At 35.6% G+C, this 111,006-nt stretch overlaps 10 protein-coding genes and 1 long non-coding RNA gene across 45 annotated transcripts; 9 read left to right on the forward strand and 2 right to left on the reverse strand.

Moving 5' to 3' along the window:
- Window positions 1–23,133: 23,133 nt before the first annotated feature.
- On the forward strand, window positions 23,134–33,070 carry LOC101268638 (F-box/FBD/LRR-repeat protein At1g13570-like). Of its 21 annotated transcripts, none has more exons than XM_026028426.2 (9): window positions 23,207–23,388; window positions 24,917–27,503; window positions 27,584–28,692; window positions 28,787–28,885; window positions 29,054–29,211; window positions 30,342–30,408; window positions 31,434–32,270; window positions 32,367–32,531; window positions 32,613–33,070. In XM_026028426.2, the coding sequence occupies exons 7-9, from the start codon at window positions 31,455–31,457 to the stop codon at window positions 32,943–32,945; spliced, it is 1,314 nt and encodes a 437-aa protein (XP_025884211.1). In that variant the 5' UTR covers window positions 23,207–23,388; window positions 24,917–27,503; window positions 27,584–28,692; window positions 28,787–28,885; window positions 29,054–29,211; window positions 30,342–30,408; window positions 31,434–31,454; the 3' UTR covers window positions 32,946–33,070. The 21 variants fall into 21 exon arrangements, with proteins under 21 accessions (XP_010312700.1, XP_025884211.1, XP_069147884.1 ...); XM_069291783.1 differs by lacking the exon at window positions 30,342–30,408 and having other exon boundaries at window positions 24,917–25,070; window positions 27,584–27,804; window positions 28,406–28,692; XM_069291786.1 differs by having other exon boundaries at window positions 24,917–25,070; window positions 28,587–28,692.
- Window positions 33,071–34,172: 1,102 nt separating this feature from the next.
- LOC112940334 (uncharacterized) lies at window positions 34,173–38,248 on the reverse strand. The gene is made up of 2 exons (XM_026028326.2): window positions 37,968–38,248; window positions 34,173–35,019 (listed from the first exon to the last, which is right to left on the reverse strand). The coding sequence occupies exons 1-2, from the start codon at window positions 38,246–38,248 to the stop codon at window positions 34,173–34,175; spliced, it is 1,128 nt and encodes a 375-aa protein (XP_025884111.2).
- A 6,127-nt stretch (window positions 38,249–44,375) lies between these two features.
- Window positions 44,376–48,456, forward strand: LOC138339666 (uncharacterized). The gene is made up of 3 exons (XM_069291536.1): window positions 44,376–47,905; window positions 48,151–48,397; window positions 48,430–48,456. The coding sequence occupies exons 1-3, from the start codon at window positions 44,376–44,378 to the stop codon at window positions 48,454–48,456; spliced, it is 3,804 nt and encodes a 1,267-aa protein (XP_069147637.1).
- A 12,495-nt stretch (window positions 48,457–60,951) lies between these two features.
- Window positions 60,952–68,891, forward strand: LOC101243951 (F-box/FBD/LRR-repeat protein At1g13570-like). Of its 4 annotated transcripts, none has more exons than XM_004250492.5 (7): window positions 60,952–61,108; window positions 62,968–63,453; window positions 63,583–63,805; window positions 65,714–65,763; window positions 66,914–67,744; window positions 67,841–68,002; window positions 68,107–68,891. In XM_004250492.5, the coding sequence occupies exons 5-7, from the start codon at window positions 66,938–66,940 to the stop codon at window positions 68,407–68,409; spliced, it is 1,272 nt and encodes a 423-aa protein (XP_004250540.1). In that variant the 5' UTR covers window positions 60,952–61,108; window positions 62,968–63,453; window positions 63,583–63,805; window positions 65,714–65,763; window positions 66,914–66,937; the 3' UTR covers window positions 68,410–68,891. The 4 variants fall into 4 exon arrangements, with proteins under 4 accessions (XP_004250540.1, XP_010312710.1, XP_010312709.1 ...); XM_010314408.4 differs by having other exon boundaries at window positions 60,964–61,108; window positions 63,063–63,453; XM_010314407.4 differs by having other exon boundaries at window positions 60,986–61,108; window positions 62,972–63,453.
- A 346-nt stretch (window positions 68,892–69,237) lies between these two features.
- LOC101265601 (F-box/FBD/LRR-repeat protein At1g13570) lies at window positions 69,238–72,781 on the forward strand. 12 transcript variants are annotated; one of them, XM_069291139.1, is made up of 6 exons: window positions 69,290–69,427; window positions 70,791–70,916; window positions 71,128–71,293; window positions 71,501–71,969; window positions 72,065–72,220; window positions 72,311–72,781. In XM_069291139.1, the coding sequence occupies exons 3-6, from the start codon at window positions 71,145–71,147 to the stop codon at window positions 72,641–72,643; spliced, it is 1,107 nt and encodes a 368-aa protein (XP_069147240.1). In that variant the 5' UTR covers window positions 69,290–69,427; window positions 70,791–70,916; window positions 71,128–71,144; the 3' UTR covers window positions 72,644–72,781. The 12 variants fall into 12 exon arrangements, with proteins under 12 accessions (XP_019066746.1, XP_069147236.1, XP_019066741.1 ...); XM_069291140.1 differs by lacking the exon at window positions 69,290–69,427 and adding an exon at window positions 69,470–69,527; XM_069291135.1 differs by having other exon boundaries at window positions 69,272–69,427; window positions 69,926–70,916; window positions 71,128–71,969.
- A 1,901-nt stretch (window positions 72,782–74,682) lies between these two features.
- LOC138339497 (uncharacterized) lies at window positions 74,683–76,216 on the forward strand. The gene is made up of 3 exons (XR_011212284.1): window positions 74,683–74,803; window positions 75,925–75,979; window positions 76,055–76,216. It is a non-coding gene; the product is annotated as an uncharacterized lncRNA (long non-coding RNA).
- A 210-nt stretch (window positions 76,217–76,426) lies between these two features.
- On the forward strand, window positions 76,427–77,800 carry LOC101244546 (F-box/FBD/LRR-repeat protein). Its single transcript, XM_026028329.2, has 3 exons — window positions 76,427–76,762; window positions 76,901–77,074; window positions 77,176–77,800. Exons 1-3 carry the CDS (start codon window positions 76,577–76,579, stop codon window positions 77,500–77,502), a joined length of 687 nt encoding a protein of 228 aa, XP_025884114.2. The 5' UTR covers window positions 76,427–76,576; the 3' UTR covers window positions 77,503–77,800.
- A 5,604-nt stretch (window positions 77,801–83,404) lies between these two features.
- LOC101244829 (PHD finger protein MALE MEIOCYTE DEATH 1) lies at window positions 83,405–86,048 on the forward strand. The gene is made up of 3 exons (XM_019210851.3): window positions 83,405–83,669; window positions 83,903–84,146; window positions 84,242–86,048. Exons 1-3 carry the CDS (start codon window positions 83,405–83,407, stop codon window positions 85,770–85,772), a joined length of 2,040 nt encoding a protein of 679 aa, XP_019066396.2. The 3' UTR covers window positions 85,773–86,048.
- A 5,643-nt stretch (window positions 86,049–91,691) lies between these two features.
- Window positions 91,692–93,053, reverse strand: LOC101265880 (uncharacterized). The gene is made up of 2 exons (XM_004250163.4): window positions 92,853–93,053; window positions 91,692–92,673 (listed from the first exon to the last, which is right to left on the reverse strand). Exons 1-2 carry the CDS (start codon window positions 93,013–93,015, stop codon window positions 91,907–91,909), a joined length of 930 nt encoding a protein of 309 aa, XP_004250211.3. The 5' UTR covers window positions 93,016–93,053; the 3' UTR covers window positions 91,692–91,906.
- An 8,504-nt stretch (window positions 93,054–101,557) lies between these two features.
- On the forward strand, window positions 101,558–103,561 carry LOC138339667 (uncharacterized). The gene has a single exon (XM_069291537.1). It carries the CDS (start codon window positions 101,558–101,560, stop codon window positions 103,559–103,561), a length of 2,004 nt encoding a protein of 667 aa, XP_069147638.1.
- An 86-nt stretch (window positions 103,562–103,647) lies between these two features.
- On the forward strand, window positions 103,648–105,794 carry LOC138339668 (uncharacterized). Its single transcript, XM_069291538.1, has 3 exons — window positions 103,648–104,262; window positions 104,313–105,097; window positions 105,446–105,794. The coding sequence occupies exons 1-3, from the start codon at window positions 103,648–103,650 to the stop codon at window positions 105,792–105,794; spliced, it is 1,749 nt and encodes a 582-aa protein (XP_069147639.1).
- The last annotated feature ends 5,212 nt before the right edge of the window (window positions 105,795–111,006 follow it).

Consider the following 111,006-nt stretch of genomic DNA (forward strand, 5'->3'; position numbering starts at 1 on the left):
GGAGAAGAATTTAAAGACTTCCTTTTAGACATGTCTAAGTCCTCATATCTCTTTCGATATATATTCTCCATCATGAAGATTATTGTTGTTTCTAATTTCTCTGCATTTCTAATAAACTCATTTTGGTGTTGTAATCTTTTAGCTATTATTATGAGCTTTTGAAATAGATGTACGTATGAAGTTCAGTGTTTAAATTATATATATGTCAGTTTTATATTTTAAATGTAATTGCTTTTTATCTTGTATAATTTTGAAGTACTGTCTTTTAATTTTAGAACCTTACTTAATTAATGTAAATATTTCACTCTATCGTTTCTCATTAAAATAAAATAGGTAATCTTATCAATAAGTGTGCATGTATTTTTAATATCCATTTATGGCTATAAAAGGTTATCACTGATATTTAGATCATAAAAAAGACTTATACAAAGTTAAAGGAGACTATATTATATTAATTAATTTCACATACTTTTTGCTTGATGCCAAATGCGCAATCCCTTTTTATTTATTTTTGTTGATACATGAAATATAATTGGTAAAATTAATATTGTTGATTTAAACATTTCCTATTTGATAGCACAATTTTAAATTATATAACAATAGTAAAAATTAAACGTGAACGCACGTTGTCAGAAATTAGTATTATTATAAGTGGGGAGCTCTAAAGTAAAAAGTTAAATTACTATTTTACCCCCACACTAAATGAAAAGGCTATGAAATATTTAATTAAATATAATTAATTTTACATTTTTATTTTTAAATAAAGAAAATACTCCTTGAATAATTTGTTTAAAAAAAATGTAAATATATGTTAAAATAAATAATATGTATCATATTGACTACAATACAATGAATGTTTTAACAATTTCAAAATTGATACTTCATATTCTTATATGTGTATTAGTACATATATTGAATAATTATAGTCATATGCTTCAACTTTAAACTACAAATTTGGATTTTAATAGTTTTGAAAATATAACCATTTTTAAATAATAACATATAAAGCGTTCTTTCACTTCTTCAATAAAGAAATTTAATGATTTTCTTATAGCTTGACTTTTGAGTTTCTATATATCTTGGCTATAAATATCATTGTGTGCTTCACTAAATTTTTCGATCTGTAAGTTGTGTCATGATATTTGTTGTCTTAGCTTTGATGATAGCTACTTCTCTTCACTCCTTGTATATTAATATTTATTGGATAATTTTATTGTAGATTAACTATGATCTGCTTAGATTTCTCTTCTATAGGTTCAAGTGAAATTTTTATTTTGTACAATTATATTTAGAAATGAAGATGTTATAAATGTGTTGATGTTCATTAATAATATATTTGTTACTTTCACCTTTCATCCATGAAATGGATTAATGACATATTCATGACAATTCATTGATTCCCACGATTATATCCTATCGAAAGAGATTTTAAATAATTGGAAGAGAATAAAGAAAGTTGTCATCTCTTATCTTTATTTCACATTGTTACTTTTAGCTTTTATTTTATAATATTTTTGTTGATTTCTTTAGAGGTGTTCTTTTATTTACCATTAAAAAATCTCTATTTTCTTTTCCGAGTTAATTCGTGTTTGATAAATAAAAAACTACAAATAAAAAATTATTGTACACAATAAGACTTCGAATTTTATGATTTACGTCTTTGCATGGTTGATAATTGTTCTTGCTTTGGTGACCATAAATATAAATTGTATAGCTTTTAAAGTACTTTTTCCTGATTTACTATTTTATTTTACAAACTTTATAGTAAAAAGTAGAATTATTAGTTCTATTAAAAGTGTAAAGAAACAACGTTAAAGGTTGGATTACTAAAATAATCCTATAAATTTGTATAGAGTATAACACTCTTTGAAAATATAAAACCTCAAGAATTTGAAGGGTTACTTAATAATTAAATGCACTTAATTCAATATATTGACCATATTCATCTACTAAAAACCTCTAGCTACCGGTGAAATATGTAAAGATGTTTTGAGACTTTAATTCCCCTCATTCACTTTCTTTTGTTTAATTCATTAATATTCTAACATGAAATTTATGTTCAAATTGTCCAATTTAATTAATAATTTTTCTCTTAATTAAGTTAAGACCCATCTTTATAAGAAAAAAGTACATATATCCTCCATTACAAGAGAAAGCTTTGTTGATTTTCTTGAAAAGAAAATTTGAGCTAGCTGGAATATGAGTTTGTCTTCTATCTTGCCTAATATTTCTTATATAAGTCAAAGTTCTCTATATATTTTTCTTAATTAATTATTTTAATTTGTAACTATTTTTTTGTTGATCTATTTATATTCTTTCAGTAAATTACTAAACCAAAATGTACATATATCAAACATATAATTATTATTCTTTCACAATATTTGTGGTCTCTTCGTCTTTAATATCAAAGAGGTCATACAAACACATTGTTACAATAACTTCGTGCAACTTAACCTGAGACACACGTACAACGCACGTGCCCGAAGCTAGTTTTATATATATATATATATATATAAGTTAATAAAATATTCTCCTTGTTTTAAATAAGTAACTTTTTTACCTTAGGTCAATCATTTTTTCACTTATACCCGAAACTCAAATCCGACCCTATAACATACTATAAAGTATTTTTCGAATTTTTCTCTCTTTCCAAACCCCATGCCCTAGATTAGGGTAAAACTCATAAAAATTTACAAATAGGGCATAAGGTGTTTGACGAAATTCCAAAGAGAAAAAGGCAATTCTTCATCCTTGGTAAGCTTTAAATCTTTTTCCATTATAATTTAGTTATTTTTCTGCATTTTATCAGTTTGTTTCATTTTTTCGATGAACTTACAATCTCTTGAAAATAAGTGCATGTATCGGACGAATTTAGGTTTTTTAGAATATGAGTGTAACAATGAAAATGAAGAAAATGTATTAAGTGGAAATTGATCCCTGACTCATCTAGATAAATAACTCAACATTTTCAACAATACTAACATCAATGAGTAAATGCGATAAAATAGTCATGCCAATCATTGTTTTCTTAATGTATATGTCAAGTTCAAATGTGATAAAGTAAAAAGTAAATGAAAAAATATTTAAAAGAATTAAAGGTAAATTAGTGAAAATACTCATCAATAATCACGTCAATGGTTGTTTCTTTAATGAATATGTCAAGTGCAAATGTCATAAGTATTAAATAAACAAAAAAATATTAAAAAGAATTAAAACATGAATTAGAAAAATACTAAATATGAACAAACCATATGAAGGAATAGGTTTTCATTAATAATTGTATATAGATAACTTTGTGGATCTCTTAATATTATGCATATGAATTTTACTTTTATTTTTAAAAAATAACAACCAGTCATGAAATGACAAAAGCACACATGTTAATACCCCAAAGTTAAATCCACTCTTCTATAGTAGTATTTTTAAATAATAAAATATAAAGCGTCCTTTCATTCTTCAATAAAAAAAATTTAATTATATTTTAGTGATCTTCTTATAACTTGACTTTTGAATTTCTATAAATTTTGGCTATAAATATCATTGTGTGCTTCACTAATTTTTTTATCTGTAAGTTGTGTCATGATATACGTTGTCTTAGTTTTGATGATAGTTACTTCTCTTCACTCCTTGTATCTTAATATTTGTTGGATAATTTTATTGTAGATTAACTAAGATCCGCTTAGATTTCTCTTCTATGGATTCAAGTGGAATTTTTATTTTGTGTAATTATATTAGAAATGAAGATGTTATAAATGTGTTGATGTTTATTAATAATATATTTGTTACTTTCACCTTTCATCCATGAAATGGATTAATGACATATTCGTGACAATCCTTTGAGTTCCACGATTATATCCTATCGGAAGAGATTTTGAATAAAGAAAGTTGTCATCTCTTATCTTTCTTTCACATTGTTACTTTTAGCTTCGTTTTATAATATTTTTGTTGATTTCTTAGAGGTGTTCTTTCATTTACCATTAAAAAAATCTCTATTTTCTTTTTCGAGTTAATTTGTATTTGATAAATAAAATAACTACAAATAAAAAATTATTGTACACAATAAGACTTCGAATATTATGATTTACGTATTTGCATGATTGACAATTGTTCTTGCTTTGGTGACCACAAATATAAGTTGTATAACTTTTAAAGTATTTTTTCCTGATTTACTATTTTATTTACAAACTTAATAATACAAAATAGAATTATTAGTTCTATTAAAAGTGTGAAGCAACAACGGTAAAGGTTGGATTACTAAAATAATCCTATAAATTTGTATAGAGTATAACACTCTTTGAAAATATAAAACCTAAAGAATTTGAAGGGTTACTTAATAATTAAATGCACTTAATTCAATATATTGACCATATTCATCTACTAAAAACCTCTAGCTACCGGTGAAATATGTAAAGATGTTTTGAGACTTTGATTCCTCTCATTCACTTTCTTTCATTTAATCCATTAATATTCTAACATGAAATTTAAGTTCAAATTGTCCAATTTAATTAATTATTTTTCTCTTAATTAAGTTAAGACCCATCTTTACAAAAAAAGTACATATATCCTCCATTACAAGAGAAAGCTTTGTTGATTTTCTTGAAAAGAAAATTTGAGATAGCAGGAATATGAGTTTGTCTTCTATTTTACCTAATATTTCTTATATATGTGAAAGTTCTCTATATATTTTTCTTAATTAATTATTGTAATTTGTAACTATTTTTTTGTTGATCTATTTATATTCTTAAAGTAAATTACTAAACCAAAATGTACATATATTTCACATATAATTATTTTTCTTTCACAATATTTGTGTTTTCTTCGTCTTTAATATCAAAAAGGCCATACAAACACATCGTTACAACACCTTCGTGCAACTTAACCTGAGGCACACGTACAACGCACGTGCCCGAAGCTAGTATATATATATATATATATATATATATATATATATATATATATATATATATATATATATATATATATATATATATATAAGTTAATAAAATATTCTCCTGTTTTAAATAAGTAACTTTTTTACCTTAGGTCTATCATTTTTTCACTTATAAACGAGACTCAAATCCGATCCAATAACATACTATAAAGTATTTTCCCAATTTTTCTCTCTTTACAAACCCCATGCCCTAGATTTGGGTAAAACTCATAAAAATTTACAAATAGGGAATAAGGTGTTTGACGAAATTCCGAAGAGAAAAAGGCAATTCTTCATCCTTGGTAAGCTTTAAATCTTTTTCCATTATAATTTGGTTATTTTTCTTCATTTTATCATTTTGTTTCATTTTTTCGATGAACTTACAATCTCTTTAAAATAAGTGCATGTATCATACGAATTAAGAATTTTTAGAATATGAGTGTAACAATGAAAATGAAGAAAATGTATTAAGTGGAAATTGATCCCTGACTCATCTAGATAAATAACTCAACATTATCAATCAAGTGCACCATTTAATTTTACGAAGAAACTACAGGTTTACCTGCCCTGTAATAAGCATATAAATTCATCCCTGAATTTTAAGTTGCTGGTTTCCTTTTGAATGTGTGTGTATTGTTCATAAAGTTGATAAAAGTTACTTCTTTTTTGTAGTTTTTAGTTTCAAAGCATAGGAAGTTATATAAGCTTGTTCCCAAAAATCTTACAAGGATTGTGTTTTTTGGATGGTTCTAATTTCGAATTTTGGTCAATTGGGTTGATGAGTTTGCAATATACCCTAAAAGAAAAGGTTAAGATCCATCTTTACAAGAAAAAAATACATATATCCTCCATTACAAGAGAAAGCTTTGTTGATTTTATTGAAAAGAATATTTGAGATAGCTGGATATGAGTTTTTCTTATATCTTGCCTAATATTTCTTATATATGTCAAAGTTCTCTATATATATTTTTTAATTAATTATTATAATTTGTAACTATTTTTTTGTTAATCTATTTTTATTCTTTCAGTAAATTACTAAACTAAAATGTACATGTATTTAATATATAATTATTTTTCTTTCGCAATATTTGTGGTTTCTTCGTCTTTAATATAAAAGAGGCCTTACAAAGACATCGTTACAACAACTTCGTGCAACTGAACATGATACACACGTACAACGCACGTGTCCGGAACTAGTATATATATATATATATATATATATATATATATATATATATAAGTTAATAAAATATTCTTCTTGTTTTAAATAAGTAACTTTTTTACCTTAGGTCTATCATTTTTTCACTTATACCCAAAACTCAAATCTGACTCGATAATATACTATAAAGTATTTTCCCAATTTTTCTCTCTTTCCAAACCCCATGCCCTAGATTAGGGTAAAACTCATAAAAATTTACAAATAGGCAGAAAGTGTTTGACGAAATCCCGAAGAGAAAAAGGCAATTCTTCATCCTTAGTAAGCTTTAAATCTTTTTCCATTATAATTTGGTAATTTTTCTGCATTTTATTATTTTGTTTCATTTTTTCGATGAACTTACAATCTCTTGAAAATAAGTGCATGTATCGGGCAAATTTAGGATTTTTAGAATATGAGTGCAACAATGAAAATGTATTAAGTGGAAATTAATCCCTGACTCATCTAGATAAATAACTCAACATTTTAATCAAGTACACCATTTAATTTTACGAAGAGACTACGGATTTACGTGCCCTGTATTTAGCATATAAATTCACCCCTAGATTTTAAGTTGCTGGTTTCCTTTTGGATGTATGTGTATTGTTCATAAAATTGATAAAAGTTTCTTCCTTTTTGTAGTTTTTAGTTTCAAAAGTATAGGAAGTTATATAAGCTTGTCCCAAAAATCTTACAAAGATTGTGTTTTTGGATGGTTCTAATTTCGAGTTTCGGTCAATGGGTTGATGAGTTTGTGATGTACCCTAAAAGAAAAAGTTCAAATTTCAGTAACGTTTTATTCTTAATATTAATTACTTATTTCGTAAATTATTTTTTAAGACATAATATTTGTTAGAAATAAATATTACGAAATATAATTGACAAAAAAATGATTTGGAGGCGTGTAAAATCACTTTCTATAAAGAGATATTGTCCATATACATATTGGGAAAATACAAACTAAACCCTCTAGGTTACAACAAAATCCTTCATTCATACATGCAATATAGAGTCTTTATATTTATAAAACTTAAGAGATGACTTTTCATAAGAGTCGTGTTTTTTCATGAACATATGACTTTTCATAAGAGTCATGTTCTGTGATAATTACTTTTTATAAAAATCATGTTCATTCATGAACAACCTATTTAATTTAAGACTTCTATATATTACAAAATATCCAACAATACTAACATCAATGGGTAAATGCGGTAAAATAGTCATGACAATCATTGTTTTCTTAATGTATATGTCAAGTTCAAATGTGATAGGTAAAATGTAAATAAAAAAATATTTAAAAGAATTAAAGGTAAATTAGTGAAAATACTCATCAATAATCACGTCAATGGTTGTTTCTTTAATGAATATGTCAAGTGCAAATGTCATAAGTATTAAATAAACAAAAAAATATTAAAAAGAATTAAAACATAAATTAGAAAAATACTAAATATGAACAAACCATATGAAGGAATAGGTTTTCATTAATAATTGTGTATAGATAACTTTGTGGATCTCTTAATATTATGCATATGAATTTTACTTTTATTTTTAAAAAATAACAACCAGTCATGAAATGACAAAAGCACACATGTTAATACCCCAAAGTTAAATCTACTCTTCTATAATAGTATTTTTAAAGAGAAAAGACATAAAGACATCATCGAAGTTGTCCTATATTTGTATAAAGATACCTAAACTTTTGAAGTGTCCCATCACTCCACTAAACAACTATATATCGTTGTAAATTGGCCATTTTTACCCATTAACTCATCTGGGATGTTTACACGCACGTTAGGCGCGTTATGGGCCATTTTTCCTTTTTATTTACCAGTTTAAAACAGCCACATGTCATTTTTTTTCTTTGATATTAATTATTTAATCAATTTTTGTATCTTCCCCAATTTAAACTCAAAAATAGCCTTTGGTAGCCCTAAAATTTTGATTTCCATGGCAAGAACAATATTGGTTCTCTCTTTTTGACGACTTCATCATCTTCCTCAAGAAAATAAGGTAGGAATTCGTCTTTTCTCTTTTAATTTCCAGTATAAACGTTAATTTAAAGTTTTTTATGGTTGAATTTCTTCTCAATTTTGTGGTTAGTTTTTTATTGAAAATGTCAAATGCAATGTTGAATCGTATTTGTAACAATGACAACTGTAGGAGGTCGATTCTAACACTTCTACACTATAATAATCCATAAAATCAGAATAATCGAAAAAAGTGAAGATTTTAGAACCCTAACATATTAGACCTTCAATCTCCAAGAATCTTCACAAATACACATCAACAACGATCAACAATGATCAACAACGAGATTGTCAACAACAACACTATCGTCAACAGCAACACTGTGTATTTCGTTTGATTTTTTAGGAAAAGTTGAGAAATGAAATGAAAAGGAGTTCATGAATTTTCTTCAAAAAAAAAGGGTCGGGTTGGGTTACCTAGAGAGTGAGCAACACGCGCATCACATAGACGATGGAATGAGTAAAAAAGGTCAATTTACAACGATATATAGTTGTTTATTGGTGTGATAAGACACTTTAAAAGTTTAGGTGTCTTTATGCAAATATGGGACAACTTTGATGGTGTCTTTATGTCTTTTCTCTATTTTTAAATAATAAAATATAAAGCGTCCTTTCATTCTTCAATAAAAAAAATTTAATAATATTTTAGTGATCTTCTTATAACTTGACTTTTAAATTTCTGTATATCTTGGCTATAAATATCATTGTGTGCTTCACTAATTTTTTTATCTGTAAGTTGTGTCATGATATACGTTGTCTTAGTTTTGATGATAGTTACTTCTCTTCACTCCTTGTATCTTAATATTTGTTGGATAATTTTATTGTAGATTAACTAAGATCCGCTTAGATTTCTCTTCTATGGATTCAAGTGGAATTTTTATTGTGTGTAATTATATTAGAAATGAAGATGTTATAAATGTGTTGATGTTCATTAATAATATATTTGTTACTTTCACCTTTCATCCATGAAATGGATTAATGACATATTCATGATAATCCTTTGAGTCCCACGATTATATCCTATCGGAAGAGATTTTCAATAATTGGAAGAGAATAAAGAAAGTTGTCATCTCTTATCTTTTTTTCACATTGTTACTTTTAGCTTCATTTTATAATATTTTTGTTGATTTCTTAGAGGTGTTCTTTCATTTACCATTAAAAAAAATCTCTATTTTCTTTTTCGAGTTAATTCGTATTTGATAAATAAATAACTACAAATAAAAAATTATTGTACACAATAAGACTTCGAATATTATGATTTACGTCTTTGCATGGTTGATAATTGTTCTTGCTTTGGTGACCACAAATATAAGTTGTATAACTTTTAAAGTATGTTTTCCTGATTTACTATTTTAATTTACAAACTTTATAATAAAAAATAGAATTATTAGTTCTATTAAAAGTGTGAAGAAACAACGGTTAAGGTTGGATTACTAAAATAATCGTATAAATTTGTATAGAGTATAACACTCTTTGAAAATATAAACCTAAAGAATTTGAAGGGTTACTTAATAATTAAATGCACTTAATTCAATATATTGACCATATTCATCTACTAAAAACCTCTAGCTACCGGTGAAATATGTAAAGATGTTTTTGAGACTTTGATTCTCCTCGTTCACTTTCTTTCATTTAATCCATTAATATTCTAACATGAAATTTAAGTTCAAATTGTCCAATTTAATTAATTATTTTTCTCTTAATTAAGTTAAGACCCATCTTTACAAGAAAAAAGTACATATATCCTCCATTACAAGAGAAAGCTTTGTTGATTTTCTTGAAAAGAAAATTTGAGATACCTGGAATGAGTTTTTCTTCTATCTTGCCTAATATTTCTTATATATGTCAAAGCTCTTGATATATTTTTCTTAATTAATTATTGTAATTTGTAAGTATTTTTTTGTTGATTTATTTTTATTCTTTCAGTTTATTACTAAACTAAAATGTACATGTATTTAATATATAATTATTTTTCTTTCACAGTTATTGTGGTTTCCTCGTCTTTAATATCAAAGAAGCCAAACAAAGACATCGTTATAACAACTTCGTGCAACTTAACCTGATACACACGTACAACGCATGTGTTCGAAACTAGTATATATATATATATATATATATATATATATATATATATATATATATATATAAAAGTTAATAAAATATTCTCCTTGTTTTAAATAAGTAACTTTTTTACCTTAGGTATATCAGTTTTTCACTTATACCCAAAACTCAAATCCGACTCGATAATATACTATAAAGTATTTTCCCAATTTTTCTCTCTTTCCAAACCCCATGCCCTAGATTAGGGTAAAACTCATAAAAATTTACCAATAGGGCATAAGGTGTTTGACGAAATCCCGAAGAGAAAAAGGCAATTCTTCATCCTTGGTAAGCTTTAAATCTTTTTCCATTATAATTTGGTTATTTTTCTGCATTTTATTATTATGTTTCATTTTTTCGATGAACTTACAATCTCTTGAAAATAAGTGCATGTATCGGGCAAATTTAGGATTTTTAGAATATGAGTGCAACAATGAAAATGTATTAAGTGGAAATTGATCCCTGACTCATCTAGATAAATAACTCAACATTTTCAATCAAGTGCACCATTTAATTTTACGAAAAGACTACGAATTTACGTGCCCTGTAATTAGCATATAAATTCACCCCTGGATTTTAAGTTGTTGGTTTCCTTTTGGATGTGTGTTTATTGTTCATAAAGTTGATAAAAGTTTCTTCCTTTTTGTAGTTTTTAGTTTCAAAAGTATAGGAAGTTATATAAGCTTGTCCCAAAAATCTTACAAAGATTGTGTTTTTGGATGTTCTAATTTCGAGTTTCGGTCAATGGGTTGATGAGTTTGTGATATACCCTAAAAGAAAAAGTTTAAATTTCAGTAGCGTTTTATTCTCAGTATCAATTACTTATTTCGTAAATTATTTTTCAAGACTTAATACTTGTTAGAAAAAAAATATTATGAAATATAATTGACGAAAAAATGACTTGGAGGCGTGTAAAATCACTTTCTATAAAGAGATATTGTTCATATACATATTGGGAAAATACAAACAAAACCCTCTAGGTTACAACAAAATCCTTCATTCATACATGCAAATTTTTCTTAGACAATTTATAGAGTCTTTATATTTATAAAATTTAAGAGATGCCTTTTCATAAGAGTCGTGTTCTTTTATGAACATATGACTTTTCATAAGAGTCATGTTCTGTGATAATTACTTTTTGTAAAAATCATGTTCTTTCATGAACAACCTATTTAATTTAAGACTTCTATATATTACAAAATATCCAACAATACTATCATCAATGAGTAAATGCGGTAAAATAGTCATGCCAATCATTGTTTTCTTAATGTATATGTCAAGTTCAAATGTGATAAGTAAAAAGTAAATGAAAAAATATTTAAAAGAATTAAAGGTAAATTAGTGAAAATACTCATCAATAATCACGTCAATGGTTATTTCTTTAATGAATATGTCAAGTGCAAATGTCATAAGTATAAAATAAACAAAAAAATATTTAAAAAAATTAATACATAAATTAGTAAAATACTAAATATGAACAACCATATGAAGGAATAGGTTTTCATTAATAATTGTGCATAGATAACTTTGTGGTTCTCTTAATATTATGCATATGAATTTTACTTTTATTTTTTTAAAATAACAACCAGTCATGAAATGACAAAAGCACACATGTTAATACCCCAAAGTTAAATCCACTCCTCTATAATAGTATTTTTAAATAATAAAATATAAAGCATCCTTTCATTCTTCAATAAAGAAATTTAATAATATCTTAATGATCTTCTTATAACTTGACTTTTGAGTTTCTTGGCTATAAATATCATTGTGTGCTTCACTAATTTTTCGATCTGTAAGTTGTGTCATGATATACGTTGTCTTAGTTTTGATGATAGTTACTTCTCTTCACTCCTTGTATCTTAATATTTGTTGGATAATTTTATTGTAGATTAATTAAGATCCGCTTAGATTTCTCTTCTATGGATTCAAGTGGAATTTTTATTGTGTGTAATTATATTAGAAATGAAAATGTTATAAATGTGTTGATGTTCATTAATAATATATTTGTTACTTTCACCTTTCATCCATAAAATGGGTTAATGACATATTCATGAAAATCCCTTGAGTCCCTATTGGAGGAGATTTTGAATAATTGGATGAGAAATAAAGAAAGTTGTCATCTCTTATCTTTCTTTCACATTGTTACTTTTAGTTTCATTTTATAATATTTTTGTTGATTTCTTAGAGGTATTCTTTCATTTACCATTAAAAAAATCTCTATTTTCTTTTTCGAGTTAATTCGTATTTGATAAATAAATAACTACAAATAAAAAATTATTGTACACAATAAGACTTCGAATTATATGATTTACGTCTTTGCATGGTTGATAATTGTTCTTGCTTTGGTGACCACAAATATAAGTTGTATAACTTTTAAATTATTTTTTCCTGATTTACTATTTTATTTTACAAACTTTATAATAAAAAATAGAATTATTAGTTCTATTAAAAGTGTGAAGCAACAACGGTAAAGGTTGGATTACTAAAATAATCCTATAAATTTGTATAGAGTATAACACTCTTTGAAAATATAAAACCTAAAGAATTTGAAGGGTTACTTAATAATTAAATGCACTTAATTCAATATATTGACCATATTCATCTACTAAAACCTCTAGCTACCGGTGAAATATGTAAAGATGTTTTGAGACTTTGATTCCTCTCATTCACTTTCTTTCATTTAATCCATTAATATTCTAACATGAAATTTAAGTTCAAATTGTCCAATTTAATTAATTATTTTTCTCTTAATTAAGTTAAGATCCATCTTTACAAAAAAAATACATATATCCTCCATTACAAGAGAAAGCTTTGTTGATTTTCTTGAAAAGAAAATTTGAGATAGCAGGAATATGAGTTTGTCTTCTATTTTACCTAATATTTTTTATATATGTGAAAGTTCTCTATATATTTTTCTTAATTAATTATTGTAATTTGTAACTATTTTTTTGTTGATCTATTTATATTCTTAAAGTAAATTACTAAACCAAAATGTACATATATTTCACATATAATTATTTTTCTTTCACAATATTTGTGTTTTCTTCGTCTTTAATATCAAAAAGGCCATACAAACACATCGTTACAACACCTTCGTGCAACTTAACCTGAGGCACACGTACAACGCACGTGCCCGAAGCTAGTATATATATATATATATATATATATATATATATATATATATATATATATATATATATATATATATATATATATATATATATATATATATATATATATATATATATATATATATATATATATATATATATATATATATATATATATATATATATATAAGTTAATAAAATATTCTCCTGTTTTAAATAAGTAACTTTTTTACCTTAGGTCTATCATTTTTTCACTTATAAACGAGACTCAAATCCGACCCAATAACATACTATAAAGTATTTTCCCAATTTTTCTCTCTTTACAAACCCCATGCCCTAGATTTGGGTAAAACTCATAAAAATTTACAAATAGGGAATAAGGTGTTTGACGAAATTCCGAAGAGAAAAAGGCAATTCTTCATCCTTGGTAAGCTTTAAATCTTTTTCCATTATAATTTGGTTATTTTTCTTCATTTTATCATTTTGTTTCATTTTTTCGATGAACTTACAATCTCTTTAAAATAAGTGCATGTATCATACGAATTAAGAATTTTTAGAATATGAGTGTAACAATGAAAATGAAGAAAATGTATTAAGTGGAAATTGATCCCTGACTCATCTAGATAAATAACTCAACATTATCAATCAAGTGCACCATTTAATTTTACGAAGAAACTACAGGTTTACCTGCCCTGTAATAAGCATATAAATTCATCCCTGAATTTTAAGTTGCTGGTTTCCTTTTGAATGTGTGTGTATTGTTCATAAAGTTGATAAAAGTTACTTCTTTTTTGTAGTTTTTAGTTTCAAAGCATAAGAAGTTATATACGCTTGTTCCCAAAAATCTTACAAAGATTGTGTTTTTTGGATGGTTCTAATTTCGAGTTTTGGTCAATGGGTTGATGAGTTTGCGATATACCCTAAAAGAAAAGGTTAAGATCCATCTTTACAAGAAAAAAGTACATATATCCTCCATTACAAGAGAAAGCTTTGTTGATTTTATTGAAAAGAATATTTGAGATAGCTGGAATATGAGTTTTTCTTATATCTTGCCTAATATTTCTTATATATGTCAAAGTTCTCTATATATATTTTTTAATTAATTATTGTAATTTGTAACTATTTTTTTGTTAATCTATTTTTATTCTTTCAGTAAATTACTAAACTAAAATGTACATGTATTTAATATATAATTATTTTTCTTTCGCAATATTTGTGGTTTCTTCGTCTTTAATATAAAAGAGGCCTTACAAAGACATCGTTACAACAACTTCGTGCAACTGAACATGATGCACACGTACAACGCACGTGTCCGAAACTAGTATATATATATATAAGTTAATAAAATATTCTCCTTGTTTTAAATAAGTAACTTTTTTACCTTAGGTCTATCATTTTTTCACTTATACCCGAAACTCAAATCCGACCCGATAACATACTATAAAGTATTTTCCCGATTTTTCTCTCTTTCCAAACCCCATGCCCTAGATTAGGGTAAAACTCATAAAAATTAACAAATAGGGCATAAGGTGTTTGACGAAATTCCGAAGAGAAAAGTGCAATTCTTCATCGTTGGTAACCTTTAAATCTTTTTCCATTATAATTTGGTTATTTTTCTGCATTTTATCATTTTGTTTCATTTTTTCAATCAACTTACAATCTCTTGAAAATAAGTGCATGTATCGACGAATTTAGGATTTTTAAAATATGAGTGTAACAATGAAAATGAAGAAAATGTATTAAGTGGAAATTGATCCCTGACTCATCTAGATAAATAACTCAACATTTTCAATCAAGTGCACCATTTAATTTTACGAAGAGACTACATGTTTATGTAATTAGCATATAAATTCACCCTGGATTTTAAGTTGCTGGTTTCCTTTTGGATGTGTGTGTATTGTTCATAAAGTTGATAAAAGTTACTTCCTTTTTGTAGTTTTTTGTTTCAAAAGCATAGGAAGTTATATAAGCTTGTTCCCAAAAATCTTACATAGATTGTGTAATTTCGAGTTTTGGTGAATGGGATGATGAGTTTGCGATATACCCTAAAAGAAAAGGTTAAGACCCATCTTTACAAGAAAAGAGTGCATATATCCTCCATTACAAGAGAAAACTTTGTTGATTTTCTTGAAAAGAAAATTTGAGATAGCTGGATTATGAGTTTTTCTTCTATCTTGCCTAATATTTCTTATATATGTGAAAGTTCTCTATATATTTTTCTTAATTAATTATTGTAATTTGTAACTATTTTTTTGTTGATCTATTTTTATTCTTTCAGTAAATGACTAATCTAAAATGTACATATATTTAATATATAATGATTTTTCTTTCACAATATTTGTGGTTTCTTCATCTTTAATATCAAAGAGGCCAAACAAAGACATCGTTACAACAACTTCGTGCAACTTAACCTGATACACACGTACAACGCACGTGTTCGAAACTAGTATATATATATATATATATATAAAAGTTAATAAAATATTCTCCTTGTTTTAAATAAGTAACTTTTTTACCTTAGGTATATCAGTTTTTCACTTATACCCAAAACTCAAATCCGACTCGATAATATACTATAAAGTATTTTCCCAATTTTTCTCTCTTTCCAAACCCCATGCCCTAGATTAGGGTAAAACTCATAAAAATTTACCAATAGGGCATAAGGTGTTTGACGAAATCCCGAAGAGAAAAAGGCAATTCTTCATCCTTGGTAAGCTTTAAATCTTTTTCCATTATAATTTGGTTATTTTTCTGCATTTTATTATTATGTTTCATTTTTTCGATGAACTTATAATCTCTTGAAAATAAGTGCATGTATCGGGCAAATTTAGGATTTTTAGAATATGAGTGCAACAATGAAAATGTATTAAGTGGAAATTGATCCCTGACTCATCTAGATAAATAACTCAACATTTTCAATCAAGTGCACCATTTAAATTTACGAAGAGACTACGAATTTACGTGCCCTGTAATTAGCATATAAATTCACCCCTGGATTTTAAGTTGTTGGTTTCCTTTTGGATGTGTGTTTATTGTTCATAAAGTTGATAAAAGTTTCTTCCTTTTTGTAGTTTTTAGTTTCAAAAGTATAGGAAGTTATATAAGCTTGTCCCAAAAATCTTACAAAGATTGTGTTTTTGGATGTTCTAATTTCGAGTTTCGGTCAATGGGTTGATGAGTTTGTGATATACCCTAAAAGAAAAAGTTTACTATTTTATTTTACAAACTTTATAATAAAAAATAGAATTATTAGTTCTATTAAAAGTGTGAAGCAACAACGGTAAAGGTTGGATTACTAAAATAATCGTATAAATTTGTATAGAGTATAACACTCTTTGAAAATATAAAACCTAAAGAATTTACTTAATAATTAAATGCACTTAATTCAATATATTGACCATATTCATCTACTAAAAACCTCCAGCTACCGGTGAAATATGTAATGATGTTTTTGAGACTTTGATTCGCCTCGTTCACTTTCTTTCATTTAATTCATTAATATTCTAACATGAAATTTAAGTTCAAATTGTCCAATTTAATTGATTATTTTTCTCTTAATTAAGTTAAGACCCATCTTTACAAAAAAAGTACATATATCCTCCATTACAAGAGAAAGCTTTGTTGATTTTCTTGAAAAGAAAATTTGAGATAGCAGGAATATGAGTTTGTCTTCTATTTTACCTAATATTTCTTATATATGTGAAGGTTTTCTATATATTTTTCTTAATTAATTATTCTAATTTGTAACTATTTTTTTGTTGATCTATTTTTATTCTTTCATTAAATTACTAAACCAAAATGTACATATATTTAACATATAATTATTTTTCTTTCACAATATTTGTGGTTTCTTCGTCTTTAATATCAAAGAGGTCATACAAACACATCGATACAACAACTTCGTGCAACTTAACCTGAGGCACACGTACAACGCACGTGCCCGAAGCTAGTATATATATATATATATATATATATATATATATAAGTTAATAAAATATTCTCCTTGTTTTAAATAAGTAACTTTTTTACCTTAGGCCTATCATTTTTTTTTTAAAAAAAACTAATCATTCCTAGGAAACAAGAAGTGTTCTTACTAATTTAACCCTAATTAAATGCCTTGAAGAAAGAATTCCTTAATTGTATAAAACATCATGTATTGAAATAAGAGTTATTTTGGAAGAGTATGATCAATCCTTTCTCTTTTTTTCTTCTTCACATTTGTCCGAAGCCTCAACTAACTTTGAATTGCGCACTCTAGGATTTATTTGGGGGTTTTTGAAGCCCTGACTAGCTTCGGTGCGCATACTCTATGATCCATTTGGGGGTGACGCTCCAATCATATTAAGGTGGAATAGTCTCACTACTGCACCACAACCATGTTGATAGATTATTTCTTGAAATCTTATAACACAACTTATTTTATAACGGAGAAAGTACCAACTAACCTTATATATGAAGATTACTATTCCCTCTGTCTGTTATTCGTAACATATCACTTAAAAAACAACAAGTAAAAGAATAATTTTGTTATATCTCCTCTATTAATTATATGTCAACTATGCTATGGTATTAATAGTATGATTTCATAACAAGAGTAAACTAGACACAAGTTTCACATGTACAAACTTGACTAACATATGTTCGTACCACGTATAATTCAAAAAACTTTTTCATTTTATCTTGTTTTTTTCGCGCTCGATATTTAATAGTCGTATTTCACTTATAACCTAAACTACCTTGTTTTTTTGGTGCTCGATATTTAATAACCGTATTTCACTTATACTCGAAACTCAAATCCGACCCGATAATATACTATAAAGTATTTTCCAATTTCTCTCTCTTTCCAAACCCCATGCCCTAGATTAGGGTAAAACTCATAAAAATTTACAAATTGGGCATAGGGTGTTTGACGAAATTCCGAAGAGAAAAAGGCAATTCTTCATCCTTGGTAAGCTTTAAATCTTTTTCCATTATAATTTGGTTATTTTTCTGCATTTTATCATTTTGTTTCATTTTTTCGATAAACTTACAATCTCTTGAAAATAAGTGCATGTATCGGGCGAATTTAGGATTTTTAGAATATGAGTATAACAATGAAAATGTATTAAGTGGAAATTGATCCCTGACTCATCTAGATAAGTAACTCAACATTTTCAACCAAGTGCACCATTTAATTTTACGAAGAGATTACGAGTTTACGAGCCCTGTAATTAGCATATAAATTCACCCCTGGATTTTAGGTTGCTTGTTTCCTTTTGGATGTGTGTATATTGTTCATAAAGTTGATAAAAGTTACTTCCTTTTTGTAGTTTTTAGTTTCAAAAGCATAGGAAGTTATATAAGCTTGTCCCAAAAATCTTACAAAGATTGTGTTTTTGGATGGTTCTAATTTCGAGTTTCGGTCAATGGGTTGATGAGTTTGCGATATACCCTAAAAGAAAAAGTTAAGACCCATCTTTACAAGTAAAAAGTACATATATCCTCTATTACAAGAGAAAGTTTTGTTGATTTTCTTGAAAAGAAAATTTGAGATAGCTGGAATATGAATTTGTCTTCTATCTTGCCTAATATTTCTTATATATGTGAAAGTTCTCTATATATTTTTCTTAATTAATTATTGTAATTTGTAACTATTTTGTTGTTGATCAATTTTTATCCAGTAAATTACTAAATCAAAATGTACATATATTTAACACATAATTATTTTTCTTTCGCAATATTTGTGGTTTCTTCATCTTTAATATCAAAGAGGTCATACAAACGCATCGCCACAACACCTTCGTGCAACTTAGCCTGAGGCACACGTGCAACGCACGTACTCGAAGCTAGTATATATATATAAGTTAATAAAATATTCTCCTTGTTATAAATTAAGTAACTTTTTTACCTTAGGTCTATCATTTTTAAAAAAAAATGTTAATCATTCCTAGGAAATAAGAAGTGTTCTTACTAATTTACCCCTAATTAAATGCCTTGAAGAAAGAATTCCTTAATGGTATAAAACATCATGTATTGAAATAAGAGTTATTTTGGAAGAGTATGATCAATCCTTTCTCCTTTTTTTTAATTCACACATATCCGAAGCCTCAACTAACTCTGAATTGCGCACTCTAGGATTTATTTGGGGGTGTCTGAAGCCCTGACTAGCTTCAGATCGCACACTCTATGATTCATTTGGGGGTGACGCTCCAACCATATTAAGGTGGTATAGTATCACTACTGCACCACAACCATGTTGATAGATTATTTCTTGAAATCTTATAACACAACTTATTTTAGAAATGAGAAAGTACCAACTAACCTTATACACGAAGCTTACTATTTCCTCCTTCTGTTATTCGTAACATATCACTTAAGAAACAACAAGTAAAAGAATAATTTTGTTATATCTCCTCTATTAATTACATGTCATCTATGTTATGGTATTAATAGTACGATTTCATAACAAGAGTAAACTAGACACAAGTTTCATATTTTCTATCTTGACTAACATATGTTCGTACAACATATAATTCAAAATACTTTTTCATTTTACCTCGTTTTTCTCGCGCTCGATATTTAATATTCGTATTTCACTTATACCCGAAACTACCTTGTTTTTCTGGCGCTCGATATTTAATATCCGTATTTCACTTATACTCGAAACTCAAATTCGACCCGATAATATAGTATAAAGTATTTTCCCAATTTCTCTCTCTTTCGAAACCCCATGCTCTAGATTAGGGTAAAACTGATAAAAATTTACAAATAGGGCATAAGGTGTTTGACAAAATTTTGAAGAGAAAAAGGCAATTCTTCATCCTTGGTAAGCTTTAAATCTTTTTTCATTATAATTTGGTTATTTTTCTGCATTTTATCATTTTGTTTCATTTTTTCGATGAACTTACAATCTCTTGAAAATAAGTGCATGTTTTGGGCAAATTTAGGATTTTTAGAATATGAGTGCAACAATGAAAACGAAGAAAATGTATTAAGTGGTATTCAATTGTTTTTGGGACAACTTATATTGGAAAAAAAATGTAAAATCTAAAAATAACATAAAAGAGAACAAAAGAGAGAATTAACTACGCAAAAAAGATTCAAGAAAATGACACATACAAAATTCCTATTTCTTTTAATTTTATTTGGCTTAAACACAAAATATTAAAAAGTATATTTCACATTTTAAATAAATATTACATTTAATATAATAAATTCCTAAGATTAAAAAGTTACGATAATTAAGTGGATTAATAATATGACTTTGAACTTTTGTAACATAATAAGAGTAATATTTGTACATTATTACACTAATAAAGAACATTAATTATAGAAAATGAAAAGACAAACACATTAGAGTTATTGAGACAAATATTTTATTATAGGTAAATAGAAAGATAGGAAACCAACTGCATATTAAAACTTATAAATTAATCGCAATTTCGAAATAACTTTAGAACTCCCGAAAATAACAAATATGAAGATATAAAGACTTATTAATAAATTTTTTATTAAAAAATAAAAATTAAGAATTGCAATTTTACATATTAATAAATAATTTATTTTTAATAAAATCATGAGTATTTTAAAAATTATAAATTATTTTTACATTCTTATGTTCTATTATTTTTGTTAATAAAAATTGTTTAACCAGATTATGAAAGTATATTTACGTATTTCTTTAAGTAGCACATCGATATCATTTACTCATTTTCTACTTCTATGTTTAAAATATTATACGCCACAAACACAATAAACTAATATTATCAATAAAAAAGTGAGAGACGAATTTACCTGAACAAATAATTATTTTTGATGAGTGTTATCATTATAATATAATTCAATTGTCTAAGAATCATATAGAGGTCTAAAGAGAAAATTAAATATTTTTCTTTAAAAAATCAGAATTTTTATCTTCATGAACATAAACAAATAATATTAAATGTATGATTCAATAAAAAAAGAGTTGTAATTATATCAGACATATCAAATTATTTTTCCTTGTAAACTCAAATTATGCAAGAATGTCTAACCATTTTCATTATAGATATATTTCCTATAATCGGCAAATCTGAATAAATAAGTTTAAAAATTATCTACCAAAAGAAGAAAAAGATAAAAAATAAGGAGAAAATTACATTTAAATACTTATAATCATTTTTGACAAAACATAAATAATTCAAAAGAAAATAATATAATAGAAACATTACTTCTTAAGGACCTAAAAAAAGAATAATCACTATATAACTCAAAATCCATTAATCTCCATCTTTGGATATTTTCATTTCATCCTATATACAAGAGTCAAGAAAGATAATAACAGATAAATTATTAATCCCAAAATGAATCTCAAAGTTAGCAAAATAAAATATTATATCTCATAAAGGATAAGGGAAAATTACATTTAATCATAAATTTTCCTACATAATCATTTTTGACAAATAATCAATATACATGTGTAGCTCAAAATTCATTAATTTTCATCGCTTGATGTTATCATTTCATCCTATACACAAGAGTCAAGAAAAATAATAACAAATACATTATTAGTCATATAATGAATTTCAAAGATAACAAAACAAAATAATTTATCGAGAAGAAATAAAAATATACTGACATATTAGCCTTACTTTCTAATTAAAAGTAATATATGAAATAATATTTGAAAAAATGATGCACCTCAAAGCTTACAAATATTGTAACATGTCTTACACTAATTCTCTACCCAAAGACGACTACAAAATAACACACAATTTTAATATGATTTTATAGTGTTAATGTAACCTTTCACATTAAATAGTTAGAAGTTATGCATATGAAAGACTTAAGAGGTTATGAATATGAAAGGTTTGAGAGTTATGAATATTAATAATACTAATTTAAGAATAAAATTTATATAATTGAAGAGGTATAAATTTATAAAAAGTAATTGGAAAAAAAAGAAAAAAGTCAAGTAAAAGAAGAAAAATGAATGGAGGTCATAAAGAGGTGTCACATCACCTCTGCTACGACCCTCATCTATATATATATATATATATATATATATATATATATATATATATATATATATATATATATATATATATATATAGTGATTGATTGATAATAATTTAAATAGAAAATAAAAATATCAAAATTTTGGTTGCATTTTTTTCCTTAAAAGTATAAAAATACCCTTCAAAACAATTAAATAGATTCAAATATGCCCCTACGTTGCTTCTAACCCCTATTTCATTTTACTTATATCTCTATTCACCTAACACAATATTTGGTGAAGGTTACATTAAAATGTTTTCTTTTTTCGTTTTGCCTTATTCTTTTCCACCGTTATTATATCCATTAATAATTTCAAAAATGTTTTGGGGTGAGTTTCAAGGCGAGTCTCGGGGTGGAGCGTACCTCAAACGTTTTTAGGCTTAAATTAAAGATGTAGATTGATAGGACGTAAGTTTTAAATTTGAGGCAAAACCTCGAGCATAAAAGAAGTCTTGAGCGTAAAAGAGTAGGTCCAGACTTTTTAATTTGTTCTTTTAAATTTATTTTGCTTTTAATCATATTTTTTATTATTGATATAATGATATTTATCAAATAATAATTATAATACTTTTTTTCTCTTCATTATTGATTTTTAATACTTATATCAAATAAAAATTATAATATAATTTTTATATATTATAGATTGTTCGTAAAAGTCTACTTGTAAAATCACTAAACAATTTAGTTTTGATTATTTTATTAGTAATAAGTTTATAAACTTGAATATACACGAGATTAAGTAGATCCATGAGACTTACGCTCTATGTCTCAAAGCTTACAATTCGCTCTGTACCATATAAAACGCCCACTTTTTAGAACACTGATTTTCATGACTCCAACTCGACACTCGTATTTAACGTTAAAAAGTACTTTCCCAATTCCCTCTCCCTCCAAAGCCCCATGCCCTAGATTAGAACAAATTTCTTCAAATTTACAAATAGGGCATAAGGTGTTTGACAAAAGTCCAAATAGAGAAAGGGTTGATTCCATTATCAGCAATCTTCTTCCTTGGTAAGCTGTAAAACTTTTTCCTTTATAATTTGGTTATCATTTCCCACTTTTGATGAACTCACAATCTCTGAAAATAAGTGTATTTATCTTCCTATGTTTCGATACTCTGTTTTTAAGATTCAACCAAGTGCACCATTTAGTTTTATGAAGAGACCATGGGTTCATGTGTCCTATAATTAGCATAAAAATTGGCCCTTTGGTATTTGTACATGTTTTTTAAGTCGATAAAAGCTACTTCCTTTCTGTAGTGTTTGGTTTCAAAACATAAGAAACTATTTATGTTTGTCATGAAAATCTTACAAAAATAGTGTTTTTTTGGATGGTGGGTGTAGTAAGTAGATATTTGTGCTGGTGTGAGACAGTAGATACATGGTGGCATAGTCGAGCTAAGTGCAAGTTGGTGTAGGGAAGGTTTTAACATGTTCACTCAATTTCTATTCCACGTCTACTGCGAATTAGAACTCTTTGGAGTGTGGTGTTCGTGTAGCATGTCAAATTACTCCTGGGGTGTTTTAATATGAAATCATGTTAGTTCATAGGGTTCTGTGAGGGATGAATAATTTTGGTTTGAAACTTGCAAAATGGTGATAGTTTGAGATATTTTTAACCTATTCAGTCTTTTTCTTTACTGTTATAGGAGTCTTTTAGCCTTCCCCTTGATTTCTTCAGAAAATTGAGGCTAATTTTTTTCCACTCACTGTGTATATGTGTTTCTATGTCGTGTCGAACTTGGAGTGAAAATTGAGGGTCTTCAGTTTTCTGGCATGTACTGTATAATGTTACTCTCTTTCTCTGTCGTGTTCCCAGTGCACCTCTTCTCATTCTTGTCGTCATCTCACATAATCTCGAAATCAAGAAAAAAATGAGTATCAAGGGTGAATCATTGTAAATTATCATAGATTTATGTGCCAGAGAACTTGTAATATTGTTTTTTATTGTTAATGGTAAAACACACACCTAAACTATAAATTTTTGCTAGTTTTCACACCCCAACTATTGGTTGTTCCCTTTTTCTACATGAACTACCACTATCTATGTCTTAAAACACATCTAGAAGTTGTTTAAGCCAATTATTAGTTGTTCCTTTTTCCTTCTTGAACTATCACCATCTACCTAACTAGGTGTATTTTAATACACATATGGTAATAATTAAGGTAGGAAAAGGGAACACCTGATAGTGGAGGTGTAAAACTCGCGAATAAGTGATAGTCAAGTGTGCTTTTGATCATCATCACAATTTTTTACTTCAATTTTTGTTTGGCATAATGATGGCATGAGATGAGTTAAAATGTAGAAACATGGTCAGTGAGGATTCATATACCCAATCCCGACTTATTTGGGATTGAGGTGTAGTGGTTGTTGTTAATCCAACAATATATATATGAAGTATTGATGAAAGGTGTTCATGCTAAGAATGCCATCAATGGATATCAAGAGATATGCGTAAATGTTGACACTGTTATCATGCCATATGTGTATTTATCGTTAAGTATTCATACTAAGTTTACCTTCTACGTTTTTCATCTAGCAAGTTGTCCCGAGATCGACGACTTCATATATTTCCTCTCGAGGAATGACATTCAACATTTTGTACTTAACCTTCCACTTGGGAAGATGTTTGACAAAAGTTCAAAAGAGAAAAAAAGAAGGCGGATTCCATCATCAACTATATTCTTTTGCATGTAAGCTTTAAATCTTCTCTTTCTGTGTTTTCATCATTTCTTTCCATTTGGGTATGTGTATATTTTGTTAAATCAATTAAAGTTACTTCCTTTACATAGTTTTTTGTTAAAGCATAAGAAGATATTTACGTTTGTCCCAAAAATTTTAGTGTTTCGTGAAGATACAAATTCTTGCTGAGATAATGTGATTCTTGTTTCTATAGAGGCTTACGTTTGTCCCAAAAATCTTAGTGTTTCGTGAAGATACAAATTCTTGCTGAGATAATGTGATTCTTGTTTCTATAGAGGCTAACTCTTAGAGTGTGTTTTTGGTACAAATGTAAGTGGAGTTCTTTCTTATTATGTGTTATTAAGTAAATAAGGAGAAATCTTGTTCCAAAAGCATTTGTATATAATCTAGATAACTCTAGGGGGAGTCAGGGTTAGGAGGAGGCAGTAGCGGATCCAGGATTATCATTAAGGAGTGTTAATTGTTGTAGTAAAAATATAATTATGAAAATTGTAGGGTTTGAACACACGATCTCTGGAATTTTCGCAACACATTGACCACTATATTAAACTTTTAACTTGTGTCAATGCTTGTATATATATTTATTAAACAAAATTTGACCTCTATATACAATATAATTTTCTGACCCCTTACCCAAGGGTGGGTCCGCCCTTGGGGTGGGGTTGGGATGTGCTTGAAGGTGAGTATTAGACAATTAGTTTGTATTGACATTTATAAAAGTTGTTTTCCCTACTTTCACTAGGAAAGTCATTTTCTTCAATTTGAAGGAACTTGTTTCTCTAGAGAAAATGTTTTCCAAATCTTTGACCAACTTAATTGGAGAAAATTGGAAACTACGTACCAGTGTTTTCAAAAACATTTTGGGGCGAGTCCCAGGGTGAGTTTTGGGGCGGGGCGTACCAAAAACCCTCTGAGGCGTAAATTAAAAATGTAGATCTATAAGGCGTAAGTCCTAAAATTTGAGGCATAAGCCCTGAACATAAAAACGTAATTCATGGGCGTAAAAAGTACGCCCCGGCGTTTTTAATATATTCCTTTTAATTTTTTTGCTTTAAATCATATTTTTATTATTAGTGTAATGATATTTTCTCTAATAATAATGATAATCCTTCTTTCTTCATTATTGAATATTAATACTTTATCTCACATAAAAATCATAATTTATTTGAAAAGTTTACTTTTGCTTATTTTATTTAGTAATAAAATTATAAATTTGAATATACATGCGACTACGCCCGTAGATCCATGGAACTTACGCCCCGTGTCTCGAGGCTTACGCCTCGCCCCGTACTATATAAAACGCCTCGCCTCACACCCCCGCCTTTTGAAACACTGCTACATACCAAACACACCTTTAATGGACGGTGTTCATTCTGTGAGAATGCAAGTAATGGATATTAAGCTATGTTACATGGATTTCCTTACTGGTACATACTCAGTCTGGGTATGTCAAGTATATTTTTCCTTCTGATTGAAGAATCTGCATGAAATACCCAAGCTAATGTCCTGCCTTCAATATAGATATCTCAAGGCAAATTGCATCTTAGGTATTAAAAGGAGATAGTTGACTGATTTCAACAAGAATGCACCTTAATTTGTTATGTTAGTTTGACTATGTGAATAGATGTACTATCCAAATAATTTGAGAGTCCTTACTTCATATTATTGTTTATCGCTACAGAATTTTAGTGATTAGTATTGTAAGTGTTCCTTTCGTTCGTATGTTGATCGCAAAACGTGTATATAAATTTCATCCACATTAGTTGGAGATCCTTACTTTGTATTATTGCTTATTTTCTACAATTTGTTGGTGATTTTTGATATATGATGCCTCCTAAACGTTGAAAACATTGTCGAAGTTTACTTCCTGCCGTTCTTAGCTACCTTCCTGATAATATAACCGATGTCATTCTGATGCATTTGACGTGTAAAGATGCTGTGAAAGCAAATACCGTATCAAAAAACAATGGAGGTATCACTGGTGTAGACTTAAAGAGTTGAAGCTTTGAGTCTCTTTGGAAAACAAAAAAGGATTTACTGAACCCTACAATAAAATTTACAAAGATTATCTACCAGCTTTTGACAGTTCATGAAGGACCCATTACTAAGTTTACCCTCAATGTTGCTTATCTAGAAAGTTGTCCTGAGATCGACAACTTCAGATGTTTCCTCTCGAGAAATGACATTCAAGATCTTGTACTTCACCTTCCACTTGGGAAGATGTACAAATTGCGCACTTTTCACATGTTCACAGTTGAGGCATCTCAATCTTCATAATTGCTCTATACATCATCCATCAGCCTTTCAAGGGTTCAATAAGTTAATTAGCCTGGAACTATGTGGAGTCACAATTTCTTCTGAAGTGCTGGAAAATTTAATATCTCATTGCCCTTTGCTTGAGCAGTTGGTACAGAAAATTTAAGGTTCTTCTTAGTGCTTTGATTCTTTGCATAATTGTTAATCCTCAATAATATGATAGTTGACTTCTTCTTGTCTTTCTTAGGTTGACTGTGAGGATGAAGAGGATGATAGTATTCTACAATGCTTTAAACTTGAATAAATCACCTCAGGGAAGTTATGTTGCGATGCTTTGTAGGAACCACACCTGAGACGCAACTCATCAAGCTTTTGTTAGCCAAGTCCCGTGTGTTGCTGAGAATACTAATTGATACACGTTATCTACCTGATAAACCTCTTGACACAAGATCAAAAATATTTGCCAAGGTCTCAAATTTTTTGATAGCATCACCTAAAGCATAAGTAGTCTACATAGATTTTTAAGCAGATCAATTATTGGCTTACAAGTTGAAATTGAAATGAGAGAAACAAAGGTTGATGTATAACAGTATGTTTTGCTTGGGAACATGAGGGTTGTCAGATGAATGTTTTGATTAATTTGTTCTGTAATTACACTGTCACTACATGTTTTAAGGATTTTACATTTACTGCTTGTGCATGAATGCATTATTGAATACGTATTACACATGATGGCTTATTGAGGCTGGTGTGTACAGTTAGCTTTGTGTTTGGAAGCTCTTGCCTGTTTGCAGTATTGTTGCAACCATTTATTGTTTAACTAACCCGTGATTAGCAAAGAGCTGCAGAAACTATGATTATGAATTTGTTATAGAACCTATGAGTTGACAACTTCATATGTGGCATACAAGATCTTGTTCTTCACCTTCCATTTAGAAAGATATACAAAATTGCCTTTTTCACTTTTCATGTGTTTGCAGCTGAGGTGTCTAAACCTTCATAATTGCTCAATACATCATCCATGGGCTTTTCAAGGTTTTGATAAATTAATTAGCCTTGAACTATGCAGAGTCACAATTTCTTCTAAATTGCTGGAAATTTTAATATTTCATTGCCCGTTGCATGAGCAGTTGATGCTGGATATCCCAAAATTCTGAACATTATTGAAATTGATCCCCCATGCTGCGATTGTTTGATTTCACTGGCAATATATGTTCTTTGCCTTAAGAATGTCCCTCTTCTGGTAAAAGTATTCTGGTAGGTTACAATATGAAGGCAGTGGATATTGATTTTGAAAAGGTTTTCGAGTCTTGTTCTTCTCTCGAGCACCTCCTCTTTAAATTCCTTAATATCTGGGTAATTATTGCTTCATGACTTCATTGTTATGCACTTTAGCAGATGGAACTTCTTTTGGGCTAACTGATCTTGAATTTACTTAAATTTTTCCTAGTTATTTGCTGAAGAAGGATATGAAGCACCAACTAGGCTTCCTTTTGATCTTAACAGTGCCAATTGATTTACCTACCTGAAACTCTCCTGGTGGAGTCATGTGAGCTCTCTTTTTCTCTTCGCTTGATAAGAAGTTTCCCATTTTAGAATATCTTGAAATTAAGGTTCTTAATGCTGACTCTTCTCTTTATTTCTTATTTGTTGATAATTTTTCATACTTCGTAGATCCTCAATAATTTGTGAATTGACTTCTTATTATCTTTCTTAGGTTCACTGTGGAGATGAAGAGTAATTGTTTCTAGAATGCCTTGAACTCGGATGTTTCTCAGATGTGACATTAAATCACCTCAGGGAAGTTAAGCTGGAACGCTTTGGAGGAACCACGATGCAACTTATCAAGCTTTTGTTAGCCATGTCCCAGTGTTGGTGAGAATGCTAATATATACATGTGTTCTACCTCTTGACACGAGGTATCAAATTTTTTTTGTGCATCACCTAAAGCAGTAGTAGTTTACATTGATTAATCAGATCACAACTTTTGGGTTAGAAGTTAAAAAATTTAGAAGAGAGACTCAAACGTTGATATAATTGGTCTATAACTATGTGTTTACCAATTTAAAAATTTAAAACTAATTATTCTTAGAAAATAAGGAGTGTTTCTACTAATTTACCCCTAATTAATTGCCTTGAAGAAATAAATTATTCCTTAATCCTATAAAACATCATGTATCAAAACAAGGGTTATTCTGGAAGAGTTCGATTAATTCTATCTCCTTTTTTTTCACACGGTGTTTGAAGCCCCAACTATCTCCGAATTGCACACTCTAGGGTCCATTTGGGGGTGTCCTAAGCCTTGACTAACTTTGGATCGCGCACTCTAGGGATCATTTGGGGGTGAAGCTCCAACCATATTAAGCAATAGTCCCACCACTGCACCACAACCATCCTTGTAGTTATTTCTTGAAATCTTATAACACAACTTCTTTTAGAACGGAGAAAGTACCAACTAACCTTATACATGAAGCTTACTATTCCTTCTGTCTATTATTACTTGTCCATGTTTGCCGTAACATATTCCTTAATTAAGAAACAACAAGTAAAAGGATAATTTTACTATATCTCCTCTATTAATTATTAGTCATCTATGCTACGGTATTAATAGTACGATTTCATTACAAGAGTAAAATAGACACAGAATTTCATATTTACTAACTTGACTAATATCTATTTGTACCATGTATAATTGAAAATACTTTTTCATTCTACCTTGTTTTTCTCGCGCTCAATATCTGTATTTCACTTGAAATGAAAATCGAATCTGACCCGGTAATATACTATAAAGTTTCCCCACAATTTCTCTCTTTCCGAACTCCATGCCCTAGATTAGGGTAAAACTCATAGAGGCAATTTCGAAGAGAAAAAGGTAATTCTTCTTCCTTGGTAAGCTTTAAATCTTTTTCCATTATAATTTGGTTATTTTTCTGCATTTTATCATTTTGTTTCGTTTTTTTGATGAACTTACAATCTCTGAAAATAAGTGTTTTGGGCGAATTTAGGATTTTCAGAATATGAGTGCAGCAGAAGAAAATGTATTAAGCGGAAATTGATCCCTGACTCATCTAGGTTAATAACTCAACATTTTCAATCAAGTGCACCATTTAATTTTACGAAGAGACCACGGGTTTATGTGCCCTGTAATTAGCATATAAATTCACCCCTGGAATTTAAGTTGCTGGTTTCCTTTTGGGTGTGTTTGTATGTTCCTAAAGTTGATAAAAGTTATTTCCTTTTTGTAGTTTTTAGTTTCAAAGCATAAGAATTTATATAAGTTGGTCCAAAAAATCTTACAAAGATAGTGTTTTTCTGGATGGTTCAGATTCCAGTGGAGTTGAAAGATATTATAGGTGATTTCTTTGTATCTGCTTAAGGCTGACGGGTAGAGATATCAGATATATTTACTGGTGGGAGGTAGTAGGTACGTAGTGGCATGGGAAGGCTTTAACCTGCTTACTCGATTTTTTTTCCGTGTGTACTGCAACTTAGAACTCTTTGGAGTGTGATGTTCATGTAGCATGTCATATTCCTCCGGGGATATTTTAAAATGAAATCGTGTTAGTTCATAGGTTTCTGTGAGTGATGAATAATTTTGGTTTGAAAAATGGTGATAGTTTAAGATATTTTTCACCTAAGTCTTTTAGCCTTCCCCTTGTTTTCTTCTTCAGAAAATTGATGCTAATTCTTTTCCACTTACTGTGTATATATGTGTTTCTATGTCGTGTCGAACTTGAAGGCTGAAAAATGGGGGTCTTTAGTTTTCTCTGTGTGTATATAATTTCTAAATGTTGTTTTTCGCTTACATTCTCTTCCTCAATTGTTAAGGAAATGATCAAATGGTTCAATATAACCTATTGGATAGAATATTTGAATACTAAAATATTTCCTATGTTGATTTGGCTTTGTGAATAGCCGCTCTGTCTTGATAGTTTAGAGATTCCTTACTTCATGTTATTTTCTAGTTACTTCATTTTGTTGGTGATTATTGTTGGAAGTGTTCCTTTCGTTCTTATGTTGATTTGACTAAATGAATAGTTGTTATGTCCAGATAACTTGAAGAGACCTTATTTCATACTATTGCTTATTTTCTACAGCTTCTCAGTGATCATTGTTATATGATGCCTCCTAAGGCAAGAAAGTTTGGTCGAAGTGTACTTCCCGATGCCCTTAGCTACCTTCCAGATAATATCATTGATGTCATATTGATGTGTTTGCCTTCTAAAGATGCTGTGAGAACAAGCATCTTATCAAAGAAATGGAGGTATCACTGGTGTCGTCTTACAAAGTTGGAGATTGATGATTCTCTTTGGATAACAAAGAAGGATTTACTGAACCCTACCATAAAATTTAGGAAGATGATGTACCAGTTTTTGAGCCTTCATGAAGGGCCAATTACTAAGGTTAGCCTTGATATTGTTCTTCTAGCAAGCTGTCCTGAGATTGACAACTTCATATATTTCCTCTCGAGGAATAACATTCAACATCTTGCACTTCACCTTCCACATAGAAATGAATACAAATTGCCTTCTTCACTTTTCACATGTTCGCAGCTGAGGCATCTAAGTCTTGCTTATTGCTCAATACAACATCCATTAGCCTCTCAAGGATTTGATAAATTAATAAGCCTGAATTTATGTGAAGTTAATATTTCTTCTGAGTTGCTGGAAAGTTTAATATTTCATTGCCCGTTGCTTGAGGAGTTGGGTCTGGATATTGGAGACAGGTTAGACGCAATTGAAATTAATGCCCCCATGTTGAAATCGTTTGATCTCACAGGCAATATAAGTTGTGTCTGCCTTAAGAATGTCCCTCGTCTGGTAAAATTATTGCTGTATGGTGACTATATTCAAGCAGAGGAACTTGATTTTGCAAAGCTTTTCGAGTGTTGTCCTGCTCTCGAGCACCTCCGCTTTTTCTTGCTTGATTCCGGGGTAAATATTGCTTGATGACTTCATTATTATGCACTTTAGTGGATGAAATTTCCATTTGGGCTAACTTAATCTTGATTTTTGGTAATTGTTTCCCAGTTCTTTGCTGAAGAAGGATATGAAGCGCCAACAAGACTTCCGTTTAATCTTAACAGCGTCAAACGCTTTTACCTGCCTGACATTAAGCTGGTCGAATCACACAAGCTTTCTTATGCTCTATGCTTAATAAGAAGTTCCCCGTATCTAGAATATCTCGAAATACAGGTACGTAGTACTTCGGCTCATTTAGTTTATTTCTTTCTCTCCTCAATAATCTATGAATTGACTTCTTGTTATCTTTCTTAGGTTCATGACTATAGATATGACGATGAAGATGAAGATGACGAGGATGAACCTATTCCAGAACCCCTTGAGCTCAAACATTTATCGGATGTGACATTTAATCACCTCAAGGAAGTTAAGCTACGCTGCTTAACAGGAACAACTTCTGAGTTGCTGCTTATCAAGTTTTTGTTAGCCGAGTCCCCTGTGTTGGAGAGAATGCTAATCGATCGACAGTTTCTTGATCAAGAACAGCTCGATAGAAGATTACAGATATTCGCAGAGATATCAAATTTTTCGCGGGCATCGCCTAAAGCAGAAATTGTCTACATAGATTTACGCGGATCTTTGGCTTAGAAGTTGAAAGACTGAAAAGAGAAACAAACTTAATGTAGTAGTATGACATACTCGTTTATTTCTTTACTTGATCAATTGCATGTATGGCACAGCTTGAAGGTAACTATGAGGATTTTATTTTAACATTTCTTCGGTTTATTGAGATTAATGCGTATAATTACGTGTCATCTTTTAAGTGGTTAATGTAAGTTAAGTGGAAAATATATATAGTATGAATAATCACGGGTTTAATAGATTCTCAATTAAAAGAAAATATTGTTCTAGTGTGTAAATGCAATTTACTAACAAGTTTAGTGGAGTGATAATTAGAGGTATTTTTTTTTTTTTAGTTGAATAACCCTTGGAGGGGTAGGAGTTGAGCAACACTCCCAGACTTAATCATTAATAACAAAAACAAAATACAAGGAGGGGGACATAAACCTTACCTCCTACTTAAGATGGTTTAGAATTGACTTCCCGAAGGAAGTTAACTCTTCCCCTTACATCAAAGATGAAATTAAAATACTAAGTATCTAGTGAGAGGACTCCTCTCAATACAAAGCATCTAGAAGACATAAACTAGGGAGACTCTCCCTTTACAAGAAAGCCTATAATCTATCCTAACCTATTCAAAGTAGCTATAATTCTAATTATAGCTAAGTTGAAAAGATACAAGGATAATCAAGGAGGTTCCTTAATCCTTTTGGTCTTTTTCCTTCTAAAACTAGGCATTTGCAAAAGATCAAGATAGTAGTATGATTTTGCTTCCTTAGGCATTTGCTGGCTGTTGAAGTAAACCTGTGGAGAGGTTATCCTGTGGCTGTGATTTGATAGTGCATCAGCCACCCAATTAACCTCCCTGAAAACATGTAAGCATTTGAAGTTTTGGGTTTGAGAGATGAGGTTTTGTAGCCTTCCCAACTGTGTGATAATGTTCCATTGAGGGAGAGACTTCTTTAAGATCCAATGCACAACCAATTGGGAGTCTATTTCCAATATTATGTTTCTATATCCAAGTTCAATTGCCCAAGTCAAACCAAAAATTGCTGCCTCAATTTCCGCCTTGTTGTTAGTACCCTCTTCAAGTGGTGTTGTGAAAGCCATTACCAACCTGCCATTTTTATCCCTCAAGATACCACCAGCCCCTAACCTGCCTGGGTTGGTAATGGCACTGCCATCCGTGTTTACTTTGAGCCATTGATCTTGAGGTCTAATCCAATTCACCATGTTTACCTTGATGTCGTGCACTCACCTCTCACTCATTTGGATTAAATCTGTCCATTTTGTCAGCCATCTAACTTGAGGAAAGGCAGTGTTAAGCATCTTGTAGGTGTCCTTGTATATGACATATTTGACCCTGCTTATGTTGGTTGTTTTGCCTCCGTATTTAGCTGCACACCTGTTCTTCCAAAGGTTCCAACAAATGAATATTTGGGTGGCTTGCATGAGCAATTTGTGGGCTGCATTTTTTGGCGTGGCAGTCCACCATTGCTGCAGCAGTACCTGCAGAGAAGAAAAGTCTGGCAACATGCCTGTAGTGGCTGCAAAACTGCTCCAGACTTTGGCTGCAAAGTTCCCGGAGTTGAAAATATGTTCTATGCAGTCCGTACCTGATTTGTCAAAACAGCAAACACAATTGGATGGCTGAATGTCGAAATTAATTAGTTTATCATTAGTAGGGAGTTTACCCCTAAGGGTTCTCCATAATAAGAAGGAAGATTTAAAAGGAATGTTTTTATGCCATAATTGTGAATTAAAGTGCTTCTTAGCCTTTTTTTCTCTTATTTCTTCCAAAGCTGGTGAGCAAGTGAAGCCACCATGGTTGTTAAGATTCCACACAGCCTGATCTGGTAGGTGTTGATGGGGGGAAATCTCTGTAGTTAAGATTTTGGAGAGCTGGCTGGCTGGTGCCTGCTCCAATAATCTGCTCCAGCTCCACTTTCCTGCCTCCCAAAAATCTGCCACTTTGGAGTTATTGAATCTGTTGTTGTTGTTGGTGAATTGTGCTAACGGTCCACTGCCTAACCAATTATCCCACCAAAATGAGCAATTTCCAGCTTGTAACTTCCATTGGATGTGTTGCTCAATTTGTGGTCTGTTCATCAACATATATTTCCAAGTTAAGGAATCCCCAGAATTCCATTTTTTGCTAATTGGATTAGACCTTTGGCAATACTTTGTCTTCAAGAAATCACCCCACAAAATTTGTTTGGTTCTGAAATTCCACCATTGTTTGAATTGGAAAGCCTTGCAAATATCTTTTAAGTTCCTGTTGACACCCAATTTTGACCCACGTCGGTATAAATTAATTATCGAGCTTCGTGAGTTTTTCAAATTATTTAAGTTAATTAGTTTTATAAATCTTGTGAATTTTTTTTTTTAAAAAAAATAAAATAAAATAAAAAAAGGGGTATATATATATGTATATATATGTATACATATATGTATACATATGCATATATATATATATATAAGTAAAAAATGTATATAATATACGGATCTTATGCTACTTATCATAACGTTAGATAAATATATATATATATTACGTAATCGTATATATAGTTATGCATGACGAGAAGATTTCATGCCTCGTCAAAAGTTATGCATCGCGAGAAGACTTCATACCTCGCTGGAATTTATACATCGCGAGAAGGATTTATGCCTCGCTGGAATTCATGCATAGCGAAAATCATGCATCGCGGAAATCATGCATCGCGAGTCATTAATTATGCACGATGAGAAGATTTCATGCCTCGTCGAAATTTATACATCGCGAGAAGACTTCATACCTCGCTGGAATTTATACATCGCGAGAAGAATTTATGCCTCGCTGGAATTCATGCATCGCGGAATCATGCATCGCGGAAATCATGCATCGCGAGCCAATAATTATACATGACGAGAAGATTTCATGCCTCGTCAAAATTTATACATCGCGAGAAGAATTTATGCCTCTCTGAAAATCATGCATAGCAAAAATCATGCATCGCGAGTCATTAATTGTGCACGACGAGAAGATTTTATGCCTCGTCAAAATTTATGCATCGCGAGAAGACTTTATGCCTCGCTGACAATTATGTACGACGAGAAGATTTCATGCCTCGTCAAAATTTATGCATCGCGAGTCATTAAATTTGCACATCGCGAGAAGATTTTATTCCTCGCTGAAAGTTATGCATCGTGAGAAGATTCATATCTCGCGGGAATTTACGTATTGCGGGATGATGTTTAGGCCCCGCAAGAGGACATACATGGATAAAGAAAGAGCAATATTTATCCATCGGCCTCAACCACATTCCTTATTTTTATAAAAGAAAACATCAAGAAGAGCATCGAAGATAGCAACAAAAGAGACATCAATATCGCATCAACATTTATTTGTTTATTTTAGCATCAAATGAAGAATACCATGAAGATTTTATTTACAAAGCACAAAGCATAAGCTTTATTTGCTAGAGGTCAGACCGATCGAGTCGACGTCGAATATTGAGGAGAACAAGGAAGTGTCGACATGGTAAAAAGACACTGTCTCCCATCCTAATTGCATTTTTAAGCTAATGAGTTTTATCTTAGTTTTGTCGAGAGCATCCGAAAGGATGAATTCTCCAAAAACCACAGATACGGACGACATCAAAAAGGATGCAGCACAACGTGGAACTTTTTCTTAGCAGCGAACTGGGACATAGTCTAAAGAGGAATGTCAAACTCTTAGGACGCGAGCAGAGGAGCGACTTCCACCACAATCGAACCACCCTCTCAAAACATGCGGGTTTTTCTTTAGTTTCTGTCAGTTTCCGTCTTGCGTCCGGAAGTTTTGTTTTATCGGGGGCGAGTTTCCAATCTGAGTGACAATGCGCCAAGAGCTTTGGAAATTATGTCCGTGTAAGTTCTTACCTATGGATGTGAAGAGCTCCACATTCATGGCTAAGAGGTCGCAAGCCTCTTTTTCATACTCGTTTAATGTGTCACTCGTCCAAAACCGAAGGTTAGCTAGCATAATAGTTTTCCTTTTCCAACGATCGAGTCGAACTACGCACAGCCTGATTCCGAAGGTTTAAGGGTATGTAGGCGGATTCAATGTTGAAAACTCGGCTGTATTCCAACATTTCGCTCTCGAATTCTATTCTCGAGCATTTCGATACCTTCATAATTCGGTGTCAAGGTGGCTTTTGATTCTTTGAAATCGTGCGGTAAATCAAGCTTATCGAGCTGCAAGTGGTCTGAATTCTCATATAGCCTGAGATATGTAGGAGACCCGTTTTCAAAGGTTCGGCCCTAATTCCTAAACTCTTTGTCAAATCTTTCTTCTTAAAAGCGAATGGAGTTGGTCAAAACTGGTTCGGTCAACTTCATTTTTCTCGAGTTGCTTGCATCAACCCAAGTAAAATGAGGGACAGTTGTTGACACCCAATTTTGACCCACGTCGGTATAAATTAATTATCGAGCTTCGTGAGTTTTTCAAATTATTTAAGTTAATTAGTTTTATAAATCTTGTGAATTTTTTTTTTTAAAAAAATAAAATAAAATAAAAAAAGGGGTATATATATATGTATATATATGTATACATATATGTATACATATGCATATATATATATATAAGTAAAAAATGTATATAATATACGGATCTTATGCTACTTATCATAACGTTAGATAAATATATATATATATTACGTAATCGTATATATAGTTTGTATATTTTATGAATAAAATATATATATATATATATATATATATATATATATGTATATGTATATGTATATGTATATGTATATGTATGTATATCTTAAGTTTAAAAAGTATTCTATCAAACTAGTCACTTTAAGGAAGCTCGTTAATTAATCAATACGAATTCACCTTTAAGGTGTAGCCTTTCGTTAGCTAAAATGGGCCTGCTCTTAAAACTAACCCAATTCCCTCCCCATTGTGTAATTTATCCCCCAGGCCCATTTTAAATATTTCTTCCATCAACCCACACCATATTAACTCAACATCCAACACTCCTACCCGGCCCAATACCCTTAAATACCCGTTTCTTCCCTCTACCCGGCCCAAAAACCCGGCCCCGTCCCTCTCTTCTTCCCCATCCTCACCCACGCCATGTCCCAAAACAAGAACAATTCCCAGAACCCAGAAGAACGCAGAAAAACAGACCCAGAAACGGAAAAATCTTCCCCCTCTCCCAACACACTCTTTCTCTCCCCCTCCCATCGCGACCTGCAAAGAAAAGAACAGAGCTGCGCCGAAAACGCAGCAACGACAGACACCAAAAAAGGCAGCGGTGCAGTGCTTTCGGCTGTGGCAGACCTACTCTCTCGTCCTTGCATCGCCGAGATGACTCCACGTAGCTCGCTAGTACCACGATTTCATCTCAACCCTCCACCTCGCCTCAAACTCCCTTCCCGCTCGAAATTTCGGATAAGATTTTGAGATTTTGAATTGAAATGGGCGGAAACTCGTGAAACCCATCCCAATTTCAAAAACCATAGGGATTTTTCTATATAAACCCCCATTCTCGTCAGTTTGGGGGTTGGATTTTTTTTTTGAAATTTCTTGGGTTGAAAATTGGGAAATTCTGAAAAAAGAAAATCGAGCTATTCTGTTATTGTGAGCTTTGGAAACATTTTGGTTTCTCTACTGTTGGTTTCAGAAGAACTAAGGAAGTCAGATTAGTTTTAGAGAGAAACACTCTGTTTCGTTAACGAGTGTTCGACAGTGGTGTTCCGTCGAAACGTCGTAGCAACCTCGGTGTGTCTGTTTCGTCGAGCGTAGGTGTGTCGTTCCAGCTCAGGTATTCGAGACAGAGGTTGGTTTGAGGTCGCGATAGTGGTGCTTCTCCCTTGCTCGTAGCCCCCAGTTCTGCTGCTCCTCAACAGGTAAAATACTTACGTTATGTAACTTCTTCTCTTCTCGATTTCAGTGTGGCGGAGGGAGTGTTGGAATGTCTTTTCGCGTGTGTCTACTGTTGGTTGATGCTGCTCATTTAGTATGCTGGTCCGCTGTTTCGTTTTTTTGTTTATGTCAAGCATGGTGAAACATTTGAATGATTGAATACATGGCCTGTTTGCTGTGAATATAGGACGCTATATGTGCTGGGTTTGGTTTGATCGAGATTTGTTCTTCAATCTCGACATGAGCCTAGTTAGAGTTTGTCTCGTCTGTCTCTTTCACGTGTCTAAAGATTTCGATTTTTGTATTGGTTATGTTGTGGTATAGGCTGTCGTCTTAGCCATTGTAAGCTGCTTGCTTCATCTTGCATGTTAGCTTGAATATGCTGTAGCCGAGAGATTTGTTCTTTTGCTTATTGCATTCTAGTTAGTTAGACTACCATGCTGTAAGAGAATTCTTCTCTTCCTTAGTTATGAATTTGGTTGTTACTGTTTGGAAACAATCTTGGATGTCATGTCGTATTTTCTCAAGTATGTGGTTTACTATCAAGCATCGTATTGGTTTAATTTGGGGCCATTTCTTCGCTCCGTTCTGTCTTCCTCCACTTTCAAACAAATCTCGAATATTCGAAAGCATGAGAAGCCGTAAACTTTCCTTTAGTCGTCCATTTCTGTCAAGCATGACTTAATACGTTAAAATATGTATATCTTGAAGTTGTTTTTTTTAAAAAAAAACCTTAGAAATTGTTAATCTTCTCGATTGTTTCTTTGTATTAGATTTAGTTTGGCATAATAGTTTTTTTTTGGTATTGAAATGGTGACATAATTCATTAAATATGGCATTTTACTTGTGTTAAACCACCGGGTGGTCACTTATATGTCATACCTTTCTTTTATGTATAAGTGTGATTTGCAATATCATTTTTTTATCATATAGGGTTGTTTGTTATTCTTTATCTTATTGGATAAAATATGTATTGTTATTAAGTTTAGTTTGTTTTCTTGCATATGTGTCCGTTGAATCGTATATTAATTCCTTCCGTTTACTTTGTGGCATGTAAATCTGTTCGGGTTCGCCATGAACTCTCCTTCTTTGCATATCGAGAGAGTCGTAAAGACTCACATCTTCCCTATCATCAAGTCAATCCACGGCATGGCAGGAAGACGTTCGAGATTCCATGAAGATCGAAGATAGTCAAAGGCTTTGGATTAGAAAGCCTCTTTATTTTATACCTTTCGTATTTATTTTGTAATGGGCATAAGCCCTTGTTGCTTTCTTTTCTCGTATTTATTTTATATGTTTAGATTAGGACAGGTTGAAACGGGTTAAAACCCAAAAGCAGGTGGGTCCAAAATTCGGCCAAGGCGAACAGAATCCGAATTTGGACCCAAAAATCTCTCTCTCCCTCTCTCTCTATATCTCTCTTTGCTACTTGTTTACGTTTTATTTTGAATGTCGTTAGCTTAAGATTAGAAAACTCCAAACCCCCTTCGAAGCGCCTTCTATTTTATCAAATCTCAAAACTAAAATGGAATCTCAAAACGATAAATATTTCAACTCGTAAGTTGTTTAAAACTCTAACATGTTCAAAATTCAAATTCTAAGTTAGTTTGAATTTAAAGAGCTTTAAAATCTGAAAATTCGCCTAAGTAAATTTCTCATAAGTTTAATGATTTCAAAATTGCAAAGTTAAAATAAATAATAGTCAAATAAGTTAATCGCCGGATAACCGTAAGTTAGCGGAGTGTCTTAGGTGCCTAACACCTTCCTAAGACATTAATAGGAATCCCGAACCCTTAAAAGTTTTCAAACAATTTTCTGTTTAATTATTTGAAATCAAGTTTTCTTAATTTTCTCAAAATTAAGTGGCGACTCCCAAAAGTCGAAAATAAACTTTTTTCGAAAATATCCTTTTTCGATAAAACAGAAATGGCGACTCCGCTGGGGACCTATTTGGAGGATTCTAACCTTAAGACTAACTTGTTTGACTAATTGTGATAATTGTTCACTTGCTTAAATACTTTAGTTTTCGAATAATTGCATTTCATGGCATAACTTCCGCCAAACGGCAAATAGACTGCATTAGGAAACGGAAGTTACGCGGCTTACCGCGACTTCTCTCAGAAATACCTCAAGAAATCATTTGGGAGTATCGAATAAATAGTTGGAATGCGGTCATCCGACGTTATTCGATAGCTCCACCCCGATGTTTGTCCGACTCGGGTAACCGTCTATTTGAAAACAATTCTAGAAAAGCCTAAGTTAGAGCGAAACCAAAACCAAAATTAGGCATCAGCCTAGGATGACTTAATACCCAAGGTGTATTAAGTCCATTTTAGTAGAAAACCACCAAAATCGCGTCTAAGGTCTTCGACCTCACGACGCATCATGTTATTTGACATTCGAAAGTGTATGTGTGAAAACCAACTTGGGGGTAGGGGAAAGTCTAACAGGGTTTTGTTTTGCAGGTATGGACCGCTTCCCCAAATTCAACATGGTCATCTCAGCGCCACCCCAACTAACAATGTGGCACAACGACTTAGACGGAGATCATAGGCGGACTCTCAACAAGTATGTAGGGGCCTTGACCGAGCTAATCAACATGAATGGTTGGCCAGAGTTGATAGAGGTACTCACGGGGTATTGGGACAGCCAAAGAATGGTCTTCCGTTTTGGAACGGCCGAAATCACCCCTACATTAGAAGAGATAAGGGATTGCATAGACACCGTGGGAACGGGCCTAGAAAGAAGAGCCCGAAAACAAGAGGACGTGTTTATCCCCAACAAACCTTCCGTTGAGGACATCTCGGATTGGTTAGGACTAAGAAAAGATTTCACTTATTGGTGTCAAGATTCCCACATAATGTTCAGAGATCTGTACGTTAGATTTGGACACGCGAGTTTCTATGCCGCGTATAATCGGGAATTTAGAATTTCCTACAGGGAGTGGAACGAGCTCCGCCCATTGGCGTTTGCCATAGCCTTGTTGGGAACAATGGTCTTCCCGCACGGCCCGAGCCTGAGTATCAACACCAGAGTCATAACACTCGTCCAGACGCTATTCAAAGGGTACGAGAATCAAGGAACGACAAAGTACTACTCCGTAGCCCCGGTCATATTGTCAGACATATATCGCGCTTTGGGTAAGTGCAAAGAGGGACATCGGTACTTCCAGGGTTGTAATCTGCTCCTCCAATGGTGGATTCTCAGCCACTTGGCGAAGCGTGCCGGAACTCGAGAACTGCACACTCTCGACAACAAGAACACCCTCAAGGACTTGAACGACTTGTTATTCTGGGCAAACATGGACAATCGGAAGACGAGAGGGAGATGGGCCCAAATTTTCTCCGAGTTGAGAGAAGAGGACCTCCAATGGATGCTCGACCGCTTCATATCCAAAGAAGTTGTCGTAGAAAGTCGAAGATGTGTCGTGCTTCCTTTACCCGGTATCCGAGGGATCCGCCCTTACGCGCCGTTTCGAGTCTTGCGACAGTTCGGAAGAAAGCAGACTGTGCCTAGAGAAGCGTATTATGGTGCTTATGTATATGACATCGGGGACGACAGGGTGGACGACGCTACAGAGATGCTCAGAGAATGGAAGAATGCCAAGCGCATGGGCAAAGACAGTATCGCCCCTGACCGATTCAACGCTGGATGTGACGAAGGCTACAAAACATGGTTGAAGAGGGATATACAAAACATCTCCTTTCAAATTCCGCGTAGCTTTCGTAGTGTGACAGACAGAGAGGCCAAAGCAGAGGCCGAATTACGAGAATTAAAGGAAGAAGCTAATGAGGTCTACGCCAAATTCGTAGAGAATCAAGACGCACTCGAGAGGGCAACTCGAGAGATCGAGAGACTGAAGCAAGGGTATGAAGAGTTCGACAACTGGATCCAGCAGAAAATTGAGAGGATGCGATATGAGAGCCTAGAAGACAAAGGGCGTCTGGGCGAAGGCTTTCTGTTGATGCTGAGGTACATGTTCCAACAGCACAAAAACCAGAAAAACGACGACGGAGCGGGATCGTCCGGAGCAGCATAGTGGATATCGCCCCTACGCGGGTTTTTCCTTGTTGTATTCGCATTGCTTTAGCCCCTGCGTGGGCCCAATGTTATCGCACTTTCTAAATAGCCCCTGCGTGGGTTTGTTTTTCCCTTTTAAAACATTTCGCTCATTGTTAAGTATTATTTTGGGGGGAATCACTTGACTGGTTTAAATTCACACGTACATCATTCGAATGCGTTAGGCCTACCCTTGGCACAAAGGGTCCCCATGCATGATTAGGACGCGTTACCTATGTGCACTTAAATGCTTATGTGTTACGTTGCTTTGAATGAAGATATTGTAAACCCACTCCAAGCCCAAAACTCTAAAGAGTATACAGAAGCCACTATTAAAATGTCCGACCAAAATTTCCGAGTCTCTAGTTTCTCACGCAAAATCCATCTCCCCCCACAAATCCTAAATACCGCTCTATCATCCCAGGGAAGTTGAAACACCGCTATGGACAAAGGCAAGAACGTCCAGACGGAGCTCACTGAGGAGGAACTACGAAGAAAGATCGAACGAATCACTCGAGAGATTCAGAGAATTAAAGAAGAAGGACTCAAAGTAGACGTGACCACGGCGATCTACAAAGCTGCGGTCACAACCTTGGATGAAGATCTGGCGTCACAGATAAAGAGAAAGAAGGAGGTTGAGATGGAAACCGAAAGCCTAAGGAAAAGGTTGAACCTGCTTCGTTTGGAGATACACGAAGGAAAGGCGAGAGAAGCGAAAATAGATATCGAGACTGCCGTGTCGTTGGCCAGAAGTGCGGCACTCGACGAAGAATTGGCAACCCATAGCAACTTAAAAGGCGGAAAACATCCCGCCCGTGAACAGGGAACAGATAACAGTAGCCCTGGCTATGAAGTAATTGAGGAGGACGATGAAGAAGAAATCGTCTACAAGCCTCCGTTTCCGACTGTCTGAAAGGAAAGGAATGACGCAGCCACAAGACAAGAAATCGCCAAATGTTGTTTTCCAGAAATTTCAATGTTGTTTTCCAATTCCCTTGTAATCACAATGAAAGAATGAATGAAAATTTTCATCCTTGTATTCGAACTACGTTGGGCCTGAATTCTCCTCGTGAGATACGTAGGCAGCCTTTCCCGGCCCGGCCCCTATCACCAAAAATTTTCATTCTCCTCCGTGTTTCGGAGATACGAAGATAAGATCAACGGACGACGAAAAGCAGCTGCAAGAAAACCATAGCTCAACGTGATTCAGCTTTCCCGAGATGACGTCAAAACAAACAAATTCCTGTTTGTTCAAAATATATTTCCGTCCTCATTCGCGGGTTAAGATGTCCTCAAACAAAGCGACTTGTGTGTTTATCTGTTTTATGTGCGATATTATGCATTTTGTACTCCGGATATGCACTAACAAATTTGCCTTTGAGTTGTTTTTACATCACAGGTACCTCTTACTGATCTGTGTCGATAAAGCTGGCAGATCACCACTACTTCACCAGATCAAAAGGTCGCGCAGATTCCTTCCCCAGATCAAACGCAAATACAGACATGGGCGACAACAATGAACAAATCAGCCTCACAGATGTCGTGGTGGCTCAGCCAACTGTGGCAGAGCAGAATGAGCTTATTGCGCAGTTGATGCAGCAAATAGCTGACATGAGGGTAGAGATGCAACGGAGGCAAGACACCCCTCCGCCCGGATTCGGCCCCAACTTTCTCGACACAAGACCCCCTACATACTTCCCCTCGTCCAGCTCGGATCCTACTCAGCAACGTCCATCGACACCCGTGCATAACCCCTCCAGAATAGATATGACTACCCAAAACCCCCAATACGCAGCAGTCTCCTATCAGACTCCCTCACCACTCCCAGACAATCCTCCACAAATACCACCACACCCCCAAAGCATTCCAATAGCCCCAGTACCCCAAAATCAAACCCAAAATCCCGCCGCCTTCAATTCCCAAACACCGCATCCCCACTTTAACCAAAATACCAATCCACAAAATTTTCCGCAAAATTATCAAACCGCACAGAACGTTCCAAGCCCTTCCATAGCTCCACCCCTCCCCAAAAGAACCACTTTTCAAGTCCCAATCCCAGTCGAGCATGAGGTGCACGGCTCCGAGTTGGACCACTATGAGGAGCAAGAGAGAGAGTGGAGGTCGAGGGAAGAAGCAAAGGTAGACATAAAGGAGGAGATCCGGAAGGCAATGAGGGAATTGCAATGTACTCCAGACGTCGCTGGGTTAAGCTACGCAGAGCTATGCATCCACCCAGACTTGAACCTGCCTGAAGGGTTCAAGATCCCGAAGTTTGATACCTTCGATGGGGCGGGCAACCCCATGGCACACCTCAGAGCGTACTGTGACCAACTCGTGGGAGTTGGCAAAGATGAAGCCCTGCTAATGAGGTTATTCAGCCGGAGCCTGTGCGGGGAAGCTTTGGAGTGGTTCACATCCCACGAGACTCGACAATGGCCCAGTTGGAGTGCACTGGCTAAGGAGTTCATCGACAGATTCGCGTACAACGTCGAAATAGTCCCTGATCGGTACTCCTTGGAGAAGATGAAGCAGAAGCCCACAGAAAGCTATCGCGAGTTCGCGTACAGATGGAGGAAGGAGGCAGCGAGGGTGAGGCCTCCAATGACAGAGAAGGAGATTGTGGAGGTGTTCGTGCGGGTGCAGGAGCCCGAGTATTATGACAGAGTCATCTTATTAATCGGCGCCAAGTTCGCCGAGATAGTCAAGGTGGGTGAGACTATTGAAGATGGCCTGAAGTCGGGGAAGATAGCCCGAGTGTCTGCATCACCTGGGTCTTCCGGACTGGTAAGGAAGAAAAGAGAAGAGGTTAACGCTATCTCACACGGGGGAAGAAAGGCCCCCAGAAACTTACCACGTCCCCAAGGCCGCCCTTACCCTCCATCACAGCCTCATCAAGCCTACCGTCCAAACTCAAATCATTCCAGCCACTACAATGCCGGCCCCACTTATCCAGAAGCCCATATTGCGTCATATCAGAATCCACCCCCGATTCCCCAAAATTTTCCAAACTACCCCCAAGCCTATCAAGTCCCTCCCCACTACCAGAATGTCGCTCCCAGCTGCGCTAATGTACAGCCAAGCTATCAAGCGTCATTCCCTGCATATCAAATACAAACCCCAGCATATCAAAGCCCCCATCCAAATTACCAAGCCCCAAGGCCAAACCACCAAACAAATCCCTACCCCAGAACCCAAGCTCCACGACCAAACGCCCGCAATTACCAACAAGTCCCTCCCCCACAGCAGGGCGGGTATGATCCCCCTCGCCCCAGGTCTGAGAAGAAGCCCTCCAGAAGCTTCACTGTGTTGGCTGAAAGTAGAACTAAATTGTTCGAAAGGTTATCCGCGGCCGGATACATCCACCCTGTGGGCCCCAAGCCCGTGGATGTCCATTCCAGATTCTACAGACCGGAGCAGAGATGTGCTTACCATTCCAACAGTGTTGGACATGATACAGAAGATTGTATCAATCTCAAGCACAAGATCCAGGACTTGATTGACCAGGAAGTGGTCTCTCTTCAGCCCGCGGCGCCAAACGTCAACACGAATCCGTTGCCAAATCATGGGGGTGGAAACATCAACATGATAGAAATTGACGATGATGAGCGTGAAGCCAAGAGAATTACTCCTATTGTTCAGGAAGACTTGGAGAGGGCTGTCGCTTCTTTGAGCGTCAGGGAGAAAGGAGAGTTTGTCATTCTGACACCTGCAAAGGCTGTTGCCTTGGTGCCCTCAAGGACTCTCCCCAAACCCAAGTTTGTGATAGAAACGGCCGTGGCTCAAGGCATGACTAGGTCCGGAAGGTGCTACACTCCTGATGAGCTTGCTCTCGGAGGACAGAAGAAGGACCATGCTAAGAGGCCGATAAGCGAGGGGGAAGCAGAAGAGTTCTGGAGAAGGATGCAGCCGAAGGACTATTCCATCGTCAAACATTTAGAGAAGACTCCAGCTCAGATATCTGTGTGGGCCCTGCTGATGAGCTCTCAGTCCCACAGGCAGGCCTTAATGAAAGCTCTTGATGATACATACGTGCCCTCAGGCACAAGCAGCGACAATGTAGCTGCTATGATTCACCGAGTCATTCAGGGACACCGTATCAGCTTCTGCGATGATGAGTTGCCATCCGAAGGGAGAGCCCACAACAAAGCTCTACACATCACCGTGGTATGCCGCGGAAAGATCGTCAACCGTGTTTTGGTAGACGACGGATCTGGCCTAAACATATGCCCCTTGTCCACGCTGAAGCAGCTGAGGTTTGACCTCGGAAAGTTGGAGAAAAACCAGGTCAATGTGAGAGCTTTTGATGGTGTGCAGAGAGAGACGTTAGGAGCGGTGAACTTGATCATCCAAATGGGCCCCACGGAGTTCGAGGCAAAATTCCAGGTGTTGGATATCGACACCAGCTATAACCTCCTTTTGGGAAGGCCATTTATTCATATGGCTGGAGCCATCCCTTCCACTCTTCACCAAGTGATGAAACTAGTATGGAGAAATGAAGAACTAGTTATTCACGGGGAAAGGAGCCATTCAGGTAAGCAGGTGCCGATCTTGGACGAGACGCCGCAAACTTCGGACTTCTACACAGTGGAGTTGGTAAATGCCACCGATGAGGGCCTGGCACCACAGACTCCCATGCCGGCCGTGTACAAAATGATTGCCACGGTAATGCTGCAGAGCGGATTCGAACCAGGTTTCGGATTAGGAAGGAATGCACAAGGGATCATCGAGCCAATTCCGGTCCTTGCTATAGGATCAAAGTATGGTTTGGGGTACATCCCCACAAATGATGATTTGAAGATGAAGAGGAGAAAGGATCAAGGGTTGACTAAGCCGATCCCACATCTCTATCACTCCTTTCCAGTCCGGGAGCATGCCGAGTCTGCAGACGATGGGGAAGGAATCTGTGACCTGTTCAAGGAGATCAACGCCGTCATCGAGGAGGAGGCTGAGCCAGCAGGCATTCGTGATGCTGAACCAGGGGAGATGCTGCAAAATTGGACGTCCACGCCGATCCTGATGCCCCGAACTCTGTGGTAGAATGGAGTTATTTTGTGCATGCCAAAATCGGTGGTCGTTCGGAAGAGGCCCGAGACCCACCATTTCTGCATTTCTTGATTTTGAATTTTGTTATGATTGTTTAAAGGGCGACACGGCCTTGTGCCATGACCCAAATTTGCATTTTTGATTCAATTTAAATGAAAGCCTCCTTATTTTGACTTTGTTTATTCGATTGCTTGTTATATTTTACTTTTCTAATTTTGTCTGTTTGTGATTTCAGTAACGTAAGTTACAAACCTGCCAATGTCATGTCATGTCACGAGCTAAACGAGCAAAATGAGGCAAATGACGACGAGGCTGACGACTACGACGACGAAAGTGGGGAACCAGACTATGTGGTAGAAGAATTTCGGCAGTTCGAGAATCAACATAAGCCGAATCTGGAGGAAACAGAGACGGTGAATTTGGGAGATTCAGAATGTGTCAAAGAGGTTAAGATCAGCACTCACCTGAATGAAACTCAGAAGGTGAGCCTGGTGCATTTGCTTGCCGAATACAGCGATGTGTTTGTTTGGGAGGTCAGTGACATGCAGGGGCTGAGTACCGATGTCGTATCTCATAAGCTGCCTATCAACCCAGGGTTCGAGCCGGTGAAGCAAAAGACTCGGAAATTCAAGCCTGAATTGAGTCTGAAGATTAAGGAGGAAATCACCAAGCAGATAGAGTCTCGGTTGGTAGAAGTAACGCAATATCCCACCTGGTTGGCGAATGTCGTTCCGGTCGCCAAGAAAGATGGAAAAATCAGGATTTGTGTTGATTACAGAGATCTCAACAAGGCTAGTCCAAAGGATAATTTCCCGTTGCCAAATATCCATATTCTGATTGACAACTGTGCCAAACATGAGATGCAGTCATTTGTGGACTGCTACGCGGGTTATCACCAGATTCTGATGGATGAAGAAGACGCGGAGAAAACGGCCTTCATCACGCCTTGGGGGGTATATCACTACAGGGTGATGCCGTTTGGGCTCAAAAACGCCGGTGCCACTTACATGAGAGCCATGACGACTATCTTCCACGACATGATTCACAAGGAAATTAAAGTGTACGTGGACGACGTCATAATTAAATCCCGCGAGAGTTCGGATCATTTGACACACCTGCGAAAATTCTTTGAACGTTTACGTAGGTACAACTTGAAGCTCAATCCCGCCAAGTGTGCTTTTGGAGTCCCAGCTGGGAAGTTGTTGGGATTTATAGTCAGCAGAAGAGGTATTGAGCTCGACCCTTCCAAGATCAAAGCGATTCAAGAGTTACCTCCGCCGAAAACGAGAAGAGAGGTGATGAGTTTCTTAGGGAGGTTGAACTATATCAGCCGGTTTATAGCACAATCGACGGTGGTATGTGAGCCTATCTTCAGGTTGCTGAAGAAAGATGCCCCAACTAAGTGGACTGAGGAGTGCCAGACCGCTTTCGACGCTATCAAGAGCTACTTGTCTAATCCACCAGTATTGGTTCCTCCGCGAGAAGGGAGTCCTTTGTTGCTGTATTTGTCTGTTTCAGATAACGCCTTTGGATGTGTACTGGGTCAACACGACGAGACAGGGAAGAAGGAAAGGGCAATCTACTACATCAGCAAGAAATTTACTCCGTACGAGTCTCGTTACACTCTGCTGGAAAGAACATGTTGTGCTCTGACGTGGCTTGCCCAGAAGCTGAGGCACTATTTGTCGTCGTATACTACATATCTTATCTCCAGAATGGATCCATTGAAGTATATTTTCCAGAAAGCGATGCCGACCGGGAAGTTAGCTAAATGGCAAATGCTGTTGAGTGAGTTTGACATCGTGTACGTGACTCAGAAGGCAATAAAAGCACAAGCTTTGGCTGATCATCTTGCGGAAAATCCCGTTGATGAAGAGTATGAACCTCTCAAGACATATTTTCACGATGAAGAAGTGTCATTTGTGGGTGAAGATATCTCTGAAGCTTATCCAGGTTGGAGATTATTCTTCGATGGAGCGGTGAACCACCAGGGTAAAGGTGTTGGAGCAGTCTTGGTATCAGAATCTGGTCAGCACTATCCTATAGCGGCTAAACTACGATTCAACTGCACAAACAACATGGCTGAGTATGAAGCTTGCATTCTCGGTTTGAAAATGGCCGTTGACATGAATGTCTACGAGTTACTGGTTATTGGAGATTCAGACCTCTTGATTCATCAGGTTCAGGGAGAATGGGCTGTGAAGAACCCGAAGATTGTACCTTACGTACGATATGTGCAAAATCTGTGTAAAAGGTTTCGCCAGATCGAGTTCAGACATACTCCCAGAATACAGAATGAATTAGCTGATGCTCTTGCCACCATCGCGTCAATGATCAAACATCCGGATACTGATTACATCGACCCGTTGGATATAGACTTGCAGGAACATCCAGTCCATTGTTCACATGTTGAATCAGAACCAGATGGTTTGCCCTGGTATTTCGACATAAAGAGGTACTTGGAGTCTGGGACATATCCGGAAGACGCCGCATCTAATCAAAAGAAGTCGATACGACGTATGGCTCTCAATTTCTTTTTGAATGGAGAAGTCCTTTACAGGAGGACTCCAGATTTGGGCCTTTTGAGATGCGTGGATGCTACTGAAGCCGTAAGGCTTATTGAACAGATACATGCTGGAGTCTGTGGCACACATATGAACGGGCTTACCTTGGCAAGAAAAGTCCTTCGAGCCGGTTATTTCTGGATGACTATGGAGCATGACTGCTGTAAATTCGTGCAAAAATGCCACAAATGTCAAGTGCACGGCGATCTGATACGGGTGCCACCTCACGAACTTAATGCTATGAGTTCGCCTTGGCCATTTGTAGCTTGGGGAATGGATGTCATCGGTCCTATAGAGCCAGCCGCTTCTAATGGACACAGATTCATTTTGGTTGCCATCGATTATTTCACCAAGTGGGTGGAAGCAGCCTCTTACAAATCGGTAACTAAGAAAGTGGTGGCCGACTTTGTCCGCAACAATCTGATATGCCGATTTGGAGTTCCAGAATCCATCATCACGGATAACGGTGCAAATCTCAACAGTCATCTGATGAAAGAGATATGTGAACAATTTAAGATTGTTCACCGAAGGTCCACTGCTTATCGCCCTCAAATGAACGGAGCTGTAGAGGCCGCCAACAAGAACATCAAGAAGATTCTGAGGAAAATGATTGACAAGCAGCGGGGTTGGCATGAAATGTTGCCATATGCTCTACTGGGTTATCGAACGACGGTCAGAACATCAACTGGGGCTACTCCATACTTGCTAGTATACGGAACAGAAGCAGTCGTACCTGTTGAAGTCGAGATACCGTCACTGAGGATCATCCAAGAAGCTGAGCTAAGTAATGCTGAGTGGGTTAGCAAACGGATTGATCAACTAGCTTTGATTGATGAGAAGAGGATGGTTGCTGTTTGCCATGGCCAGTTGTATAGACAAAGAATGACTCGCGCTTTTCACAAAAGAGTAAGAGCCAGAAATTTTGAAGTTGGTCAGTTGGTTCTTAAGCGTATTTTTCCTCATCAAGACGAGCACAAAGGAAAGTTCGCACCTAACTGGCAAGGTCCTTACATGGTTCGCAAAGTACTATCTGGAGGTGCTTTAGTCTTGTCAGAGATGGATGGCGCTGTATGGCCCAAGCCTATCAACTCAGATGCTGTCAAGAGATATTACGCGTGAAGTTCGTTTTGCATTTTCCATCATTTACTTGTAATCTTCTGTTTGCCTGTATTTGTTCGAATTTGAATTCTTATCCCTCTTGTAACGAACTACGTCTGACCTGAATTCTCGAGAACGAGATACGTAGGCGGCCCATGTCGGCTTCGGTCACCCCATTTATCCCCTTTAATCATTTCTTTGCATTGGAACTACGTTCGACCTGAATTCTCAAGAATGAGATACGTAGGCGGCCTATGTCGGCCTCGGTCGTTTCATTATCAAAACTTCCTATTTTGGTTAACCGTTGAGAGGGGAACTACGCTTGACCTGATTCCTGCCGCAACGGGATACGTAGGCGCCACAAGGGCTCGGTCATATATCTCATAAATTTTATTCCCCCCTTCTACAATAGAAACTGGGACAGAATTTTTTTTGAGGGACTCAATAATTCTCCAGAAGGAACCTTCTCTTTAGCGGATCAAACTAAAGACCTTTCGAATTTGCGACTGGGACAGAATTTTTGAGAAGATCTCAAAAATTCCGAGATCTGTGCGATTACAATGGAAAGAGGAGCAAGATACTAAACTGGGACAGAAATTTTGAGGATAGCCTCAAAATTTTGTCATGGGACTTCCCTACAAGTCCGGAATGCCTCTGAAATTCATTCGACAAGCGTCGGACTCAAAGAAGCTCGTTAAGCCTGACATGACATGACTTGGCATTGACTTTTCGAGATACTATTTCTTAAAAAATTTCTTGCTTCTCTTAAAAATTTCCCTTTTATATTTCATCTGTTTTGGCATAAGATATTTTCTTATCTATCAAGAGTCGGGAAATCGGGAAATCAACCGGAGACATCAAGACAAGGAGCAAACAACCGAAGGGATCGACACAGATCAGTATGTTTAAAACTGACAATTTTTCTGTGGATGCAGGTTTATAGCTTCGCTTCGAAATCGGCCGAATTCTTCCAACTGATGAATATGGAGAAGGAGAAAACCATCTCCAAAACCAGTGATTTTATTGAAAGCAGGAATATCGTTTGTGTCAGGATGCTTATGAATGTGTTTGTTTATTTCAAACCATTCTCAACAATGGGAAATTTACAAAGTATCCAGCCAGATTCAAAGGTGAATCAAACAGGAATCTCAGCGAAGATTTCACGATTTCTATAGAAGGCGCTATTTGCATTGCGTTATCAAAGCAAGATGATTATTGTCGATCAAGACCATGCACTACCTCAGAAGAGACAGTTATGCAATTATTATTTTATCATTATCGATCAAGTCGATATATTATTTGGAGATCGTCTTACCGTTACTATTCACGGGGGTGATATAAATATTCATGCATCACGAAATTTATACACTGAAGAATCATGCATCGCGGAATCATGCATCGCGGAAATCATGCATCGCGAGTTAATAATCATGCATGACGAGAAGATTTCATGCCTCGTCAAAATTTATACATCGCGAGAAGAATTTATGCCTCGCTGGAATTCATGCATCGCGGAATCATGCATCGCGGAAATCATGCATCGCGAGTCAATAATCATGCATGACGAGAAGATTTCATGCCTCGTCGAAATTTATACATCGCGAGAAGAATTTATGCCTCGCTGGAATTCATGCATCGCGGAATCATGCATCGCGGAAATCATGCATCGCGAGTCATTAATTATGCATGACGAGAAGATTTCATGCCTCGTCAAAAGTTATGCATCGCGAGAAGACTTCATACCTCGCTGGAATTTATACATCGCGAGAAGGATTTATGCCTCGCTGGAATTCATGCATAGCGAAAATCATGCATCGCGGAAATCATGCATCGCGAGTCATTAATTATGCACGATGAGAAGATTTCATGCCTCGTCGAAATTTATGCATCGCGAGAAGACTTCATACCTCGCTGGAATTTATACATCGCGAGAAGAATTTATGCCTCGCTGGAATTCATGCATCGCGGAATCATGCATCGCGGAAATCATGCATCGCGAGCCAATAATTATACATGACGAGAAGATTTCATGCCTCGTCAAAATTTATACATCGCGAGAAGAATTTATGCCTCTCTGAAAATCATGCATAGCAAAAATCATGCATCGCGAATCATTAATTGTGCACGACGAGAAGATTTTATGCCTCGTCAAAATTTATGCATCGCGAGAAGACTTTATGCCTCGCTGACAATTATGTACGACGAGAAGATTTCATGCCTCGTCAAAATTTATGCATCGCGAGTCATTAAATTTGCACATCGCGAGAAGATTTTATTCCTCGCTGAAAGTTATGCATCGTGAGAAGATTCATATCTCGCGGGAATTTACGTATTGCGGGATGATGTTTAGGCCCCGCAAGAGGACATACATGGATAAAGAAAGAGCAATATTTATCCATCGGCCTCAACCACATTCCTTATTTTTATAAAAGAAAACATCAAGAAGAGCATCGAAGATAGCAACAAAAGAGACATCAATATCGCATCAACATTTATTTGTTTATTTTAGCATCAAATGAAGAATACCATGAAGATTTTATTTACAAAGCACAAAGCATAAGCTTTATTTGCTAGAGGTCAGACCGATCGAGTCGACGTCGAATATTGAGGAGAACAAGGAAGTGTCGACATGGTAAAAAGACACTGTCTCCCATCCTAATTGCATTTTTAAGCTAATGAGTTTTATCTTAGTTTTGTCGAGAGCATCCGAAAGGATGAATTCTCCAAAAACCACAGATACGGACGACATCAAAAAGGATGCAGCACAACGTGGAACTTTTTCTTAGCAGCGAACTGGGACATAGTCTAAAGAGGAATGTCAAACTCTTAGGACGCGAGCAGAGGAGCGACTTCCACCACAATCGAACCACCCTCTCAAAACATGCGGGTTTTTCTTTAGTTTCTGTCAGTTTCCGTCTTGCGTCCGGAAGTTTTGTTTTATCGGGGGCGAGTTTCCAATCTGAGTGACAATGCGCCAAGAGCTTTGGAAATTATGTCCGTGTAAGTTCTTACCTATGGATGTGAAGAGCTCCACATTCATGGCTAAGAGGTCGCAAGCCTCTTTTTCATACTCGTTTAATGTGTCACTCGTCCAAAACCGAAGGTTAGCTAGCATAATAGTTTTCCTTTTCCAACGATCGAGTCGAACTACGCACAGCCTGATTCCGAAGGTTTAAGGGTATGTAGGCGGATTCAATGTTGAAAACTCGGCTGTATTCCAACATTTCGCTCTCGAATTCTATTCTCGAGCATTTCGATACCTTCATAATTCGGTGTCAAGGTGGCTTTTGATTCTTTGAAATCGTGCGGTAAATCAAGCTTATCGAGCTGCAAGTGGTCTGAATTCTCATATAGCCTGAGATATGTAGGAGACCCGTTTTCAAAGGTTCGGCCCTAATTCCTAAACTCTTTGTCAAATCTTTCTTCTTAAAAGCGAATGGAGTTGGTCAAAACTGGTTCGGTCAACTTCATTTTTCTCGAGTTGCTTGCATCAACCCAAGTAAAATGAGGGACAGTTGTTGACACCCAATTTTGACCCACGTCGGTATAAATTAATTATCGAGCTTCGTGAGTTTTTCAAATTATTTAAGTTAATTAGTTTTATAAATCTTGTGAATTTTTTTTTTAAAAAAATAAAATAAAATAAAAAAAGGGGTATATATATATGTATATATATGTATACATATATGTATACATATGCATATATATATATATAAGTAAAAAATGTATATAATATACGGATCTTATGCTACTTATCATAACGTTAGATAAATATATATATATATTACGTAATCGTATATATAGTTTGTATATTTTATGAATAAAATATATATATATATATATATATATATGTATATGTATATGTATATGTATATGTATATGTATGTATATCTTAAGTTTAAAAAGTATTCTATCAAACTAGTCACTTTAAGGAAGCTCGTTAATTAATCAATACGAATTCACCTTTAAGGTGTAGCCTTTCGTTAGCTAAAATGGGCCTGCTCTTAAAACTAACCCAATTCCCTCCCCATTGTGTAATTTATCCCCCAGGCCCATTTTAAATATTTCTTCCATCAACCCACACCATATTAACTCAACATCCAACACTCCTACCCGGCCCAATACCCTTAAATACCCGTTTCTTCCCTCTACCCGGCCCAAAAACCCGGCCCCGTCCCTCTCTTCTTCCCCATCCTCACCCACGCCATGTCCCAAAACAAGAACAATTCCCAGAACCCAGAAGAACGCAGAAAAACAGACCCAGAAACGGAAAAATCTTCCCCCTCTCCCAACACACTCTTTCTCTCCCCCCTCCCATCGCGACCTGCAAAGAAAAGAACAGAGCTGCGCCGAAAACGCAGCAACGACAGACACCAAAAAAGGCAGCGGTGCAGTGCTTTCGGCTGTGGCAGACCTACTCTCTCGTCCTTGCATCGCCGAGATGACTCCACGTAGCTCGCTAGTACCACGATTTCATCTCAACCCTCCACCTCGCCTCAAACTCCCTTCCCGCTCGAAATTTCGGATAAGATTTTGAGATTTTGAATTGAAATGGGCGGAAACTCGTGAAACCCATCCCAATTTCAAAAACCATAGGGATTTTTCTATATAAACCCCCATTCTCGTCAGTTTGGGGGTTGGATTTTTTTTTTGAAATTTCTTGGGTTGAAAATTGGGAAATTCTGAAAAAAGAAAATCGAGCTATTCTGTTATTGTGAGCTTTGGAAACATTTTGGTTTCTCTACTGTTGGTTTCAGAAGAACTAAGGAAGTCGGATTAGTTTTAGAGAGAAACACTCTGTTTCGTTAACGAGTGTTCGACAGTGGTGTTCCGTCGAAACGTCGTAGCAACCTCGGTGTGTCTGTTTCGTCGAGCGTAGGTGTGTCGTTCCAGCTCAGGTATTCGAGACAGAGGTTGGTTTGAGGTCGCGATAGTGGTGCTTCTCCCTTGCTCGTAGCCCCCAGTTCTGCTGCTCCTCAACAGGTAAAATACTTACGTTATGTAACTTCTTCTCTTCTCGATTTCAGTGTGGCGGAGGGAGTGTTGGAATGTCTTTTCGCGTGTGTCTACTGTTGGTTGATGCTGCTCATTTAGTATGCTGGTCCGCTGTTTCGTTTTTTTGTTTATGTCAAGCATGGTGAAACATTTGAATGATTGAATACATGGCCTGTTTGCTGTGAATATAGGACGCTATATGTGCTGGGTTTGGTTTGATCGAGATTTGTTCTTCAATCTCGACATGAGCCTAGTTAGAGTTTGTCTCGTCTGTCTCTTTCACGTGTCTAAAGATTTCGATTTTTGTATTGGTTATGTTGTGGTATAGGCTGTCGTCTTAGCCATTGTAAGCTGCTTGCTTCATCCTGCATGTTAGCTTGAATATGCTGTAGCCGAGAGATTTGTTCTTTTGCTTATTGCATTCTAGTTAGTTAGACTACCATGCTGTAAGAGAATTCTTCTCTTCCTTAGTTATGAATTTGGTTGTTACTGTTTGGAAACAATCTTGGATGTCATGTCGTATTTTCTCAAGTATGTGGTTTACTATCAAGCATCGTATTGGTTTAATTTGGGGCCATTTCTTCGCTCCGTTCTGTCTTCCTCCACTTTCAAACAAATCTCGAATATTCGAAAGCATGAGAAGCCGTAAACTTTCCTTTAGTCGTCCATTTCTGTCAAGCATGACTTAATACGTTAAAATATGTATATCTTGAAGTTGTTTTTTTAAAAAAAAAACCTTAGAAATTGTTAATCTTCTCGATTGTTTCTTTGTATTAGATTTAGTTTGGCATAATAGTTTTTTTTTGGTATTGAAATGGTGACATAATTCATTAAATATGGCATTTTACTTGTGTTAAACCACCGGGTGGTCACTTATATGTCATACCTTTCTTTTATGTATAAGTGTGATTTGCAATATCATTTTTTTATCATATAGGGTTGTTTGTTATTCTTTATCTTATTGGATAAAATATGTATTGTTATTAAGTTTAGTTTGTTTTCTTGCATATGTGTCCGTTGAATCGTATATTAATTCCTTCCGTTTACTTTGTGGCATGTAAATCTGTTCGGGTTCGCCATGAACTCTCCTTCTTTGCATATCGAGAGAGTCGTAAAGACTCACATCTTCCCTATCATCAAGTCAATCCACGGCATGGCAGGAAGACGTTCGAGATTCCATGAAGATCGAAGATAGTCAAAGGCTTTGGATTAGAAAGCCTCTTTATTTTATACCTTTCGTATTTATTTTGTAATGGGCATAAGCCCTTGTTGCTTTCTTTTCTCGTATTTATTTTATATGTTTAGATTAGGACAGGTTGAAACGGGTTAAAACCCAAAAGCAGGTGGGTCCAAAATTCGGCCAAGGCGAACAGAATCCGAATTTGGACCCAAAAATCTCTCTCTCCCTCTCTCTCTATATCTCTCTTTGCTACTTGTTTACGTTTTATTTTGAATGTCGTTAGCTTAAGATTAGAAAACTCCAAACCCCCTTCGAAGCGCCTTCTATTTTATCAAATCTCAAAACTAAAATGGAATCTCAAAACGATAAATATTTCAACTCGTAAGTTGTTTAAAACTCTAACATGTTCAAAATTCAAATTCTAAGTTAGTTTGAATTTAAAGAGCTTTAAAATCTGAAAATTCGCCTAAGTAAATTTCTCATAAGTTTAATGATTTCAAAATTGCAAAGTTAAAATAAATAATAGTCAAATAAGTTAATCGCCGGATAACCGTAAGTTAGCGGAGTGTCTTAGGTGCCTAACACCTTCCTAAGACATTAATAGGAATCCCGAACCCTTAAAAGTTTTCAAACAATTTTCTGTTTAATTATTTGAAATCAAGTTTTCTTAATTTTCTCAAAATTAAGTGGCGACTCCCAAAAGTCGAAAATAAACTTTTTTCGAAAATATCCTTTTTCGATAAAACAGTTCCTCCTACCTATTCCTCCCTCATCATAAGGGAAGCTTAGGTTCCTCCAAGAAGCCCAATGATATTTCTTCCTGTCACTATTTCACTCCCAGAAAAAATCAGCCATAAGCATTTGAATTTGCTTAAGAATAGTCTTTGGGGGAGTTATTGCAGAAAGTAGATGGATAGGGAGAGCTTGTAGCACATGCTTTGTAAGAATTGCCTTGCCCCCATAACTCAGTTGTTTGGTTTGCCACCCTGAGATCCTGCCAACAACTTTATTAACAAGGTCAGAAAAATAAATGTTCCTAGGCCTACCGACAAATAAAGGGCAGCCTAGGTAGGTAATTGGACCCTGTTTTTTGTTTAAAACCTGTAAGTCTCTTTATTCTATCTCTAGTGCTAGTGAAAGCATTAGAGTGTAGCATAAAGTGACTCTTATCACCATTGATGAGCTGTCCAGAAGTATTCTCATACTCCTTTAAGATATTCATAAGAATCTTCAAGGTTCTGCATCTCCCCGAAGTGAACAAAATGATATCATCAGCAAAGCTCAAATGGTTCACCCGTGGCCCCCTCCTTTCCATGATAAAGCCATGGTAGTCCGGATGATTATGGAGCCTGTTAAGAGATCTTGATAACACCTCCGCACCTAAAATAAATAGGATTGGAGAAAGGGGATCACCTTGTTTGAGGCCTCTAGTGGAGTGAAAAAAACCATGTCACTTACCATTGACAATGATTGAGTACCAGTTGTTAGCTATGATTCTCCACACCATATTTAGATGTGAAGTGTTATCTCTAGTAAACATTTCACTTTGAAATGTGAAATTTGTCAATACAAAATCGAATATAGTTGCCTCTTATGTGAACTTTTCTAGTAGGAAAAGAAAATAATGAAATTGAAGTGCGTTTTGATAAACAATTAATAATAATTCAAATAGAAAAATAAGATATCAAAATAATTTTGGTTACGTTTTTTATCTGAAAGTACAAATATACCCTTCAAAAACAATTAAATAGATCCAAATATGCCCCTACATTACTTCTACTCCCCCCCCCCCCCCTATTTCATTTTTCTTTTAATCTCTATTCACCTCACACACTATTTGAGAAGGCTAAATTAAAATATATTTTTTTTCGTTCTGCCTTATTCTTTCACCGTTATTGTATCAATCAGTGTTTTTAAAAATATTTTTGGAGCGAGTCTCAGAGCGAGACGTACCAAAAATATTTTGGGACTTAAATTAAAAACGTAGAATCATAAGACATAAGTTTGAAATTGAGGCGTAAGTCTCAAACATAAAAACACAAGTCTTCAGTGTAAAAACGTTGGTCCGGGATTTTTAAATTTATTCTTTTGAATTTTTTTGCTTTAAATCATATTTTTTATTATTGGTGTAATGATATTCTCAAATAGTAATTATACTATTTTTTTTCTTCGTTATTAATTATAATACTTATTTCAAATAAAAATCATAATGTAATTTTGATATATTATAGGTTATTCATAAAAAATTATTTATAAAATTATTGAATAATTTAATTTTGATTATTTTATTGGTAATAAGATTATAAAATTGAATATACATGAGATTACGAGATTACGGCCCGTAGATTCATGAGACTTATGCCCTATGTCTCAAAGCTTACGCCTCGCCCCATACCGTACCATATAAAATGAATCGCCTCATGCCCCTACCTTTTAAAATACAGATATCCATGACTTCAACCCGACACTCGTATTTTAATTAAGACTAGAACAAACTGGAATGGAATCACCGAACCGGCACAAATCGGTATTGGACTGGAACAGAACGAGTTGACCGATTCGTTGACCAGTACAGGATGAATCGGATCGGAATTATCGGGACGGATACTCGATTTCGTCCTATCCCACTATATACCGGGATGGAACCAAAACGGAATGGAACGGAACGGATGTGATAAACTGGACGACACATCTAGTTATTTCAAAAAAAGTTTTTTTGAGTTACGAAAAAATAAATATATTTTTTTGTTTTTTAAAAGTTCTAATTGATAGTTGTTAAATTTATAATGTAACTTTTTAGTTATGTTTATTTTATAGATAGCTTATAAAAAAAGTTTACTTATTAATTTTGCAGGTTAAGTCTAATTAAGTTTTCAAGACTGAAATCTTTTAAAGTTTATAAGTTATTACTTATTAATATGTTATAATTTATAATTTTATATTTATAACTTGTAACTAATTAACTTGAATATGTAACTTTAAAAAATTAAATAAAAATAAAAATTATAATTTATAAATATATAATATAAATTAATTAATAAATAATAATTAATCGAAATTCGCCAGACCGAAATCGCGATAAATCGGGATAAACCGGTACCCATACACTAGTATCAAATTGTGATTCCGTTCTATTCGGTGTACCAATTTACGGTGTCCCATTCCATCGTGTAATCGAACCGGACCGGTACTGGTACAACCCGGTCCATTGCCCAGCCTTAATTTTTAATGTTAAAATTAAGGTACTTTCCCAAATCCATCTCCCTCCAAAGCCCCATGCCCTAGATTAGAACAAAATTCTTGATGTTTACAAATAGAGAAAGGGTTGATTCCATTATCAGCAATCTTCTTCCTTGGTAAGCTTTAAATCTTTTTCCACTATAATTTGGTTATCATTTCCCTCCTTTGATGAACTTACAATCTCTGAAAATAAGTGTATTTATCTTCTTATGTTTCAATACTCTGTTTTTAAGACTTGGAGGTGAATTTATGATTTTTAGAAAATGTATTGAGCATGAATTGATCCCAACTTGTCTAGGTAAATAACTCAACATTTTCAACCAAGTGCACCATTTAGTTTTATGAAGAGACCATGGGTTAATGTGTCCCCTTTTTGGTATTTGTATATGTTTGTTAAGTCAATAAAAGTTACTTCCTTTACGTAGTTTTTGGTTTCAAAGCATAAGAATCTATTTATGTTTGCCCTGAAAATCTTACAAAAATAGTGTTTTTGGGATGGTTCAAATTCCAGCAGAGTTAGATGGTGGGTGTAGTAACTAGATATTTGTGCTGGTGGGAAGTAGTAGGTACATGGTGGCATAGTCGAGTTAAGTGCAAGTTGGCATAGGGAAGGGTTTAACATGTTCCCTCGATTTTTTTTCCACGTCTACTGCAACTTAGAACTCTTTGGAGTGTGGTGTTCGTGTAGCATGTCATATTACTCCTGGCCCTGGGGTATTTTAATATGAAACCATGGTAGTTCATAGGGTTCTGTGAGGGACGAATAATTCTGGTTAGGAACTCGCAAAATGGTGATAGTTTAAGATATTTTTAACCTATTCACTCTCTTTCTCTTTACTGTTATAGGAGTGTTTCAGCCTTCCCCTTTATTTCTTCAGAAAATTGAGGCTAATTCTTTTCCACTCACTGTGTGTATATGTGTTTCTATGTCGTGTCGAACTTGGGGGTGAAAATTGAGGGTCTTCAGTTTTCTGGCATGTACTTTATAAAGTTACTCTCTCTCTCTGTCATGTTCCCAGTGCGTCTCTTCTCATTCTCATCGTCATCTCACATAAACTCGAAATCAAGAAAAAAATGAGTATCATTGTAAATTATCATAGATTTATGTGCCAGAGAACTTGTAATATTGTTTTTTTTAATAGTTAATGGTATAACACACACCTAAACTATAACTTTTTCTCAAGTTTCACACCCCAACTATTGGTTGTTCCCTTTTCTACATGAACTACCACTATGATTCTATCTATGTCTTAAAACACATCTCGAAGCTGTTTAAACCAACTATCAGTTGTTCCTTTTTCCTTCTTGAATTATCACCATCTACACAACTAGGTGTGTTTTAATACATAAATGGTAACAGTTAAGGTAGGAAAAGGGAACACCTAATAGTTAAGGGTGTAAAACTCGCGAATAAGTGATATTCAAGTGTGCTTTTGATCATTATCATTATTGTTTACTTCAATTTTTGTTTGGCATAATGATGGCATGGGATGAGTTTAAATGTAGAGACATAGTCAGTGAGGATTTATATACCCAATCCCGACTTGTTTGGGTTTGAGGCGCAGTGGTAGTTAATCCACCAATATATATATGAAGAATTGATGAAAGGTGTTCATGTTAAGAATGCCATTAATGGATATCAAGAGATAGATATACATGGATTTATTTATTGGTAAATGTCAACACTGTTATCATACCGTATGGGTATTTATGGTTAAGATTACCAAGTTTTTATTTCCTATATTAATTTGGCATTGTGAATAGCCGTCTGTCCAGAGAGTTTGGAGATCCCTTACTTCGTGTTATTGTCTAGTTACTACATGTTCTTGGTGATTATGTTGACAGTGTTCCTCTCGTTCTTATGTTGATTTGACAATGTGAATAGTTGTTATGTCCACCTGGAGATACCTTACTTCATATCATTGCTTATTTTCTACTGCTTCTTGGTGATTATTGTTATATGGTGCCTCCTAAGGCAGTAAAGCATCGTCGAAGTCTACTACCCGATGCCCTTAACTACCTTCCTGATAACATAAATCGATGTCATTCTGTTGCTCTTGCCTTGTGAAGATGCTGTGAGGACAAGCATCTTATCAAAGAAATGGAGGTATTACTGGTGTAGACTTACAGAGTTGAAGATTGATACTTTAATTAGCCTGAATTTTATGTGAAGTCAATATTTCTTCTGAGTTGCTGGAAAGTTTAATATCTAATTGCCCGTTGCTTGAGGAGTTGGAGCTGGATATCGCAGACAAGTCAGACAATTGAAATTAATGTCCCCATGTTGAGATTGTTCTATCTCTCAGGCAATATAAGTTCTGTCTGCCTAAAGAATGTCCCTCCTCTGGTAAAAGTATTGATGTACGGTGACTATATTAAAGCAGAGGATCTTAATTTTGCAAAGCTTTTCAAGTGTTGTCCTGCTCTCGAGCACCTTCTCTTTTCCTCCTTTGCGTCCAAGGTAAATATTGCTTGATGACTTCATTAATATTAATGCTGACTCTTCTCTTTCTTTCTTTTTTTTTTGATTATTTTCGTACTTCGTAGATCCTCAATAATTTGAGAATCGACTTCTTGTTATCTTTCTTAGGTTCACTGTGGAGATGAAGAGGATGATTGTATTCTAGAATGCCTTGAACTCGGACGTTTCTCAGATGTGACATTAAATCACCTCAGGGAAGTTAAGCTGGAATGCTTCGGAGGAACCACGATGCAACTTGTCAAGCTTTTTTAGCCATGTCCCTGGTGTTGGTGGGAATGCTAATTGATACATGTGTTCTACCTCTTGACTCGAGGTCAATATATTTGCTGAGGTATCAAAAAAAAAATTTGTGCATCACCTAAAGCAGTTGTAGTCTACATTGATTAATTAGATCACAACCTTTGGGCTAGAAGTTAACAAATTCAAAAGAGAGACTAAAACTTTGATATAGTAGGGGTCTATAACACTGTGTTTTACCTTGCCTTAAGCATTGTTGGATGGATGTTTTGATCAGTTTGTTCTGTAATAACAATGTCATACATGTTTAAGGATAATTACTTTCAGTGCCTGCTCTTGATTTTGTAATGGAAGATACACCCTGTTATGGGTAAAAAGTTACATGGTCTGGATTCCTTCTTGAATCTCTTAATTTCTTGTTTCTGAAAGTTTTAAGTATCACAATTCACTAACAATGCAAGAAAATAAGGAAATGAATCATTAATTTTTTTTGTTATAACCGTCGATCTGGTATCTACTAGTCTGACAAATCATGATTGGTAAATACTACCTGGCAACAGAAGTCAATTAAACTTATTAGTAAGTGATATTAATCAAAGTTTTTGTTGATTTCAAAATCCTAAATTTTGGAAAATTATTGTAAGTGATGATGCTGTCCAAGATAATTTTTTTTAAAAGAAGAGTAAAAAAGAAGATATTTTTGCTAGTCTTCCTATTTTTATGACGAGTAGGGAAAGAAATGAAAGACTTTCCATTTACCGACAAACTTATAGTGATCAACATGCATTGTGGTGGAATGGTTGAGTATCTCGGGTTTGTATCTTAGTTATGGAAAGATTTACTTTCAAGAAACAATCTTTTTTCCTATTTTACCCTTGAACAGTATTTCCTAAAACCTTTACCAAGAGTTCTTGAAAATATAATGCTCAATTTTAGCTATTCAATGCTTAATATTGGGATTGGCAGGCTTCACCACATCTCATAAAAAAAGTTTGCCCCTTTTGTTCCTCTCAAAATCTGAATTGTATGTTGTTGCTTTTGTGTGATCTTTTACTGTTTTTGTCGTATAAGTTAGTAGTTGAGTTCCCGTTGTAGTTCACATCTTATGGTTTTGTGTTTATATACTTAGAAACACAAAGGAATGAGGATACTTTTTTTGTTAACACAAAATAGAAGCTGATCGATCTAATTGCAACTAGCTAGAATGCACCTTTATGTCTTGTGTGGATTTAAAACTGTTCTGTCCAAGATAGCTTGAAGATTCCCTACTTCGTATTGTTATTTATTTTCTACAGGTTCTTGGTGATTCTTGTTATAAGTGATCATTCCATTCTTTTGCTTATTGAGCAGATAGAAATAATATATATTTAGATTGTTCTGTAATGATATTGTCATTACATTAATGATTTGGAAACTAAGTTACTTCTGTTAATCACCAAAAGAGATCAATGCAAAACCACTTCTTAGTGTACAACTTAACTAGCTGTCTAAGTGATAAAAGCTCAACAAGGGGAAAATACTATCTGCCTCTGAGAAAAAAATGTGAAGAGGAAGGCTCACCTCTTTGTTATACATTAGAATATTCAACTTGTTATTTATTATCCTCAATTTTAAAATAAAATTAAAACAAGCATAGTCACATTGTAATTATTCTATCAAAATATGGACTACTTTACCAAGGGCAGATGAAGTCGACATGAATGTCTGATATGGTAGAATATTCATGTGGGACTTCGTCAGATTTTACACGTGTGGTACATGATTCTTCTATTTCTCCAAGTAATGCTCTTCGCATCGCAATGCTTATTGTGCGTGCCGGTATGGTGTTTCATAAGTGGAGACAGAATAAAGCGTCCATGTAAGTGTGTGCCAATAGGCCGGACATAGAAATACCCCACCCCCACCCCCACCCCACACATAATACACACTATTTTCACTTGTCTTTTTCCCCTTCATCCAAATAAAACCCCTCACTGTCTCAATTCCTCTTTTCCTTCAACAGCTGAAGCACACAAAAAGGACAAGGGTATTTCAGATCAATCCCAAGTGTTGGTAAGCTTCAAATCTACTTTAATTGCTTTTATGGTAGCTGAATTTGTACAGGTTCTTTCGTTTTTTTTTTATGATCACGGTGTTCGGGCCAACTTTCGTCATTTCGCACACCTTGGCAAATTTCACGGGATGCTAGGACAGATGGTTCTTTTGCCTATTTTGGGATTCGAATCTGAGACCATGGCTCTAGGGTTTCTTTCCTTTTAGCATTCTCTTGTTTTCTTCTTCAGAAAATTGAGGCTAATTCTTTCCCAGTCAATGTGTGTATATGTATTTCTATGTGCTGTGGAATTTGGGGACTGAAAATTGGGGGTCTTTAGTCTCCTCTCTATGTGTGTTCATTTTTTATCGTGTGTTTCAAGTATAATTTCTTAATATTCTTTGTCACGTATATTTTTCTATGTAATTGTTGAGGAAATGGTTCAACATAACCCTGCAAAGATCTGATTTTTTCTTCTCTTCTAGCAACCAGCCAAGAGAAACACTTTACCTTGGTTGGCACCTTGTTCCTCCAAATCTGTTTCCATGGGCCAAGCTTACCACCTGGATGATCTCCTTAATATATAGCTTGTTAACAGAAAGGCTTCCATCTCTAGAGTGTTTCAATATGATAGAATCTTTTTCTGCTGATAACCCATTGAGAACACGTAATAGCTCAGCCACTCTCCCAATCTCCCGGTCATTTAATGCCTTCTAAATACAATATTCCATCCATGAATAGACCATACCTCAGCCACTGTTTCTTCCGGATTGGTACACAAGAAGAATAGGTCAGGAAATAAGGCCATCAGTGCCTCATGTCCATTATCTCAGGGCATATTAGTCATTAGAATATCCATATAACATAGATATTACGAGGACATAGTTGACTGATTTCAACAAGAATGCACCTTTATTTTCTATGTAGATTTGTCATTGTGAATAGCGGTTCTATCGAGATAGTTTGGAGATCCCTTTGCATTATTGTTTAGACTTTAGTTACTACAGGTTCTTGGTGATTATTTTTTGAAGTGTTCCTTTAGTTCTTATGTTGATTTGACAATGTGAATAGCAGTTCTTTGCTTGTTTTATCTCAAAAAATGTGAATAGCAGTTCTGTCCAGATAATTTGGAGATCCCTTACTTTGTATTGTTGCTTATTTTTCTTACAGGTTCTTGATGATTATTGGTAAATTATGCCTCCTAATGAAAGAAACCCTTGTCAAAGTTTAACTCCTGACGTCCTCACTGACCTTCCTAATGATGTAATCGATAGCATTCTGATACGGTTGCCTTCTGAAGAAGCTGTGAGGACAAGCATCTTATCTAAAAGGTGGAGGTATCACTGGTGTCGACTTACAAAGTTGACACTAAATAGGTCTCTTTGGAGAACGGAAAACAATTTACTGAACCCTGCAGATAAGTTTACAGAGATTATCTCCCAGATTTCAACCCTTCTTGAAGGACCCCTGATTGACTTTACCCTCGATGTTGCTGATCTAGAAAGCTGCCCTGACATTGACAGCTTCGTATATTTCGTCTTGAGGAATACTATTGAACGTCTTGTTCTTTACCTTCCCGAGGATAGCAAATTGCCTACGTCAGTTTTCACATGTTCGCAACTGAGGCATCTAAGTCTTGATAATTGCTCAATACATCATCCAGGGGCCTTTGAAGGATTTGATAAGTTAATTAGCCTCCAACTGTGTGAAGTAACAATTTCTTCTGATTTGCTGGAGAGTATTATATCTCATTGCCCGTTGCTTGAGCTGTTGCTGCTGCATATCCCAAAACTTTTAGACACAATTGAAATTGATGCCCCCATGCTGAGTCGGTTTTATTTCACAGGCAATATTAGTTCTGTCTGCCTAAAGAATGTCCCTCTCCTGGTAGAAGTATCTCTGACTGGTGAGCAGATAATGAAAAAGGATCTTGATTTTGCAAAGGTTTTCAATTCTTGTTCTGCTATCAAGTACCTCAGCTTGAATATCTCTTGTTACTGGGTAAATGTTGTTTCATGATTCCATTGTTATGTTACTTTAGCGGATTGAATTTCTTTTGGGCTGACATAATCTTGAATTTTGCTAATATTTTCCTAGGGATCTGCTCAAAAGGGATATGAAGCACCAAGGCTTCCCTTTGATCTTAACAGTGTCAAACGGTTTGACCTGCTTGAACTTGAGCTGGTGGATGCATATGAGCTCTCATTGTCTATTAACTTGCTTAGAAGTTTCCCGTACTTGGAACATCTTGAAATTGATGTTAGTAGTGCTGATTCTTCCCTTCTTTCTTATTTAGTGGTGTTTTTTCGTACTTGTTAGATCCTCAATAACCTGAGAAATGTCTTCTTTGTTATCTTTCCCAGGTTTTCCATGAAGATGAAGATAGTGGTACTGAAGAATCCGATGAACTTAAAGGTCTGTCAGACGTGACATTTAGTCACCTCAGGGAAATTAGGGTATACGCCGTTGATGGAAGAACATCTGAGATGCAGCTTATCAAGCTTTTGTTAGCCAATTCCCCGGTGTTGGAGAGAATGCTAATTGATCAACGTCTTCTAGATCTTGACACAAGACTAAAAGTATTTGCTGAGGTATCAAATTATTCACGTGCATCACCTGAAGCAGAAGTTCTCTTCGTGAATTGGATGAGATATCGGTTTTTTTAAACCCGTCCCCAAAAGCTCTCACCTTTTTGCTCTCTTTGATGACTCCAATCCACAACCGTAGGATTGGAGATGGAGGATGCTTGAATTCCTTAGAGTTTTAAGGTAGAGGATGCTTATCATCCGAGGAACCCTCTTGTCAACGTGACTTGCACATTAATAGACATTGGTGGTATATTTAGCCCAATGTGTGATTTACACATAAATCCCTTAAGTTTCATCTATAACCAATCTCCTATATCTACCAAATCCGTAATGTCATTGTCGGTTAATTCTTTAATGTAAATGAAATTGCCTATGTCCTAGTTGTTAATAAAGTTGTTGAGAACTTCGAGGTCTCAGGTTTGAAACTCAGGTAGAGATAAAAAATACTGCGTGATTTTTTTCATTTATCCTAATTTTGGTGTGATAATTTATTGTTGATGGGAGGTGACAAACATTTCCGCTATATATTTTTATATTTGATAGTTCAAATTGCCTCTAAATTCACCTAAATTATTGTTAAATGCTTTAACTATGCGTTTAGAAAAGGATAAATCATATTCCCTCTGTTTAAAAAAGGATTACCTAGTTTGAATTGGAACAGAGTTTAAGAAATGAAAGAAGACTTTTTAATTTTGTGGTTTTAAATTAAAATTTTGTCAAATGTATCAAAACTCCTTTCAATCTTGTGGTCTTAAACATGTCACGTGAAAAGATAAAACAAAAATATTATCATGAAAATAAAAAGAACATTATTTTTTAAACAAATTAAAAAGAAAATTAGAATATTTTTTTATGAAACTGAGGGATTAAATATCTAATAGCAAATACCTTAATTTGTACTATGTACTTTAGAAATTAAAAAGGTTCAAAATTACGTTACACTTGAAAATAATTTGAAAAAAAAAATATGTGGCTAGAACTGAATTATGAAAGTAAATTACCTAGGTTAAAAAAAAACAAACTAATTTTGAGGTTTTCATTTACCCTAGCTAGAACTGAAGCATTTCACAGAACTCAGAAGTAATCTTGTTCCTTGGTAAGCTTTAAAATCTTTGTTCCATTATTTTTTGGTTATTTGTCTGTGTTTTTATCATTACTTTCCCTTTTGGATGAACTTACAGTCCCTGAAACTAAGTGTATATATCTATTATTTTATTCTGTTTCAAGATTCTGTTTTTAGTTATTGGTTTCCTTTTTGGATGTATGTATGTGTTCATTAAATCAATAAAAGTTACATAAAAAAGTGTTCTTTGAAGGTTCAGATTCCAGGTGAGTCAATAAAATTAGGTATGATGGGAAATGTTCAGCTTTCATTGTGTTTTTTACTCAGGTTCTGTGATGGGGTTGCTTTAAGTATGTGGAAATCTTGAAATCCATAGTGATAGATTGTTTTCACTGTGTTGTTAACGTTCTTATTGTTAGTAATGGTTGGTGGGGATGGGGGTGGGGGGGGGGGGGATTTTTCATATGATAGACTATATGCTTGTTGGAATTGATGTTTAGGTAGTTCTTTGTTTTTGTTGTTGTTGACAAGGGAAACTGCTGTTGTTATCCTTTGGACGTGCACAGGGTGAACCTCACTCCTATGCAATAGCCTGCAAACCACACAAGAGAGGTAAATCACATTAGGCAAGCCATGACCGATGAGCTCGACCCAAAAGAAAACCCCCTTGTTGTCGCAAGCAAAGGATTTCAAACTTGGATCCCCATTATGGAAGTCCCAAGCCAAACCATCTGACCCAACCCGAAGGGTAGATGTTTAGGCAGTTCTTTATTAGTGGGATTTACCAATCTTCTCTTGGAAGTTCTGTATTAGTGGGCAGGTTATGTCGGTAGACTTGGAAGAATAGAAGGCAGACCCAAGGCAATATTACAAATGCAAAATTTGATAATATTTAATGAAAGTCGCACTCTATGAATTGAAATAAGGTTGGCTGTTTGGAACAATTTGACATTCTTTATATAGGGTCCAAATCACTCTTTTGGTAATCAAATACAGCAGCAACACATCCTGTGTAATCCCACAAGTGGGGTCTGTGGAGGGAGTTGTGTGTATGCAGACTTTACCCCCTGGGAGGTGGAGAGGTTGTTTCCAATTAATCATCAGCTCACGTCTTTTGGTAATCATATAGATTGATAGACATAAAGACATGATGGTAGACAGGAACCTGAAACAAAAATGCATGTTTATTAAGTGGTGGTAGTTATTTCAATTTTTACCACTAAACATAATGAGCTATTCACTTATGTCTATCCTTATTTTTTATTTTATTGAAATGGTAAGTATTATTGATATAGTACAACGATTGTGCCTTAATCCTATAGAACAGCTGCCACTCTAATAGGTGGTTCGTGGTTGATAGTCTTGATGCGTCCATCACATATAACATTTCTTGCAGAACCTTTAGCCTCTCGTTTTGCAAATTATCTTGTGAATAAGACATGCTCCTTTGGACACCAACCACATAAAACACACAACCTTGTAGAAGAATTGGAACTTACAAATAGATCTTTCTTGTTCCTTGGTAAGCACTAAATCTTTCTTCCATTATTTTTCCCTTTCCAATAACAGATCTGTATAATCCCCTGGATTCATGAAGTATTTATGGAAGTTATTCTTGCTTTAAAGACTGCGATTCATTGGTTTTACGAGGAGTTGGATGATTATTGTCTGTGTGCTACGTGCAGATAATTTGGTGATAACATACCTTTGTTGTTCTTGTTTATTTTCTGCAGATTCCCATTGGCACTGTATGATGCCACCTGAGAGAAGAAAGAGTGGTCGTCACAGGTCATCTATTGATCGACTAAGCAACCTTCCAAAGAATGTTATCAATTCCATCCTGATGCGTTTGCCTTTGCAAGATGCTTTAATGACAAGCATCTTATCGAAGAAATGGAGGTATAAATGGTGCAGCCTTCCACAGTTGACACTTGATGATGAACTTTGGGAGGAGACACGTGCCTTACTATCCCCTTCTATTAAGTTTACAAAAATTCTGTACCAGATTTTGACCCTTCATTCAGGACCACTTACTAAGTTTACCCTCTCCATTTCTGCACTGAGAAAATATCTTAAGATTAACAGTTTGATATATTTCCTCTCTAGGAATGACATTCAGGATCTTGTTCTTAAATTTTCGGAGTGGAACCGATACAGATTGCCACCTTCATTTTTCGCGTGTTCTCAGTTGAGGCATTTGACTCTCCAAAATTGTGTAATATGCCCTCCACCAGCCTTCAAAGGATTTGATATGTTAAATAGCCTGAATCTGTGTGACGTGACTATTTCTTCCAAACTACTAGAAAGTTTAATCTCTTGTAGCCCCTTGCTAGAGAAGTTGGTGTTGAAAATTTCAGATACTGCAGACCACCTTCAAATAAACGCTCCCAATTTGAGATCCTTTGACTTCACAGGCTGCATAAAATATATTTCTTTAAGGAGTGTTCCTCTTCTTTCTAAACTTTCTCTTCCGCACCAAAAATCTATTGAGGAATCAGAAAAATGTGATTTTGACAAATTTTTTCAGTTACTTTCTGCTCTTGAGCATCTCTACTTGGCAAATGGAAGTGACCAGGTAAATATTGCTTCACACCTTCAATGTAATGCGTTTCCACTGAAGTACCATCCTTTGGAATTTGAGTCATCCTGATTTTTGCACTTTCTTTGTAGTTCTTGGTTACAACTGCAGCTGAAATCCCAAGAAGACTTTCCTCTCCTCTTAACTATCTTAAACGTTTTAACATAACTCTGCGTGGATTAGCTGATTTTTTCGTTGCTCTTTGCTTGATACAAAGCTCCCCATACATACAAGATATTGAAATGGAGGTTAGTAGTGATACTCATATTTTTCTTTTTTCTTCTGTATGTGTTATTCACGTGTAGTGATGACTTCCTTAATTTCTTTATCTTTCTTAGGTATATTGCTTGAGGTATTATATATTAGAAAAACTTGAGGCTTCTAATGAAGTTGATGAAGTTCTCGCAAGTTTTTCAGATGTGACATTGAATCACCTTAGGACAGTTCAGCTTGGAGGAGTAGAAGGCATAAAGGTCGAATTGCAGCTTATCAAGCTTCTATTGACCAAATCTCCGATGCTGGTGAGAATGCTAATTGATCCATCGCGTGGTGATAACTATGATGCAAGAAGAGACAAGATAATAGCAGCAACAACAATTCAGCGGGCATCAAGTAAAGCTAATGTGGTTGTATCTGATGCATATGAAGATTATCGAGACATGACTCCCTAGTATCTGCTTGATTTTTGCCAGATCGATAAGAAGAATTGAAATTCAAAATTCTTGTTTGTAATCATTACAGTGCTAAGGGTATACGCTTCATTCCTTTTTCTTGAACGATCTATGAAATGAAACCTGGATATGAATCTACACTATGGTGCTTTATTTTCAAAGAACTGTGATTAAATGTGATATCCTTTAGGCATTTACCATAACAATTGTTATGTTTCTTTTCTTAATCATAGAGATGTCTGAATGACTGCAAAGTTCGACAGTGTCTTTTTTCTAGGCGCTCTTTATATTTGGTATCTTGCTTAAGGTTTGTGTACATCTTATCCCCTCCCCTCCGAACTTCGTATCAGAGTACATGTATGTTGTTGTTTCATATATATATTTGTATATATAGTTTCTTGTGTTACAAGTGAAAGAATAGACCTAGTTGGGGTTTGGTTAGGGGGGTGGGGGCAGAATTAAAAGTGAAGTGATTAAGCTTGAAAATTTTGGCCATAAGAGGCTTGAGGAGGGGTATAAGTAGGCCTAAGAAGTATCGAGGTGAGGTGATTAGGTAGGGATATGTTGCAATTTCAACTCACCGAGGATACGATAGGACAATGTATAAATCGAGGATTGGTAGAAGCTTAGATAGTATCATAGTTTTCTTTCCGTTATTTTTAGATTTATATTCTAGGGCAACTTTCACATATAACAAACATAAAATTCATATTTGTATGCTATAGCAAAGTTTGCATAATTGCGCTCAATAGCAAGCATATATATGTATAATTCGCTATATATATATATATATACACAATTGAAGCGAATTGTATAAAACGAGAAAGAGAAAGAGACTTGGGCAGAGAATCGTATAAGACGAGTATATAAAACGAACTGAATAATTATAAGTATACAGAACGATTATATACAACTTGAATTTGTATAAAATGAGAAAGGGATAAAGGCAAAAAAGACATGGGCAGGGAATATACAATTGAATTGTATAAAACGAGAAAGAGAGAAATTATATATAGTTTGAATTTGTATAAAAGAAGAAAGAGAGAAAGACAAAAGAGACTTAACAAGGTTGTACTTTTATTGTATAATTATAAGTGTATAAGACAGAGATATATGTATTTGCATGTGTACATATAATTTTCTCTCGCTTTATATAATTAAAAACATAATTTATACAATTTTATTGTATAAAGCGAGAGAGGCGAGCGAAAGAAGCGAACGAGAGAAGGAGAGATGGACTGACAAACAGTTTGCTATGGAACACAAATAAATCAAGCGGTAGCTACTATATTTATTTTATATTATTAGCTTGTCATTCTATATACTTATCCCTATATTCTGCTTATTGTTTCGCTTTGATATCTTATAATTTTTTGTTGTTTCTGTTACTGCTGCCTCTTTTTCACTATTCATCCAACTGCGTTTTTTTTCTTTCAAAAAAGTCTCTTTATAACATTTGCATACATTTTATCCTCCTAAATTCTACTTGTGTAATTACATTGGCTTTTTGTTGTTAACTTGAAAATTGGGGTTATTTTGTGCAAATATAAAAAATGAGGACAAAACTTAAACATTGCACTTAAAAAGGCTATTTATGCAAATAATACCATTTTAGTGTTCTGTTTTCCTTCTTTTCTAAAAAAATAAATAAATATATTTTAAAAAATAATTACTGATTTTAGCGACACTTTTTGTTTACAATCATTTGTAGTAATATTGTAATAAATCTGTAATATATATTAAAAGTGAATTATGTATTCGATATATTTGTACCATAATTATTTTTGAAATATATTATGTTTGTTTAGTAAAAAATTATCACATTATATTATAAATATATTAAAATATGTGATAAATGCATAATCTATCATTAAAACTTGTATATATGTGAACAATAAATTATTTTTTGTAACACGTATTAAACTTGTATTATAAATAAATTAAAAGTAATTAAATGAAAAAAAATTATTATTATAAATGATAAATATTTTTTTATTATAGTATATTTATCTATGTTTTTGAAAAATAAAAATAAAAACCACTATAATTCACTCTTATGGCTTTTTCACCAAATCCTCTATCCAACTGTGAGGGAGATGAACAAACCCTAGATTGAAATTGAAGATTTGAAGAATCCATACATTCAAAGCACTTTAAAGGGTATCGAAATCTACTATTACTTTTCTTCTTCTTTTTTTTTTTTGAAAAAAATCATTGCTTTCCCTTTTGAGGTTCTTTAGGATTAGGAAATGTAAATAGTAGTAAAGCTACTAATTTGATGTTCGAAATCTAGCAAAACTGATTTTAATGCTGTATTTGTTGCTTAAAATGAGCAAATTTTGTAGTTGATAAACCTAGATGAAGCAAAATGATAAGGGTATTTGATATACTAGATAATCCTAGTTCTTGGTGAGCTCAAAATGTAATTCTCTTTATTTTTTTGGTTTGATGTTGCAATGTTGTATGCTAGGGTTTGCTAATTCTAGTTTGATGTTTTTAAATCTTGCAAAAATCTGGTGAAAACAGCTTCTTAAGCTTATTTTATGATATATAATATGAGTGGATCATTTTTTTTTGAGTGTCATACCTGAACTATTAGGTGTGCATGTTTCTTACCTCAAATATCACCAAATAATTATCGAAACACGCTTCAATAATCCGTTGTTCTTTTTTGTACTTGAAAGAAGGTAATATTTGCGGTAGGAAAAGGGAACAACTGATATTTGGGGTGTGTTTTGATAGATAGTTGACGATAGTTCACGAGTGAACACTTGATCGTTCAGGTAGGGAACTTACAAAAATGTGATACTTTAGGTGTGTTTTTCGACTGTTAAATCTTGAAATGACCATATTTTATTGTTTGTATGATAGTTGATGGTAACTTAGAAGTAGCAAACAGATTTGGGATTCACAAATGTATTTTATGAAGTATTGCTAGGAAGTGCTCTGGCTTTAAGAATGATATTAGTGGATAATAAGCAATGTTTCATATTCACTGTAGGTGGATGAAGTGTGTATTTTTTCTACTAACTTTTCGTGTTTTTTTTAAGAATCTGCACCATATATCCTCGTCGTTATCATCATCATTCTATTTCGATATGGTTCGATCAAGACAACTTAATTATCTGTCCATATAACAGTGATATTAATAGGAAATGACTGACTGATTTCAACTAGAATGCATCTTTATTTCTTTTGTGTCCTGATTGTTTAGAGATTTTGTCAGTTTGCCCATATAATTTGGAGATGCATTCGTAAATAATATTGCTTATTTTCTACAGCTTCTTGGTGATTATTGTTATATGATGCCTCCTACGGGAAGAGAACATTGTCAAGGTTTACCTCCTGACATCCTTAGCGACCTTCATGATAATGTTATTGATGTCATTCTGATGTTTTTGCCTTGTAAAGATGCTGTGAGGACAAGTGTCTTATCAAGGAAATGGAAATATCACTGGTGTAGACTTGCAAGATGGAAGTTTGATGAATCTCTTTGGAGCACACAAAAGGATAAGCTTTACCCTACAGTTAAATTTAGAAAGATAGTCTACCAGCTTTTGACCCATCATGAAGGTCCCATTACTAAGTTTAAGCTCGACATTACTTACCTGCAAGAATGTCCTAGAATTGACAACTTCATATTTTTCCTGTCTAGGAAAGACATTCAACATCTTGTTCTTCACCTTCCACCGCGAAAAGATGAACTATACAGATTGCCTTCTTCAATTTTCATATGTTCGCAGCTGAGGCATCTATACAGTGCATCATCATCCATCGGCCTGTGAAGGATTTGATCGTTTAATCAGCCTGGAACTATGTAAAGTCACTATTTCTTCTGAATTGCTTGGACATTTAATATCTCATTGTCCGTTGCTTGAGAAGTTGGTGCTGAAAATCGCAAAAACATTAAACATCACTGAAATCAATGCCCCAATGTTGAGATCCTTTGATTTCACAGGCAGCATAAGTTCTATCTGTTTAAAGAATGTCCCTCTTCTGGCAAAATTATCTCTGATATGTGAAAATTCTTCTATGGAGGCTGAGATGTTTGATTATGCAAAGTTTTTCCAGTCTCGTTCTGCTCTTGAGCACCTCATCTTGAACTTCCGGTATAGCCAGGTAGATGTTGCTTCATGACTTCATTAATTGTACTTGCACATATGGAACTTCTTTTCGGCTAAGTCATGTTAAACGTTGATATACACATACGGAACTTTTCGGCTAAGTCATGTTGAATGTTGGTATATTTTTTCCTAGTTCTTTGCAGATGAAGCACCAACAAGGCTTCCCTTTTATCTGAACCGTGTCAAACATCTTAACCTGTCTCATGTTGAGCTGAAGGAATCATATACTCGCTCATGTGCTCTCTGCTTGATACGTAGCTTCCCACATTTAGAATATCTCAAAGTAGAGGTTCTTAGCAGGCGGCTGGTATTCTTTTCTTTCTTTCTTTCGTTCCTTTTTGCTGGTTTTTATTCATACTTCTTAGAATCCTCAATAATCTGATAATTGACTTCTCGTTATCTTTTTAGGTTTACGATGAAGCTGATAGTGGTATTCAAGAATCCCTTGAACTCGAACATTTCTCAGATGTCACATTTAATCACCTCAGGGAAGTTCAGATAATAGGCTTTAGTGGAACAACGCCTGAGATGCAGCTTATCAAGGTTTTGTTAGCCAAGTCTCCAGTATTGGTGAAAATGTACATCGATCCTGGTATTATTATTGACACAGGATCAGAAATTCTTACTGAGCTAGTAAAATTTCATCGTGCATCACCCGAAGCAGAAATAGACCTGGAGTATTATGGAAAGTTAGAACTGAATAGGCTAGAAACAGATGTCGATGGAGTTGTTTAACACTGTGTTTTCCCTTGTTGTAACAAGGTAAAGAGACGTGCGAAAACCTGTTTCTGTTTTGGAACATTTAGCATTTCTGGAAGGATGCTTTGATTAGTTTGTTCTGTTATAACATTAGTATCTGCTTATGAAATTTTACACACACTAGAGCTGTGTTTTGCCTTTCCTTAATGTCTGTTCCAAAACATGAGCATTGCTAGATGGATATTTTGATTAGTTTGTTTTGTAACAATATTGTCATTATATTTTGCTCATGAATGATTTATGGAATGTGATGCATAGGAAGTACTTTTCAACATTAATTTTTTTATGTTTGATGTCAGGGCTATCTACCTTCTCGAGGTAAAGGTAAGGTCAGCGTGAACTCCACCCTCCTCGAGATAGGGGTAAGGTGTATACTTTGGGCTGACTTAAATCCGATAAATAAACAATATCATAGTTGATAGTTCGGCTTGATGAATATGAAAATGACATAGGGTAGCTCTCGTGTTGCGTCTCATGAAGAATCGAGTAACAAATGTAGAGTAATGATGATAGTCAGAGACACATTTAAGATTTGAAGTTTATAATATGTAATATTCAATGAATGTTATAGAACATAGAATTTCAATCAAAATCATTATGTTCTTTTAACGATAAATCTAGGTTCAAAATGTATAAATTAAGTGGATGATCAATTTCTGAGTGGATAATTAAAGTTCAATCATAATTTTTTAGTTGATCAAACTCGAGAAATGATCTATTGAATTCAGACTTTCACAATTTAACTACTAATTTACTAAATAACATAATTTCTTACCTTCAAGTACATTTGTGTTCGCATAACTTTCAAATATCCTTTTTCAACTTCGACTCTAAAATATTATTTTTTACAAACTTCAATCAAATCATGTCGAAACGCCTACTAAGCACGTCGAAAATCATGTTTTTGAGCTTCTAAATTACCAGAAATTGCTTCATTCTCTCCTTCACATCTTTAATTAATTTGGAACTTTCACTATCATCATCACATACAACATTATAAAGGGTGTTTAGAACAAATCCAAATATTAGAATTAAACAAAGAATAGCTGCAATATCTTGTAAATTCATAATTTTGTATGAAGAAAATAATTAGAAGTGGGATTATTATATAATAGAGGGAATTTAAAGTGGTGAATTTTTAGTTGAAAAATGGTGGGACCTATGATCTTGAAATAAAATAATAAGAATATCTAGTCATTTTATCTTTTAGTTTGTCTTTTTGGAAGACCAAAAAAATTTAGCCAACTTTATTGACCCCTTATGTCTGAAAAATTTACTTGGATTTTTTTTATTATTGAAAAATTATCATTTACATGATTTAAAACTCGATAAATAATTAATAATAATATCAAAATTTAAGATTTCGTTTGTGGCATAATTTTGAACTAGTGGATGATGTGTGCTTAACTTTGATACATGTTTATCGTTCGAAATTTGATGAGTTGAAAATTCGCCCCTATATGATAAATCTACTTAAATATTAATTTTTCGTCTTTTACGGAATTTTAACTTGTGATCATACGTACTTAAATTTAGAAACAAATCATGTTTGGAGATAGTGATACATGATACGAAACTCGATAAATAATAGATCAATCATATATTTCCACTTAAATATCACTTAAGTTTTGTGTACGCATAATATATGAATTGATTTTGCTAATATATCGTGCTTTTAGTACCGATTAAAGTCCCGAATTAATTTAGTATTGAAAATTAAATTGCACAATAATATGATAGTGAAATCTATGATTGAACTAAGTTTATTTAATTAAAAGGTACAATAATGACGAAAATGATAAATGAATTAATGGTAAAATATGTATAGGAAATTAGTGACATCCAACTAGAAAAGTTTGGTAAAATACAGTAAAAAGATATTAAAAAATTGTCTTTTTAATATATATATACGTTTACTTTATAACGATGAATAAAATGATAAACAATTTAACTTTTACAAAAATGTTTGTAATGTATAGTTAACTTGAAGCATTTTTTTTTTTACATTTAGTCCTCCCTTTATTATAATTTTGATATAGAAATTATATATTTGTTTTAAAAGATAAAATAAAGTGGAAAAAACAAAAATGGAGGCACGTTATCTTATGATTAACTTTCATAAAATGTCTTTTTTGTCTCATAAAAATGTTGAAATTAAATTAATATTTGTACATTTCAAGAAGATAAAATGTTTGACATTAATAAGTAAAAGATGAAATTCTCCTTCTCATTAAGTAGAATGCAATTAAGTAAATCAAATTTATAAATAAAAAACTTATTAGAAGGAAATAACTAAGATTTAAAGTGCAATGATTGGTATTTAAATATGTATTTATACAAATAAAATATTAATATTTAATTAAATAAATCAGATTTTAATTTAATGGAGAGTCAAAATGACAATATTAGTATTCTTACAATTAAAAGTTTGTTAAAATATATTTTACATTTTTTTGTTAAAAAATTAATAGGAGCAATATTTGGTCAAAGGATAAAAGATCTTCTAACTTCTTAAGCATTTTGGTGTAACATTTTTTTGACTTTGGAATTTGGATCTCATGATAATTTTAATAAAAATTGGCGAAAAACTATAAATTTTATCCACGAGCACATGTAAAAATGATTCTTTAGAAATATTTAAAATTTAAAATACAAAAATATAATTATTAATAATTTGAAATTAGAATATCTTGTAGGCATTAATTGTTTTGCATGTCGTATACACTATCTTTATGATTGTATTTGTCTCATTGTTTAAAGCAAAAAATATACCCTTCAATCAAATATATTCTTAATACAAAATTACAAATACAGAAAAAGTATCATATATAGGAGCAAGTTTAGCATAACGCAACCAACGAAAAATAGAAAAATTCTAAGACAATTTTTTTCCTGTTTTTTCTTGATAATGCAAATTGAAACAAAGTTATAGTAATAAACATTCAATTTTTGACCATAAAAAATTAAAATATTTGGAAGACAAGTTAATGGAAGTGATATTCAACTACATAAATGGAGGGGTCTTACCATAGTTATGATCTCGACAAATAAGTAAAAAAAAAAACAAATACATCAAGCTTCATATTTTAGTAATTAACATTCATTCCCATAATCACATTATGCCTTGTAATCTTGACACAAATCCTCTTGCCTTGAAATTTTCTTCACCTGATTAAAGCTTCTCTAGTCTTCCACACACAAAAATTGTATCACATATAAATCTTTCTATAAAAAATGTTAAAAGATTATATTTATAGAAAAAAATATAGCTTTGGAATATGAAGATTCACTTACAAAGTTGAAAGGTCAAGTGTTACAAAAATTAAAGACAAATATTAATTAAGAACATAAATTAATTTAGAAGATAAACCATATACATGTATAGGGTAAATATTTCAAAAAAATAAAATTAAATTAGATATTTTAATTAAAAATTATTCTAAAGAAGTGCAAAAGTCATTAACATTTCTATTAAAATAATGTAACTTCATATTTAAATTAAATAGCTAAATATTTTTATAACATTTTCATTTATAATAAGGGTAAAATCATAATTTAAATTTTTTACTTTTTTGGTTCCCTCATATATATATATATATATATATATATATATATATATATATATATATATATATATATATATATATATATATATATATATATATATATAAGCATTGTGTTAAATAAAGTCAATTGTATCACAATTAATTTTATAATGTATACATTATCTTTCGTGGCAATAAATATAAATAATTTTGTCTATAACAATTAAGGCATAGCATGGAAAAAAAATCAACTTAGTCATAACAAAATTTAGAATTTTATGTGTGATTTATTAGAATAACACCTTGAATTTCTAATATTCTTTATGATATGGATAAACCTTTAATAAATTTTACACCATGACAATTTTTTTTTTGACTATTAACCTTAAAAGATTTGATACTAAACATTCATTTAATTAAAGTTCATTAATTAGGAGCCTTTTAAAAGCCCTTAAACAATCAATTAGAGACCTATGATACTTTCTTTATATACTTTTTTGCTCATTTTTTCTTTTATTATTGTCATTAATTACTTGTTCATTTTGACAAATCAAGAAAAGATAATTTTTCTATTTTTTTTACCTATTATACTCTTAGTAAAATGACTAATTCTTTTGAATAATGTAGAACTTTTCATCCACTTCATAATTAATAGGGGTAAAATGATAAACTCACTACGTCATTACTTATTTTCTTAGTAGATGTGCCAATTTAAAAGTAGACAAGTAAAAAGAGACGGAGAGAGTATTATTAAGGGTGTGTTCAAATAGGAAGGAACATGTTTTTTTCAATTTTCTCATGTTTAATTGCTTAGAGTCTATACAAGTATTTTTTGCTTACGTTAAATAAAATCCAAAAAATATTTTTCTTTATATCTAATACACCCTATCGCAAAATTAAAAAAACAGAACATATTTTTTCAATTTTCCATGGTTAATTTGGTTGGTCGAATTTTTTAAAAGATAAATAGTGAAAAAAATAACTTCCCTAATAGAAGTATCTATAAAAATATAGGCTCTCCCATGTCCTCTAACGCGGTTTATCTTTACCCAAAACCTAACATATATAGAAGCTCCGATCCCCACACCTTTACCACGACCCACCCTTTCTTGTATTTGTTTAGATTCTAGGGAAAAGGGTCTGATATACCCCTCAACTTTGTCATTTGGAGCTAATATACTCCCGTTATAAAAGTAGCTCATATATGCCCTTACCGTTATACAAACGGCTCACATATACCCCTCCCGTTACAAAATGACTCATATATACCCTTCATTTAACGGAAGTTAAAAAATTAGTTTTAAATTGATATTTATTACTTGTAATTTTTTTAAAAAAATTATTTAGGGATATATATGATTCTTCTATCAAAGTTCAAGGTATATTTTAATTTTTTTCATATATAAATTATTTTTTGACTTTTTTTATTATAATTATTTGAGTTTCTTATTCTTATTTTTTTCTTTCATTCCTTAGTTTAAAGAGAAAAAATTTAAACTATTTTTTTTGTGTGTATTGTAATTTAATTTCGTATTCGAAGAAAAAATTTGGTCATCTACAATAAGTTTTACAAGAATATTAGTGAAACATAAATAAATTTGATTATCAAAATAATAATTATAAATTAGTCATTGAAACAAAAAAAAGTCAAAAAAAATATGTTTGACGAGGATTAAATTTACTCATATGGGATTATATTTTTTAGACAAAAAATAATAAAAAATTAGATTAAAATTATTATTTTTTCCATTTCCGTTAGAGGAAAAGGGTATATGTGAGCCATTTGTTTACAAGTAGTGGTATATATGAGTCACTTTCATAACAAGGGAGTATATCAGCTCAAAATGACAAAGTTGAGGGGTATATCAGACCCTTTTCCCTAGATTCTATATGAATATGTTTTGCTTACGACAAATAAAAATCCTTAAAAATTATTTTTCTTTGTATCGAACTCTCGAAAAAAAAGTAATATCTCTTTCATTTTATTCCACGTAAGCAAAAGAATTATGTTAATCTGTTTCGAGTCTCCACTTCTCAAAAGTCAAACTCTTTGACTGAAGAACAAATCAACGGTCAGAAATGTCTCTAGTCTCTCATCAATCATCACTACCGTCCATTTCTCATTTCAAAATTTCAAAATTCCTATAAAGCCCAAAGGGTATTCTCGTCATTTAACATTCTCTAGCCGCGAAAAAACTGAAACTTCAACCGTTTGAAAAGCTTCTTCTTCTTCTTCTTCAGTAACAAACTCCAACTTCCTAAAATCTGTTAAAAATCTCAGAGTTTTTTCGATTTTTTTTGAAGAGCTAAATATGAAAATGGCTACAGAGAAGATGAAGAAGGGAGTGTCGAATATCTATGAGTTTCATAGTTTTCTTGATCCGGGATGTCCGATTACGCCAATGGGTCCGTTTCGTGATAATATTCGGTATTTTCTTCAGGAATGTGCTGAGGTTAAGGAGTATACAGTTGAAGGAATGCCAATTTGGTGTACGTTTTTGGTGCATAAGAGTAAAGGTGTGCTGATTCCTCTTTACACCATTGAAGAGAATGTGAAGAGCTCTGTTAGAACTTTCTGTGATCACTGTAGATGTGCTGGTAAGTTCTGAATTCGAATACCCTTTTGGTTGTTTTGTCGATTTTTGCAGTTGGGTTTTGGAGATTTAGTGGTTCTTTTGAATTTTTGGGGTTAATGGGTTTTGGGGATTTGTCGGTTCTTTTGAGATTTTTGAGTTTTGGGGTTTATGTGTTCTGTGAATTTATTGGTTTTTTGGGATTTTTGAGTTTTGGGGTTTATGGGTTTAAGGAATCTGTGAAATTTTGGTTTTCAGGTTGGAGTCATCATCTTGTTTCGAAGAGGAAATACCATTTGATTATACCAGCTGATAGTGAATGGAAAAAGCATCTTGATGATGGTGTTTTTGATGATCAAACTCACATTTTGCATGGTTTGATTCATTCTAATGGATTTGGGCATTTGATTTCACTTAATGGAATTGAGGGTGGATCGAAATATCTCTGTGGACGTGAAGTAATGGATCTCTGGGAACGTATTTGCACGAGTTTTCGAGCTCGGTAATGAACATTTCTCTATGATTTTAAGATGTCTGATTCTGTTTTGAGTGTATTAGTTCAGTTCTTCAAATATGTTCATCTGTTTCTCTTGACAGGAAAATCACTGTTGAAGATGTATCCAGGAAGCATATGATGGATTTGCGCTTGTTGTATGGGGTTGCTTATGGGCATACATGGTTTGGCCGGTGGGGTTACAAGTTTAGCCATGGAAGTTTTGGGATAATGGAACACCACTATGAAAAAGCTATTGAAATGTTAAGCTCAATTGAGCTTGATCAGGTGATTGATGATTTCAGATACATCAGTAGATCCAATGTTATGAAGCAGGTGATTGCTTGTTATAGAGGTTTGAGCAACACTCCTTTGATCACGGTCCGTGACCTCTTCAGGTTCATCCTTGTTGTCAAGTCCGGCAATTTAGTTAAGGAGAAGCCAAATGTTACTGCTCCTGTTTTACGAGCATGTTCTGCACGATACTTGATAAGAAATGCTGCACCAAACAAGTCTGTGGGGAAGGAAAAATCAGTGAGGTATAGAAAGTTTTCGAATGTTGCAGCATCTCTTGACAGTAGATGGCCAGTGAGGAGACTTGAGTTCACTGCAGATGTGATTGTTGAGGCGTTGAGAGAAAAGAGAGAAGCAATCAGATTTGGAAGTTGTGGGATGAGTAGGCAAGAGGCGAGGGATGCTGCTCGTCTCCACATTGGCGATACAGGATTGATTGACTACGTGCTGAAATCAATGAACAATGTGATTATTGGAGGCTATGTAGTTCGTCGTGCAGTGAATAGAGCCACGAGGGTGTTGGAGTACACGATTCAGGAACTTCGGAATTGTGATCAGCCTGAACAAGAAAAGCTCCCCGAGCCATTTCAGGACTACAATGTTAATCCTGGAGCTGATGTGTACACTGATGTTCTGTGCTTGTATAATAATCTTCTTTTGAGCTTCGCGGAATCTGATGAGTTAAGCCTGGCTGTTAGGATAGTATTGGACAGTAAGCAATTTTTGAAGGAATGGCCATTTAGTGATGATCCAAATGACAGCTTGTTGAGGTTCATTTGTTGCATTTTGCCTAATTCTAATGGTTTGGAAGCTGTATTTACAAAGGGATATCCCCCAGGAGAGGTGGTTGAAGTTCCGCTACACTCAACAATTGGTGATCTAAAGATAGCAGTTGAGTCTGCAATGAGGGACACTTATTGCATTATGGACAATTTGATGATAACAGATATTGTAGGGATGGAACAACTGGAAGATTATGAAGTGCTCTTTGGCATCGTCCAGTCTGGCTCAGAACTTTGGGTGAGGGGTTTCGGGTTGGATTTGGACAGCGAGTTGAAAAATGAAGGAGGGTCTGATAACTGGACAGTGAACTGTAGGTGTGGTGCTCGGGATGATGATGGTGAAAGGATGGTTTCATGTGATATATGTGAGATATGGCAGCATACTCGCTGCTGTGGCATAGAAGATTCTGAGGTTGTGCCACCATTGTTTGTGTGTGAGGCTTGCTGCACTTCACTTGCACCACCAAGAGCACAGAACAGCTTTGAGTTTGGTCATTATGGGACTGCTGCAGCACTAGTGCCTTGTGCTTCTCACTTTGGCATGGACCTGATATACTGAACTTTTAGGGGCAGATGACTGATGTCAAGATTTGTATAGACATCAAAAGGATAGTTATACTAGTCATATACTTGTGCAGTTTCTCTGTATTCTTTTTGTATTGTTACACGTGTAACTCGATTCTTTCAAAGACAAACACAATAAGCAATGATGATCCATATAATCTGTGTGTCCCCCTGCTTCTTTACACTTCCCTTTCAGAACTTATTGTTCATTTATCTGTTTGATGTACATGTATGATGACTACAACAGTTAAAATACTAGCATTGAAATCTAGTTGTGAATGTTTGATGGCCTATATCTGTGGATCTTCCAGAAAATTTTAGCTGATTCTGATTCAAGTCATATGCTGATGAATTTTGTACTCACTCCGTTTCAATTTGTTTGTTTTACTACCTATTATAGTCTGGTTTCAAAACAGATGCATCCTTTCTTAAACTCATGTCAAGTTATAACTAGCTTAACCACTAAAATGACTAACTAACTAGCTAGTGATATTACTATTTTATCCTTCTAGTCTATAGTACTTCATTCGACACTCCTCCGTCAAGCTAGGTAATGGGAAAATATTACAAGTTCCTAGCTTGAAATTGAGATATAAATGTTGTACAGAATTGAGGCCTTTGGTAAGTAAATCAACTGGTTGATCTCTTTGTTGATATGTACCTTGTTGCCACTGTCTGTTTTTTTCTCTTAAAAGTGACAATCTATTTCAATGTGTTTGGTTCTTTCGTGATAGATTTGGTTAGCTGCCATTGTATAAGCTTCATGTTCACACCCAACTCTTTTAGCAATCCTATAAGCCATATTAACTCTGATACTGTGGCATCCATACTCCTGTATTCTGCTTCTGCAGAGCTCCTTGAGATTGTAGTTTGTGTAACATCTCATAACTCGAAATACCCAAGAATAAGCTAAGAAACTAAAAATAATCACTTTTGGAAATAAAGATAAAAATCTGGAAAATATCCTAAGTTAAGAAAATGAGTTTTGATCATTTTTAATGGCGATAACTCCTAGCTCAGGATGAGTTAGAGGTAGTTCTTTATATGGTTGGAAAGCCCTTGGAGAAATCTTTCTAGCGTCGCATTTTCAATATCGTATGAGGGAGATATGCCTATCGGAAGTAGGGTTGTGGGATCGAGGAAGGTTTTAATTCGGATTTAAGGAAGGGCAAACTAGTCTTTTCACCAATTAATTTCATATTTCGTTTTAGGGATTTATTTGGGGTAAAAACCAATTTTGGTCAGATTAGAAAGTTTAACTTTACGCATAGGGCTTGGAGAAGAGAGAAGAGAATAAGGAAAGGGAGAAAGATCAAGGATTCACCTAGAACGCCAAGGAATTGCGAGTGGAATTTGTCGGGGGTGATCTCTATCAAGGTATGTGAAATCTTTCATGTTGGGATAATTCATCCACTCACCCAACTTGTTTCAATTCAGTGGTTTTAGAATTGTTTACATGATTTATAATTAAGTGAATTCTTGATGAATCTTGTCAAATCACTATTGGTTGAGTTGTTTGAATGCCCATTGATGTTGTATCATAATTCCCGAGTTGTTTTCTAAGTTAGATTTATTAGGTATTGGAGGTATTAATGATCCTAAGGGTTTGGATAAAGAACTATGGAGGTTTAGGCGATTTAGGATCAGAAAACGAGAGAAGAAAACCGTTTAGATGCATCTGGGAAGCAATAGGTGTGGCGCACCCCATCTGCGCCAGAAGGCCTGGGGCGGCGCGCCAAAAAGGTGCCTCAGACCAAATGGTCTGGCGCGGCGTGAACCGAACGCACCTAAATCAACATTTTCCGCTTAGTTTTCATAGTTTAGCCTTTTTAAGTCCTTCTAAGGTATATTAACATCTTGCAGTGATTTTAATTACTTCAAATGATTTCTAAACACCTAGAAATCACCAAAGAACACGAATCATAACCTTGAATCTATAATCCAATTCAAGAAAAGTTAACATCAAAGCCAAAGGAGTTAAGAGTCAAATCTAAAGTTAAGAAGTTAGTCCAAAGCAAAGTCCTTAAAGGTTTTCAAGAGTTTTTATTAAACGTTTTAACTTCGTTTTAAGGCTCAAGTTTTAAGTTAAAGTAAAGAGTAAAAAGTAAGTTGAAGTCTTTCCTTCAAGAAATATAAGGGAACTAGGTATTCCTTAAAAGTTGATTTAATATTCAATTTTCAAGTTAAGCAAAGAGTAAAGAGTAAAGTGTTGAGTTCATTTCTCAAAAGTTTTAAGGGAACTAAGTATTCCTTAAAAGTTTATAAATGTTTTCACATTTAAGTTAAGAGGAAAATAAGACTTTCCAAAAGAGTTTTGAACAAGAAAATGGAACATTGATTCTAAGAGAGCTTTTTAAATCAAAGCTAAAAATGTTAGAGCAATTATCTCTATCCAAAGAAGAAAGTTGTTTTTAGAAACATGAGGTAAAATATATTTTAAGAGTAGTATTGAGCACCGATGTTGGAATGAGAGTTCATATTAACTCAAGTCTCCATGAAAGCCATGTAACCATCATGGGTATTAACGAGTCATACTTTTTAGATGAACACCTAAGTTAAGCTAGTGAATTTACTAAGTTGAGGAGTTCTATGCATCAACAAAGTATAGACAGTTCTGGTAGCATGGACAAGACATTTTATCACCACTTAGGCTCATAGTGGTGATTGTCGGTTATAAAATCTCCCTTAGAAGTTATATTACTTCATATATAAGTAAAATTGAGTTTGTTATTGCATTTTCAACGAACTAAGTGTTTACATTGTTTTACAAGCTTTTATATATATATATATATATATATATATATATATATATATATATATATATAACATTGCGTGTGTCTTATTGCTTTATATGTAATCAAGTTATTCATGAGTTGAGCAGAGCCGTAAGTGTTTCTTCTTACTCTTTTCAAGCTTAAGTTTTGTTAGCATTCCAACTCGCATACTCATACATTCAATGTACTGATGCCAGTTGACCTGCATTGTATTATAATGTAGACACAAGCAACCAGGATGAGCATCACCCAACGCCTCGTTGGTTCAACTGAGCAATCGAAGTCAAGTGAGCCTTCTCGCATTTTGGGGGACACATTTATTGCTTTCAGTCTTTCATCGGGGTCTGTCTCAACATCCATCTCAATTTCCAAAGGCTTCATAGATGGACAATCATAGTTCAGTTTTGAGACTCTTCTTGTTTTGCAAATGTTTTGCTATGAGACTTAAGTGTCATTTTGGCCAAGATATTTATTTCATTTTATCTTTATGAGAAGGTTTCTTGTCTTATATTGAGTTAAGTCTTCCTTTGAGTTAAGTAAGTCGGATCAAGGGTTTGCTCAAGGCCAACAATGGTCATTGGGTGTCAGCCACGTCCAGGATATACACTCGGGGCGTGATAATTTGTTTCTTAGACTTCAAAGCTATCAAGGATTTACCAAACTTGACTAGGTAGCATGAACATGAAGCCCAGTCTGAACCACAGTAAATTGTTAGTGTAGTGTTCTTGTTCCTGGACATTAGAATTAGACCAGGTTGGTTCATCACATACATCATAATCCTTATAGCAACATCCATTTGAGAACTTTTAAGTTGTTGAAGAAACCGACTTTAAGTATTGACCCCAAATGATATATCATGTCTTGTCACAGTTGGAACCAATAATTTCCCTATCAGTCTTTGATATGATCCATGATCTACTAGCAGATCATTTGTGTTAGAAATTTTCTGAGCTTCTTGATCTGATGTGATCATCATATTCACTTTCTTTGCATGAGATTAAAGGAAATAATTCCTACTATTGTGGTTAAGAACCAGACAACCTTTGTAGCTAGAATATCCTTGACACAATATATTGATTTGACATCATGTGTTGAAATTGACTTAAGGTAAGCGTATGACATGATTAGTTGGAACTTCATAGACGACGTTTTGAGAGGGTTTGGCTTTCCAGTATATTTTGTGAAATTAATCATGACGTGCGTAACATCTACTACTTTTACTATCAAAGTGAACGGAGTAGGGCATGGATACTTTGAAGGAAAGAGGGATCTTAGGCAAGGAGATCCCATGTCACCATTGTTGTTATTGTTGGTAATGAAATACCTCTCCAGAACTTTGGGGAAGATGGGGAAGCTGAACTCACTAAAGGAGCAAATGATTCATTGGTATAGTAGGGGGAACGTACCAGCTCTCCCCCTCTGGTATTTATTCAGTTTCCAAGAGTTATATCGCTTTACATGGTCAGTTGCCTAGAGTGAAAGAAACAGAGCTTATATGGAATTCAATTATGCAGCCAAAGGATAGAATAATTTGCTTTCCAAAACAAAATACTTACCAAGGAAAGAATGACCAGGTTGAACAGTTCGGTTGATCACCTTACATGTTCCTTGTGTGAGAAAGATGAAATATTGACTCGGAATCATTTGTTTGCTAGATGTGGCTGGATATTGGATATAAAAGTCCGCTCTCTTTACATGGTCAGGCATGTACTTACAATAGAGGGAAGTAATACAAAATCTACAATGGTTCCAAAGAAGAAGATGGAAGAGGTTCCAAAAGGAAATAGACACAGCAATTTATGGTACTATGATTTATCACACTTGGCGAGCAAGGAACATGAAGATTTTCAGGAACACATATGTAAATACGAGTTTTGTTATAGCACAGATCCAAAGGGTGATTAGGGAGAGGATAGATTTGTTGCACTGCTCCAAAAGAGCTCATAGATGCTCTAACTTAGTGTCCAGAGTTTGTAACTAGATTGTTGGTATGACTTGTTTGATTTTTTGTTTTTGCTTGAGGTCTAGATACTTGATGCAATCTTCTTAAAAGGGGGTGGTGTTACTGGATGCTCCTTAATTCTTTAAATGCTTCTTGTTGTTGGAATGATAATATTTCACAGTTATTCCAAAAAAAAATATAAGTGAAAAAAGATCAAGACCCTAAGCATGGATAACAATAAAGCCTCGACTAACAAGGATAACAATGAAGTCTCGACCGATAAGGATAGCACAACACGAAGGCTCAAAGTGAGACAACTATAAGCTGGAACAAAAAGAGAACAATCTAGGTGAAAAAAAATCAAGACCTAAGCATGTATAACAATAAAACCTCGGCTTATAAGGATAAGAATGAAGACTTGTTTGATAAGGATAGCAATGAAAACTCAAAGTGAAACAACGATAAGCTGGAACAAAATGAGAACAATCTAGGTGAAAATAATCAACACACATGAATAACAATAAAGCCTCGACTGGTAAGGGACAATGAAACCTCATTTGATAAGTCGATGAATGATGCAAGGCATAATGAACAGAAACAATGGAACAAAGACAGAACAATATAGATAAAAATAAATCAAGATCCCAAGCATGGATAACAATAGAACATCCTGATAAGGATAACAACGAAGTCTCGACTGATAAGGATAGAAATGAAGACTCAAAGTGAAACAACAATAAACTGGAACAAAAAGAGAACAATCTAGGTGAAAAATAATCAACACGCGTTAATAACAATTAAGCATTGACTGATAAAGATAACAATGAAGCCTCAACTAATAAGGATAACAATGAAGACTCGTTTGATAAAGATAGCAATGAAGACTCAACTCGACTAATAAGGATTGCAATGAAGTCTCGACTGATAAGGATATCAATGAAAACTCAAAATGGAACAACGATAAGCTAGAACAAAAAGAGAACAATCTTGGTGAAAAAATCAACACGCATGGATAACAATAAAGCCTCAACTGATAAGGATAACAATGAAGCCTCAACTGATAAGGACATCAATGAAGACTTGTTTGATAAAGATAGTAATGAAGACTTAGCTCGACTAATAAGGATTGCTATGAAGCCTTGTTTGATAAGTCAAAGAATGATGCAAGGCATAATAAGCCGAAGAATGATCAGCATAATAAGCAGAAACATTCTCCTTCATAGTCTCAAGATTCAAAGCACTGACATGCTTAAACATTCCCTTTTTGTGAGGATTGCTCTCTAGATTTGCGGTAATATAAAGCAGTGAGTCTTTATATCAAATAAATAAACAACAATAAATCACGAGCTTGAAATTCTAAACTTGTTGAATTCAATTCAATTCAATTACATTATCTTTACTGAAAATAAGTTCTCATGGTGTTGGCAAGTCATAGCGGCAAATAGGACAATAATGGCTCGTTTCTAACCAGGTTGTAATACAATCTCCATGAAACATATGGGAGCAAGGCATGCAAATGATCTTTCCACCCTCCTTCTTGAGCGCAAGTTGTTCAAGACAGATAACACATTCAATATCCTTCAAACATTGATCATCATCAATATCCATTCTCTCTGGCAACTCCATTACTGAAGTCTTAGTAGCAGGTACCATACCCCCATTCAAGCGTCGCGGTATTCCTTGCATCCTCCCATCCAAAACATATTCCATTTTCAAAGCAATACCAACAAAAATCTCCAAGTATTCACAATTAGTATTACCCACCCTTTTCAACACACGCTCAAGAATTTTATCCATTTGAAGTATCATTTGTCTTATGACATAGTCATTAGAAACCTCATAATAGTCACCCCAATTGGTGAAATTTTCTTTAAGAACACTGAAAAACACGTCTTGTGACGTGTATTGAGAAGGGCATAGTTTAACCTCACATGATCTTGTCTCAAATTTATAAAATTCATTCAAATATATGAGTTCTGAGGGTTGATTTACAGGTGATTTACGCCAAGCCTCTTGGCGAGCAAAAAGGGTAAACTGAAGCACTAAAGTAGGTAAATCACTCTTGATATTACCACTTCTATTACTATACTGATGAAAGTTAAATATCGGTCGAGAACGGATTCTAATTTGAGATGCATAGTGGTGACGCCTCTCTCCGAAATCAACCATTGAAATCAAAACTGAAATTAAATCAAGCAAGATTTTCTTAACACCGAAACAAATCCAAATCAAATTAGGTTTAATAGATCTAGTCAAATTCGGATAAGTAATTCTATAACCATGAAAAAAAACACAATAATCTAAGCAATTTCTGGGTAAAATCACAACAGAGCAATCATAAAAGTGAAAATCAACTTACAGATTTGCAAAAGGGCAATTATGCTTTGTTTCTCTTCTTTTCTCCCATCAACTTTGATCAGATTTGGGGTTTCTAGGGTATATATACTCGTGCATATTACTCCGTCCACCAAATAACTGTATATATATTCTATCCTTCTTAAACCCCACTTACAGGATTTCATCCAGAATATTATTGTTGTTGTGCATTTAGTCCCTTGGTCTCATATTTATAATATTACAGGCAATTTTTCTGCAATTTGCGCGGTCATAAAAACTTATATTGAACTTGCAATTAATATTCATATATTAAAAATAATGAAATAAATAGGTTTTTAAGAAAGTATTAGTAATATTAGACCAACATGAATTTGATTATTTGTTATTATCACATAACTCAAAAATCTCTAACTAATAAATGAATAATTCAGGAAATAATAAGGTAGAAACTTGAAGAATGAATTATTTTTCACCAAAGATGATGTTGTTCATATATTAAAATTAAATTATACTACTGAAATATATATTATATCTAAAACAAAGAATTGATCAAGCGAAATATTTGACATACACTCAGACCTCAAATTAACCATCATTCGTTATAACAATAAATTAAAATACATTTTTTTTTGTAGAATTACATCTCTATGATAGTCTTACTCAAATATTAATTGGTAAAAGATAGATAACATATAAAGACAAATATTGAAATATTTTATGTTAATCCTTATTAGTGTCATGTATATTCTAAATTTCAGGTATGAATATTTAAGAGGAAAGACTATTGGTGACATTTTTTACATTGATATATTTTTAAATTTTTTTGGTTAAATTTGTTTACAAAAATAGAGTACAACTAATTAAGTGTCACTTTTTCCCCATATTTAAACTTTGAATGTATTTAAAATGTTTCAATAATATCTGGTACAACTCTATGACAATCTTTATTAATCATTTAATAGCACTTGTCCTATGTTATTATTTATTAAAAATCTTTAATTTAGTATTATTTATAATATTTTCCAACATTGTATACTATATACACAATATACACGTGCAATGCACGTGCCGTGAAATTAGTATTACTAAAAGTGGAAAAAATTTAGGTTCAAAGTTGAATTATAAAAATGTCCTTCACTAAACTTTTTAATTAAAATTCTTTTATTAACTTTTAAAATTAAATCAATAATGACAATTAAAATAGACCAAATACATGGTTAGATGTTATAACTTATCATTTTTCACTTCTTAATGACTTTAATTGTAAAACTTTTTAGCATCTACAATTAAACACATACATTCACAACTTTTCATGTACACAATTTCTCTCTTATAAATTGAATATAAAATGTTAGTACACTACAGTTTGTGTTTCATCATCTTAATTCTTAATATACTTCTTATGTAATTTTTATTCATCGATCATTTCTTTTCTTATTAACATATTATTTTGTTTCACTTCTTTTATTTTGTATGAAAACATAGTGATAGATATTTGACAATCATACAATTGAAGTAGGAAATCTTCTCTCTTTTTTTACCGATATATATAGGACATCCCAAATAATTAAAAGGAAAGCTTTTACCTATAAAATAAGAAGAATTTCTGATTTTATTAATCATGTCAACCTTAGTCTTAGGATTGTAATAAAGTAATTCTTATATTAGCATTGAATTTTTAACTAGAAGTAACATTTTCACCCTCAAATTTTGTGTAATGCATCAATTATTCTTAAATTATTTGTGTTGACACCCAATTTTTGACCCACGTTGGTAAATTAGTTATCGAACTTCGTGAGTTTTTCAAATTACTTAAGTTAATTAGTTTTAAATCTTGCGAATATATATATATCCTAACGTTGGATAGTATATATATTATGTAATTGTGTATATAGTTTGTATAATATATATATATATATATATATATATATATATATATATACACACATATTATACATATATGTATATGTATACATGTATATCCTAAGTCTACTCCTAATTTCCAGGCGGCCCATTTCTCTCCTTCTTTCTAATCTCAACCCCTTTTTACTCCAGCCCAACACCTAGGCCCACTCCATTTTAGACAACCATCCAATTTCCCAGCCCAACACGAATTGATCCCAAGCCCATTCTGTTAACCCAATTCCTTTCCCTACCCAACCCACTAACTTAAAATACCCTCCCAATACTTGACCCGACCCAATACCCTCTCCCTTCTTCCCCTCACCCACGCCATTCCCAAAACGAAAAACCTCCAGACACACCAGAAAACGCAGAAAAAGCAAAAACAGACCTCCCAAAATGGAAACCTCCCTCCCAGACGCGACCTCTCCCCGCGTCTCCCCCTTACGCTCTCTCCCTTCCTCTATCCCCTACTCGTTTTCCCTCCCCCCACGCGATGCCCCCAACGTTCCCAGGAAAGAACGAACAATTCCCAGAAACAGAAAAAATGCAGAGAAACAGACACCCCCGAAACGGAAATCCCTTCCCTTCACGCGACCCCATCCCCCAAGCGTGACCCCTCTCCCTCTGTCCCCACGCTACTTCTGCCTCCCCCAACGTCTCTTTCTTCAACACTGTACCGTGTACAGTGCTTTTCGGCAAGCAGACCTGCATTTTCGTCCTTGAGACGGGAGATGAGGACACGTCGCATCGCCTAGGACACCCAACTGATCTCGACCGTCTCTCCTTCCTTCCTCGTTTGGAACGGAGTCGAATTTGCAGGAAAAGTGTGTTTCTCCTTTAAGGGAAAGGATTCGAATTTCAAATTCGAATCCAAAATGGGTCGAGAAATTCGTAATCCCTCCCTCCCTCTTCCGAAAACCCTAATATCCCCCTATATAAACCCCTTCCGTCCTCGAGAAAAGGGGTTAGAGATTTTCATCGAAAAATTTGGAAAAGCAGAACTTAGGTTGGACATTTTTCGGTTTAAGAAATTTTCAAAGGGTTAGAAATTTTAGTGAGAATTTTGAGCGTTGGGATTCCTGAAAGGAAAATTTTCTAAAAAAAAAAAAGAGGAAGCTTTTTGTGTTTGTTTTTTGTCTGTTATAGCAAAGCAGTCGAGATTTCTTGGAGGATTTTTCTAAAATTTGGAGAGTGCTATCAAAGGCTTAAGACGAATTCGGGGAAGATATTTTGTCTCCCTTTCTGTTTTGTCGAAGAAGCACAGTTGGGTTAGAACTTTTGTCGAGAATTTTAGACGAGAACAGAGGAGAAGTGAGAGTAGAACGCAGACCTGCGTTTCAGCTTCGACCGCGATATCGGTTTTCTCGTTCCGGCGACGCTAGTCCCTTTAGGCAACTGTTCGAAACATTAAGTTCGTGGTGGAATAGCCCGCACCAGCTCGTCCTCGTCTCGTTCGCTGCCTCTAAAAGGTAATGTCTACCCCCTTTATGTCTCGTTTTCGATTTTAAATCTTTGTGTGTGCGTGAAGAACTTTGTGTGTTTAGTGTTATTTCATTCACAGCATGTTTTGATGCATATATATATGTATGTATACTTCCCATAATCCTCCTGCTCCTCGTGATTTATTTTTTTGTTTTTTTGTTGTTCTGTTTCGAAAATGATGTCTCCTGTTGCATCGAAGATCTGTAGCGCTGTAAGTTACGAAGTTTCGAACAGATGTTTGATGCAACTGGCACGTTAACCCCCCCTTATCAGTGTCCGTCCGTTAGAATATGCCTAGATTGTTCGTGTTTTGTATGTTCAAAGATGATTTTCTCATGCTTTCATTTACCTCATCTTAAGCTCATTTTGCTGTCTCACTTGTTTGTGCTCAGTCTAGATTGAACTGGTAGATATTATAAGGTGTTTGCTCTGACTGTATAGTCTGTTTCTTTAGCACCTTGGAATGGTTTCGTTTCTTTCTTTTCCTCTATTTTCTTTTCGTTTTATCTTCGAAGACAAACCACTGTTTCTTTTGAATATAATCCAGCGTCATTTATCAAAACTCTCGCTAAATCTATAGTTTAAGGGGTCGTGCTCCTCTTGTAGCAGTATTTATAGTTGGTTTGCCGGATGTTAAGATGACAATGCGATCTATTTTGTTTGTCCGATGTAACTGCTTACTCAGGAATAACTTTAGTTCAGTTTCAAATGATTGTGTGTTGCTTCACATGGTGTAATCCCTTCAAAGTTAAGTGAGGGATGTTCAAATGTTTGAAGCACAAATGATTAGTTGATATTTAATCGTAGGATGTTTTCAATGGCGTTTCGTTCTCTATTCCTTGCTAAAGTGTTAGAGTTGCGTGTTGTTTGTTTCTCTTCTGACATATGCCTACTATTAAGTTTAAGTAACTACAAAGTATGTCTTGCTTATTTTATTCTCTTTGTTTACGTTAGCTGGATCATGTATTAATTCCGTTGATATATTCTGTTGCATGTGAAACACGTTCGAGGTCATTGTGGACCTCCGCATACCCTCTCTTTGCATTTTCGAGAAAGCCATAAAGGCTTAATTCCCTCTATCAAGTCAAGCCACAAATTAGGAGGACAGATTCTCGAAGTGGAGCTAGTTTAAAGAAGTGAAGGATTCGAAGATGTTTTTTGCTTTATTTTTATATTTTGTATTTTATTTTGTAATGGGCATAAGCCCTCTTGTCGTTTTTATTTTCTTATTTTATTTTGTGCGTTTAGATTAGGACAGGTACAAAAATGGGTTGAAACCCAAAAGCAAGTGGGTCCGAGTTTCGGTCAAGGCGAACAGAACCGAAGTCGGACCCAAATCTCTCCCCCCCTCTCTCTCTCTCTCCTTTACTCTTTGTTTACGTGCTTTTGCTCGAATATCGTTAGTCTAGGATTAGAAACTCCAAACCCCGTCGACACCTTTTTTGTTTTATCAAACTTGGAAATTTTAAAATCAAGCTTAGAAGCGATAATATTTCAAAATTCATAAAGTTTGTTTAGATAAAACTTCAAGGAAGTTAAGTTTCGAATAGCTTCACAAAAGTTGCAAAATAAACTATGAATATTTCCAACCTTGAAAATTTGCCTAAGTAAATGTCTAATAAGTTTAATAACAAAAGATTCGCAAAAGTTAAAACAAAATAGTCAAATAAGTTAATCGTTGGAACACAAACTCTTTTCGAAATCACATTTTTCGATAAACAGAAATGGCGACTCCGCTGGGGACATTTTGGAGAATTCTAACCCTAAGACTAACTTATTTGACTACTTGTAATTAATTGTTTAGTTGTTTAAATACTTAGTTTTTAGAAATTGCATTTCATGCCATAAATTCCGCCAAACGGCAAATAGTTGCATTAGGAAACGGAAGTTACGCGGCTTACCGCGACTTCTCTCAGAAATACCCCAAGAATTTATTTGGGAGTATCGAATAAATAGTCGGAATGCGGTCATCCGGCGTTATTCGATAGATCCACCCCGATGTTTGTCCAACTCAGGTAACCGTCTATTTGAAAACAATTCTAGAAAAGCCTAAGTTAGAGCGAAACCAAAACCCAAAATTAGGCATTAGCCTAGGACGACTTAATACCCAAGGCGTATTAAGTTCATTTTAGTAGAAAAACCGCCAAAAATCGCGTCTAAGGTCTTCGACCTCACGACGCATCATATTATTTGACATTCGGAAGTGTATGTGTGAAAACCAACTTGGGGGTAGGGAAAAGTCTAATGGGTTTCTGTTTTGCAGATATGGACCGCTTCCCCAAATTCAACATGGTCATCTCAGCGTCACCCCAACTAACAATGTGGCACAACGACTTAGACGGAGATCATAGGCGGACTCTCAACAAGTATGTAGGGGCCTTAACCGAGCTAATCAACATGGACGGTTGTCCAGAGTTGATAGAGGTACTCACGGGGTATTGGGACAGCCAAAGAATGGTCTTCCGTTTTGGAACGGCCGAAATCACCCCTACATTAGAAGAGATAAGGGATTGCATAGACACCGTGGGAACGGGCCTAGAAAGAAGAGCCCGAAAACAAGAGGACGTGTTTATCCCCAACAAACCTTCCGTTGAGGACATCTCGGATTGGTTAGGACTAAGAAAAGATTTCACTTATTGGTGTCAAGATTCCCACATAATGTTCAGAGATCTGTACGTTAGATTTGGACACGCGAGTTTCTATGCCGCGTATAATCGGGAATTTAGAATTTCCTACAGGGAGTGGAACGAGCTCCGTCCGTTGGCGTTTGCCGTAGCCTTGTTGGGAACAATGGTCTTCCCGCACGGCCTGAGCCTGAGTATCAACACCAGAGTCATAACACTCGTCCAGACGCTATTCAAAGGGTACGAGAATCAAGGAACGACAAAGTACTACTCCGTAGCCCCGGTCATATTGTCAGACATATATCGCGCTTTGGGTAAGTGCAAAGAGGGACATCGGTACTTCCAGGGCTGTAATCTGCTCCTCCAATGGTGGATTCTCAGCCACTTGGCGAAGGGTGTCGGAACTCGAGAACTGCACACTCTCGACAACAAGAACACCCTCAAGGACTTGAACGACTTGTTATTCTGGGCAAACATGAACAATCGGAAGACGAGAGGGAGATGGGCCCAAATTTTCTCCGAGTTGAGAGAAGAGGACCTCCAATGGATGCTCGACCGCTTCATATCCAAAGAAGTTGTCGTAGAAAGTCGAAGATGTGTCGTGCTTCCTTTACCCGGTATCCGAGGGATCCGCCCTTACGCGCCGTTTCGAGTCTTGCGACAGTTCGGAAGAAAGCAGACTGTGCCTAGTGAAGCGTATTATGGTGCTTATGTATATGACATCGGGGACGACAGGGTGGACGACGCTACAGAGATGCTCAAAGAATGGAAGAATGCCAAGCGCATGGGCAAAGACAGTATCGCCCCTGAACGATTCAACGCTGGATGTGACGAAGGCTACAAAGCATGGTTGAAGAGGGATATACAAAACATCTCCTTTCAAATTCCGCGTAGCTTTCGTAGTGTGACAGACAAAGAGGCCAAAGCAGAGGCCGAATTACGAGAATTAAAGGAAGAAGCTAATGAGGTCTACTCCAAATTCGTAGAGAATCAAGACGCACTCGAGAGGGCAACTCGAGAGATCGAGAGACTGAAGCAAGGGTATGAAGAGTTCGACAACTGGATCCAGCAGAAAATTGAGAGGATGCGATACGAGAGCCTGGAAGACAAAGGGCGTCTGGGCGAAGGCTTTCTGTTGATGCTGAGGTACATGTTCCAACAGCACAAAAACCAGAAAAACGACGACGGAGCGGGATCGTCCGGAGCAGCATAGTGGATATCGCCCCTGCGCGGGTTTTTCCTTGTTGTATTCGCATTACTTTAGCCCCTGCGTGGGCCTGATATTATCGCACTTTCTAAATAGCCCCTGCGTGGGTTTGTTTATTTCCCTTTTAAAACATTTCACTCATTGTTAAATATTATTTTGGGGGGGAATCACTTGACTGGTTTAAATTCACACGTACATCATTCGAATGCGTTAGACCTACCCTTGGCACAAAAGGGTCCCCATGCATGATTAGGACGCGTTATCTATGTGCACTTAAATGCTTATGTGTTACGTTGCTTTGAATGAAGATATTGTAAACCCACTCCAAGCCCAAAACTCTAAAGATTATACAGAAGCCACTATTAAAATGTCCGACCAAAATTTCCGAGTCTCTAGTTTCTCACGCAAAATCCATCTCCCACCACAAATCCTAAATACCGCTCTATCATCCCAGGGAAGTTGAATCACCGCTATGGACAAAGGCAAGAACGTCCAGACGGAGCTCACTGAGGAGGAACTACGAAGAAAGATCGAACGAATCACTCGAGAAATTTAGAGGGTTAAAGAAGAAGGACTCAAAGTAGACGTGACCACGGCGATCTACAAAGCTGCGGTCACAACCTTGGATGAAGATCTGGCGTCACAGATAAAGAGAAAGAAGGAGGTTGAGATGGAAACCGAAAGCCTAAGGAAAAGGTTGAACTTGCTTCGTTTGGAGACACACGAAGGAAAGGAGAGAGAAGCGAAAATAGATATCGAGACTACCGTGTCGTTGGCCAGAAGTGCGACACTCGACGAAGAATTGGCAACCCATAGCAACTCAAAAGGCGGAAAACATCCCGCCCGTGAACAGGGAACAGATAACAGTAGCCCTGGCTGTGAAGTAATTGAGGAGGACGATGAAGAAGAAATCGTCTACAAGCCTCCATTTCCGACTGTCTGACGCAGCCACAAGACAAGAAATCGCCAAATGTTGTCTTCTAGAAATTTCAATGTTGTTGTTCAATTCCCTTGTAATCAAAATGAGAGAATGAATGAAAATGTATCCGAACTACGTTGGGCCTGAATTCTCCTCGTGAGATACGTAGGCAGCCTTTCCCGGCCCGGCCCCTATTACCAAAAATTTTCATTCTCCTCCGTGTTTCGGAGATACGAAGATAAGATCAACGGACGTCGAAAAGCAGCTTCAAGAAGACCGTAGCTCAACGTGATTCATTTTTCCCGAGATGACGTCAAAACAAACAAATTCCTGTTTGTTCAGAATATATTTCCGTCCTCATTCGTGGGTTAAGATATCCTCAAACAAAGCGACCTGTGTGTTTACCTGTTTTATGTGCGATATTATGCATTTTGTACTCCGGATATGCCCTAACAAATTTGCCTTTGAGTTGTTTTTACATCTCAGGTACCTCTTACTGATCTGTGTCGATAAAGCTGGCAGATCACCACTACTTCACCAGATCAAAAGGTCGCGCAGATTCCTTCCCCAGATCAAACGCAAATACAGACATGGGCGACAACAATAAACAAATCAGCCTCACAGATGTCGTGGTGGCTCAGCCAACTGTGGCAGAGCAGAATGAGCTTATTGCGCAGTTGATGCAGCAAATAGCTGACATGAGGGTGGAGATGCAACGGAGGCAAGACACCCCTCCGCCCGGATTCGGCCCCAACTTTCTCGACGCAAGACCCCCTACATACTTCCCCTCGTCCAGCTCGGATCCTACTCAGCAACGTCCATCGACACCCGTGCACAACCCGTCTGGGGTAGACATGACAACCCAAAACCCCCAATACGCGTCGGTCTCCTATCAAACTCCCTCCCCACTTCTAAACAATCCTCCGCAAATGCCACCACATCCCCAAAATACTCAAGCAGCCCCACTACCCCAAAATCAAACCAAAAATCCCACCGCCTTCAATTCCCAAACACCACACCCCCACTTAAACCAAAATACCAATCCCAAAAATTATCCGCAAAACTATCAAACCGCACAGAATGTCCCAAGCCCTTCCATAGCCGCACCCCTCCCCAAAAGAACTACTTTCCAAGTCCCTGTCCCGACCGAGCATGAGGTGCACGGCTCCGAGTTGGACCATTATGAGGAGCAAGAAAGAGAGTGGAGAGCGAGGGAAGAAGCGAAGATAGACATAAAGGAGGAGATCAAGAGGGCGATGAGAGAATTGCAATGTACTCCAGACGTCGCTGGGTTAAGCTACGCAGAGCTATGCACCCACCCAGACTTGAACCTACCTGAAGGGTTCAAGATCCCGAAGTTTGATACCTTCGGAGGGGTGGGCAACCCCATGGCACACCTGAGAGCATACTGTGATCAACTCGTGGGAGTTGGTAAAGATGAAGCCTTGCTGATGAGGTTATTCAGCCGAAGCCTGTGCGGGGAGGCTTTGGAGTGGTTCACATCCCACGAGACTCGACAATGGCCCAGTTGGAGTGCACTGGCTAAGGAGTTCATCGACAGATTCGCGTACAACTTCGAAATAGTCCCTGATCGGTACTCCTTGGAGAAGATGAAGCAGAAGCCCACAGAAAGCTATCGCGAGTTCGCGTACAGATGGAGGAAGGAGGCAGCGAGGGTGAGGCCTCCAATGACAGAGAAGGAGATTGTGGAGGTGTTCATACGGGTGCAGGAGCCCGAGTATTATGACAGAGTCATCTTATTAATCGGTGCCAAGTTCGCCGAGATAGTCAAAGTAGGTGAGACTATCGAGGATGGCCTGAAATCGGGAAAGATAGCCCGAGTGTCTGCATCGCCTGGATCTTCCGGACTAGTAAGGAAGAAAAGAGAGAAGGTTAATGCTATCTCACACGGGGGAAGAAAAATCCCCAGAAACTTACCACGTCCCCAAGGCCGCTCCAATCCCCCATCTAAGCCTCATCAAGCCTACCATCCACACTCAAATCACTCCGGCCACTACAATGCTGCCCCCCATTATCCAGATGCCCATATTGTGTCATATCAGAACCCACCCCCGATTCCCCAAAATTTCCCCCCCACACATCCAAACTACCCCAAGCTTACCAAGTCCCTCCCCATTACCAAAATGTCGCTCCTAGCTGCGCTAATGTACAGCCAAGCTATCGAGCACCGTCTCCCGCATATCAAATACAAACCCCAGCATATCAAAGCCCCCATCCAAATTACCAAGCCCCAAGGCCAAACCACCAAACAAATCCCTACCCCAGAACCCAAGCTCCACGACCAAACGCCCGCAATTACCAACAAGTCCCTCCCCCTCAGCAGGGCGGGTATGATCCCCCTCGCCCCAGGTTTGAGAAGAAGCCCTCCAGAAGCTTCACCGTGTTGGCTGAAAGCAGAACTAAATTGTTCGAAAGATTATCCGCGGCCGGATACATCCACCCTGTGGGCCCCAAGCCCGTGGATGTCAATTCCAGATTCTACAGACCGGAGCAGAGATGTGCTTAACATTCCAACAGTGTTGGACATGATACAGAAGATTGTATCAATCTCAAGCACAAAATCCAGGACTTGATTGACCAGGAAGTGGTCTCTCTTCAGCCCGCGGCGCCAAACGTCAACACGAATCCGTTGCCAAATCATGGGGGTGGAAACATCAACATGATAGAAACTGACGAAGATGAGCGTGAAGCCAAGAGAATTACTCCTGTTGTTCAGGAAGACTTGGAGAGGGCTGTCGCTTCTTTGAGCGTCAGGGAGAAAGGAGAGTTTGTCATTCTGACACCTGCAAAGGTTGTTGCCTTGGTGCCCACAAAGACTCTCGCCAAGCCCAAGTTCGTTATAGAAACGGCCGTGGCTCAGGGCATGACTAGATCTGGAAGATGTTACACTCCTGATGAGCTTGCTCTCGGAGGACAAAAGAAAGATCATGCCAAGAGACCGATCAGTGAAGCAGAAGCTGAGGAGTTCTGGAGAAGGATACAACCGAAGGACTATTCCATCGTCAAACATTTAGAGAAGACTCCGGCTCAGATATCTGTGTGGGCCCTGCTGATGAGCTCTCAGTCCCACAGGCAGGCCTTAATGAAAGCTCTTGATGATACATACGTGCCCTCAGGCACAAGCAGCGACAATGTAGCTGCTATGATTCACCGAGTCATTCAAGGACACCGCATCAGCTTCTGCGATGATGAGTTGCCGTCCGAAGGGAGAGCCCACAACAAAGCTCTACACATCACCGTGATATGTCGCGGAAAAGTCATCAACCGTGTTCTGGTAGACGACGGATCTGGTTTGAACATATGCCCCCGTCCACATTGAAGCAGCTGAGGTTTGACCTCGGAGAGTTGGAGCAAAACCAGGTCAATGTGAGAGCATTCGACGGTGTGCAGAGAGACACGTTGGGAGCTGTGAACCTGACCATCCAAATGGGCCCCACAGAGTTCGAGGCAAAGTTCCAGGTGTTGGACATCGACACCAGCTATAACCTTCTGTTGGGAAGGCCATTGATCCACGCGGCTGGGGCTGTCCCCTCCACTCTCCACCAAATGATAAAACTGGTGTGGAAAAATGAAGAACTGGTGATTCATGGTGAAAAGGGTCAATCGGGAAGGCAAGTGCCGGTCTCGGACGAGACACCGCAAGGTTCGGACTTCTACACGGTGGATTTGGTAAATGCCACGGATGAGGGCTTGGCCCCGCAGACTCCTATGCCGGCCGTGTACAAAATGATCGCCACGGTAATGCTGCAGAGCAGATTCGAACCAGGTTTCGGATTAGGAAAGAATGCGCAAGGGATCATCGAGCCAGTTCCGGTCCTTGCTACAGGATCAAGGTATGGTTTGGGGTACATCCCCACGGATGATGATATGAAGATGAAGAGGAAAAGGGATCAAGGGTTGACTAAGCCGATCCCGCATCTCTATCAATCCTTTCCAGTCCGGGAGCGTGCCGAGCCTGAAGACGATGGGGAAGGGATCTGTGACCTTTTCCAGGAGATCAATGCCATCATCGAGGAGGAGGCTGAGCCAGCTGGCATTCGTGACGCTGAACCAGGGGAGATGCTGCTGAATTGGACATCCACACCAATCCTGATGTCCCGAACTCTGTGGTAGAAAGGAGTTATTTTGTGCATATTAAAATCGGTGGTAGTTCGGAAGAGGCCCGAGACCCACCATTTCTGCATTTTCTTGATTTTGATTTTTTTTATGATTGTTTAAAGGGCGACACGGCCTTGTGCCATGACCCAAATTTGCATTTTTGATTCAATTTAAATGAAAGCCTCCTTATTTTGACTTTGTTTATTCGATTGCTTGTTATATTTTACTTTTCTAATTTTGTCTGTTTATGATTTCAGTAACGTAAGTTACAAACCTGCCAATGTCATGTCATGTCATGAGCTAAACGAGCAAAATGAGGCAAATGACGACGAGGCTGATGACTAAGACGAGGAAAATAGGGAACCGGACTATGTGGCTGAAGAATTTCGACATTTCGAGAACCAACATAAACCGAACCTGGAGGAAACAGATACGGTGAATTTGGGCGATTCAGAATATGCCAAAGAGGTTAAGATCAGCACTCATTTGAGTGACACTCAGAAGGAGAGCCTGGTTCGCCTGCTTGCTGCATACCATGATGTGTTCGTTTGGGAAGTCGGTGACATGCAAGGGTTGAGTACTGATGTCGTGTCTCATAAGCTGCCTATCAATCCAGGGTTCGAACCGGTGAAGCAAAAGACTCGAAAGTTCAAGCCTGAATTGAGTCTGAAGATTAAAGAGGAAATCACCAAGCAGATAGAGTCCTGATTGGTAGAAGTGACACAATATCCCACCCGGTTGGCGAATGTCGTTCCGGTCGCCAAGAAAGATGGAAAAATCAGGATTTGTGTTGATTACAGAGATCTCAACAAGGCTAGTCCAAAGGATAATTTCTCGTTGCCAAATATCCATATTCTGATTGACAACTGTGCCAAACATGAGATGCAGTCATTTGTGGATTGCTACGCGGGTTATCACCAGATTCTGATGGATGAAGAAGACGCGGAGAAAACGGCCTTCATCACACCTTGGGGGGTATATCACTACAGGGTGATGCCGTTTGGGCTCAAGAACGCCGGGGCTACTTACATGAGAGCCATGACGACCATCTTTCACGACATGATTCATAAGGAAATTGAAGTGTACGTGAACGACGTCATAATCAAGTCCCGCGAGAGTTCGGATCATTTGACACACCTGAGGAAATTCTTTGAACGTTTGCGTCGGTACAACCTAAAGCTAAATCCCGCCAAATGTGCTTTCGGAGTCCCAGCTGGGAAGTTGTTGGGGTTTATAGTCAGCAGAAGAGGTATTGAGCTCGACCCTTCCAAGATCAAAGCAATTCAAGAGTTACCTCCGCCGAAAACGAGAAAAGAGGTGATGAGTTTCTTAGGGAGGTTGAACTATATCAGCCGGTTTATAGCACAATCGACGGTGGTATGTGAGCCTATCTTCAAGTTACTGAAGAAAGATGCCCCAACTGAGTGGACTGAGGAGTGCCAGACCGCTTTCGACGCTATCAAGAGCTACTTGTCTAACCCACCAGTATTGGTTCCTCCACGAGAAGGGAGTCCTTTGTTGCTGTATTTGTCTGTTTCAGATAACGCCTTTGGATGTGTACTTGGTCAACACGACGAGGCAGGGAAGAAGGAAAAGGCTATCTTCTACATCAGCAAGAAATTTACTCCGTACGAGTCTCGCTACACTTTGCTGGAGAGAACATGCTGTGCTCTGACGTGGCTTGCCCAGAAGCTGAGACACTATTTGTCGTCGTATACTACATATCTTATCTCTAGGATGGATCCATTGAAGTATATTTTCCAGAAAGCGATGCCGACCGGGAAGTTAGCTAAATGGCAAATGCTGTTGAGTGAGTTTGACATCGTGTACGTGACTCAGAAAGCAATAAAGGCACAAGCTTTGGCTGATCATCTTGCGGAAAATCCCGTTGACGAAGAGTATGAACCTCTCAAGACGTATTTTCACGATAAAGAAGTGTCATTTGTGGGTGAAGATATCTCTGAAGCTTATCCAGGTTGGAGATTATTCTTCGATGGAGCGGTGAATCACCAGGGTAAAGGTGTTGGAGCAGTCCTGGTATCAGAATCTGGTCAGCACTATCCTATGGCGGCTAAACTACGATTCAACTGCACAAACAACATGGCTGAGTATGAAGCTTGCATTCTCGGTTTGAAAATGGCCGTTGACATGAATGTTTGCGAGTTACTGGTTATTGGGGATTCAGACCTCTTGATCCATCAGGTTCAAGGAGAATGGGCTGTGAAGAACCCGAAGATTGTACCTTACGTACAATATGTGCAAAATCTGTGTAAAAGGTTTCGCAAGATCGAGTTCAGACATACTCCCAGAATACAGAATGAATTAGCTGACGCTCTTGCCACCATCGCTTCAATGATCAAACATCCGGATACTGATTACATCGACCCGTTGGATATAGACTTGAAGGAACATCCAGTCCATTGTTCACATGTTGAATCAGAACCAGATGGTTTGCCTTGGTATTTCGAAATAAAGAGGTACTTGGAGTCTGGGACATATCCAGAAGATGCCACATCTAATCAAAAGAAGTCGATACGTCGTATGGCTCTCAATTTCTTTTCGAATGGAGAGGTCCTTTACAGGAGGACTCCAGATTTGGGTCTTTTAAGATGCGTGGATGCTGCTGAAGTTGTGAGGCTTATTGAACAGATACATGCTGGAGTTTGTGGTACACATATGAACGGGTTTACCTTGGCAAGAAAAGTCCTTCGAGCCGGTTATTTCTGGATGACTATGGAGCATGACTGTTGCAAATTCGTGCAAAAATGCCACAAATGTCAAGTGCACGGTGATCTGATAAGGGTGCCACCTCACGAACTCAATGCTATTAGTTCACCTTGGCCATTTGTAGTTTGGGGAATGGATGTCATCGGTCCTATAGAGCCAGCCGCTTCTAATGGACACAGATTCATTTTGGTTGCCATCGATTATTTCACCAAGTGGGTGGAAGCAGCCTCTTACAAATCTGTAACCAAGAAAGTGGTGGCCGACTTTGTCCGCAACAATCTGATCTGCCGATTTGGAGTTCCAGAATCCATCATCACTGATAACGGTGCAAATCTCAACAGTCATCTGATGAAAGAGATATGTGAACAATTTAAGATTATTCACCGAAGGTCAAGTGCTTACCGCCCTCAAATGAACGGAGTTGTAGAGGCCGCCAACAAGAACATCAAGAAGATTCTGAGGAAAATGATTGACAAGCAGCGGGGTTGGCATGAAATGTTGCCGTATGCTCTACTGGGTTATCGAACGACGGTCAGAACATCAACTAGGGCTACTCCATACTTGCTAGTATACAGAACAGAAGCAGTCGTACCTGTTGAAGTCGAGATACCGTCACTGAGGATCATCCAAGAAGCTGAGCTAAGTAATGCTGAGTGGGTTAGCAAATGGATTGATCAACTAGCTTTGATTGATGAGAAGAGGATGGTCGCTGTTTGCCATGGCCAGTTGTATAGACAAATAATGACTCGTGCTTTTCACAAAAGAGTAAGAGCCAGAAGTTTTGAAGTTGGTCAGTTGGTTCTTAAGCGTATTTTTCCTCATCAAGACGAGTACAAAGGAAAGTTCGCACCAAACTGGCAAGGTCCTTACATGGTTCGCAAAGTACTATCTGGAGGTGCTTTAGTCTTGTCAGAGATGGATGGCGCTGTATGGCCCAAGCCTATCAACTCAGATGCTGTCAAGAGATATTACGCGTAAAGTTCATTTTGCATTTTCCATCATTTACTTGTAATCTTCTGTTTGCTTGTATTTGTTCGAATTTGAATTCTTATCCCTCCTGTAACGAACTACGTCTGACCTGAATTCTCGAGAACAAGATACGTAGGCGGCCTGTGTCGGCTTCGGTCACCCCATTCACCCCCTTAATTATTTCTTTGCATTGGAACTACGTCTGACCTGAATTCTCAGGAACGAGATACGTAGGCGGCCTATGTCGGCTTCGGTCACCCCATTTATTCCCCTTGATTATTCCTTTGATTGGAACTACGTCTGACCTGAATTCTCAAGAACGAGATACGTAGGCGGCCTATGTCGGCTTCGGTCACCCCATTTATTCCCCTTGATTATTCCTTTGATTTGAACTACGTTCGACCTGAATTCTCAAGAATGAGATACGTAGGCGGCCTTTGTCGGTCTCGGTCGGTTTCTTTGTAAATTTTATTCTTGTTAACCTTTAAGAGGAACTACGTTTGACCTGATTCCTGCCTCAACGGGATACGTAGGCGCCACAAGGGCTCGGTCATATCTCTCATAAGATTTTTATTTCCCTTCTACAATAGAAACTGGGACAGAATTTTTGAGAGGGACTCAAAAATTCTCCAGAAGAAGTCTCCTCTTCAGCAAGCCAAACTAGAGACATTTCAAAATTTGCGACTGGGACAGAATTTTTGAGAAGATCTCAAAAATTCCGCGATCTGTTCGGTCACAATGGAAAGACGAGCAAGATACTAAACTGGGATAGAAATTTTGAGGATGGCCTCAAAATTTCATATCATGGATCTTCCCTACAAGTCCGGCATGCCTTTTATGTTCATTCAACGAGCGTCGGACTCAAAAGAGCTCGTTAAGCCTGACATGACATGACTTGGCAATGACTTTTTCAAGATACTATTTCTTAAGAAAATTTTTTCTTGTTTCTCTTAAAAATTTCCCTTTTGTATTTCATCTGTTTTGGCATAAGATATTTCCTTATCCATCAAGAGTCGGGAAATCGGAAAATCAACCGGAGACATCAAGACAAGGAGCAAACAACCGAAGGGATCGACACAGATCAGTATGTTTAAAACTGACAATTTTTCTGTGGATGCAGGTTTATAGCTTCGCTTCGAAATCGGCCGAATTCTATCGACCGATGAATACGGAGAAGGAGAGAACTATCTCCAAAACCAGTGATTTTAGGGAAAGCAGGAATACTGTTTGTGTCAGGAGGCTTATGAATGTGTTTGTTTATTTCAAACTATTCTCAACAATGGGAAATTTACAAAGTATCCAGCCAGATTCAAAGGGGCGATATAAATATTCATGCATCGCAGAATCATGCATCGCGGAATCATGCATAGCAGAATCATGCATCGCGGAATCATGCATAGCGGAATTTATACACTGAAGAGTCATGCATCGCGGAATCATGCATAGCGGAATCATGTATCGCGGAATCATGCATAGAAGAATCATGCATCGCAGAATCATGCATAGCGAAATTTATACACTGAAGAATCATGCATCGCGGAATCATGCATAGCGGAATCATGCATCGCGGAATCATGCATAGCGGAATCATGCATCGCGGAATCATGCATAGCGGAATTTATACACTGAAGAATCGTACATCGCGGAATTTATACACTGAAGAATCATGCATCGCTGAATCATGCATCGCGGAATCATGCATCGCGGAAGTCATACACTGAAGACTTCATACCTCGCTGGAATTTATGCATCACGAGAAGAATCCACGCCTCGTTGAAAATCATGCATCGCGGAAATCATGCATCGCGAGTCATTAATCATGCACGACGAGAAGATTTCATGCCTCGTCAAAATTTATGCATCGCGAGAAGACTTCATACCTCGCTGGAATCATGCACGACGAGAAGATTTCATGCCTCGTCAAAATTTATGCATCGCGAGAAGACTTTATGCCTCGCTGACAATTATGTACGACGAGAAGACTTCATGCCTCGTCAAAATTTATGCATCGCGAGAAGAATTTATGCCTCGCTGGAATTCATGCATAGCGAAAATCATGCATCGCGGAAATCATGCATCGCGAGTCATTAATTATGCACGACGAGAAGATGTCATGCCTCGTCAAAACTTATACATTGTAATAAGATTTTATACCTCACAGGAATTTACGTATCACGGGAAGATATTCATGCCCCGCAAGAGGACGTACATGGATAAAGAAAGA

The sequence above is a fragment of the Solanum lycopersicum genome, chromosome 11, assembly GCF_036512215.1.
Source record: "Solanum lycopersicum chromosome 11, SLM_r2.1".
Lineage (NCBI taxonomy): Eukaryota > Viridiplantae > Streptophyta > Magnoliopsida > Solanales > Solanaceae > Solanum > Solanum lycopersicum.

Excerpts from the sequence above, each read along its gene's own strand:
- LOC112940334 (XM_026028326.2), bottom strand. The coding sequence starts at position 38,248 with ATGCAAGGACGAGAGAGTAGGTCTGCCACAGCCGAAAGCACTGCACCG. Across the intron at positions 35,020-37,967 it reads GGGCCGGGTTTTTGGGCCGG|ACCACAAATTGAGCAACACA; the intron begins GTAGAGGGAAGA and ends GTTGATGAACAG.
- LOC101243951 (XM_004250492.5), top strand. The coding sequence starts at position 66,938 with ATGCCTCCTAATGAAAGAAACCCTTGTCAAAGTTTAACTCCTGACGTC. Across the intron at positions 67,745-67,840 it reads TGAATATCTCTTGTTACTGG|GGATCTGCTCAAAAGGGATA; the intron begins GTAAATGTTGTT and ends ATATTTTCCTAG. Across the intron at positions 68,003-68,106 it reads TGGAACATCTTGAAATTGAT|GTTTTCCATGAAGATGAAGA; the intron begins GTTAGTAGTGCT and ends TATCTTTCCCAG.
- LOC101268638 (XM_010314398.4), top strand. The coding sequence starts at position 31,455 with ATGATGCCTCCTAAGGCAAGAAAGTTTGGTCGAAGTGTACTTCCCGAT. Across the intron at positions 32,271-32,366 it reads TTTTCTTGCTTGATTCCGGG|TTCTTTGCTGAAGAAGGATA; the intron begins GTAAATATTGCT and ends ATTGTTTCCCAG. Across the intron at positions 32,532-32,612 it reads TAGAATATCTCGAAATACAG|GTTCATGACTATAGATATGA; the intron begins GTACGTAGTACT and ends TATCTTTCTTAG.
- LOC101244546 (XM_026028329.2), top strand. The coding sequence starts at position 76,577 with ATGTTGAGATCCTTTGATTTCACAGGCAGCATAAGTTCTATCTGTTTA. Across the intron at positions 76,763-76,900 it reads TGAACTTCCGGTATAGCCAG|TTCTTTGCAGATGAAGCACC; the intron begins GTAGATGTTGCT and ends ATTTTTTCCTAG. Across the intron at positions 77,075-77,175 it reads AGGTTCTTAGCAGGCGGCTG|GTTTACGATGAAGCTGATAG; the intron begins GTATTCTTTTCT and ends TTATCTTTTTAG.
- LOC101265880 (XM_004250163.4), bottom strand. The coding sequence starts at position 93,015 with ATGAAATCCTGTAAGTGGGGTTTAAGAAGGATAGAATATATATACAGT. Across the intron at positions 92,674-92,852 it reads AATTGCCCTTTTGCAAATCT|TTTTGATTTCAATGGTTGAT; the intron begins GTAAGTTGATTT and ends ATTTAATTTCAG.
- LOC138339667 (XM_069291537.1), top strand. The coding sequence starts at position 101,558 with ATGGGCGACAACAATAAACAAATCAGCCTCACAGATGTCGTGGTGGCT.
- LOC101265601 (XM_069291135.1), top strand. The coding sequence starts at position 70,760 with ATGCGTCCATCACATATAACATTTCTTGCAGAACCTTTAGCCTCTCGT. Across the intron at positions 70,917-71,127 it reads TAGATCTTTCTTGTTCCTTG|ATTCCCATTGGCACTGTATG; the intron begins GTAAGCACTAAA and ends TATTTTCTGCAG. Across the intron at positions 71,970-72,064 it reads TGGCAAATGGAAGTGACCAG|TTCTTGGTTACAACTGCAGC; the intron begins GTAAATATTGCT and ends CTTTCTTTGTAG.
- LOC138339668 (XM_069291538.1), top strand. The coding sequence starts at position 103,648 with ATGATAGAAACTGACGAAGATGAGCGTGAAGCCAAGAGAATTACTCCT. Across the intron at positions 104,263-104,312 it reads AAGTCATCAACCGTGTTCTG|CTGAGGTTTGACCTCGGAGA; the intron begins GTAGACGACGGA and ends ACATTGAAGCAG. Across the intron at positions 105,098-105,445 it reads CTGATGTCCCGAACTCTGTG|GGAACCGGACTATGTGGCTG; the intron begins GTAGAAAGGAGT and ends CGAGGAAAATAG.
- LOC101244829 (XM_019210851.3), top strand. The coding sequence starts at position 83,405 with ATGAAGAAGGGAGTGTCGAATATCTATGAGTTTCATAGTTTTCTTGAT. Across the intron at positions 83,670-83,902 it reads TGATCACTGTAGATGTGCTG|GTTGGAGTCATCATCTTGTT; the intron begins GTAAGTTCTGAA and ends TTTGGTTTTCAG. Across the intron at positions 84,147-84,241 it reads TGCACGAGTTTTCGAGCTCG|GAAAATCACTGTTGAAGATG; the intron begins GTAATGAACATT and ends TTCTCTTGACAG.
- LOC138339666 (XM_069291536.1), top strand. The coding sequence starts at position 44,376 with ATGGGCGACAACAATGAACAAATCAGCCTCACAGATGTCGTGGTGGCT. Across the intron at positions 47,906-48,150 it reads CTGATGCCCCGAACTCTGTG|TAACGTAAGTTACAAACCTG; the intron begins GTAGAATGGAGT and ends TTGTGATTTCAG. Across the intron at positions 48,398-48,429 it reads ACCTGAATGAAACTCAGAAG|CGATGTGTTTGTTTGGGAGG; the intron begins GTGAGCCTGGTG and ends TGCCGAATACAG.